General features: G+C 40.6%; 1 protein-coding gene across 1 annotated transcript; it reads right to left on the bottom strand.

Annotated features, from left to right (window-relative positions):
- Window positions 1-19,532: 19,532 nt before the first annotated feature.
- GNB1 (G protein subunit beta 1) lies at window positions 19,533-71,966 on the bottom strand. The gene is made up of 11 exons (XM_020975977.2): window positions 71,918-71,966; window positions 50,262-50,367; window positions 45,025-45,063; window positions 41,527-41,633; window positions 33,928-33,991; window positions 32,638-32,800; window positions 30,854-30,920; window positions 24,776-24,977; window positions 23,479-23,695; window positions 21,611-21,726; window positions 19,533-21,321 (listed from the first exon to the last, which is right to left on the bottom strand). Exons 2-10 carry the CDS (start codon window positions 50,316-50,318, stop codon window positions 21,620-21,622), a joined length of 1,023 nt encoding a protein of 340 aa, XP_020831636.1. The 5' UTR covers window positions 50,319-50,367; window positions 71,918-71,966; the 3' UTR covers window positions 19,533-21,321; window positions 21,611-21,619.
- Window positions 71,967-121,896: the final 49,930 nt, after the last annotated feature.

Here is a 121,896-nt window from a genome sequence, read left to right as displayed (position 1 = left end):
CTCTATAAATGTCAATTATTATTACTGAGTCTCAGAGATTTAGGATAAATTAGTTGGCTTGGTTGTGGACTGAAACCAAACCTTGCTCTGATCTATAAAAGGCAGTGGTTGGAACCTTGGTGGAGAGAGCCAGAAGCTGGAGACTTCAGAGTGAACCTTGGACCTGGACAGGGTGCGTGTGTTTGGGGGCGGGGATGGGAGAGACAATAATGGCAATTCTGAGGCACAATGCATGCTCTCAACCATATGGCCCCAAGAGAGGATGGAGCTACGTGGCCCAGCCTCCTGGATGGAGGAGGGGGAGAATTCCTGGAGTCCTCCCTGAGTTCCTAGACCTATCTGTAGAAAGGAGTTGTAATAAACTGTTATCATGAAAGATTTCAGCTGAGGGGTGATAATTCCTGAACCCTTAAGATCCAGTTCTGAAGCCCTCCAATACAGTCCCAGGGCCAAGGGTGCAGCAAGGCTCAGAACCCCAGGACAGAGGAGCCAAACCTAGGTTTGAGCCTCCATTAGTTATTCTGAAGGCTCAAGTCTTCAGGGAAATGTCTTCCTTTTCTATCAACCTCAAGTAGGTTTCCTTATGGGAACTGGCCCATGACTGCCCTCTCCAGGTCAGGTCCTAGAGGTCAAGGACTCTGTCTCCAGTGTTCATCACAGTGCCTTGAAGGCACAGATGCCTGTTGATTGATTGATTTCTCTTACTCATTGATTTTGAGCATATGTTCCTGGGTTCACTTATTGTTTGCTATTCTTCTTTTGATAACTACTCATATTTTTAATCTTCTGTGGAGCGCTTCTTGTGCTATACATTTTCTCAACCAAGTTGGCTGTAAATTGTTCCTGTCTTTCTGTGACTCCTCCACAGAATCTACCCAAAGTACCGGAGACATTCCCTCTATGTCTCTCAATGTTCCATGGGAATATTTGTCTATTTGTTAGCCTTCTCTCTCCTCCCACCCCACCTCTTTTCTGGTCCTACATTCCCTGTACAATAGCTTCAACAACAATCTCTGTAAGTGTCAATTTTGGCAATATGCCTGAGACCCTGTAGGCCCATCACACATGTCTCCACTGCCCTTTGGGTCACCTGAAATCTTTCCGAGACTGTGGCAGTCCATTCATGGCCCGTATACAGTCGCACCACACCAAGCAAAAAATCCTGGGGTTAAATCAATCAACCAGTCAACATTTATTAAGTTATTTAATGCCTTGGTTGATAGCGATCAAAGTCTATAAACAAAGGAATTGATATAGTTGCATCTTTCTTTTTTTTTAAATTAATTTATTTTGAATTATCAGCAATCACTTCCATAAGCTTCTGAGCTTCAGATTTTTCTCCTTCCCTCCCTTTCCCCCTCCCCAAGATGGCGTGCAATCTGATATAGGCTATACATATACATTCCTATAAAACATATTTTCACATTAGTGATGTTGTAAGTAAGAATTAGAGCCAATAGGAGAAACCACCAGATATGGCTGCATCTTTCAAAGAACATCGTATGATTTTAACATACTTGAGGGAGATACTTTGTTCAAGTAAAGGTTTAAGGTCAGTTTTATGTTACCAAATTAAATGTTTTAAAAAACAAACAATTCAGAGAATAGAATTTTGTGTTCATATCAGCACCTTTCAATCAGCTGTGAGTCTGGGAAGATGTGGGCTGCAGGAGAGAATTCTTCTGGAGTCATGTCGGGGAGCGTTATTCATCCCATTTTATAGATAAAGAAACTTAAACTGGGAGATGTGAGTTGACTCACTCAGGATCACAAAGCAGGGAAATACCAGAGGTGCCAAGAAAGGCCTGGTGGGGGTCACCAAGAGGCATCACTGAACAGTAACAAAGTCTAGATGTTATCACGTGATGGGATTGGTCCATGGAGTTAATCCACTGCTTCCTATAGATTGGAGAGATACTACCAACAGATGATGAGCTACCTGACCAGAATGGAACAGGAGGAGGGGAATGGGAGCAAGGCCCCAGGCCCTCTCTCACCCAAAGCTGCCCCGAGGACAAGAGTGTGACTGTGGGAGGCAGTGGAGGGAGGGTTATAGCATGCTTCTGCCAGCTACTTATCTCCCTTACTGGTCTGCCACACATGAACCTGCCTCTGTCTTGCTTCTTTGAATTTTTTCTTTCCTGTTCTTGGATGAAGAAATATTTGGTAAGGCTGCAACCTTAAGTGCTTAGAAAGGACAGGAGAGTGGGCCCCATAAACATGGGAGCCGGAGGCCATGCCAGATAGGAAGTGTGGCCAGCCAAGGAAGTGCCAGGAAGGCAGTCTGCGCCAGGGGTGGGGAACTTTTGGCCTTGGGGCCCTCTAGGTCCTCAAGTGTGGCCCTTTGACTGAATCCAAACTTCACAGAACAAATCCCCTTAATAAAAGGATTTGTTCTGTAAAACTTGGACTCGGTCAAAAAGCCAAACCCAAGGACCTAGAAGGCCACATATGGCTGCAGGTTCCCCACCCCTAGTCTGCCCAATCTAATAAAGAACAGAATTAAAGACAACCAAGAGGGAGTGACAGAATCTCACTCAACAGCTTTGCCTCAGTTGGAAGTCAGTCAGTCAATCAACATTTATTAAGTACCTATTATGTCCCAAGGGGCAAAGTGAGTAGAATGAGGGGCCTGGAGCCAGGAAGACCTGAGTTCAAATAGGGCTTCAGATGTTTACTAGCTGTGTGACCCTGGACAAGTCACTTCTCCCTGTTTGCCTCAGTTTCCTCTTCTGTAAAATGAGCTGGAGAAGAAAATAGCAAACCACTCCAGTATCTCTGCCAAGAGAACCTGAACAACATTATGTGCCAGGCTTTGCACTAAATGCTGGGAGGCAAAGAAAGGCAAGAAATAGTCCCTCCCTCTTTGTAACTCTTTAAGGCCTAGAATGCTCACCCTCCTCTCCTCTCACTACTGGTCTTGCTGGCTTTGAAATCCCACCTTCCCCCACTGATCTTCATTCCAGTCCCTTCCCTCTGTTACTTATTTCCTATTTATCTTTGCTTTATTTACATTTGTCCTATTAGAGCGGGAGCTCCCTGAGGGGAGCTTTTCATATCTTTAGTGCTTAGCACATAGTAGGTGCTCCGTAGATGTTTGATTGATGTTGGCCTGAAGGCACTGTGTCCTCAGGAGAGATGTGGCTCATGATTTCAGCCCTCTGGCTGTTTCCTTCGTGCTGGAGACATAAATGAGACAGTCGCTGATCACAGGAGCTTCCAAGTTCTACTTGGGTGAATGAGGAAGAACGTTGAGCTCTCTTCTTGGTGCTCTTTGCCCTGAGAGACCACCCCCGCTCTTGGGCTCCTGGTGTTCATGACATTGCCGGGATTCTTCACCAGGATAGGGCCTGGAGTAGGACCACAGCAGCCTGCATCTTCCCCCTTTCCCCTCCCTTCCTCCTCCAGCCCACAGCTTGCTCTGGGGGAAGCTGTTCTCAGGCCCTGTACTAACCCCTGGAGGTTGCTCAAGGCTTCATTGGGTAAGAAACTTCCCCCACTCCTGTGATCAAACCAGCCTCGGGCAACAGGAGAAATATGTTGACACTAACTTAAGGTTCTGGGTCCCAGTGTTCTTATCTAAAAGTAAGGGGATTGGATTAGACGACCCCTAGGGGCTCTTCCCCCTTTAAATCTATGATCCTATGATATGGTATCAATTAATAAATAAACATTTATTAAGCACCTACTATGTGCCAGGCACTGTGCGAAGCTCTGAGGATACAAAAAGAGGCAAAAGACAATCTCTGTGGGGGCAGCTAGGTGGCTGAATGGATAGAGCACCGGCCCTGGAGTTAGGAGGACCTAAGCTCAAATTGGAACTCGGACATTTGACACTTACTAGCTGTGTGACCCTCGGCAAGTCTCTTAACCCCGATTACCTCACCAAAAAAAAAAAAAAGCTGATCTCTGCCCTCAGGGTGCCTAAGATCTAAGTGGAACATAATGTTCAAGCAAATATATACAAAGCAAGCTATGTGCAGGATAAATAAAAGATAATTAACAGACCTAAGGCACTGGACTTGAGAGCTATAATTAGAATAAGGCAACTGAGGCTTTGCAGACACTCACTCCCTTCCCATAGTGACCACCCATTCCCATACTTGGCCTCATAGTTTCCTGCTGGTCTTTATCCTACACAGACCTCATCTCCCAGGGTCATTGTTCCCTGATCAGATTCATGGTCTCATTGTGCTGTTTTAAGCCAGAGGTGGGGAACCTGAGGCCTCATGGCCAGATCCTGCAGGCACTGAAAAGACTTGAGTTGAGGAGACACATGGGCTCCAGGACCAGCGGACCTAGCTGTGTTTCTCTGGGCAAGTTAGCCCCAGAAAGCAGAGCCCAGAGGAGATGGTAGAAGGTGTAAAGAGGCTCGAATTCAGGCATTGAGTCTGGCAAAACTTCCCAGCAAGGAGGGCATCCTCAAGTGGTGTTGTCTTCTGCCGTGGGTTCCCCCTCCTTGGGGGTCTTCCAGCAGAGGTTAGGTGTGTTATAATGGAATTCCTTTCAGACAACGGTTGACTTAGGTGACAGCTGAGGTCCCTAACCCACTCTTCACCTCTGTGAGCCTGTGATTCTGGGGAAGTAAAGAGATCTGGACTGGGTGGGAGTCAGGAGAGTTGGGCTGCTTTGATCTGGAGTTGAACTGTGGACAAGACCTTTTTTGGTTAGTTTTATGCTATGTGCTTGTCCCCCTTTGGGGTTGGAAGAGAGGAACGCTATGCTCCCTAAAAGGCAGTGTCCCATAATGGATAGAATGCTTCATCTGGAATCAGAAAGGCCTGGATTCAAATTCCGCCTTCGATATGCCTGAGCTGTGAGACCATGACAAATAATTTAACCTTCCTGAGCTTTGGTTTCCTCATCTGCCAAATGGAAATAATGATACCTGTACTACCTACCTCACAGGAGTATTAGGGGCCTAAATTAATATATATGAGGTGCTAGAGTCAGGAAGATCTGAGTTCAAATCCAGCCTCAGACACTTAATAGCCATGTGACTCTGGGAAAGTCGCTTAACTCTGTTTGCCTCAGTTTCCCCATCTGTAAAATCAGCTGGAGAAGGAAATGGCAAACCGCTCCAGTATCTCTACCAAGAAAACCCCAAATGGGGTCATGAAGAAGAGCTGGACACGACCAAAATGACTGAATTGAAGGGAGTCTGGGATGCTTGTGAGAAGAGTTAAATATTTCTCCCATGTGGGTAGTGATTTTCTCTCAGCCTTGACTCTAATCACTTCCCTATGTGACTTGGTTTTCCTTTCAAGCTGGTAGTTGGAAGGAAACAATAGGAAAAGGAAGAGCCTAAGATAGCATATCAGATTCTAGCCTTGGCTTCTCCCAGCCTCCCAACAACCAAAGTGCTGAACTCACTTATCTAGAGGAATCCAGATCTCTGCATGGAAGTAATCAACAATTCTCTTCTATTTAGCTCCGAGCCCCCAGTCTGGGAAAGGTCTTAACAGTAGTAAAATCTCTGTGTGTGCTTTGCCACCTATAGTTTTCCTCATTTGCACTTTAGAAATGGAGCACGCACTGGTCGTTAATGTGGTGAACCACTTTGTCTTAGAAAAAATAGCAGCAAAACAAACTCAAAGGAAACAGAGAGATGAGGGAACAGAGAGAGGGAGAGAGCAGGGGTGAAGCTGAGGATAGGAAGGAGAGGCATCACCAGGTCTGTTCTCAGCAATGGTGAATTGTCCAAATCAGCCTCCTCCTATGGACCTCAGTCATGGCTCTTGTCCTCGGTTGTCTCAGCTTTTGTTTTCTTGCCAGGAACCCTGCCTATTTGCCCCTAAGACCCCAGAACACTTACCTCCTCTTCCCTCGATACTGGGGTCTGAGGTACCCTCATGCCCAGGTGGTATGCTCACCTCCAGCTCCACATTCTCCTGTCCTGCTTCTCCTTCTCTTCCTCCTCCTCCTCCTCCTCCTCCTCCTCCTCCTCCTCCTCCTCCTCCTCCCCTCCCTTAGGAACTGGAAGGTCTGGGTCATCAGTCATGAGGTCCCAATGGCTCAGGGCTTGAAGAGAGGAACATTGAGGAATTTCCTACCTGCTAACAGCATTGGTTTCCAACTTATATGAAGTACTATAGAAATGTTTGTTTCTGGTCTCTGATAATTTCGTTGAAACTTCAGAGAAAGAAGGAAGAGAAAAGGGAAGAGAATAAGCATTTATATAATGCCTACTGTGTGCTAGGCACTGTGCTAAGTGCTTTACAATTATTATTTTCATTTGATCCTCACAACAATCCTGGAAGGTAGGTGCTCTTATTATCTCCATTTTACAATTGAGGAAACTGAGGCAAACAGAGGTTTAAGTGACTTGCCCAGGGTTGCAACAGCTATAAGTATCTGAAGCTATATTTGGACAGAGGTCTTCCTGGCTCCAGGTCTAGCCTTCTACTTACTGAGCCATCCTGCTGCCCCTAGCTGTCATGTTGAATAAAGAACTCAATCTTACTTTACAGAGAAAATGGTGGCCGTGAGCTCACTCTCTTCCTTTCAGAACCCTTTGCTCTCACTCCCCATTTTTTCCTCCTTCCATTAGTCTCCGACAATGAAATGAGGCACTTCTCCAAGTCAAAGTCAAGCCCTCTATAAACAGTCTTGATCCCACCTCCTCTTGTCTTCTCCAGAAGATTACCCCTTCAGCCTTCCCTTTCCTCCTCTCAAACCTTCGACTTCTCCTTATTTACTGGATCCAGAGGCAGCGAGGTGGCACAGTGGATAGAACCCTGGACCTGGAGTCCAGACGACCTGAGTTCAAATGCTGTTTCTGACATGTATTATCTGTGTGACCTGGGGAAATCACTTTACCTCCATCCACCTATTTCCTCAACAGTAAAATGGGGGACAATAATAACAACTTTGCTGTTGTTGAGTCTTGTCTGACTTTTTGTGATCCCATTTAGGGATTTCTTGGCAAAGATTTGCTATTTTCTTCTCCAGATCATTTTCCAGATGAGGAAACTGAGGCAAACAAGGCTAATTGACTTGCCTAGGATCACACAGCTAGTAAGTGTATGAGGGCAGATTTCAGCTCAGGTCTTCCTGACTCCAGGCCTGGTACCCTAACCACTTTACCATCTAGCTGCCCATGTACATAGCAGGCTTTCTTCCTTAAGACTTTTTTCTTCTATTTTTGTTACATATTAAGTTCTAAGAGAAGGCTACCATTTGATACTGACTTATGAATATATGTAAAACCATACTATGTGTACTTCTGCTTATCAGTTCTTTCTCTAGAGGTGGACAGCATCTTCCTTTATAATTGATTTGAGTATTTATAGTACTCAGAATAATTTAGTTGGTCACAATTATTCTGCAAACACTATGGCTGTTACTGTATACAGCATTCTCTTGGTTCTGCTCATTTCACTCTTCATTATTTCATGCAAGTCTTCCCATGTTTTCCCAAAATCAACCTGCTTATCATTTCTTACAGCACAGTAGTATTCCATTACATTCATATACCACAACTTGTTCAGCCATTCCCCAATGGATGGGCATCCCCTCAATTTCCAGTTCTTTGCCACCACAAAGAGAACTACCATAAATATTTTAGAACATGTAGGTTCTTTTCCTTTTTCCCTAATCAGCTTGGGAAGCAGACCCAAGAGTGGTATTGCTGGGCCAAAGGGCATACACAGTTTTTATAACTCTTTGGGCATAGTTTCAGACTGTTTTCCAAAATGGTTGCATCAGTTCACAGTTCCACCGATAGTGTACTAATGTCCCATTTTTTCTGCATCCCCTCCAACATTTGTCATTTCCATCATTTTAACCAATCTGACAGGTATGAGATGATATCTCAAAGTTATTTTATTTTGCATTTCTCTAATCGAGAATGATTTAGGGCATTTTAGATGACTATATATAGTTTTGATTTCTTTGTCAAAAAACTGCCTGTTTATATCCTTTGGCCATTTGGCAATTGGGGAATGACTCATGTACTTATAAATTTGACACAGTTCTCTATATATTTGAGTTATGAGACATTTATCCAAAAAACTATAAAAAAATTTCCCCCCAATTTTCTACTTTCCTTCTAATCTTAGCTACATTGGTTTTATATGTATAAAACCTTTTTAATTTGATGTAGTCAAAATTATCATTTTACATCTTACAATGCTCTCATTTATTCAAAATTCTTCTCCTATCCCTAAGTCTGATATGTCATATTTTCTTCTAACTTTCTTATATTTCCCTTTATAGCTAGGGCATGTATCCATTTTTACTTTCTCTTGGTAAATGGTGTAAGATACTGGTCTATACACAATTTCTGCCAGACTGCTTTCCATTTTTCTCAACAATTTTTTTTTTACCAAAATAGTGAATTCTTCTCCCAAAAGCTTAAATCTTTACTTTTATCAAACACAAGATTACTTTCATAATTCACTATTGTGTATTGTATATTGTATATCTACTCTTTTCTACTGATCCATTTTTCTATTTCTTAGCCCGTCACAGACAGTTTTGATAATTACCACCTTATAATACAGTTTAAGATCTGGTACAGCTAAATCTCTTTCCTTTACATTTAAAAAAAAATTAATTCCTTTGATATGATGATGATGGCAGGTTCTTCTAAATGAATTATAGTAGGCTCTTAACAAATGCATATTGACTGATTGAATCTTTTAATGGGCCGATGGGATGGTCTTTTCTCTAGACCTCTCAATCCAGAATTCTCTGCAGCTTTTGACAATGTTGATTGCTCTGGATCAACTTCTGGTTACTGTGTTCTCTAGATTTTCGTGATGCTACGAATCCCACCTGTCTGGCCACCCATCATTTATTTTTGCTGGATTCTTTTCCATAACACTCCCCCTAACTGTGACTGTATTTGGAGGCTCTTTCTCTCTCTCTCCAAGCTCTCTCTTGGTGACTTCATCAGCTCCCATGGGTTTCATTATTCTCTCTCCAGAAGACTCTTAGATGTATATAACTAGCCTAGATGTATATAACTAGCCCCAGGCTCTCTCCTAAGCTCCAGTCCCACACCACAAATTGCCGATTGGATATTTTGAACTGAATGTCCGATGAGCTTTTCAAACTCATCATGTCTAAAATGGAACCAATTGTTTTTCACTCCTCCAAAGCCACTTGTCTACCGAACTTCCCCATTTCTGTTGAGGGCACCATCAAGGTCTGCCTGGCCCCTGAGCCAGTATCTGCCCCAGTCTTCCTCACCTCTCCTGTGCCTTCTAGATTCCCTTTATGATTTGTCTCCCCCTTATTAGAATGTAATCTCTTTGAGGGCAGGGACTATCTGCTCTTTATATCTTTATCCCTTATCTGTATTCCCATTTTTAGCACAGGGCATGGAACATAGCAAGTGCATGCTAAATGCTCTGTTTCTATCTAAGAAATCTTGTTGACTGACTAATTGATTGAGGTCTGGAGAATTACAATACCTGGCTCTACTCAGCCAGTCCCCGAATTGGCCTGTGGCTTGTTCAGGAAGCCAACATGTCATCTTTCCACTTAGCCCATCATCACTAGGGGATGAAGGACACAGCTTGGGGAGAATGGGTCTGGGGATACTCAGCAGCACAGGGGGGTGATGGGTGAGCAGGGAATAGGAAGTAGTGGAGAGAGCCCTGAATTGAGATTTAGGAAATTTGAATTCATGGGTTCACGGACTGTTAACCACTAGAAGGGCCCATCTAGGCCAAGCGCTTCATCTTCCAGGTGGGGAGTCTGAAGTACCCCCTCCCCTAGATGGTGACTGGCTCAATGTAGGCAGGGAATACGTCTCTAGGCCGGGTCCTGCCGCCCACCCCTGGCTGGGGCTCAGCGACAGTCTCCAGGGCTAGAATTGTGTCCTCCTGATCTGTTGCATGACTTCAGTCTTGGGCAAACCTCTTCCTCCTTCTGGATCTGTTTGCTTATCATGGCTCTTGAGGCTGTTGGGTAACTGACCCAGGGAGGAACATTCACAGTCTGAACAGAAAGGAAGAAGAGGAGGTCGGGAAGGGAAGAATTGGCCCAGAGTAACCTTTGCTTCTCACAGATCCTGCCCCGCTGGGGGATGGCTTAAGTCCAAGAGTCTGAGCTGCAGAAGGGGTAGACAAGATCAGGTATGCATTCTATGGCGAGGGGACGTGGGGAGCACCAGGCTGTCTAAGCTGTTGGTGAGGTCAGAAAAACAGAACCGGTCAAAACTTCTGTGCTGGTCAGCAGTGAGATCAGCCTGTGGGAGGCCATGCCTCCCTTCCAATTTGGGTGAGGAAATAGGGAGACCCAAGTCTTACCCTCCCCCCCAAAAAGGAGTTTGCTTCAGATAACTGCTAGCTATGTGACCCTGCACAGTTCCCTCAACCTATTTAAACCTCAGTTTCCTCATCTGTAAAATGGGGAAAATAAAAGCATTTACTTCAGAAGGGTGTTGTGAGGATGAAATGAGATAATGTCCATAATGCACTTTACAAACCTTGTGAGCAATGTGAATGCGGGCAATTATTATCCTCCCCCTGCCCTCTGTATACTCCTCTATGGGCAGGGAGCAGCACGGTGTAATTGAGAGAACCCTGGACTTGGAATTGAGACCTAGATTTTTTTTTAACTTTGCTAGCTGTGTATCCATTGGCAAATGCTTTCTCCTCTCTGGGCCTCAGTTTCCCCCTCTGTAAGATGAAGAATCACAAGATGATGGCAGGTTTAAAGCCAGAAGAGACCTTAGGGTCCTTCCTCTTACAGATGAGGAAAAATAGACCCAGAGGGCTTAATTGAGATGGAACAGCTGGAAAATTTGAACTCAGCTTCTCAGAGTTCCAATCCCAGCATTAATCTCTGAGGCCATTTCCAGTCCTAGCAGTCTATAAAAACGTAACACTTATTTTGCACAGCATCACTTTCTGCTGTTATATCATCTCTGCTAAACTGGGGCTCCAGGTCCTGAAGCTGTGGCTGGTACTAACCTGTTCCAAGCCTGTGCTGCCCTCTGGTGGCCAGGACAGGAAGAGCATCTAGTGGCTAACGGGCATCTGGCTGTTTCTGGGACTGCGATGGGAGTGGGGCTTGGGGATCTATTATTTCCCCTTGCCACCCTCCCCCCAGTTTTGCAATGGAACAAAATGAAGCCAACAGAAAGCAATATTGCATCGTGAGATCATCACCTTAGGTTAATTGAAAAAGGGGAGAGAGGATTCCGTGGAACCAGAGTCAACTGTTCCTGGGGGGGGGGGGTCAGGAATGCAAAGAAATTGTAGCTCCAGGGTTCCTTTGTTCTCCCTCAGTTTGGGGGTTCTTTCTTGACTAGGCAGCTTTTGCAACATCTCTCTTATTTCTTTTTTTGGCAAGGCAATCAGGGATAAGTGACTTGCCCAAGGTCAAACAGCTAGTAAGTGTTATGTGTTTGTTCTGAGGTTGGATTTGAAATCAGTTCCTCCTGACTCCAGGGCTGGTGCTCTATCCACTGTACCACTTAGCTGCCCCCCCCCCAACATCTCTCTAATACACTCCCTTTTCTCCTCTGACACTGTGTGCCACCCCCTGATGCAGACCCTTATCACTTCATGTCTGGATTATTGTACTAGCCTGCTGAGGGGTCTGTCTGCTTGAAGTCCAAACTCCAGCCAGGCCCTAAAGCACAGGTCTGACCATGTCACCCCCTACTCAATCACCTTCACTGACTCCCTATCACCTCCAGGATCCGCCTCCTTACTGCTCCGCCTCCCAGCTTGAGGCATTTTCACTGAGTGTTCTCCAAGGCTTGAACACTCCCCTTCATCTTTGCTTCTTTCAAATCCAAGCCAAAGCCTCACCTTTCCCAGTCCTCCTTAATCCTTCTTCTCCAAAACCATCTCCAGTTTGTCCTATCCTACATCCTATAAGTACTATCCTATATACTTAGTCTAGACTTTGTATGTACTCATTTGTATGATGTTGTCCCACTAGTGTCAGACTCTCGAGGGCAGGGACTGTATTTTCACCTTTCCCTGTATCCCCATTGCTTAACACAGTGTTGGAGCATAGTAGGAGCTTAATAAATACTTCTTGACTTGATAATAGAGACAGAGGGTCCTGGGAGTCTGGCCTGGGGGAGGCCAGGACCTTGAAGAGCTCTGACATTGTGGGATATTCCCCTCACCTGTGCTCAGTTTCCTGAGGGGTGGCTCAGGCCTTCACGTACTTTTCTTTTGGAAGATGGGGCTGGGGCTCCCTCTCTGTACTTCTCTGTCCGGCAGGAAAACAAGACAAGAGAGCGATGGGCCTAGAGTCAGGCCTGTTGTTCAGCTGCGTCTGACCCTTTGTGACCCATTTGGTCTTCTTGGCTAAGATACTGGACTGGTTATGTCATTTCCTTCTCCAGATCATTTAACAGATGAGGAAACTAAGGCAAACAGGGCGAAGTGACTTGCCCAGGGTCACACATAAACTGCCATGCACTGTGGGAGAAAATAATCAATACTAATAAAATAATCGATAATTAGTTAATAATAACAATAATACTAATAAAATAATTAACACTAATACTCTGCTCTGCTTTAGGCTCAAATCTCCCAGAAATGATTTTATTTAAGTTAGTATGAATCTATTTCCAAACCACTCCTAGTCTGGAAAGAGATGTCCAAACTGGTCAATACCCCATACCCTCCAATAGGACCCAGCTCCAGTGGAGATTTTAGATAACATTTCTAGGAATCTTGAACAGGGAAAAGACAAAATACCACCTGGATTATTCCTAAACTGAGTAACCAAGTCACTGTCCTATCCCTCCTGGATCACTCCCTTTGCTCTTGTAATTAAATGAAGGGACCTCATCCCTCCTTCTGATAAATTCTTTCTCAAAAGAAAGAGTTCTTTTCTCTGTGGGTCCTAGATCAATCAGTTCAGGTGGGTGGGGGGTTAATTTTATCACCTTTGATCCATTCACCTAATGAAGGGTTTTTCTGTCCTGGACCCACCACTCACCTTTCCAGGGGGCTTTTCCCAGGAGTATGGAGATTTAGAAGAAAAAAATTACTTCTTAATATTTTCAGTTTTACTAAAAATGAGGTTTTAAATATGCTTCCCCAGTTGGCTGAGGGAGTGCCTTATACCAATGAAATCACAGGGCCCGTCGTAGTAAAAAAATAAACGCTTGGCTCTGGGTAGAGAGGCGTCCCAGGTTGTGCTGAACTGAAGGGGCCGGGGCAGGCATAACAAAGAACTGATACTTCTATGATGCCAAGAAGAGTCAGAACCAGGGACCAGGCAGAACCGAGCCTCCATCTACCGTCCGTGCTCAACAGTCACATTCCTGATTTCCTCAACAAGGCCCCCTTTTACTTGTTTCCCTGCCTCAGATGTAGCAAGACCATGGCTTCACCTGTACCATCCTGGGGTTGGCCTTCTTCGAATATGGACCACAGGACCTTAACTTAAGAACAGAGAACAGCTCCCTCATTTTACAGAAGTCAGAACTGGGGTCAGAGACATCAATGGACTTGCCTGAAATGTCTAAAATGTGATCTGAACCCTGGTCTTTCTGACCTCAGCTTAGGGGACTTTAGCATTCCATGGTCCAGGCCTGGTTCAGTCTCCTCAGGCTACTGTTTATAATAATAGCAATTTATGATAATAGTAGTAATTAATAGCATTTATATAGTTTTAAAGGTTGCTATTAATGGTAATAGCATTTATGTAGCTTTAAGTTTTGCTATTAATGGTAATAATTAATAGCATTTATGTAGTCTTAAGTTTTGCTACAAATGGTAATAATGCTATTTATATAGTTTTAAGTTTTGCTAATGGTAATTTTTATATAGAGCTTTAAAAATTTATTATTTATTTATAACATTCACTTAAAATTTTTAAATTTTAACTATTTTCTCAATTACTTGCAAAATTTAAAAAACTTTATTTAAATTTTGAGTTCCAAATTCTCCTTCCCTTCCTCACCTCCTCCTCCTCCTTGAGAAGGTAAGCACTCTGACATAGGTCATACATGTGCAGTCATGCAAAACATTTCCATTACATAGAGCTTTAAGGTTTACTAAGTGCCTCATACATTTAATCTTATTTATGCTCACAACAACCCTGAGAAACAGGTGCTATTATTACCCATTTTTGTTTTTTGTTTTACAGACAACAGGCAAGACAGAGGTTAAGTGACTTGCCCAGGGTCACACAGCTCATGAGGAAGGCTAGATTTGAATTCAGGTCTTTCTGACTTCGGGTCCAGCCCTCGATCACATTCCCCCCAACCCAACCCTTTCTGGTGATGAACCCTCCGCCTTAGTTAGGCTGGCCCTCACATACACAATGTCTGTTGCCAGACCAGTGCTCAGAGCCCTCTTAGGTCTTGGGTTCCATTGAGAATCTTGCTGCTACAAGGGACCAGAAGCTAGAGGTTCTGAAGCATGGTATAGCGGATAGAGTGCTTCTCTTTTGTGTGGCAAATAGGATTTCTGCGATTTTCTCATAAGGTCGTTGAGAGGATCAAATGAAAAAATGTGTCTGCAGAGAAGGCAAAGATTGTGGCCAATCAAGTCACTAAGTATTCATGAAGTGCCTCCTATGCTGGGCACTGTGTCCAATACTAGAGATACAAAGTAAAGCAACAACATGGTCTGTGGCTCTAGGCCAGGCCTACTCCACGGGGTGGGTGGGAGAGTGCAGGTCCAGGCTTGGAAGGCCTGGGACCAGGTCCCCTGGCATCTACCCCAGGGCTGGCACATGTCTGGACTAGATGCAGCCAGGGGCAATGGGGTCAGGCGCAGAAAGAGAGGGAGAGGGTAAATTCAGGGAAATAGTTGGGCAGCACAGGGGGCCCCCCTCCCCGGGCTGGGGCTGGAGCCTCCAGCTGAGCTCAGGGGATGGCCGGCAGCCTGCTCCCCGGTGATCCTGCTGGCAATGCTGGGCTGCCCGAGGGGCAGTCTCAAGCAGCCCACCACCTTCATCTGCTCTGGCAAGAAGCCAACATGTCCTTTGTGCATTTTGTGTTATTTAAAACCCGTCACTTCAAATGCGCCTCCTGCTTTCCCCTGGGTGCTGGGCCCAGCGGTTACAAAAGCAGCCCGGCCAATAACCAAAAGATTCATAAATAATTAAAGATGGAAAAAAAATCTCCTTTGTTCTAAATTAAGGCCTCAAAAAAAAAAAGGGAGAAAGTTGGCATGAGGGCATCTAGGGTCAGGGAGCCACTGGCAGGGGGAGATGCTACAGTAGCCTTTCCAGCCAGCTTCTCCACCCACCATAGGGGTAAGCACCTACAGCGAAGACGGAAAGTGATGAGAACGCTGTACTCTCACTATGGGACCTCATCCAAGGTCCTTTCTTGGGGCCCGAGTCTATGGAATTGTACACTCGACACTAGCTGCGTGACTCTGGGCAAGTCACTTAATTGCCTAAAATAAATATAAGAAAAAATAAAAGCGAGTCTATGGAATTGTAAAAGGAATGATGGGTCTCTTGTGACTAACCCCCTATTTCTAGGAGTCAAGTTTCTACATTGGCAAAGTGAGTGGGACTGGGCTAAATTTACCTCTCTGGGTTTGTTTCCTCATTGATAAGAGGACTGAATTAGATACCTCCGAGTCCCTTTCAGCTCTGCATCTCCCATGAGTGTCATGATTAGGTGGGAGAGTATTCCCTTTTTTCTGGGTTCAGGTCAAACAGTGCTGGAAGAATATGGGAATTGGATTGGCCATGTTAGGGACAGTCTAAAGATCTTGCATAGATCCCAGTAGGATGGCCACTTCTGTACCCAGTGGGCAGTTGACTGGAATCCTGACTCAGCAACTTCCTATTTATAGGACCTCAGGCTTAGTCACTACCACTCTCTGAATTAGAAAATAAAAGGGAGCTGGGCTAGATCAAGGGGTCTTAACCTGGGATCTGTGAACATTTATAAAAATGTATTTTGAATACAATCGGTTTTCTACTCCTACATTTTTTATTTTATACATCTAAAAACATGATTCTGAGAAGGGGTCCATGATACAAAATAAAGAACCCCTGCATTACATGATCTCCGGGGGTGTCTGATCATAGAGAATGTTAGTCACTGGCACTGAGTCTTTAACTGGGTCCTTGGTCCTCCTCTTCTGTCTGCCCCCTCAATCATCCCAAATGCTTTATCTGTGCTCTTCAAATGTTAGAACAGTCCATGACAGAGGGAATGGAAGAAAGCAATTCACAGAATTATCCTTAGAGGCCATGCAATCCGAGCAAAGACTCTCCAGTATGACATCTGGCACTGCTCTGAGACCAGAGACCTCCAGGGAAGCGGAATTTACAATCTTTGGAAGCAATACTTGGCTAGGTCTCATTGTTAGCAGGTTTTTCCCAACATCAAGGCCAAATCTGCCCCTCTGCCACTTTCACTCCTGGTTTTGCTCTCTGGGGGACAAGAACAGTCATCATGTCCCTGATAATTGAGTGGGGAAAATGAGACAAAGGAGACTGAAACTAGCAATCCTACTTGGACTGGCTTATCTTATTCCAAATTCCTTTTTTCTCCAAGTCATGGTTTTCTAATCTTTTCTTAAAGTACTGGGTAAATGCAAAGAAATCAACTTGGGGGCTGGCCTTGTGCTACTGGCCATAATCTAGCAACCCACAGAATTTGGACAGAAGTTGGTCTGGACCAGACATAGCCAGCAGGTGAATCTCTGATCCAGCTCAGGCACTGGCCCTTGGGTCCCTCTTCCCCTCTATACACATTTGGAAGGAATGACAGGCAAGACCGGCCATTCATTACTGGAGCCAAATCATCTGTATTCTTCTTGGTGCTCAGACTTGTAGCTGAACTTGTAGACTCATGGATGTAGGTAGAGCTGGAAGGGGACTCAGAGTCATGGGGTCCAATCCCATCAGATGGAGGAAAATGAGGCGAGAGATTAGGTCATTTACCCCAAATCACATCAGTAATAAAACATCAGAAATGGGATTGATCTGTTAACAGATGACAGCAGAACCCTATCCAGATGATGAGGTAATTCTTACCCTCCACTTACAGATTAAGAAATTCCATTTGAACATTTATGTGCAAGGCAGTATGGTAGTCAGACCAGGCATTCCAATCGGAGTCTCTTCTGCCAGCAAGCATAGGGTCTTTCTTCATTTTGCAACATTTGCACTAACATCATCCTTTTCTCCTAAAACTGCCCATTTTCCCAACTGCCCTGTGACTGTCAAGGGCCCCACCTATTGCTCCTGGTCACCCAGGCCCACGACTCCTCTTGGGCACTCAGCCCACACCAGATCTGTTGCCTCCTCTTGTCATCTGTACCTTCTCAGCATCTCTGGCCATCTGCTCACATGACCACAGGCCCAGCTCAGGCCACTGTTAACCTCTCCCCCAGACTACTGCAAAAACCTTGGCTGGCTGCTTTCCCTCCTCCCTCTCTCCACTCTGCTGCCAAAGTGACTTTCCCGAAGCACTGGGTCTGACCAGGTCACTCTCCTCCCTTAGTTCCAGCGGCTCTGAATTACCTCTATAATTTAAAGTCCTTCAAAATCTGACCCTTTCCTCTCTCTGTTCAGTCTTACCCTCCACAGGCCCCAGAACACAAAACTCCACTCCCATGTCCCACCAGCTATCTTTGGGGGTACTGCTCTACCTCCTCACCTCCATTTCTTTCCTAAGACCCCACTCCAATCCCATCTAGTCCTGGCAGCTGCCAATGCTTGTCCCCTCTTTTTTTCGGTTAGGCACTTGGGGTTAAACGACTTACCCAGGGTCACACAGCTAGTGAGCATTACCTGAGTGAGGCCGCATTTGAACTCAGGTCCTCATGCCTCCAGGGCCTGTGCTCCATCCACTGCACCACCTAGCTGCCCCTGCTCGTCCCCTCTCGAGGAACCTTCTCTCAATCTTGCACTACCTTATTGGTTATCCGATCTATTAGAAAGGAAGCTCCTCGAGGGCAGGGAGGGGCTGCTTTTGTCCTTCCTTTCCTTAGGGTTTAGCACAGTGGCATGGGGTAAGCACCAGTTGACTTGAAACCTCATTCCCTTTCATCCATCACCCAAGGTGGTCCTCCCCCAAGGATTGGGCAAGAAAAGCCCATTTTCCAAACTTCTTCAACAGCAGAGAACCAGAGGATCACAGATAGAAAGGCAGAAGGGGCCTCACAGGTAATGGGGAAATGAAGGCTCAGCTGCCTAAGGCCATAAGGAGTGGCAGGGCCAGCATTTGAACTCGGATCCTTAGACTCCATCCCTTTCCCTCGGTCCTCAAGTCCTGCGGGCCTGCCTTGCGTCTTCCAGATAATGCCAGCTTCCATGAGCAGTACAGGCTCCGCGTCCGGAAGCAGCGCCATTTTATAAGCTGCTTTCCTCTCCAGGTGAGCCAAACCTCAAGCACAAGAGGCTCCCCGTTATGGCTCCATCTCCTACCGCAGCCCACTGGGGAAGCGGGTTCAGGGAGGAAGGGTTGGCGCCTGGTTCTGCAGATGTGACCCGACATTACCCTTCTTCTGAACTTCCATAACCTAGAAAGTTCCTCTCCCATCAACCTCCTCCCTCCCCCGACCCGCCTATCATAGCTGGACTTCCTCCTACAGACAAAACTAAGTGTACGAGCTGACTCTGGTATAGGATGGAGCTCGACATAGACAACGAGCAAACTTTTGTGAGGCGGCAGCGCGAGCGCCCGAACCCTAATGCTGAAGAACGCAACTCGAGCCCTTGGGCTGTCCATCCTCCTTCCCACCCACCTCCCCGGCAAGGGGCACTGGTGGCGGTCTGCCCACAGGGCGCTGTATTCTCCTGGCCCCATCAAAACCCAAACTTCGAAGTCTCCGGAGGATGGGTTGCCCGGCCTGACGGGAAGAAGGCTCTTTCCTGGGGTGGGGCCTCCGCCCACGAAAACAAAACCATCAGGTTCAGGTTTTTCTGTTGCATATTTCTAATTCCATCAGGCAGACAGATTTTCCCTTGGATGACCTGCAGTTCCCGGAGAACCCCCCTGCTGACACACCCGTCTGTGGTATTTAGAAAATGAATGGGCACCTGGCAGGCACACCCAGCCCCCAGCCAGCTCCCTGGACAGCGGTAATCCAGCCGCCGTCCTGCGGACCTCGTCCCTCACTTCCTCATCAATTATTTAAGGCCCAACGTGAGCCACAAAATGACTCGGCCAAGATCTGTTCAGCGTGTTGGGGGGCTTATCGCCCTTTCCCCGTTTGATTTTTTTGCAGGAACTATTTTCGTTTCCCACATTTCCTAGCTGCCGTTGGCACAGACGCTTGTTTCTTCAGGCGGGGTCCCAGCTAAATCAGTAGAAACCTGCTCTGAGCGATGGGGAAAGCCCGAGTTCTCCCTAGATACTCCATGGGGCAAGAGTAAGAAAGGGAATGAGAAAAAGCAAAGAGCAACAGAATCCCAGCGGGGCACAAGGGGGGAGCGCTCTGCCGGGCTGTCTCTCTGGGCCGGGGCTCCTCACCTCAGTAACGGCAGACCAAGACCACCGTGCCCCGCAGCTCAGGCCGTGGCTAGGCGCGTTACCAAGGCCCCCCAGTGACAGCGGCTCTGCCGGGGCGGGCGAGGAGTGGGAGGGCACCACTCACAAATAACCAGGCACATCCCAAGCCCCCTCATGTCAAACTGCTTTATTACATCTTAAATAACAGTACATTTTAATATAGTATCTATCTTGCATCCAGCTTCCTTGCAGTACACTGACTTTAAAATTAAATACAAAAGGTGAAAAGGGACACGGGGTGTGGAGAGCTCTACCAGGGATTTCATGGAGAGAGAACGGGATGGGGCAGGGGCGGGGGAGAGAGGTTTCTTTTTTTTTCTTTTTGCCAAGTCCAGGCCTAACGCACGATTACAGCACATTTTTGTACAGAATGTTGCAGAAAAAACAGAATGGAGAGAAGCCACTACAGCTGCTAAGGAGGAGCACTTCTGGATACATGAGAGGGGAGGGACTTAACAGAACAATCTACTGTCCAGACGCTGCTGCGTAATATTTTATTTGAAAAGAAAACCAGGAAAACCTGGCCATTACAAAAAGGACCATTCGATACCAAGGACTCGTTCTACTGAGGGTGGGGCAGGGCGGGGCGGGGCTGTGAAGGACTAACTGATAGGGGGACGTCCCCAGTGCGGATGGTGGGAGTTCTGGCTACTCCAGGGCGTGCATAGAGTCGGATCAGGATCCCCCAGGGGCTTATGCACAGAGTAGCAACAAGAAGGAAGTAGAGCGCAATGGTGACAACTTGAAACAGGTTATTTCTGAAAAGAAAAAAACATCTAAGGACTTAGTCCTATGTGCATTTTTTTGTTTTGTTTTTTGTTTTTAGCATTTCTACAGCATGCGATTCTAAGAGTAAACCCACCCAACATGGCAAACAATCAAAAATTTGTTTTTAACTTAGAAAGTTCAAGATCATTATTTCCAAAACACTGATTTGTACATCATTTCCTACACAAAGAGTTGACTGGCTATCCAAGCACAGGACAGGCATCTCTCTGGAAAATCGAGGCTCCTGATAGTTGGGGGGTGCTGGGTAGTGTTAGGGTGTACAGGAACTGCCCTCCAACTGCACAAAGAAACCCAAAGTAGGTAAAAACTGAATTGATGGGGAGCGAGGAGCAGAAAGGGAAAGAAACGGCAACGGATTGGGAGTTAGCTACTCACGAAAGGGGACAGGTTCTTGAAACGAGCATTCAATACCATTAACAGCATGTGTGTGCTTGGTTACCTTACTTCTTAACATTATTCTCTATATGCCATATTTTTGTGCAGCAACAATTATCTGAGACACCAGACAAAAAATAATAAAAAAATTAGGGACTAAATTTACATCATTAACAATCCCAGAGAGGCTGGGCAGGACCCTCTTGTTTTGCTTCATTATTGACCATAAAGTAATCTATTTAAAAAAGGAAATAAGAATGTTTTCAAAACCCTGCTACAAACATGACTTTAAATTTTGAAACCGTTATGAGATAAAACAAAGTCCTCAACTTGTGTTCACAAAGCAGGATCACTGGTCTAAAATTTAAATAAAAGACAGGGAAAATCAGCTGTGTGCCTGTTTCACAATTACTCAGGCTTACCTTCCGGTGAACATTTTTATTATAGTATTTCCTTTTTATATTCGTTCAAGAAAAAAAAAAGAAAAAGGAAAACAATGACAATGGTCCCAAAGGAATGCACAATTTGTTTGTTTACAACCACAGAGATTCTTCTTGTAGAGGGAATTGTGCTCTTTGTTTCAGCAATAGGTGAAGGGAAAAAGATCTTGCCCTTTTGAAGTTCTGAGAGGGAGATGGAGGGGTGTCCGAGTTAGTATGGTTGGGCTGGATATGCTATCATGGTAACTCTTCCAAGGTTGGAATGGTCTTCCAGTCATGGCGGAGTCCATCTGGTATCTTAAGAGAGAGAGAGTGGAGAAGCATTAAAAACCTGAGACTTCTACCCTCAGCAATTTTACCCAATGGTGGAAGGGCAAGAGCTGCCTGGGGGTAAAAACAAAACAAACCCCATGCTCCTACATGTATGTGTCTGTCTATCCCTCTGTGTATTTCTGGCCCACTGCTAAGGCATTTTCAAGCAACCTTGCTGTCATACAGTCAAATCACTGGCTATAATTTAAAAACAAACCAACAAATAGGATCAGCTTGTGTCCTGTGCTGACTGAAGGCAGCAAAGCTGTCATACCTATAGGTGTTAGTTCCATATCTTGAGGAAACTATCCCAGGATCCTGTGGCCACCGCCATGCCATCATCGGTCACCCCCAGGCAGCTGACGCGATTATCATGCCCAGCCAAAACACCTAGAAAGCAAAAAGAGCTTTGGTAACAGACCTGCCAGCTTATACTCATCTGACATTCTGTATTCATCTCAGTAAACCACTGTCCTTAGAAAACAGGCAAAAACAAAGCTCCAAGGCAGACAGTACAAGCAAGGATGACTTCACTGGTTAGGGTTCAGCTGAGAGACCCAGATGAAGTTAAAAGGTCATTTCTACCTAGTGAATTATAACTGATCTCACAGATCACAGAATTCTGTATTTCACATATATCAATCTTCAAACTGTCTAAACTATTTCCCATATCCACTACCACAGGCTCCTCTTCGGGACAGAAAAAGAAAAGGGGGCTCTGGAAAGCAAAAAAACTTTCACCAAGAAGGGAAGGATCTTAAATAACTATCTAATTCAAGAGGATTCAGAAGTAATCGTCTCCTCCATTTACAAAAACTCACTACACCTGCAGTGAGTGGGAGGAAGAATTTTGGAATAACAAAAAGTTGCCCTCAAGGTCACTGACATCATGATGATGGCCGGACTCAGTAAATTGCTACAAATAAGTTGCTAGGGAGGAAATCATCATTCAAAGTAAAAAAGGTATTTGAAAAATTTGTCAGGCCTCATAGGAAGTTATATAAACAAATTCAGGTGCAAACATCCTTTACTTGAGAGTATCTAAGTATCTATGTAAAAAGTATAGCCAAGAATCCACTTATTTGTATTTGAACATTATCTATGGGAATCAATAAATGCCAGTTCATTTCAGTCTGGAGACCAACAGGATGTTGCAGAGGGGAAGAGAAAGCTCACCCAAAGCAGAGCCCTCGCTCTCCAAGACGAGGCATTGGCAGAACTGCTCTCGGCAGCCTCAGAGAGAACTCTGAGCTCCAGACTGGGATTCTCTCTCAATCCTCCTGCAGGCCCAGAAATGCTGCTGCAGCTGAGCCAGTGGAGACTGGGGTCAGTCCACTTTTGCAACACTTCTTATGTCCCCGGGAGTCTGCCACCAGTGCTGGGAAAATAGGCCTGGGGAGTGGCAGGATGGAATTTTTACTTAGATGTGGGGAACCTCATGGTGGCTGGGCCTTAGGATTCACCTTCCAACCTGGTAACAAGCTCATGTTTTGGACAGAAAATGTTCTGGTAAGGCAAGGAAACATGAAATAGGACACGTTACAGTGGGAGCTCAGCTTCACATCATCACTGTTTAGAAGAGTTAGTAGATTCAATCAGGTATTATTATCAATGAGAAGATGGGATTTTAAAAGAGGTTGACACAGTTGAGAAAGGCGGTCTGTCCTCCCACTCTGAGAAGAGTGGGTTGGGGAGGGTGGGGACATGCACTGGGTCACTCAGTCTGTGTCCACTCTTAGCCATGAGGGAATGCAATGGAGGATTACACTGTTCCCTCACCATGAAAACATACCAAAGAAACTTGTTGTAAGACATCTCCACAGAACGTGGGTAGCCCTGCAGACGGTATCACCTCTGAACCACGAGCCACAAAAACAGAAAGCCCTTCTTAAATGAAGCAGCTCTCTGGACACATCTTTCTTTCGCTAAGAATGGCCACAGGCTCAGATAACTCTGCGTGCTGCTGTTAAGCCAGCAATACTTTTAGTTTTGTCTAACATTTCAGAGCCTTACGGTATAGAAGGCACACCCACATTCACGTGTGGCTTACATGGTCACACTGCAGCAATCACCAAGCTGGCTTAACAAGAACCAGAACCTAGGGGCTGAGCTGCCTGTCTCCAGGGCACCTGCCAAGCCTACCTGCTCTGTCTGCTTTGAGCGCATCCCAGACATTGCAATTGAAGTCATCATATCCAGCCAGCAGGAGGCGGCCGCTCTTGGAGAAGGACACCGAGGTGATTCCACAGATGATGTTGTCATGGGAATATACCATCAGCTCCTGGTCAGCTCGGAGGTCAAAGAGCCTACAGGTGGCATCATCTGAACCTGTGGCAAATGCATTGCCATTTGGAAAGAACTAGAGAGACCAACGAGAGCTTGATTAGATGGTGTGTCTGTCCAGAGATGACATGAATCAATGCTCAAAGAGGACACTAATTGTGCGTCATGCCAGGACTGCACCAAGATGTCCAAGGGTTGTAGGACCGAAATACTCTCCTGCAGCCCTAAGACTTCTATGAATCAGCCTGATACCTCCCAACATAACTGCTCCTACAATGAACAAGCCAGTGGAAAGGGGCTCAGTGAAGCTGCCTGGCATCCTGCTGAAAAGTACAGTCCCACAACTGGAGAGGTTTCCTATTTAAATGGGATACTCCCCCCTCATAAAGTGGAACACACAGAGTCCTCTCACTGTAAAGACTCTTATGAATAGACTGCTAAAATAAATTGCTGAATCCGGTTCCTTGGAGACAAAAAAAATACAAATGGCTATTTCCACATTAAAACATTAAGTTTGTCCATACAGTTATGGCAAGAGATACAATAAAATTCCTTTAACAGAGTCATCACTAAATTACATGGCTTTGGAAATGCCAGATAAAATATTATTTTGACAATTTTTGGTTAAGGTGTCTAAAACAGGAATTGTTTCCCACAACTAAAAAAAAGTAAAAAGTAATTTCTGAATCTCTAGTTTATTCCCTCTGCAGCTCTCTAGGTAGCAACAGCTGATGAGTTTCAAATTAAGCTGCACATTTTACTAAGAGCAAATGTGGTTAAAAGCTTTAGTGAAACTGGAACACATTAATAGCAAATATAGAAAATGTGGCCAATGACAGAGGGTAAAACTAAAAAGATGGAAATGTGCCATGTTCTTACAGCTGATGAATGAGGTTTCAAAAACTGGATTTCTTATTCTGAACCCTTAAACAAAAACCATTACATTCTCCAGAGGCATCCAACCTGTTTGTACTTCATGTCAGCAATCTGGGCTCTTACAGTAAAAAACAGATGACCTTATACAGAAAACATTTCAAAGATGAATCAATGACATTCCCTAAGACTTCCAAGCACTAATCCTAATTGCTAACAGAGCTGGGTATGGATGACCTCACGAACACAAACTGCACTTCCCCAAACCTAAGTGCATACGTACACAGATGGCATTGATGTCAGATTCGTGGCCGGTGAAAGTTTGCCGACACATTCCTTCTCGAACGTCCCACAGTTTGGCTGAAGCATCACAAGCCCCAGAAACAAATAATCTGGTGTCAGGGGCAAGAGAAAGACTCATGACATCCCCGGTGTGCCCAGTGAAGGTGGTTGTCTGTTGGCCAGTTTCTATGTCCCACAAAGCACTGTCAGAGGAGAGGACAGGGCAGATGTTAGTCTCCACCACAAGGAGAATGCACTGTGCTGAATCACTTAGTACAGTTTTATTAGATTTTACTTAAAGCAGACATGTTTTCTATTATCCCCCTCTTTTTTTAAGTGAAAAAAAGGGAAAATATACTGTTGGGCAGTAACAGAATGTCAGGTTCACCTAACTTGATTCATGCTTGAATGAGAACCCATGTGGTCCTCTGGCTTTGAGAAGCTGCCCACTCTCCTTTTGGCAGGCTCACATTTCTTTTCACTTCTACTCCCAGCTCCTACTGCTGCCTGCCGGCGGGGGGGGGCTAAGCTCTTTTCCACATGTTGTTATTCAGTTGTTTTTCAGTTGTGTTTAACTCTTTGTGCCCCTATTTGTGATTTTCTTGGCAAAGAAACTGGAGTGGCTTGCCATTTCCTTCTCCCATTTTATAGATGAGTAAACTGAGGCCGAGAGGGTGAAACGACCTGTCCAGAGTCACAAAGCTAGCCAGTGTCTGAGGTCACATCTGAACTCAGGAAGATGAGTTCCTGACTCCAGGCCCAGCACTCTATGCACCATGGTGCCACCTAGCTGCTCCATTCCATTCCATACGAAGCCCCTTCAAATACTGAATGAAGCTCTCACATGCCCCTTTCCTCTCCAGGCCAAGCAGGCCCAGTTCTTTTGATCGACTGTCACATGACTCGGATCCAAGACCAGACTCTTCTGGCTTATGTCTTTAGGATGTTCTGAGTCACCAACGTCCTTCCTAGACGATGATGCCCCGAACAGCCTGCACCTGCGTTTGACCAAGCGCCGGCTTTCTGAACGTAGCCCAAGAGAGGGTGAGAGCTCTGGGGGCTGCCACAGTTCACATCTGGCCCACAGCCAACATGCAGAGGTCAATCAAACAAACGGCTGTTAGCCATCTCTCCCACCTCGCACTTGTGCAGTTGATTTTTTTAGACCCAAGTGTAAGACTCATGATGAAATTCAATAGGAATCAATATAATCAGATTCGGCCCAAAGCTATGCTCCATCAAGATTGTTAGATCCCACGTCATATACAAACTTGGTAAGGATGTCATGGACAACTTCCTCCACATTGCTGATAAATCTACCTAGCAGCACAGGTCCAAGGCGCTCTAGTATCACCGTCTCTTCTGAGCTCTCAATGAACCACAGGAGAACTCTGGCCACCCAGCTACTTCTGACACCTTCTAACAGTACAACTGCCCAGTCCGCATCTCTATCTTTTCTACAAGAACAGTATGAGGTACTTCATTAAAATCTAGGTAAGCAAGATCACAGCAATCCCCGAATCTAACAGTGTAGTAATCCCATTTAAACAAAAACCTGGGATTTCTGTCCTCCAATTCTGGTACCTTTCCTACTTTCTGAAATCTCTGAATAAGGACGAGACCGTTTGGCCTCAAGAGTTTGTAGAACCAAGAGTGATATTAGGCTTGAGATCAGGAAAAACATGTGAACAATTAGAACTCTCAAGAACTAGAATGGATGGCCTTGGGAAATAGTGGAGGGATAACGGGAGGTCTTCGAGAAGTAGCTGGATGGCCATTTGTAACCTGTGTTACAAGAGAGGATTCATCTGAGGGTACGGGCTGGACCAGAAGGCCATCGAGGTCCTTTCCAACCCTAACCAACATTTCATGGCTCTATGAAGCATCATTAACGGTGGGTGAGCAATGCTCCAGCTCGTGCAGCCCCAAAAGCCACAGGTCATCTGAGCCAACTACCTTCTTTCCAAAGGCAGACAGCTGTTCTTACTAGGACCCTACTTCCACTGGGACATTCTTCTTGAGACAGAAAAGGGAAGTACAACACTGGAGCAGTTCTGCCATTTTTCTAAGCAGAGGTGCTATCCTTTTCTTTGAGATTTCTCTTCTCCAACATACCTTAAAAGCAAGCCAACCCACCACCAAAGATCCCTTAAGCCCTACTTGCCAGGTTTGGCTCTTTCAGAGCGCTAGCACCCCTGATACGCTCTTACAGTAATGTATCACCCTTTTACAGCTGTATATTTTCTGTAGATGACAAGTCTGACGTTGCAGTGAAGAGAAAGGGATCAGAAAGAATCAGGAAGACCCGAGTTCAGACACTTCGCAGCTGTGTGTTCCTAGGTCGTTCATTTAACTTCATTTTCCTCATCTGTAAAATGGGGATAGCAATAGCACCTACCTCATGGAGTTGTTGGGAGAATCAAATGAGTTAAGCTAACTCTAATTACTATGATGATGAGGATTATTACACGCCTTTAAAAAACCTAAATAGTTAGTGGCTCTCTGTGTATACACGACAGCCTCTTCAGAAAATGGTCTTTCGGGGCAGCTAGGTGGTGCAGTAGATAGAGCACTGGCCCTGAAGTCAGGAGGACCTGAGTTCAAATCCTGCCTCAGACCAAACACTTGACACTTACTAGCTGTGTGACCCTGGGCAAGTCACTTAACCCTAATTGAAAAAAAGAGTCTTTTTTCCTCCTCAAAATTGTTTCCCTTTGAGTCTTCAGTTGTCTCCTGTCTCTCCTGGAGAATCTGAGTTCATGGGCCCTTCTCTCCCTTTCCTTTGACCATTTGCAATCTATTCTTCCCAAATGTAGGGTGCATGCCAGACTATGTCCGCAGGTCACTCCCTCCCCACTCCCAAGGTTTCCACCCCAGTAACCAGTTTCTTCCTGACGAGAATCAGAATAGAATTTGCCTAAGTAGATTTCCTACCTTTTGAAGGTTGAAATTATCATTAAGGTTAAATCAAAACGTTATCAGCTACTCTGCTTTCAGCAAAAAGAAGAGAATTTTGGCAGATGTCTGGGAACTGAAGACCTGGTGAAGTTGACCCTTTGCCTCTGTGCTGGACTGGCAAACTGTTTTCCAAATTTCTCATCTATTTCCCCTTTGTCCAAGTGATTTCTAGTTTACTCTGATGGCCCTTCACTGATCTCCACACCCACATTCTCTTGTTTTGAGTCTTAAAAAATTTTCTTCCATGAATACACCTTCTTAATACGTGATCAGCCACCTACTACCCACCCCTAGCTTCTCTCATCATGTTTCTTTCTTTCTTTCTTTCTTTTTTTTTTGCGAGGCAACTGGGATTAAATGACTTGCCCAGGGTCACACAAGCTAGTCAGTATCATATGTCTGAGGCCAGACTTGAACTCTGGTCCTCCTGACTCCAGGGCTGGTGCTCTATCCACTGTGTCACTTAGCTGCCCCTTATCCTATTTCTTTTGAAAAAGGCATCTCCATCCAGTCTCCCCCAAACTCTCAGTAATGTCTGTGATAAGAAGAGGAGGCTAAATTTATCTTCTTGCTTTGGGACCTATAGCTAACTTTGCTTGTCACCTAAAATTGATGAGAATATGTAAAAACACTAGAGGTCATGCATTTTGCTAGGGGATCCTTTTTTCTTCCCCCACATGGAAGATCTACATGGGCAGTTTCCTCCCTTTCTGGTAATTTTCAGGTTACAGCCTTTTTGATCAGATTTGCAAGGTACCAGGCAGAGACCATCTCACCAGCCTTGCACAGGAGCCTGTCATCCCCATCTTTTATGATGTAATCCAGAAATCCAAATCCGATTCTCAGAAGCCTGAGAACATCTTTTCAGCCAGATGTTCACTTTCCAAATCAGCTTTTCTCCATGACATTCCTTGCTTCCAATAGGTGGCAGAGATGAAAAGACTACCCAAGGCTTTATAGCCTCCAGCTTCTCGCCCTGGTAACCTTTGGCGAAACTTTCTAGGCTGCTCCTAGCACCGTAACTTTCTGCTCATGTCAAATGCCAGAAATGGAGTCATCTGGTTTTGACTAAATACCACTCCCACCCCCTGGAAGAAGCCAACCTATGTCTCTGTGCTGGCTGGGTTAACAAATGGCTGCTTTGGCATTCTTCAGGCACCCCCAACCACCCTCTGCTCTTCATCTCCGACCCTTAGTGGGCGACCTCTAGCCTGATGGGTCCAGTGGTCCCTCTCTGCTCTGTAGGACAGCCTTCCACCCTTGCCTCCCAGCAGGGGCCAACTTTTTCCTTTGCCTCTTCAGGTCCTTTTTATACTTATCTCCCTGCTCCTTTTCCAGTTTCAGGGTCAAACTGTTCCCACTGTCTCTGATAACTTGGAGCATGAGGCAGTCCCCCAAGGCCCTTTACCATCTCTCCTAGGGACACCTCCCTTCTTCCCCGCACTTTGAAAATAGGAGGAAACAGTCACTTGGCTGTGGCAGAAAGACAAACATTACCTGTCTGACCCAAGCCACAGACACTTCTACCCGCTGCTCACAGTGAGACGAGATCACCCTGGAAATCTCTCAAACAGCTCAAGTGCTTTCCCAACAACTTGATGTAACATCTTCACACCACTTCATCACTGGTTAACAATTTGGTCACTGCCTCACGTTCTTTAGCAACCATTAACAATTGTATCTGTGCTATGAAGAGTTGTTTGGGCAGCTAGGGGGTGCCTCAATGTACACAGCACTGGGCCATGAATCACGAAGACCTGAGTTCAAATCCAGCTTCAGACGCTTATTAGCTGTGTGACCCTGGGCCAGTCACAAATGGAGATCATAACAGTACCTATCTTTCAGGGTTGCTGTGAAGAACAAATGAGGTATTTGCGGACTTCTTTCTTTTTTTCCCAAGGAGGAAGGAAAATGTCTAATTCAGAATCCTTTCAGTAACAAATTATAGGAGCTTGGGAATTATGGACATGTGCATTAACCCAAGGACTGCCGAGTTGTCAATGTGGGGCTTTAGGTCCCCAAAGAAGTGTTTGTCATCTCATGGGTCTGACAGACACGTATATCTCCCTTCCTCCCCATCTACCTCCTGGTTGTCTTATTCTACATAGCTCATAAAATCCTTACCAACTTCTGACAGACTCTAAGAAAGATGTACACTACCGAACAAATGACTAAGACATCGCTACTACCTGGAAGGAAATGGCTAAGACTGACGCCTTCCCCGAACAACAAGTGACTGACCTGGACTCTCACCCTTGTAACAACAAAACTCAATAATATGAAACTGGCCACGAGCCTGACATTGTGCTCCTGTGACTACAACCCTGCTCTCCGCCTCGCCTTTCCCCCTCACTAAGAGAGAAGGCACGTATGATAATCTGTTCTATGTGGCCAAGACTGCTCATTGCTCTCCTGCTTTTTAAGAGAAACCAGAGGTAATATACAGCTTTTAAAAAATACTATAGAAAAAATCAGTTTTCACAAAACCTCATCTTAAAGAATTTTAGTGTAGTTATTTCCCAAGTTGTACTTTGGTAAAGAAAACTAAGAAAATTGAAAAGGTCACTTCATTTTAATGGCAAAGAAATTTCTGTTAACATTAATTCTGCTAGTCTAATTGTGTTATTGGATACAACAAGTAAATGACAAAAATGTGTCCCCTTCCCCTGCAGGCTTCAGTACCTCCATGAGGCTGAATGATTATGCCAATTTAGAAATTTGGTGAAATTGGATACAGCCTCATCTCAAGTTGGGGCCCAGTGACACTCAGTTTTTGAGCTCTCAGTGCATACTGAGAAGAGAGACAAGATTAAGCAAAGCAGTTTCTTGAATTTATTTTATTCCTCAGCCCACTGGTTACCACAAACGGCTGAGATCAGACCCTACAGGAGGTGGTCTCTCCTGCCACTCCTCCAGAGGACTCCACCTATTTATTGCAGTGACTTATATGTGAAAATAAAGGAGATTTTGCATTGACTAACAGCGTACACATGTCCCAAGTTTCATTACTATTTATATATGTCAAACTGTAGATTTCATGGCCCTGTCTACAAAGCCTGGAGCCCCAGGTCGCACGCCAAAGAGACAGATGAGAAGTGTCTTGTCAGGGCCTGCCACTCACCAAGTGGTGTCTCCAGAGCTGGTGACAATTTGATTATCATCCAGGAAGCGGCAGCATGACAAGTAACCTGGAAAACAGCACAAAGACTGAAAGTCAGAGCAGAACCCACACCTCTGGGAAAAATGTTTATGAAGATTTAGAGCAAATCCAAGGCTTTGGATGCAAAAGTTTTCTATGCAACTGCTCCGTTCTATAGCTCAAAGTCTTAAGTTCATTATTATACTACTACAGGCAGGATTTCTATTTCTTTTTGTGTGCCCTGGGCACAGCTAAAAAAATACCCCCCCCCCCAAACCCCAACCTACCAAACACACAACACATTATTTATTCCTGGGCAGAAGCTAGTTCTGATCTAGGCAAATGGTGATCTGCAGAGTTAAGGTTAAGAGAGGTAACATTACCCAAGGTCTGCTGAATACCAGGATAAAATAGAATTCAAATTAAATTTATCCAAGAAAAAAATACCACATTATGTATAGACATATTTTTGGACGTGATATACACACAACGTCCTTTGATTTTCACTACACAAAAACGATTAAATACATTCACAAACACACACCGATTCTGAAGCCACTCTAAACTCTGTGTCCCATTGCCCCAGTCTTGTGGGCCGCCCCCTTTGCACTGCAGACACACTCTCAGCAATGGACCACGGCCGTAGCCAGTCCCCACACTGTCTCTCTGTGTCCCGCCTATCTACACATCCTCCACGCTGCTTCCTCTGTGATGTTCCTGAAGCTCAGCCTGTACCAGGCGGCCCCTTGGCTTCACGAACTCCAGAGGCCCAGACTTGAGGATCAGATGCTGGCTTTTAGATGCCGTTCCAAGCCAGTTTTGACACCCATCAGTCCCCTTCCTGCCCGGTTCTGCTGTTCCCAGCCTTATACTTCCTGTCTTCCCTCTATGCTTTGGCCTGGAATATACACTCTCCTGATCCCGGCGTCTGACATTTCTTTACTTCCTTCAAAACTCAGCCGAAGCCCCATCTTCTGAGCAGACGATATAAGGTCTACTCTGATCCCCCCCCCTCTAAATAGCATTACCTTGTATCATTCTGCATCTTCTATGTGTGTCTGTGTGTGCGTATGTTTGAGGGCAAAGACAACTGTATCCCCAGAGCCTTGCACTTCGTAGGCGCTTAATAAATGTGTGTCAACTGACTGTAAGAACCATTGAGCTATACTGCTGTCACACTACTCAGGGAAAATGATTGTGAAGGGGAAAAATGCTAAATTCTCATATGAATGAACTAGTTTCCAATGAGTAAGAATTTCTATATTAGAGCTGTGTAATTTTTGAAGTATGTGTGATCAAAATCCCTCTGAAAATGGTTTCTTCAAGATCACTTCCACATCCTGTAACCAGAAACCTCCTCTTCAGGAAGACACGCATTCAAACCTCTCTTCAGGACAGTACTCCCTTCAAAATCCTATCCAGATTCTTCAGCTCTTCACCCAGTTACCACTCTTTTCAGGTTTATTACGAAACAAGGCAGAGTGAAAATTTCAAATTACTGAATTTAAATGGAACATCCTAGTTGTAGGTCATGGTACACAGTGCATACGACTCAAGCTCAACCCAAGGGTCCCTTCTTAATTTTGGTGACTTATTCTGGAGAGCCTTGATTTATCTTCATCTAACTCCCACTTTTCCTTGTACCTGAACACACTATCAGGAAACCAAAGGCAAAAGCAATGTTTGAAGAGTGAAACGCACCAAAGACGAACAGGAATGAGATGACTAGCCAGCCCTAGTCTGGGATAAAAATAAAGACCCCTCACCTGTGTGTCCAGCCAGCTCACGACTCACGCGCACGTTCCCCTCACGAGTTTTCAGATTGTAGATTGAGCAGATGTTGTCGAGCCCGCCACAGGCCACATAGTTGCCAGAAGGGGCATACGCACAGGTCATGACCCAAGATGAGCGCAGAGGAATGGCGTGGACCTGAGAATGACAGGGACAGATTTTACGTCTCCTTTTTGGCTTTTACTTTATAGCAGGAGGCAGCAGAAAAGAAATGGGTAAGTATACCTACCACAAGGATCAAAATGACCTCGAGGATCACCCGCACATACAGCTAAATTAAGCAATGATTTGCTTCACATTTAAGTGTGGTCTGCACATTAGTGGAGAAGCCAACACAGATCAACAAGTCTACCAAAAAACCAAGCTAAAGCTCAACAGAGTGCCCCTGACTACCACTCTACGGACCCAACAGCACTGTTTCTTTGGCGCGTCAACATGAACAATGAATGTTACCAAAATGAGCAATTACAACATAGCACTGCATTTTGTTTGCAGATTTAATATCTTGTTACAAAACATGGTACTTGTACTTAGCTCTTACAAAAGTTTTAAAAAACTTTCTGGTGGTATTACATGTCAATTTTAGGACATCTTAAAAGAACCTTAAATTTCAACTTGGTATTAAATTTTGGAAGTAGATATGGTCCTTGTCCCTCTCCATCCAGCATTTTTCAAGAATAAAAACCGTCTTTTTTTTTTAAATTTTCTTTTTGGCTAGGCAATGGGTTAAGTGACTTGCCCAGGGTCACACAGCTAGTGAGTATCATGTGTCTGAGGCTGGATTCGAACTCAGGTCCTCCTGACTCCAGGGCTACTGCTCTATCCACTGTGCCACTTAGCTGCCCGTGTCTTTTTCTGAATACTAAACTGTAGACTTTATTTTTTGGTCCGTGTGTTCTTCTGCCTGTTGTTGTAAGCTGAGCCCAAAAGCAATCCCCATTTCCTTTGGTCAGAACAGCCCTGGGAAGGTGTGCTGGGCAGTCTCATCTCTGTGAGATGCTCCCGCAGGGGACGCCCATGTGGCTAAAAGCAACTGTAAAAACCTCACCACCTTCAAGGCTCCAGTGACTCTACCACTGCAGATTTAGGTGGGGAGGGAGGGGGAGAAAAATTTTAAACTCAAAAGCTTATGGAAGTGATTGTTGATAATTCAAAATAAATTAATTTTTGAAAAAAGACAAAGATTTGATTTGCACAGGAATATGCCACTGAGTCTATTTTGCACTGCAGAGAGCTGAGCCACCATGTTGTCTGGTCTCCCTCACCTTGTTTGTGGTGTAGCTATCCCAAATGATGAGCTTGCCGTCTTGGGAGGCACTGACTAGAAGCCTGGAGGAAAAACACAAGGCAAACATACGTGAGTACCACAGTAACCTAAGGTGGAAACAAAATACAAGTAGAACATTCTATGCATCTACTAGAACATCTGAATCCCAGGAACCTTTATGATTTAGACAAGCTATCCTACCAAAGGGCAGAAAGATCTTCACGAGTCATATTGTACTCCATGTAATCTGGACCCACTATGCAATGTAATCTGTTTTTTTTTTTAAACTCTTGACATCTTTTGGTTGTCAGTTGCTGACATTTCTCCATATTGTACATTGTTCCTTCCCCCTTCCAGAATTATTTTTCTATGTCAGAATTTTTTCTTTGGAGGGGAGAGATGTTGGAAGTCGTCATAATTCAGTCAGAACGGGCAAAGCTTTGAACATTTCTAATATGTTTTTGCGCAGTTGGGAAATAGCATTGCTGTTCTGAAAGACATTCCATACATGTAAAACTTTTGAAATATGTTTAAGACAGAAATAGTTTTCCTGAAGAACTTTGTGCTAGTCTCCAGGAAAACGAAGATAAATGACTATATACTGTTGGTGACACTATGAAATGTGGAAAGCAGGTTAGACTTATACTAGAAATATATACCTCAAAATATTCATAGCAGAAATAGAATAAACGTCTAACCCCCTGGGCAACAGCCGAACAAACTGTGGTACATGATGAAAATGTGGAATTCCGAGAAGCCTGGGAAGGCTTCTGCAAGCTGGGGCAGAGTCCAGGGGGCAGAACTGTAGGATCACAGAATGACACATCTGGGGTGGAGAGGGCCTCAAGGTCGATTTCAGAGCAGGAAATCTGAGGTCCAGGAATGGTCAGTGATTTGCCCAAGCAGTAGCTTACAGGTAGAGAGCAGGAGAGGAAGGCAGGATTTGAACCCCAGTCCTTTGACCACAGGCCCAGGGCTCCTCCTACTGTTACTACAGCTGCTTCTTCTGCGACTACAATGCAGATGGAAAGAACAGGAAGCTGAATCACAACCTGTAGTTCTAAAGACCAACCCTGGCCATGCAGAAGCCCCAAGAAAACATCAAAGTGAAGAACTACGGGTAAGAGGAATACTGAATAACCTCTCAGACATGGCTAATGTATGGATCACTTTTGCTGACCTGCCTTTTCCTTCCTTCTAAAACTTTGTCATAAGCAATGGCTTGCTGGGGAGAAGAGGAAGCCAGGCTACACTCAGAAAGGAAGATGAGCTGAAGTCAAAAGATGTGCCAAGATGCGGCAATGTTGGCTGAATAGGTTAGAACCCTAAATTCTGAATACCCAAGTAGAATCGATTCTGACTAGGGCATGTGTCTCCCCAGAACTGGGAGGGAAAGTGCTCTGTAAACAACCAGGTCCATATAGATGAACTGCCACGACTCAAAATTGCTGGGGTAGATATCTTCTGAGAACCAGTAAAGTAGGTATCAACTAAAATTCATTAAAGTTTTGAGACCTATATATACACTTCCAAGGCCACAGGCAGTAGAAAATCCCTAGTGCCTAATTCTCTGTCCCATTCTGACACAGTTAAAGCCCAGACACAGAAGGAGTAAGCTTTCAGGCTTCCAAATGTCTCCTAACAATAAGCTTTTTCTGAGAACAATTTTAATCATGCTTTGTTCCTCCCTCTGGGTAATTGTGCTAATTACCAATGTGACTTTCTTGATGAACAGCTCAGTTATACAGGTTTGGGATTTATATGCTGAAAGATTTGTAGCATCCTTGCTGGGCAATGAATTTTGAACTGAAATTGTAATTTAGCTTTAAAAATCTTTTATGGAAGTATTAGACAAGACCCTTTAACACAAACGCACTTCTAGTTCAGAAGAGATCACTGCTACCTCATCATTCTTTCAATAAATATGTGGGTCTTTTAAGGAATACTGAAAAGGATTTGATGTCAGGTTTATTCAGATTGCTTACATGAGGAAGACCACAAGATTTTATCATTCAAGTCACAAGACCCATTTGTCTACCTGCATGACTACTTTAGTAGATGTTGTGATTAGGAGCAGGAGAAAAATCTGTTAAGATTAACCTTAAAACAGACCTAAAAATTATTTGAGCCTTTTTGTGCAAGCTGAAATTTACTCATTTATTATAGCATAAAAATTTTACATTATCTCCCAAAGTTGTTTGGCAGGGGTCATATTTCAATGCTACAACATTTGGAAAATCAGCTCTTAAGATAAAACTCTTGAACAAGAGACAGTCTCCCATGCATTGTTCATGAAACAAGATAAAACCAAGCTTCTAGTCTTCAAACTTACATGACAGACTTTAAGCTGCTATCAGTTCATAGAATTACAAAGCTTCAGAGCTGGAAAGCACTTCTGTGTGATCGGCACGACCAGTAACCAAAAGAGAAGTCCACCCTACAATACAAGGTTGATCTAGCCATGGCTCGTGGAACTTGTGGGAGAGAGGAGAATCTATTACTTTGGAGACCCCTAATTATTAGCAAGCAGTCTCATGTTGGGCTTTTTGCAATTTCTACTTACTGCTCTTGGTCATGCGTGCTCAGGCCTGTCACCTCTCCTCAAAGTCACCGCGACGGTGGCACACTTGGTGTCCCGCCTCCAGCCCAGCCCCCACCGTCACCCACTCAGCTGCCAAAGAGATTTTCCTGGAAGTCTGACTGTGGCATCTCCTACTCAATAATTTACTCTGGGATAAAATACAAACTCTGCTTAGCATTTAAAGCCCTTCACAACCTGGCCCTAACTATCCTCATTGGACATTCCCCTTCCCCCTTCACTCTTCCATCTAGATAGCCAAATTGGCCTTCTTGCTGTTCCCATCTCTGCCTCAGAGAATCATCATCACAACAGCTAACATTTCTGTAGTGCTCACAAATATTTCATCTTTGCAACAATCCTGCAAGCTAGATGCTGTTATTATCCCCATTTTACAGCTGAGGAAACTGAGGCTAATAAAGGCAAAATGACTTGCCCAGGGTCACCCATCTAGTGAGTATCTGAGGCCAGATTTAAACTCAGGTCTTCCAGACTCCAAGCATAGCCCTCTTTGTACCGCGGCCACCCCCCCACCCCAAAATGCCTGCAAACACCTATTATTCTTCCTTCACGCTGTAGCTCAAACACCTCCTTCAGCATTTGACTTTTCCTGATCCCCCTTTTCACTGCCTGGCTCTTTAACCGTGTTCTCTGCATTTGTCCTCCTGTATCCTGTACCTGTCTTCTCCACCTGAATGGAAGCTCCCTGAGGAGAGACTGTTCTCTTGTTCAGTGCACACTCAGCACAGTACACAGCAAGCTTCTTTCTGTCTGTCAGTTCCCACATCTCTAATTCTTCAACTTATCTTCACGGAGTGTGAGGCCCTTCCCTATTAGTTATCATATCAATAGGACAAAGAACATGTCTCCACCAAATAAATTTTTAGCTCAGGCACAAAAATACCAAACACATTTCTATGTACATGTGTAATAGTGTCGCTCTGCTCTTTTTAAATTAATCTTCTTTTGTGGCATGATAAAATTCTATACTACCTTACTTATAAGCACAGTGCTGAGAATTAAGATGACCTAAAGAGAGAAAAATCAGCCCACTTTCATTAGATCAGGAAGGTTACCTTTGGTGCTGTCTACTAATTAGAAATACCCTTAATACCTACTGACTAACTGAAGAGGGGTAGAAGATGCTAATCTCTTTATCCTTCTTGAAGGTGAGGAAAGACAATCCTGCTAATCTCCAATCAGGAAACTATGTTTGAGACGTATTTAAGAATGCAGTCTTTCAGGGGCTTTAGTTTCCTCATCTGTAAAATAACAAGTCTGGATGAACTCCATATCTAAATTCATGATCCTAGATGCTATAACCAATTTTAATGGGCATTACCAAAAACAGTTATACCTCAATGATCCAGAATTCAGTTTATCTGGAAGCCCTATCAGGAACACTATAGAGTAAGCAAATGAAAAACAGCTTATCAGATAAAACTGAGGTCTAAATTCTTGTACTTACTAATTGGAGAGCTTCCTCACAGCCTACTTATTCTTAAATTATATGTAATTCTAAAAAAGCCTGGTTGCTAGGCAATAAATAATAACTAGTACTTTCCTTCCCCTGTGGGGTAAGTCAAGTATGATTATACCCATTCTTTAGATGAGAAAACAGAAGCTCTGAAGAGTATGTGATTCGCCTATGATCATGGTGGCTAAGGCAGAATTTGAACCCAGTTCTCCTCGATTGAAGTCTAGTGCTCCCATCCACTATCCTTCACAATTACTCCTGGAAAAGCACCAAACTTTGCGTCTCACTGCCTCTGTTTCAGTCAGGTCTGCGTCCCTCCTTTGTTCATGGCCTGCCCTTCTCCTCCCTACAAAGCTGAGGAGCTTCAAGGTCCAGCTCCAATACCGTCTAGTCCATGAACCGTCCCTTCCCTGACTGCTCCAAACCACAATGATCTCTCCCTTCTTCGAAGAGTACTTACTAACTATAACACTCTGTTTGGCATTTTAATACTGTACACGTTTTCTACCTGGGATCAGAAAGTTCCTGAAGAAAGAGGCTGTGTTTATTTTATTCTCTTCCACCCTCTTTAACCTACCATGAATCCAGGGAAATAAAAATGAGAAACTAAGAGAGTGATCATTACGCTGCCATATGAGCAAATAAGAGTTAACACACCAATATATCAAAGGGAGAGAAAAAAATCCAAAAGGTTGACACAAGTACCTGGGGGAAAAAACCAGTCGTCTGGGTCTGTTTAGCCCTGACTACATCACTGTGTAGGTGAGATTACTGGCTCCTATGCTCACCATTCTAGCTCATGGCCTCTTCACCTGGGGACCATGGATAGATTTCAGGCGGCCCGTGAACTTGGATGGAGAAAACTTTTTTACGTGTTTATTTCAAAATCATTGGTTTCCTTTGTAATCCCCTCTATTTTATGCCTTCTCATTATTGCTGAGATGGGGTTCAGAGGTTTCATCACACCGCCAAAAGGTTCTATGACACAAAAAAGTTGAGAACCTCTGGTTTAACTCCTAACTTCTAATTTGCTATTTCTAACCTGCCCTGGGGTTGGCTGAATTGTTAACCCATGAACCAGCCTGACAATTTTTGGTGGATGACTCTATTTTGATTCCATTCATTGAAGATTTTGAAAATGTCAAGGGTAATTTATGCTCAAGTCATGCTGCCAGATGTAAAGGTTATACTTAAAGTGAATGTAGCAAGTTCTGGTCTAAAATCTAAGCTTTCTTCTGTTGATTTCAGAGCACTATTATAAAATAGCAGATGTAACCATGTGTAGGCCCGATATATTCTAAATGACTTTTCTAAAAACATTTAGTATCACTCTCAAATATTACCTGTGTATTGAAATCCCACAGACAAAAATGAGTATCAATAGATTAAAACTTAGTTCTGGGAAGAGAAGATTATACAGTTTGGATAGAAATTTTTCTCAAATCTGTGATTCCTGTCCTCATTTTAATGACTCTATTGAATAGATTCTAACTTTTCCTCAGTGACTACCATGATGAATCTCAATTCTTAAACTATCAGAGTAATATTTGAGGACTCTCAGCGATCTGGTAGAGTTCACTCTCCCACATAATAACAAAATAACAGATTTTATTTTAGATGAGAAGTTTAGACAAACTCATGAGTGGCAGATCTATAAGGAGTTATGGGAAATCAGGATGTTTCAGGGAAACTTCCCAATCCTCTGAGCTTAACATTAAGAATGCAGATCCTGAGAATACAAACCTGGATGGACCATAAGGATTAGAAACCACAAGAACAATTCTTAGGATTTTGAAATAACTGCAGAATTAAGACCAATTATAATGATGTAAATGTACACTCCCACTGAGAGTTCCCTTTTCACTTTGACTTTTGAACCCTTTGTCATCATTAAGGGATCAATTAGCATGCGGGATGATAAAATATGCTGTATAAACGAAGCAAACACCACATATTGAAATCATCAAAGAAAAGATTCTACGAAGCTAAACAATGAGACAGATCAGTGTAGAACACATACACTGATACATGCAGGGCAAGGACCACCAAGCACAGTGCAGTGTTTAGAGAACACTGTAAACCTCAGGATCACTTCATTGGGAAAGGCAGGAGAGATGGAACTTTAAGCCTCAAAGATGGAAGGAAGGAGAGAAGAGAGGAAGAATTTATTAAGCTCCTATTATGTGTCTGGTATTTTGCCAAGAGCTTTATAAATATTACCTTGAATGATCCCCACAAAAACCCTGGGAGGTAGGTGCTGTTATGACCTTCATTTTACAATAGAGAAAACTGAGGCAGACAAGTTAAGTGACTTGCTCAGGGTCACACAGCTAACCATCTGAGACTCAATTTGAATTCAGACCTTTCTGACTCCAAGCCCAACACTCTATCCACTGCACCAACAAACTACAAAGACCTGACAGTTTTGGATTGTACAGACAAGAACCTGAAAAAGGATCTGAGGACAAAAGGGTTAAAGAACAGGCCAGTGTGAGATAAATAAAAGCTTAAAAAAAAAAAAGACAAATGCTGGCCTTAAAAGGAGAGAGGGTAATAGAAATTAATGTATATAAATGTAATGTATTAATGAAATTTCCTTCTTATGGGAAGAAAGAGAAAATGAACATGGAACATTAATTAGAAGGATTCTTAGTGGCCATCCACTCCAACCTTTCCCCAAGCATTATTTCTACAGCATCTGACAAGAATCTTAACACCATCTTTGATTCTTAGGCTGAGGAAGACTACATATTGATATCACCTCAAATAACAGGGAATTTGGCAGGAGGGGATCATTCATTCTGTCCCTAACCTTTCCATAACACCCAAATCTTAAAGATCATAACTTGCTCAAAAACTAGCTCAGCTTAATTTTGAAGTGAGAATTCACTGCAACGAGCATTTATTAAGTGTCTACAAAGGCCTGTGCTAAGCACTAACACAAAGAAAGGCAAAAAAGAGCTCCTACTTCAAGGTAAAGCCTAATGGGGAGACAATGTGCCAGTAACTATGAAAAAACAAGATATATACATATGGGGTAAAGTAGCATTAAGGGGAAATGAGGAAAGGCTTCTTAAAGAAGATGGGTTTTTACCAGGGACTTCAGGGAAGTTAGAAAAACTAGGAGATGGAAATGGAGGGAGAAAATTCCAGGTCTGGGCAGCTAGTGAATAGTCCTGGAAGGAGGCTGGTGTCCCTGGATGTTAAGAATATGTGGAAGTGAGTAAGGTTTAAGAAGACAGGAAAGGCAGGAAGCGGACATAAAAGAGCTTAAGCCAAAGAGGTTTTATTTTTTGGTCCTGGGGTTAAGAGAGAGCCACCAGAGCTGAGGCCTAGGGAGTTAGACTACACAGCCGAGAGGAGGAAGGACTGGAGAGGGAAGAGACGGGAGGCACCAGAGTGGTGGTAGTGCCAGAGGAGGGAAGGGGCTATATAAGAGATGCTGGGGCAGGTAGAACCAATGAGACATGGAAATCCACTGGATGTGGGGGAGGCAGTTAGAGACAGAGTGAAGAGTTGAGGATGATAACAGCCATACATACCTGGAATCAGTGCCCCAATGCATTGCATAAATTTTAGCCAAGTGCCCCCTCAGCGTTCTTCTGGTGCGCATTTGGATCCGACCCACTGGATCAATGTTGGCTGTGATCTACAAAAGAAAATGGTTCTGAATCACAACTGGGAGAAAAAAGAGGTCTATGAACTAAATCGCAACTTCAGTCTGGCTCGGGCCGTGCTTATTAACTGCTTAGACTGAATGGCTGCTACCCCGATTCTGGCAGAGTCACCAACTGTGCTCCAATCTGGCCTGCAATCCTCTCTCTCAATCATCACCTCTACGCTGGCTCAGCACCTGGCACACCTTCCAGGTCCCAGGTAGTCTGCCCGGGAGCTTCATCTCCTCCGACTCTCCTCCGTCTGGCCTTCAAAGCCCTTTATAGCATGCTACTTACTCAAAACTAGAATAAATATTCTAGGCTCTCTCCTCTATCTGTGCTCTTTGCTCACCTTTTGGCCATTGGCAATAAAATATCCAACTGGGTGCCAAGTCTTGTCAATTCTACCTTCCTAATTTTTCTTGCTTCCATCCCACTGTCCCTACTTAATAACGTACTAGTTTGGTCCTGACATTCTGCAATAGCCTCCAAATTGTTCTCCCTTGCTTCGAATCTTTCCCTTCTCCAATTAATTGTTCACATTGCTCACTAAATCATCTTATTAAGGCACAGGTCTGACCTTGCCAATCCTCTACGGAAAAAATAAAACAAAACAATAAAAACAAAAAACCACCCAGTAGTTCCCTTCTACCCCTAGGGTAAAATACACATTTCTCAGCTTGGAGGACATTCTCCACAATCCAGCACTAACCTATCTTTCCATTTTTATTTCAAATTATTCTTCCATGCATACTACATTCCAGCCAGACTGGACTACTAGCTATTTCCAGAACCAATATTCAATCTTCTGCCTATGTGTATTGTACAAACTGTGCTCCTCCATCCTGGGACTATACTCTTTCCTCATCTGTTTCTCAGAATGGAAAGTGTGGCCACCCACCTCTTCAAAGCCTACTGACATCTGGTCCAATTGCTAATGCTCTTTCCCCCTACGATTACCTACCATTCACTCATCTACCTTAATGCTGTCCCATTGGTATATAAATGCTTCTCCACTAGACGGTAAACTCCTCCAGGGCAGGCACTGTTTTATGTTAGTCTCTACACCCAGTGCGCATAGCAGAGCAGGTACCCCATAAATGCTTGTGGGCTCAGGGTAGGGAGTTTGTAGTTCATGTCTCTGTATTTCCAGAACTTCGCACAAGGTCCTGGCACACAGTAGGTCCATCAGTTGGAATGATTTGGCCTGTGTTTGCCCTCTCTAATCCTCCTGCTTTGTCAAAACAAAGCTCAATCCCTGACTTTTCCATTAGACTTCGGAATTCCAGTCGTAGCATCTTATCACCTATAGTCCAGGCCTGGGGCACCTGTGGCCTTGAGGCCTTGTTTGGCCCTCTGACTGAATCCAAATTTCACAGAACATATCCCCTTCACAAAAGGATTTGTTCTGTACATTTGTACTCAGTCAAAATGCTGTGCCCGATACAGTCTGTCAATGGGTCCACAGGGTTAGTCTTTCCTCTCCACCAGAATGCAAGCTTCTAGAACGCAAGCACCCCCCACCACTTGTACTTGTTCTCATACAAGGGGTACACGCTGGGTCTCTATCAGTCCTAGCTTAGCAATCTTTTTACAAGTTTACTACCAACTAGAAAAAAAAAGAGTGTACAGTTGATAATTTTCATTAGTCTCTATAATGTGGGTCTGTTATCTTTTCCTACTGTTCAACTTCATTTAAAGGAATTCCCCAAAAGCAGTAAGACAATTTAAGATCCATCAGCCACACTCTAGGGAATAATGAATATATTTTCCCCTTCATATTTTGGATGATTTCTTTGGGCCTTAGACAGAAAACTCAGTTTTGAAAAGATCTACTAAGACTGCCATAACTTTTCATAACTATTTCTATGACAGGGGATTATTTTTTATAAATTATTTTTATATAAATGAAAATCTGTTAAACTGTTTTAACTTATACTCTACAGTAAAACTTTGTAAATTTGCATTAACTGGCAGGAAGGTTAGGCTGAGATAGAAAATATTTAATTTTGAAGTTTTATTATAGATAGATATGTCTACACCTCCACAACAGACCCCTCTTTGTAATAAAAACATTTCAACAAAGCCAAACACCACAGCAACAACATCAGAAAACAATACAGAATTTTGTCAGGAAAGTCTGATCTTACTGCTTTCAAGTATACAAAAGTAACTTTAACTGAGCTTCTCAGCAGAATCTTTAATAGGCTTGCATTTAACAACTAGCTAGGAATAATTTACAATTAGTTTGTTAATTATGCACACATATAAATGGCATTTCTAAAACATGTAGAATTTTGTTCTTGAAGCAGTTTAAACATAGTCTCAAAAGTTGCACTGCTTGACACATAAGACACTGAATGCTTCAATCAACAGGCTTTTGCACAGAAGCTGTGCTAGAGACTAGGGATACAAATACAAAATGCTTGTTCAATATTCTGCTTAAAATTCTGCTCACATGTTACGTTTGTATCCAAATATCTTTTCCAGGATTAATATAATGGTAAATTTCAGTTCTGAAATGAATTAGCATAAGCACAAAGTTTATAAGATTTTAATTTTGTAGTTAGAAGACCACCTTTATAAATTCCAAGTTTTAAATGAGAAAATGATGAACATTTCAACCACTATTTAACTCTGACTAGTCCACAGATTATCAGATAGCCAAAGCACAAGCATTATTACGTTTCCAGTAATGTATGAAATAATTCAGTCTGTCAGTCTAAAGTGCACTGATTTCAGTACAATTTATAATTCTGCTTTTACAGATAACATTTAATAGCTTGCTGTCTCCATGTAACACAATTATTCAACAAAAATGTTTGAGTAACAAATTCTGCTTTTTCTCTGCACTGTCAAAAGAGCACAGCTTAGTGATGAAGGAACATATAAAGTAATATTCCAGATTTAAAAAAAAATAAAGAATATCACATGTTGAGGTAAATATGGAGCCTATTTACTGAGGAAGATGTATAAATCTTAGAATTATAAGGGGTACATTTCTAAATTGCCAATGATTTTTAAAGTAGATGCCATCTTTCACTTAACATGAACAAGGCAGGCCTCTTTGAAATACCACCTCAAGGACATGGGGAATGGCCTGAACATCATGTTAAAACAAAAACGTTGTGTTTTCTCTCATAATCCCCTCTTTGAAAACTAACCTCTCACTCAATTAGCAGATTCTCATACAAAAAAGGAATCAGATGACATCCTGGAAAATATATTTTTGGATAAACCTAATAATAATAGGTTCAAAACATCACCAGTGCTATCTGAAAGACACATATCCACCTCTAAGCACAAAAGCAGTTGGCTCCAAAAGTTCTCTGTGTTACAGCACAACCTATAAGCCATGGGAATTAATCTTAAACAAATTCTTACCTGAGACAAAGTTGCATCTGCACATGCTTTTCTAGCATCCTGCAAGGGGGAAAAGGTGAGAAAAGTGAATGAACAAGTTTAATGGAAATCCCAGGTCCTCAAGCAAACTTCAGAAAGGGCCCCTTAGTCTTCATTCCAACAAAAGCTGGTCTCTGGCAGAGGCCCCAACTCTAAGCTCCTGTGATGCCCAGACTGCTTATGCTACCAACCACGCCTGGCAGATGACATGTTCTACAGGGCACTTGTACCTTTTTAAAGGCACTTTCACATCTACCAACCAGACTCCCAAGACCATACCGTGAGGTTTGTAGGGTCAGCCTATCTCACAGGTGAGCAAACTGAGCAACAGGGAGACCCACACACCTAGGCAACGGCAGAGCATCTCAGCTTGAAGATTTTTTACTGAACTATAGTCTCTAAAAGGAGAATAGATTTAATTCACTACTGCTGTTAACTACATTGCTACCTATAACCCTGGCTCTGCGGCAGCGAGGTCTTCTTCCCTGTGGGTGGGTGGGCGGCTCCCCCTGCAGACCTTGGCCCCGCCAAGCTGGGGCAGCAGGCGCCTCTTGGAGCGGGGTTGGATTGGTTCTCAGGTGACAAGCAGCGTGTTCATCCCTGAGCTCTGTAGGAGAAGCCTTTCTGGCTTGGGAGGAGCAGCCAGCACCTGTGCTCTCCACCCAGCTACACACTCTAGTGCTCATGCCCTAGGAACCCTCGACCCCAGGGTTTGGGTCCCAGTCCGTGAGCCAGTCAGCTCCTCATTTCCTGCCTGGCTTGCACACCGTTGGGCTTACCTACACTGTCCTTCATCTCCCACCCCTCTCAGCTTTCTTCCCCCATTAAACTGTAAGCCCCCAGAGGGAAGGTACTGCCTTTCTTTTTCACATCTGTCAGTGCTTGGCACATAGCAGGCACTTAATGACTGCTCACTGACCAGAACTCAAAGTCACCTCCATAACAAAATAAGGCACCAAAGTAGGAATTAAGACACAAGTTTTCTGCAATAATTTTATTGGCAGTGAGGCGGTCCCTTTAAATAATTCTGTTTGATAATTGCTCCAAATATGCTCTAGCTGACATTTTGTACCTTTTAAAACTGAGCTGAGCTCTGAAAGGAACCCAGTATTTTGATAAAATAAGAAATGGAGAATAGGAGAGTTTATTTAATATGTGAAGTATCTACAAACTAAAAGGACTATAAGGGAGATACTGGAGACAAACTGTGATGATTCTACGCAGGGCAATTCCATTATTAAAAAAATTAAAAACAACCAATTTATATATACAAAATGAGACTGCTTCAAATACTTTCATTTCAAACAATAAATCTAAGCTAATATTTTACTGACTTTTTGAAGGCTCTACAGTACACAATTCTCAGAACAGATACCACAAACCTAAAAATGCAGGAAGTAGTAATTTTACTGGAGCCAGGCTTTGATAATTGTTTAAAAGAATTTAAAATTAATGAAGCCTGGAAGAAATAATATCCATTTTTTAAGCTATTTACACAAGCTACTACTGTACTTCCATAACTGGATAACACGCAGATATATAGAAAGGAGTATTCCTGCATACGGAATATACTTGCAAAGAAAGATCTAGTCACTAGGCATTTTATTCACAGACCTGGATTCTAAGTTATGTTTGAAGCACTACTGATTATACTGGTTTAGAATTTAAATTACAGCAGAATGAAAACATTTAGACCATTAAGCTGCAGGTTCACCACTTCTTTATTCTTCTTGGCTGCTCCCCGTCAAAACTGCCAGGCTGACCCTTTTGAGCCATCATTTAAATATGGCCGCTGGGTGCTACTCACCTCTGCTGAGGACAGAAATGAACCTGAAGAGTTCACAGCAGGTCATCTCTTATTTCTGCAGGCACTCAGATCACACTGTCTCAATACACAACTATACTTTTTCAAGTTTCCATAATCTACCAGCTTCCCTTTATTCACAGGAACTGAAGCTACAACATTTTAAATTTATTTTACACTGAGATTAGTATGTTATGGTGGAAAGAAACAAGATGAGAGTAAATGAGTCAAAACATCTGATAGTCCTGGCTTTGCTACTAACTCATAAAACTGGGCAAATAACCTCTAAAGGTCTCAGCTGGATCTTCTGGATAATAAAGGCGCTGAATGATGGGGATTTCTAGGGCCCTTTTTGCTTTTAGAGAGGGAGATACCATTTAAAGTTCTAAAGATATCATTTAAAGTTCTAAACGGTTCTCATGAACTCTTCTGACTTAATTCACGAAAAAGTCTGATGTCTATTTGAAGTCTAACTTTGTCTTCTGGGGAATCTAAGGACTATTTTTATGGTCTGGAAGAAAGAATTAATCTCATGTGTACTTGTCATATTGGCAATTTTTATCTGATTTAGATGTCACACGCACACGAACTGCAACTTCTCCCATTATCTCCCGCTAGTCCCCTAGTTAAAAATGGGAAGAAATGCAAAATTTCCAGCTGCAACGGACATGTGTCTTTTAAGAAATTTCATTTTAAAATCTAATTTTGTATTCTCGTTGGTTGATGTAAACATAATATGAAAAGGACACAGGCAAAGCCAAACCATATTCTATCACTACCAGGTAAGGCTCGACTTTACGATTTAACACAACACTTATTGGCAAACTTGACATTACAGCCAATCATTACAGGTAAATGTTTAAGACGGCCTTAAACACCCTCCAAATTCTGATTTCTATGTTTTCAGTCCTAAGTTTTGAGATAACTCCCTGTCAATTTTACCATAAAGAGGTGGGTGGCTAGCAGCTGAATACTTATGACAAGAAGGGGGAAAAAAAACCCTCGCACAAAGCTAATTAAATTAGTATGAAGTAGTACCATTACAGGTCTGGATAAGTTCTAGCATGCCAAAATATACTGGATGGTACTTTACACAGAACTGAAATGTAGCTTAATTTGTCAGGTCAAGGAAAATTTTAGAAAGACAGGGTTTTAAAAACCACATTTTTGTCAATGGCTGAATGGATTTGTGTACCTAGAAATAAATGAATTCTTTGACCATTTGAAAAACAGACTTTAAACCAAAGACATAACGGTATACACTCTGGATATTAATCAGCATGTATAATAACAAAATTATGACTTTGAAAAACAAATATTGAACCAGGAGCGTACATGAGCAGAGGCCTCTAACCTACAGGTCAGAGCATATAAATGCATCCATTTTGTTTTCCTTACTTTACTGAGCTCTATTCTGATGTAGTTTTATTTTGAGGTTTTAATACTCTCATTATCAGAAGCAAAGGAATTTTTAAAAGTCTCATTTTATACAATGATCAAGGTGGTCAAATGACTAGCTTTCCTCCCTAGTCCTCTAGTCTACCCTTCACAGCCTGCACGTGCCCCCTTGTAGTTTCTTTGTGTTGGGCCGTAACGGTATAAGCACATCAGATCAATAAAAAGGTCACGGAAGAGAACCAACTTAGAGCGTGAAGGAAGCCTATCAAAGTCATCTGGTCTGAGCACAGAGCGAACTGACTTGCCCCCATAAGAGAAAGTCTGGTTTGGTGACTCATAACGCAGAAAGGAGCAGAGTGGGACTGGAAGCCAGTTCTTTTAACCCCAAATCTCGCATGCTTTCCATCATACCATGAATCATTCCTCCTGACTCTGAGACTCATTTTGATAATGTAGGGTATATTACAAACATATCAGTGTGAAGTGATGCTCAGTTGATCTACATGAGCCAAACATGGTTCAGATAACTTTGCTATTTCTTCCTTTTCCTATTGCCTACCATACCATTAAGATAATAGCATCTACTTGTAAGTATCCCTACAAACACAGGGATGGGAGTGAAAAGTGAAGGAAGCCCAAAGTTACATTTCAGGCCTACTGAATTCTTTTAACGCAACATTTTTTACGTCAGAGGCGCATGCCATGTGAATACAACTACTCTAAAATGGGGGCAATTTGCATTAGGGTACTAAAGAAAAACTACTGCTTGGGCTAAATTTGAGTTTATTTTAAAAGATAATATAGTGTCTGTGTATCTCTCACTTTATACAACAGACAGATACTTGAAAAGAGATGTGAAAATCAATTTATCTGATCTTCAATTGGAAATAACTCTTAATTCTAGAGCTTTAATATTCTTAATCTCTGGAAACCTCTTTAAGCAGGAAATTCCTATATGTGGAAATTTTTTAATAGAGCCCCTCTGATTTATCTGTTGTTTAGATTTGAAAATCTGCACATCAGGTGTTTTTGAAGCAGCACTGTTTGTAAAACCAGATTTTAAAATGCTGTATTCAACTTTGCAAAGCATTTCCATCTATATTTTATTCCTTCTATCATCACGTAATCCTTCAGACAGGTAGATCCAGTTGGTAGTGCGTTGTTGTTCAGCTGTGTCTAACTCTTCGTGACCTCATTTGGGGCTTTCTTGGCAAAGATACGGGAGCGGTTTTATCATTTCCTTCTCCAGTTCACTTTACAGATAACGAAACTGAGGCAAACAGGGTAAAGGGGCTCACTCGTGGTCACAGCCAGCTAGTAAGTCTATGGGCCCTGCATTATCCACTGGAATCAGAAAGATCAGAGTTCAAATCTGAGCTCAGACACTTACTAATAACTGTGTGAGCCTTGGCAAATCACTTAACTCCGGCCTAAAAATGGAGAAGGAAATGGCAAACCACTCCAATACCTTTGCAAAGAAAACTCAATGGACAGTTGGTCCACGTGGTCACAAAGAGTCAGACATGACTAATCAATAACTGGGGGAGAATAGGTGGCACAGTGGATAGAATGAACTAATTTTCCTAAGTTTCAAATCCTGCTTCAGACACTTCCTAGCTGTGTGGCCCTAGGCAAGTCACCTGACCTGTTTGCCTCAGTTCCTCATCTGTAAAATTAGCTGTGGAAGGAAATGGCAAATCACTCCAGTATCTTTGCCAAGAAAATCCAAAATGGGGTCCACAAAGAAATGGCTGGTAGTAATATAGAATAAAAAAGCTGAGGTTAAAACTGAACAACACAAGGAAGTACTTTTAAATATTAAAGAAATAAGATCTATGTTTACTTAGGACATTCAAGAGAAGAGAGACTCTCTAACCTCTTAGGCAATTATCAGAGGCCAGTACCCAACCTGCCTTTCTTTTTCTATGCAAACAATCACAAAAGTTTCCCAGAAAGGATAAAAACAGCACCAATATCTGAATGATGAACAAGTCTGAAGAGACACTCAGTTACGTACTCTAATTTGGTTTTTCAGTTGTTCGGCCTCCTGCCGTAACTGGTCAAGCTCACTCATTTTCTGATCTTAAAGATTTGCTTTGCCGACACCTCCAAAACTCACAGATCTGAAAAAGAAACATGGACACAAAGGATTAATGAATATGAACACTGAATGGCTTGACAAAGGACAAGCAAATGTTCTGACAAGGCTAAGCACAATTCAACACTGTCGTTGTTTTGTCTTCATAACCAGCCCATGTACGTATGTGTAAATACATGCTATGCCATTGCTCAGGAACATGTTATAAAACAGTAACTCAGTTAATATTCCTACAGATTCAAAAATGACAATAGGCTTTCTTTTCGAACTTATTTTTATTTTATTTAAGAACATTTTCTGGATTTGTATTGCTGAATGGCTTCAAAATATTCTTGATTACATTGGTATGAATACTTGTTTTTAATCTCACACCCTTTATCAGACTATTCATAGGTTGCTGTGGCCAAAAATAAAATAAAATAAAACTTTAAAAAACTGCCTTGTGGTCAACCTTATGGTAATGAGTTTCTCTGCAAGCAGCTAAACCAGTGTTCAGATGACATCTTGTTGCTAAGCTCAGACATGAAGCCTCCCTAGCTTGGAAGAATTTGTCAGAGCTTATAATCCCTGAGAACAATTACTGAAAACTGGGAGATGGCGAGACATCAGAGGAGCACTTTAGAAGAGGGCAATGGATTAAACAGATAAACAAAACCAATGAACTCAAGAAAAGAATTTACATGGAATGATGTGGAAGTAACTGAATTCTGTTATATGTGCATTTAAATAAAACCAAAAGTAGCAGATGAAATATTTAGGACAATGTTCATTAGATAACATACAAACACATATATAGGTATTTATTATAGAGTCACATACTTATACATCTATTACTTGTCTCCCCACTGGAACACCAGCTCCATGTGAATAGCATAACTTTCTCATATTGCTGACTTATATCCTAATACTATACCTGGCACACAGTAGGCTCTGACTGATAACGCCTTTTGATGTGTTGAAATCTTATACAGTGGGTGGGAATAAAAACTGAGAGTCATCATGGGAAATTTGGTGGAGTATCATTACTTATTTGGAAAACTCAACTTTTAGACAGCACTCAGTTTTGGAATCAAGAAGGATGCCCCCCCCCCAAAAAAAAAAGAGAAAGAGAGAGAGAGAGAGAGACCTCCCAGCAGCCAAAACAGATGTGGGATTGGTCTTGAAGACCTTTCAGCTCCAATCACACAATCCTATGTCAAGTCCAAGAACTGAAGCTTTTGCCCTTTTCATGCAGGTGAACCTCTACTTAAATTCTTATTAATTCAACCTTCATTGCCTGGCATACAATAGGTTCTTAAGTAAAACCAAACCAACCCTCCTTATTCTAATTCTAGCACCTGAAGTCCTCTACAATCTGGCTCCTCTTATGTTTCCAGCCCTGTTCCCATTCATATGGTATGTTGCAGCCTCAATCTCACTGACATTTCCAGGGTAGAACCCAGAATGCTGGACCCAGCTTTGAATCCTGGTACTGCAGCTTACTGTCTGACTTTGATAACCTCTACAAATCTTGGTTCTCTTATCTGTAAAATGAAAGGGCTGGATGCAATGACTTCTAATCTGAGGTCCTTTTCAATTCAAAGCCTATGATTGCATGAGATGTAACTGTTGAAACCCCTTCTGTTCTTCAGTCCAGACATCGCTAACTTCATGAAGCCTTCCTCTTCTCCCCATCCCCACTCATGTCTCTTTTTGACTTCTATGTACTATCATGTTCCGCCTTATCATATAGATGTTCTTTTTCTCCTTCTAGTTTATAAGCTCCTCGAGAGCAAGACCTGTTTTATCATATTCTCAGGGTCTAGGATTTTTAGATATGAAAATTTTAAAGTTCTTTTTTGAGGGCAGGACTGTGGCAAAGGGATGAGGACAATTACAGTGTCCAGGGCTTTTAAAGCCAGGTAAAGAAGTCTGACTGGATGCATTCCTTTTTCTCTATCCAAATTTCCCCTTACCATGTCCAGTTCTTCAAGAAGATTCAAATGACTTTTAATATTTCTTCCATGGAGAAGAATTCTTAAAAAAAGGGAGGATGCAACATTATCTTCTCAGTTTAGTCAAAGATACAAGTGAAACGATGCAGTAAGTTACCAGGGAACAATGAGGTCTTAAGTCACACAACCTCAACATTTTGCTGCTAGCAATCAGAGCGCTTTATACCGTACAAAATGACCTGTTTCTGAGGCTTCATTCATCTTGAACTCAGGAGCCTGTAACGCCTTCCACTACCCCCTCCTCCATGGAGCTATCCCCGTCCTTGGTTTTAAGGGCACCATGCTCTCTCAGTTCTTTCCTAACTTTTCTAACAACTCTGGTGGTTCCTCTTCCTGACTTCTTAATAGCTCCTTCCAAGAAAAGAGTCAGCAATGCAACTCATAACTGAAGAGATATATACCACAATATATGGTGAACTAGCAAATCTAACACAAGTTGGCAAATTTGGCCTCATCAGTATCAAGGAGACTAAGCAGATTAAAACTCACATTTCGAATATGGCCCTCCTACAGTTAATCTATATACAAAAGAAAACCTCAGAGGTAAAAGAGGATACGAGGATGGTGGAGTAGCATTGTTGTGAGAAGAAATTTAGAACAAGAAGAGAAAACATATATGTAAAGATCACAAGGCAGAGGCAGAAGAAATATTGTCATTAGAGTTCACTATAGCCCACCTGGACAGAAAAAGGAAACAGATGAAAAATCTGGGAAATTAGTCAGAAATCTAGCACAGAGTCATGATATGAGTGATGGGGGACTTCAATTATCTAGACTTCTGTTGAGTCTAGGTAGAGCAGCTAATAACCTGAAGCTACAGAAACTGAAGGAAGCAATGAGGAGACAGAACAAGTAAGAAATAAGTTGATGGGGCGAAAGTGAAGGGAGATGTTGTGAGGGTAGTTCTTACAACATGTGATAAGGAAAAAGAGGAAAGATGAGCATGTGTACGACATACGACAAATACTCTAGATTTTGGAAGACTGCAGGAGAGGGAGTGGACCACCTTTCAAAAACCACATAGTTCTTTGAATGAATCTTTTCTTTAAATAAAAGATATTTTAAAATGATAACAGTCTTCTGGTGACATTATGATTGCAAATTAAGGAATATTAGTCCAAAAAAGTGAATCTGAGGCTGACCCGTCAGAAAAGCATGTGGGTGGACAAGGAACAATCAGCTGCAACACAACAAAAGATGAATTATAGAAGAGAAACCCTGTAAAGGACAGCATCAATGAAACACAACTGGAAAAGGTGAGCCACCTCACAGTGAGGATAAACTGGTGCCTACCTTATATTAACAGACCTAGAGGAAAGTCCCCTTGAATGGGGGGGAGGGGTGGAGGTGAGGGGAGAATCTCACCTGACCTCATTTCCCTCATATAGACAATGCGAATAATACCTGTAGCATGTTTTTTGGTGGGATGGGAGACTGGTGAAAATGTTTTGGAAATTGATATGACAATAAGCAATCATTAAAAGGACTTATCTGCTCAAAATATTCACAATAAGATATACTTATAAAGGCTAAAAAAAAAGGGGCAAACTTAGTTGCCCAGTAAGAGAATGGCTGAATAAATTATAATTTATCAATAAGACATAACAACACAGAAAAACAGTAAATACAAAGCTTACAAGAAAGCGTTGAAGGATCTACCGGGAATGTGGCTAAATGACTTTGAAAAAGCTGAACTACATGTGCACTGGCTATAACAATCTCTCCAAAAATAAAATCAAAGGCGGCGGAAATTCAGACAGACCTGGAAAGCTACTCGAGGGAGGGAGGGAAAAGAAAAAGAAAGCAGAACTATTTTACTGTATTGTTTGTTCAATAACATGCAAAGGGTTTTATGTAAGATTTTCTTATTTGTTTTTTTTTGTTAATGGTTACTAAGTTTATAATAAAATTCTACAGTACTTATGCAGAATCTTATATAGCAATGCAAAAAACATTGATACAAAAATTATGTTTAAGGAAAAGATAATGAGTTTAGTTGTGGACAAGTTGAGTTTGAGGCATCAGTGGGAACTCTAGAAATGAGAGAACAGCACTTTATAAGCCTTCAACAGTACAAAGTACAACAGAGATGTCAGCAATAACGTCTATTCTTCTAGCCTCACATGTTCAAAACCTCAGTGTTTTTCTTTTCCTTTACCTTTCCTGTCCTGTCAATTCTGCCTCATCCAACTGTGCCCCATATCTCCTGACCACATCCTACTACAGGCTCTCCTTACTGCTCATTTGGATTATTCTAGAAACTGCTCTCCTCTCACTGCCCCCTCCAATCTATCCACACACCATTGTGAACACAGCTGGCTGCGTCTATCTTCAGTATGACAAGATTCTGCTCAAAACTTTCAGTAGCTCTACTACCCAACAGATAAGATGAGTCATTATTATTAATACCTCACATTTCTACAGAGTGCTAAAGGGATGCAAAGCACTTTTTAAAAACAACCACAGAGGGCAGGTAGTACAAGCATTATCATGCACATTCTATAGATGAGAAACCAATTCTGAAAGGTTACCTCTATCCAGTCAACAAGTGTAAAATCTGCTTTTACTAAAGCCAAGTACAATGCTATCAGCACTGGGATACAAAGAAAAGCAAAACTAGTTTCTGCCTTCAGGAAGCTCCTAGTCTAATGGGGGAAACAACAAGATACACACAGGACAAACTGGAGGTAATCCTAGAAGAAGGCACTAATAACCAGCAACAGAGACAGTGGAGATGACAGAAAATTCCATGCACTGGGGCAGACAGGGAAAGAAAGTACCTGGAGTCATTAGACACAGCATCTTGTGCAAGACAAGAGAATAATGTAAGAAGACCGGAAAGAAAGGCAAGAGCTTTAAAGGCCACCCAAAGGATTTCTATCTGGGGGCTACAAAAGGAGACCACCTGGGTTCAATGAATAAGGGTGGGTGAAGATGATGTGATTTGTCTATGGTCACACAGCCAGTAAAGTCTATGTAATAACAATACTGCCTTTGTTGCTCTAAATCACTACTGATTAGAGAAATGCAAATCAAAACAACTCATCATACCTATCAGATTGGCTACCATGACAAAAACAGGACAACGACAGCTGTTGGAGAAGATGTGGGGAAATTGGAACACAAATGCATTGTTGGTTGAGTTGTGAACTGATCCAACCATTCTGGAGAGCAATTTGGAACTATGCCCAAAGGGCTATAAAAATGTACATACCCTTTGATTCAGCAGTACCACTTCTAGGTCTGTATCCCAAAGAGATCATAAAAATGGGAAAAGGACCACATGTACAAAAATATTTATAGCAGCTCTTTTTGTGGTGGCAAAGAATTGGAAATTGAGGGAATGCCCATCAACTGCGGAATGGCTGAACAAGTTGTGGTACATGAATATAATGGAATACTATTGTGCTATAAGAAATGAGGAGCAGGCAGACTTCAGAAAAACCTGGAAAGACTTGTATGGACTGATGCTGAGTGAAATGAGCAGAACCAGGAGAGGTGCAGCATTTAAAACGCAAAAGCTTATGGAAATGAATGTTGGAAACTAAAAAACAGATAAATTAAAAAAAAATACTTTCTTTCTCGCTGCCTCAGACTAATATTCAAGATGCTGCATGATCCATTCCCATCTAAATTTCCAATCTTATTTCACACTATTTACCCAACAAATGGACGACTTGTTAGTCCCCTTATTTATGCCATTCCCTCAATTCTGTCCTTGCTCACGTTGTCTCCTAGAAGCCCTCTCTCTACCCTTCCCAAACCTGTGCCCACTGAAACGACTTTGTAAAAACTCGGCTCAGATGCCCTTCTTCATGAAGCATTCCTTGATCCTTCCCTCCTTGTTCAAACAAAGTGCAAGGAAGTACTCCTTATGCACTTTTTAAAAATTCTTGCAATGGAGTTGGGTATGTGTCACAACCTCCTACCAGACTGTAAGTTTCATAAGAGCTGGGATGTAGGTTTTATTTATTTATTTGCTTTTTGGTGAGGCGACTGGGGTTAAGTGACTTGCTTAGGGTCATACAGCTAGTAAGTGTCAAGTGTCTGAGGCTGGATTTGAACTCAGGTCCTCCTGACTCCAAGGCCAATGTTCTACCCACTGCGCCACCTAGCAGCTCATGGGACTTAGGTTTTATTCAATCTTTGTATCTTCCTCAGCACCTGGCACAGTACTGGATGATCAAAAGGTCCAAAGTGCTTACGCACCAAACCTTGCATCTGTGGGTGTGCAATAAATATGAACGCAACAAGTAAGTGTGTGGTTGTTAATGGAAAAAGCATGGAGGGGCAGCTAGATGGCACAGTAGAGCTCTGGCCTTGGAGTCAGGAGGACCTGAGTTCAAATCTAGCCTCAGACACTTGACACTTACTTGCTGTGTGGCTGGGCAGGTCACTTAACCCAGAATGCTTCATCAAAAAACCCAAAAGTATGGAAAGGTGGGTACTGCTGGTAGCCTCTACTTAAAGCCACCATGACTCTAAATATGACCTCTTGTTAAGAGTTTTTACCCCTAGCATAATGAAACTAACCATCGTCCATCTTACTGCACGAGACTAAATGTGTATGAATTATGAAATACCATCTGTTCTTTACATCTATTTGAATTTTATAAACTTAAGCAACATGTATTTAATAGGATTTTTCATAGGGTAGGGAAGCTCCATTTCAGAAACTATTTATCTATTTCTGTCCAAAGCCTAGAGACCAAAAACAAGATTTTGCTAGCACGACAGAGCATTAATAAGAGCTATTTACACGCGGGCATCTAATAAATGCAATGTGACATCATAGCTCATCAGTGGAGCCTAAAAACTTCCTCTTAAAAACATCAACTTCCTCACCATTTACAAAGCATGACATTGAGTTGAGACTAGGTCCTTTTTCTTCTATCAGCTAATTGGGATGTTGAGGAAGATTCCATTGCCAGTGTTTTTTTTGCTTTTTTAAATTCAGAAGTATGTATAAGCTCATTCTGCTTTGTGCTAAAGGTATACCTTCAAATCAAAAAAAAAAATCTTGACTATGCTTTCTTTTGCCACAGTGCTTACCACAGAGGTTAAAGCATAAAATGTAATGGTTTTATCTTCAGGAATGATGGTGTTGGGAATAATTCTAATCAGGATTATTTTAAGGGATAATCTTTTAAAAAGACATATGTGTGCCTGGATGGTTAGCTGAGTTGATTAGAGTATGACTCTAATGAGGCCAAGGTCACAGGTCTGACCACTCTCCTAGGCAGATAATTTTTGGGGCTACTGGCTGCAACTCTGGCCAACCTTGTTGCTGGGCTGAGGCAAGGGTACTCACAGAGAACCACGAACGATGGGGTAGTCTGCTGCTACCCCCAAAATTAATGTAACATCAGTATTATATTGAAAGGTTTTCACATTCATACAATGGGCAGTACACAACCTACAAAATGGAATTCAATAAGAAAATGGCCACGAACATTTACAGTTCCCATAAGCTATCACTCACTCTCCATATTCAATCAGGTGCCAAGATCCACCAGGTCTTTGGCATTCAGGCTCTTCCTTCCACTCACACAGTCACCACCTTTCCTCACTCTTGCCTAGACTATGCAGGTGCTCCCCTTTCCAATCTATCCTCCACCCAGCTACCAAATGAATGTACCTAAAGCACAGTGTTAATTTGGGAATACTAAGACCTGACCTAGAAGCCTGGCTTTACTACTTACTTATCATTCTGGGCCTCAATTTTCTCATCTCTATATAAAATAAGGGAGTTTGGACTAGATGATCTCTTAAGGTCCCATCCAGATCCAGAACAATTATTCTATAAACCATGCCATCCCCCAACTCAAAACCCTTCAGTAGTTGCCTACTGTCTCTAGGATAAAATAGAAAATCCCTAATTTGGCATTTAAAGCCTTCCTACAATCTGGTTCCCATCTACCCTTCCAGTCTATTTGATAAGACCTTCTCCCTTTACTACACTTTCTGTTTCAATTGACAGTTTGATCACAGTTGACTCTAAAACATTCTCTCTTGATCCTTGGCTCTTCCATGTCTGGAAAGCCCTGGGTGCTCTCTCCTCAGCTGCCCTGTAGAATCTCTAGGGTCCTTCAAGGCACACCTGGGCTGCCACCCTCCTAATACAAGGACACTCCTAATCTGCCCCTTTTAAGTTACTTTGTATTTAATGTCCTCTCTCTCTGTGTGTGTGTGTGTGTGTGTGTGTGTGTGTGTGTGTGTGTGTGTGTGTATGTATGCGTACTGTATCTCTCCATTAGAATATAAACTTGAAGACAGAGAATACTCATTTTTTGCATCCTCATTGCCTCACATGTAGCAGGTACTTAAAGCTTAACAAATGTTTGTTGCATTAAATTCCAAGGGCTTGCTTCTTACTATATGACCGTATCTTGAAGGAACTTACATTCTAATGAGGGGAAGTCTATCATCCACCAAGATTTCCTTTTACTGTGATGTTCAAAAATGAAAAAAAGAATCTGCATCAATCTACACTTCCAACCAGGCTTGCTACAGAAAACTGGTGAGATTAACATATTCTATTCTTATAACAAAATGATTTAGCTTAGATGAATAGTTCCATACAGGAAAACAACTGTTTTGAAATTTAGAAATACAGCTAGACTATTTAAGCACAGGTACTCAATAAATAGCGATTTATAATACTTTCACAATGTTCTCAAACAAGTCAACCAACCTCCAGACCTCTCACAAGCCCTCAGGTGGAGATAACATTGTACCACAAACTATAAATATGAATTAGTTCACCTTGCCCCTAGGAGTAAAGTGGGCAATGTATACAGATTTAGATTTTACTCACTTTCAGTCTGTTCAGTTTCTCATCACCATCCCTTGTCCTCCAAAGCCTTAGGAAAGCTGTACTATCACGTTTATGTAGATGTAGATTTCCTCTCTCTTCCGGTTCCAATGTCATTGCTAAGCTCTAAGAGTGATGAGTAAGCGCACTTAGACGTCCAAATCCACTAAGACAAATTCTGCTGAGAGTCTTAAATAGTCTGCTCTCCTTTCTGACCCATATTTATCATCATGTTTTATTTACCCTTGCTTTTAAGATATTTTCCATTAGAAACTTCATTCAGCAGGCCATCAGCAAGCCATGGAAATGAAGTGCTTTGTCTTTTCTTGGGATGCGGTGATCCTCATCTTTACAGTCCAAAATAAGAAAGTGGCCTGACAACTGCATCTGTGAGCCATGTCATATCAGTTTTTGATGTAGTGAAGCTCTAGACTGGACGAAGGGAAACACTTAACAGAGCTGCAGTCAGAGTGAGCACCTGAGCTTGCACCCTGCTCTGGCTCTGTGGGGCCTCTTTGCTGTCAGAATCTATAAACTAGAGTTAGTGGGACCAGATGATTTCCCAGTACTATGATCCTATTTCTTCCTTGGCCAGTTTATAGGAAATTCAGACTCTTCTGTAGGAGCTTATTTGTTGTCCTAGCAAGCAATATTATCTCTCAGAACCAGTCCTCTCTCTCCACCAGCAGTCACGATCAGCATAATTCAGGCCTTTAGTATCATCTCTTGCTTCACCTCCAGAAATAACTTCCTAATTGGTCTTCCAATTCACCCCATTCCAATCCATTCTCCACCTTGCTGCCAAAGTGATTTCTTAAAATGCCTGTCTAACCATGTCACACCCTCTACTCAATATTCTCCAATGGCTCCCTAATTACCCTGGGGTTGAATACAATTCCTGGGCTTGGCACAGGGTGCCCTTCAACCTATCAACCTAGCCTTATCCTACCCTTCTGACCCTACTGCTCCTCTTCACACACAGCAAAATCTAAGCCCTCTGGCCTTCATCCTCCTCCTCACACATAGTCCCCTATCTCCCATCTCTGTGCCTTTGTGCCGGTTATCTCCCATGCCTGGAATGCACTGTAACCTCCCCTCGGCCTCAAAATACCCAGTTTCCTTCAAAACTCAACTCAAGCACCTCCTTCTACAGAGTGTGTCCTTATCTTACCAGCTGCCAGGTGCTCTCCCTTCAGACCATCCTGTACCTATCTTGTACCTTTCTATACATCTACCACCTGCTGTCCTTCGTTGCTAGATGGTAGCTCCTAGAGGGGAGGGACTGTTCTACTTTGTCCACATCCTTAGCACTGAGCAAAGTGCCTGGCACATAAGTAGGCACTGAATAAATGCCCGCTGAGTGATATTCCCAGGAGGTATTCTAGCACTATTCACAAAATGTGGTGTGTCCCCATTTTACATTGCAAATTACTAGAATGATTTAAAAATTAAGCAAAAAGCACATACCTGCCAAAACAGACACAGGAACTATATGAACACAAACATAAAGCACTTTTTATACACATAAACTCAGATCTAAATAAATGAAGCAATATTTATTGTTCATGTGTAGGTAAAGCCAATATAATTTTTAAAATGACAATTTTACCTAACTAATCTATTTATTCAGTATTATCCCTTATTAAATTACTAAAATGTTATTTTACTAACTTATAAAAAAATAACAAAGTTCATTTGGAAGAACAAAAGGTCAGGAACTTCAAAGAAACCAGGGAAAAAAGATGTAAAGGAGATTCAGCAGTATCAGACCTTAAACTATATTATGAGGTAAGAGCATTGTTGAAGTGTAAAAAGAATAATTCTGAGTATTTTAAATTAAAATTTTCTTGTATAAATAAAACCTATATAGCCAAGAACAGAAGGAATGCAGAAAATTTGGGGAAAAAACTTTCATAGACAAATCTCTCAGATAGAATATAACTGGGCTGGAATATTGCTGTGGAGAAGGAAATGATGATCTGGTTGATTTAGAAAAAACATGGAAAGACTTGGACTTATGAATGAAAATGCTATCTACCTCCAGAGAAACAAATGAATGACAGGAAGAAATAAGTACAGTATGGTCTTACATATGTGTATATATGTTTATAGATATCTATGTATACGCATAAATATCCACACTTAATTGTAGCCTTCTTTGGGTGGTGGTGGAAGGAAGAGAAAAAAAAATAAAGTAAAAAGTGCACAGCAAAGAACAAAAGAAAATAAAGAAGCAAAGAAAAGCTGGGCAGCTTTGAAAATAATATGTAGCATTTATTAGAGAGGTTTTCTTGAAATGGAAATTTATTGTTTTATATTGAATCCTCTCATGGTCTGCTGTGCACATGGCAATGTTTTTTTCTTTTCTCATTTTGCATTTAAGTTTCAAATAAAAAAATTTACAAAAAACAAAATAAATTAATTTTAAAAAATATGAGGAAGCTAACCAAAATGAGGGCAACCAAAATAAAGGCCAAAAGAACAGAAACGGAATACAAAGAAAACAATAACTAAGTTAATATTTACAGTGACCTAAAATAACAATATAACTGATTAATTTCCTTAGTTTGTTTTCCTACTACAAATAAAAATTATAAATTCTATAAATAATGTTTATTAGCAAAATCTTAACCTTGCTAGAAAAGTGATTTTCTCAAAGCAGCAACATTTACAAATGGTACGTCATTTAGATACATTTGTCTTCCAGTTAATTTTGGCAGGAATTTTCTATAGCTACAAGACAGAGTATATTCTAACATACAAACTTGATATTACTGACCCGATATATTGATAGGAATGGATTGTTCTCTTCTACCGATTCTCATTTGTCTATTCCTCACTGTAAAAGATGGCATGCAGCTCTGAAGGTACAGTCAGAATAATCAACAAGCCTTTTTCTTAGTGCTCAGTTAACTGGCTAATTTAAGGATGGAATAGAGTGTTTTAGCCATTCTGCTGCTATGTTCTAATGTAGGAGTTCCTAACCTTTTCATGTCATGGACCCCTTCAGCAGACTGGCAAGTCTTAGGGACCTCTTCTCAGAATGTTTTTAAATGCATAAAATATACATATCAAAATACAATTATAAAGTTGGTCTTCTTTAAACCCATAACAAAAACAAGTGCACAGGCCTTAAGTTAAGAACTTTTGATCTAATCAATAAATCAGCCCGGCCAGAAATAAATGAGGATGCAGACATACACACAAAATTCTCAGGATACACGTTTTTCCTAGTAACTAATGAACACATCTGTTCAATGGAAAGCTCTTATTCTTAAAAAATAACAATAAGATTTTTTTTACATGTTTAAGATAAGTCCCAAGAACTACCAAGTACCAGACAGCATATTACTTAATTCATTAAACGGGGAGTTAACTCCCAAATAGCTAAACTTTTAATCATATTTATAAGATCACATATTTTAATGATACTAAGGATCACAGTCTACCCACAACAGCTGTTATGTCACCATTTCTGAATAGTCTATAGTCTAATGTACACTGTAAAAAGTTTCTGTGTTAATATACATCACCCATACTATAATTATTTGACCTTGATGTGAGCCTGCAGCTTACTTTAGTTCAATACATATATTTTAAAGGTTTGTGTGTGCTTTTAAAATCAATCAGAAAACACAAACACACACACAAAAATAAAATCTAATAAGTTACCTGGTGGACACCAAGAACTGCAGTTTTCTTTACACTTAAGTTCTCCAAGTGTAAGTCACTTATAACAACATTGGTTAGACAATTAACATTTAACCCACTCAATTTTATAAACACAAAGGCTTTTTTAAAAAAATTAACATTATTGTATTGGTTGTCCTAAAGTTTTTGTAGCTTATCAATGTCTCTGAACTTAAATTCCTGGGCCAGATAGGAAGGGATTTTTTACAATATGTAAAAGAATTAAGATTTGTTACTCAGGGGTTTTTTTTTGTTTAAATCTGGTAATATTAGAGAAAAGAAAAGCAGAAAAGTTATCCTGTAAATTTTGCTGGCCTAGATATGGGCCTATAAAACGGCACACATACAATCTTCATAAATAAAGAGCAATCTGTGTGAAAGTTTAGGTAGTAAGTGTTGGCAGTCTGAATACAAACAGAGAAACAATTTCGTTTTTGGGCAAGCCAAACTCGAATCAGCATACTAGCTACAAGTCTATAAGCCCACCATGAATTTTAATATTGGAAACAAAGATTCCTCATAGGCCTTTTAAAAAGTTATGCATCGATGTCACACTTACCTCAGTTTCCCTTGAACCTGGTACTAGGTCTTTTCAAAAGAGATTTCTTATGAATAAATAACTCAACAGCTTCTTCACCAGGCTCAAACGAAATGGTTGCCAACAGACTGAATATACTAATTGGGTCTCTGCCTCAAGACTAAATCCTCTTAATCTTGTTGACCAAGAAAAAAACTCTCGTCATTAATTCTTACTTTGAAAGACATCCAAACATAAGCCTGGTGGGGGTAGATTATATTTCAATGACCTGAACTTCTAATTTTGTTTTCTTAAAAAGCAAAAGTTCAGTGGAAGTCAGAAATATAGTATTATGTTACTCATTGCTTTAAATGGGCAACACTTAAAGAAAAAGAAAATTATATTTAAACAATGGCTCTTCTATTAGAAAAAGGAAGCAATACAGTATACAGCTAAAAGAACAGAGGAGTCCAAAGATCGAAGTTCTGAATGCTAGCTAGCTCTGACAATTACTAGTCATGTGATATAGGGCAAGTCATTTTCTCTGTCTCCCCAGCATGCTCTAAAATACTAGATTGGCTTAGCCAGTGTCTGAAGTGTCGTTGAGTTTTAACCCTCCATGATTCTATCAAACGCTGAGAAATCTTTACACTGTTTCTAGGCAACCCGCTGGACTCAGTCAAAAGGCCACAGACAGCCTCAAGGCCACAGGTTTCCCACCCATGTATCTAAACTATTTCTTCCTGATTCCTTAAAATCTGCTGGTTAACCTTTCTGAATCTCTCATACTAGCTACAAGGCAGGCAGGGAGGAAGGAGGGCAGTCCATCTTGGCTTCCTGCTCTAAGGCTGCACGCTGAGTGCGCGCTGGCGTACTTTTGGTCAGGGGCTGCATTAGGTCCTCTCCTGCAAGGTTTTGCTATTACTTATGCACAGTTTGAAGTAGTTCTGGTAGAGGAAGGGAAAAGAAAAGGGACACGGGCGTGTCTTTGTGTGGAGTTGTCTACTGACTGCCTGACTGCTGAGGTTGCCATTTCACCTGTAAAGGAGAAAGTTGCCTAAGAAAAGCTCCTACAAGCTATGCCTTCCTCAGTGCCACAGGCACTGTGCCCCCTTGCCTGCCCTGCCTTGTCGATGTTAACATGTGTACAAATAGCCGTGGAAGCAAGTTTCCCAATACCTCATACAAACACTGGCCTGTCTAAAACATCTGTTGTGGCTCTCCTCAGCTCCTTTCCTCCTGTTTCCTCTTGGCTCCCAAACTCATCTTCTCTACCCCATGTCCTCACCTTGGTGGGTCATCTTCTATCCTTCTCCACTTTACCATATTACCTATGACCCAGCTCCTCCCTCTTATTATCTATCTAACCTTGTAGTCTCCCCATCTCCCCACTAATTCTCACCTCATTTATCTTCAATCTCCTACCTTTTTATTATACCTCTTCATTTCCTCCAGGCCTCTGCCCAACTTCCCTTCATCTTGAAAGACACCTATCCCTGACTTTACTCATTCAACCAGAGTAGGTGCTCACTCTTTACTGACTGATTCATTCTATTACCACACTATACAGGAATAGTTTCATTGTGAATATGTCTCCCATGAAGGACTCAATTCAGACTTCCTTGGAGCAAAACAGCTCATGTATCGTAGCATGAATCTAAATTCACCTCCTCTAGGAAGTCTTCCTTGGTTGATAAATGTGAATTTCATCAAGTATGGGCTCACACTCTGCCCACTCACACTCAGGAGGTAAATGCCAGCAGGTTGCTTGAGGTGCTGTCCAGGGTTACGGAGGTGCCCAAGGTGGAAACTGACCTGCAGTTAAGACCTTTTTCCTACTGCCCACACTAGCACTCTTTCCATTCTGCCGTACTACATTCCTGTGTTTATCTTTTTCTCCACTGGCGAAATCTATAAGCAGGGGACACTGCACGTGACAGTGCACCTCCGGTAATGGGAGAGTTTTCAGTTACTGTTCTGACAAGGTCATCTTAGTGACTATCTTTGTTCTCTGCTAATGTTGTCTTCCGTCACCCCAGTAGCAGGGCCCTGGGAGCTACAGTTTTAAGTGTGAGGACTCAGAGTACAGACATAGGAGTCATTGTCCCCCTGAGGTATTCAACCTGAGAGCAAGGGATGATACTCCAAAGAGATGCTGTACTGTGGTACGTTAATCATTCTCAGAGTAACATGATTTTAATAACTTATTGAGTCCTTCTTTATCCTTTCCAAGCACTTATACATCCAGTTCTTTTAGAAAATTTTTATTAACATCTTTCGTCTTTGTATATCCTTCGTTTCCAAACACAACTCTACTCAATGAACCATCTCTTATAAAAAGAAATAAAAGATGTACAGAAATAAAAGCAGTTCAGCAAAACTAACCAACATATTAATTGAGTCTGATGGTATATGTGATGTTCTACATGCACTGACCCCACCCTGGGAAAGGATTTTTTCTTATCTTGCCACTGGGAACAAGTTTGGTTACTACAACTACATTACATTGTTCAGTTTTGTTTTTCTACTGCCTCCACTTACACTTCCGCAGTCCACTGGGGCAGCTAGGCAGTACAGTGGACATAGCACTGGCCCTGTTGTAGGAAAACCCGAGTTCAAATCCAGCTTCGTATTCTTAGTCGCCATGTAACCCTGGGCAAGTCACTTAACCTCTGTTTGCCTCTGTTTTCTCATCTGTAAAATGAGGGTAATAACAATGCCTACCTGCCAGGGTTGTTGTGAGAATTAAATGAGAGAATAATTGTCAAACACTTTGTACGGTGCCTGGCACATAGAAAGAGCTAGATAAATGCTAGCTACTATTATTCTTATATTGCTTACCTGGTTCTGTTTACTCCACTTAGTTCCTAAGTAATCTCAATTATCGGGGAATTTTTCATTCATAATTTCTTATGATGAATAATTATGAGGTGACACTCAATTATATCCATGTACCACCATTTGTCTATCCTTTCCCCAACCAACAGGTTATGCTGTATTCCATTTTGTACTCTATCATTTTTTTATATCTGACATCGCTTTGCAATGATCCAAGCCATTTTGGCATATTTTTCTCTATTATAGTATAAGCAGTGGCATGTAAGGACTTTTTCATGCAGCTAGTCTCAAGATTTGTTTTGGCTGCTAAGCTGTCATTTTTAAGATTTCAAAATATGAGCAGCCAACACTTTAAGACTGAAGGGAATCTATTCCTTAAAAATTGCCATGACAGAGATAGGAGAAACTAGTTTAAAAAACTGTGAGTTCTAATGGCTTTCCTAGTGGAGGTGAAACCAACTATTCCTTTCAATATGCTTCTAAGAACTTGGAGATCCCTGTTTTAAAGACCTTTCTATCCAAGGAATTTCACATGTAAGCACTGAAAAATGAATTCGATTTCATATCTATCTTTATTATAGATGCCACTGGAAAGGAATTTTAAAGATTTTTTTTTTTTTGGCAATTCACAAAAGACAAAAGCTCCTGACTTTGGGCAAAGTCAAATTAGAAAAGCAGGCTCAACCACCTCAATAAGACACTGGGAAAACTCATGTCTGGAGAATTTAATTATACCTCAGCTAACTACTGGGAAAGTCAAAGCAAATTTAAGCTATATTTTCTGCTCATTGTCTAGAACATTCTCAGAACTGATTTAAGATGCTAATTCCATTCTGTTTTCCCTTATTACCACTCACTTTGCTTTAAGTCATACAGCTGTGGTCATATATATGGGAAGATGCTGTAAGTAACTTATCGCACAAAGAGGAGAGGAGCTTCTTTAGCTCCTACACCCCCACCTCCAGAAACTGGTACAGGTTTGTAGAAAAGCACAAACTTTTAATACCTTCATTCCTACTTCTTGGGGGCAACCAAGCAACACATATTTACTTAGAGGACTGTACTACGCTTAGACTGAGAGGGAAACACAAAAAGGGAGTAAGATTGAATTCCTTTCTTCAAAAGGTTGGCACTTAATATAACGATCTAAGCCAATTCCAAAAGATTCATGATGGAAAATGCTATCCGTATGCAGAGAAAGAACTATGGAATCTGAATGCAGATTGAAGGATACTGGTTTCATTTTTTTTGTTTTTTCTTTCTTGTGGTTTCCCCCTTTTGTTCCAATTCTTCTTTCACAGCATGACTAATGTGGAGATATGTTTAATATGACTGTATATGTATAACGCGTATCAAGACTGCTCGCCATCTTGGGGAGGAGGGGAAGAAAACGGAGAAAAAATTTAGAACTCAAAATCATATAAAAGTGAATGCTGAAAACTATCTTTACATATAACTGGAAAAAATAAAATTCTATTAAGTGGGGGAAAAAAATGTTGGCACTTTAGTTGGTAAAACTAGCACAAATAAAGAGGACACCACAGGACAATCAAAGCAATCTCCACTTTGGTCATATATCCACATTTCACTTCTTGCTATTTTTACTTATTCACTGGATAGGTATACTTGACTCTATTAAAAACAAAGCTTATCAGGATCTTATGTTTTTACATCTCCTACATTTTCCTACTGGGCAGCTAGGCTGGCACAGTGGATAGAGCATTGGCCCTGGAGACGGAAGGGTCCGAGTTCAAATCTGATCTCAGACACTTCCTAGCTATGTGATTGTGAGCAAGTTACTTCACCTGATTGGCCTCAGTTTCCTCCTCTGTCAAATGAGCTGGAGAAGGAAATGGCAAACCATTCCAACATCCTTGCCAAGAAAACCCCAAATGGTGCCATGGACAGTCAGACAGGACTCAAATAACAACAATATATTTTCCCAACAACCTACACTCCCCCACAGAGAGGCATTCCTATTTAAATATTTCTTCAAGAAGCAGTCTAGTTCCTCTGTGCAGGCAGGGGTGGCAATGGTTGGCCTCACTTCTGACACCCACCACGGGCGAGCTCTCAGTACTCTCAAGCAGTGAAATCGACTCAACCAGAAATAGCGGCCATGACAACATTAAGATCCCTGAGGACTGCATGGTGATTTGTTTTCAAAATGCAACGTGATCTATGTTTTATTGTATTTTTACTTACTTTGTTAACTACTTGCCAAGGACATTTTCCTCTGTTTCAGGAGCACTCAGGTGTGCAGGCAGGGCAGTGTGTTTGACAGAAGGAGCTAATGTGCACTAAGAGGGAGCTCAGGCCCTCTTTCTATCTCTTGCTCTCTATAATGTACCTTGGTAAACTGACTCCACAAGAGTGTGCGTTTTGTGCTTATTTTAAACGGACCTCTGTTCCTATTTCCTCCTGGATTTTGTTATTGCTGTACAGAAATACTGCTGATTTTGGTGGACTTAGTTTATAAACTGTTACTTTAATGAAGTTATGAATCGTCTCAGTTTTTTTTACTTTTTTGAAAATAGATTAGTTACGATTTCTTAACTAATGGTGTTTTGTTAATTTAGACACTGTAAAAGAGTCTGCTGATGACATGAATATTATAGGGATCTCTTAAAGTTTTGTAGACAATCCATTAATTCTTTTGAATTCTTGAGATTCAAATTGTTGGTGGAAAAATTTTCAAAGAATCAGTTTTTGATATTATTAGTTCCAAAACAACATTTGCTTTCAATTTGTCTGTTTCATTTCCAATTGTCAACATTTCCTCTTTTGTGGTTATTTTGGGTTTGTTAGTTTTCTCATTTTAAAAACTGGGTATCCATTCATTATTCATTTCTTTTTTTTTTATTTTGTTAGTGTCTGTTTTTAGGTATATGAGCTTATTTTTAAAATATTTTGTTAACTATTTCAACAGAATCGATTCCTTTTGTAATTCTATGTATTTCACTTCATGTATCTAAAAACATTATTCTGAGAAAGACTGCCCGACTGCCAAAGGGGTCTCTGATAGAAAAAAGCTTTAATAACTCCTGCTGTAAGGACTGCTTTAGTTGAATCCCAGAAATTCTAGTATGTTTTCTCATCACTGTTTATGTTATTTGACTTATTGAGGAGTGTGTTGTCATCTCTCCATTTTCGTTTTTGCTCCCTGTATTAATTACTGTTTTATTGTGTTATGGTCTATAAAGGAAGTACTTAATATTTCTGCTTTTTAAAAAAATGCTTTTTGGAAATTCTTTATGCCCTAGGATATGGTATATGACAAAAACAATAGGCCTTAAAAAGCACCAAAATATTAAAATATTTATAGCAAAACTGCCCTGTTGTAGCATAGAAACGGAAACAAAGTGAACTGCCACTGACTGGGGGAATGGCTAAACTGTGGTACCTAAATAACAGAATGTTACTGTGTTATATGAATCAAAGAAGATGATGAATACAGAGATTGGCCCCAAAGAAGAGCTTGCAAAAGCGAAGGACTGTGCTTGTGGAACACTGCATATGATGCTAGACTTTTTTTTTTTTGCTGTATGTTAGTTTTGCTAAAGCCCCCCCCCCCCCCTTAATTCCTCATTATAGAAATGGCTCTCTGGGAGATGTAAGGGAGAATAATACCCCCCCGGAAATGTAGGTGACACAAAAATTTCATTAATATCTTACATATGAATCTTTTTTCTAGTGTTTATCAAGTATTGCTCCATTCACCATAAAAAAGGAAATTAAAGACAAAAAACCCCAAAGAATCAAAGGGGGGAAAATCTCAGAACACTAAGCAGCACATATACCCAGCAGGACACTATGTATAGCGTCCTACACTCATCGCCCTCCACCAGTGCACAGAAGAGAAAGATGCATTCACTGACCCTGCGTCCAGCCTGGTCCGTACAGCCATCATTTGGAAAAGCAACTCTGTGGAGAAGGGGGCCGGCCATGCCACCAACTGCAGCAAAGTCTAGCTTGCTGAAGAAACAAGGTACCACAAGCGAAAGAAAGAGGCATCTGGTAGGCAAGGCAAACTACTACCACTCTCTTTACCATCACCTCCCCTCTGAGCCAGCCTCACTTTCACCTCCTGATCTGTATCTGGCCACTGGACCCAGATGGTTCCAGGGGCAAAGGTGAGCCTGGTGACTTTGCATAGCCCTCTCTCACTCAAATCCAATTCCCTTACACGACATGGCATCACCTCCCTGCTGTCACGGTCCTCTTCAAAAACAAAAGACAAACAGTAGGAAGCAACCCCTCCAAGCCCGAAGGAGACAGCCCAGGACCCTGAGACCAGCACCCTTACTTCTAAAGTCTGAGTCGCTGTAGCCACCACTGAAATGAGTTAACTACTGAAGAAAGGGCTCACCACCAACTGCTGACCAACTGTGGCCAAAGGGCAGACAGGTCCTGGGAAGCAACGCCTTTGGAGAGGAAACCTGATAATGGTCTTTGCAGGCACTGAAGCCCTGCCTCCTCAGGGCTACTGAAGACTACTGCTATCTCTTCAGATTGATCTGACCTGTGGCTGAAACCTTCCATATGTCTGGGATTCAGGAAGGTAGCACTAACAGAGTAGGAGCTAGCTTAGTATTACCAGTTCATGATAAAGAAACCCTCAGATTGATATCCACACCATAAGGCCATATCCAATCCCTATTATCTGTGGCAAAGGAGGCCAGCTTGCCTTTATACATATCCTCAGGCTGCCTTTTATGTAATTTGCCAGCAGGAGAAGTAGCAGAGATAGCAATGATAACACAAGGACCATATTCAAGAGGTGCCTTCAATATTTAAATTGCTTCTATGTCTATTTTAAAAAAGAACAATCCTAAACTTCGAGATCATGTTTTGAATGCCTCAGCTATAAGAAAACATGTTGAGAAAAAAAAGGCCTCAGTTTAAAAAGCTATATATAGAAAAGTTTAAAAAGACCAGAACCTAAAAATGATCTAAAAAAATTCCTAAATCCTAAGAAAGGAAGCAAAATCATTAATCTAATACTGGATGCTTATTATAGTTAGCATCTTTTCTATATGTCAGATTAAAGATATGGTTGAGTTGCATTCTTCATTTGCTCTATGTGCATGTTAAAGAATCCTGAAGGCTGCCATCTCACCAGTGTGCAAAGGATATGTGTCCTTTCTATAGGACTCAGAGGCATTTTCTAGTTTAAATAACTACAGGTTTAAGGACATGGCTTTGCCTTTATGACACATGCAACCTTCAGTTAAAACAATGATTTTAACATAAAATAAAAACTGTCTTCTATTTTCCAAAAATATTTTGGCATGAAAAATTAGGGACAGCCTCTCTCTGATCAAATGGTGTGATACAAACAATGTTACAGGAGTTCAGAGAAGAGAGGCATCACTGTGGGTCAGCGTATCAGAAAGCGGAAGTCAAAATGATGATTCATGTAAGCAGCCAACCTGCAATAGAGACCTTGCTGATCATTATACTTTAAATCAAGGTGCTAAGTAGACGGAGACTCTAAACCATAATGAGCTCTAAGACCATTTTATGATTTTCTAGTTGAACAGTAACTTGATGCCTCCTTTACAGAGTCAATGGAGCATATTCTGAGAGTGAATTACTATTCAATAAGAAACTATCTCTGAGATACAAAGTGATATGAACCTCATGCTCATATGGAATCATGAAGCAGTATTATAACAAGAAAAATATTTTACTTAAAAAAAAATTAACATATTAAAGTTACCTGAAATCAGAAGTGCTCCTGGTCTGGTCTGCAATACATGTAAACTTATCTGTAATAAAGAAAAAAAGAAAGATTTATATCTCACTTAGGGGGATACATTACTTTTCATCTTAATATCATTTAAATCCCAAGAACAGAACAGACTTAAGCCATGTAACTGCTTGCCCATCTCCCCCTACAATTGTTTTGTACTTCACAATTTAAATATCATGGGAAATATACAACTCTGGCCTGATACTTTCTTTGGAAAAACCGTTGTGATGCCCTCAGATTCTATTTTCATATAGAAGTCGGAAAGTTACTGCTTTACAGAAAAGAAATGCTGTAGAAAAAATGCTTAATGGGGTATCTTGTTAATTGAAAATAAAGATATATACATTTAGACAAGTTTCTATATAGAAAGGGATTTGAAATCTTTCAATCTCTAAATTTAACAGGTTCTTCTTATGATCTAAATCTAAACCTTTCCTCCCAATTCCAAGTTCATGACAACAATTTGTGAACTAAAACATAAAAAATGGGACTTAATGTGCTTCACTTTATCAAATTATAGGGGAAAATTCACTTAGCAAAATAACTCATCATAGAATTTCTTTTGTCTAGGAAATCTTCTTCAACCTCTTTAACATGCCAATTAACATGGTTAACTTTTCTGGAACCTGTTATATAAAGTGATCTATATTTACCAACATATAGCCCTTTCAAGTTAAAAGCATAGCTACAGACAGAAACCAAAAGATTTTCTTGCAGGAGAGATCTTATTATATGTCATCACTGAAAGTAATTCTTCAAGTGAAGCGTATTACATATTACATATTAAACTACTATATTAAAAAGCTAAATCAGAATAGTAGATTTTCCTGTCTGCCCTACTAACCTTCATTCTCACCTCCACCAAAAATCCCTTTAGAGTACAAACCCCACAGATAACAAAAATGAAAACCATTTCACACAGCTGAATTTTCAGTGCTTTACCCTGGCCACCCACAGAAAAAAGAAGCATAACATACACATCCAAACACCATCACATTATTGAGCAAGTGTTAAGAAATTATTTAAAAAAAACTACTGATATGAAAAGGAAAGAAAAGCTCCAGATATAGTAGAAAATTCAAAATTAGGTATGCTTTATATTTAGATTATCAGGTGTATCCATGAGAAATAATCTATCTGCTAATCAGTTACGAAAATGTGGGTCAATATGAAAAAAGATATTTTGGGCCATTTCCTAAGTAAAATATTAATCCTGTGTATATGCATAAAAGATAGTAATAAATGACTGCTGAACTAAGACTCCCACAACCACAACGGTGAATTCTCTACAATTTACTGAAGATTTAATTTAGAATTATTGTGCTCATGTGTAAGCAAGCACAGGCTTTGGTTCTAGTGGGAATTGGTGAAGGTCCGGGAAACTGCAGAATATACAAACTGAATGAAAAATACTACTAGGTCTTTTAAAAATTCCATGGAAAAGTTGGTGGAGTTGTGAAATGATCCAACCATTTTGGAGAGCAATCTGGAAATATGCCCAAAGGGCTCTAAAAGTGTGCATACCCTTTGACCCAGCAATAACACTTCTAGGGCTATATCCCAAAGAGATCATACAAATGGGGAAAGGACCCATGTGTACAAAAATATTTATAGCAGTTCTTTTTGTGGTGGCAAAGAATCGGAAATTGAGAGAATGCCCATCAGTTGGGGAATGGCTAAACAAATTGTGGTATATGAATGTAATGGAATACTATTCTGCTATAAGAAATGATGAACAGGCTAACTTCAGAAAAACTTGTATGGTCTGATGCTGAGTGAAATAAGCAGAACCGAGAGAACGTTGTACACAATAACAGCCACACTGTGCGATGACTAATATTGATAAACTTAACCCTTCCCAGCAATACAGGGCTCTAAGACATCTCCAAAGGCCTCGTGAAAGAAAATGCTATCCACATCTAAAGAAAGAACTACGGAGTTTGAATGCAGATCAAAGCATACTATTTGCTATTTTTTTTTCTTCTGTTGAGCTTTGTTTCCTCTTTCTGGTGGTTCCTCCTATTGGTTCTAATTCTTACTTACAACATCACCAATGTGAAAATATGTTTAATAGGAATGTATATGTAGAGCCTATATCAGATTGAGCGCCATCTTGGGGACGGTGGTGGAGAGGAAGGGGGAGAAAAATTTTAAACTCAAAAGCATATGGAAGTGATTGTTGATAAATCAAAATAAATTAATAATAAAGAGAAAAGCAACCATGGGATAGTTCTGAAAATTTCAACTATTTCACTTTGAGTGACAGTCAAAACCCAACTGTAAATATGCTCCAACTCTTAGTCTGAAGGAAAAACTGGATTTTAAAAGGAATGAAACTGCATAATAAGTTGGAGAGTGACATGGTCAGATTAATGTTTTAGGTACATAAATAAATGGGAAACCGAGTAAGAACATACTGCCATTGTCCAGGCAAGTGGTGAGGATAACCTGAACAAACGTGGTGGCTGAGAGAACAGACACACAATTATGAAGGAAGAATCCACAAGATGTCGCATCTTATCAGCTGTGGGGGACGAGTCAGGGACGGTGCTGAGTTTATGAAACTGGGTGACCAGAAGGACAGTGGCTTTATAGAAGGAGTAATGCCAAGAAAAAAAAAATCCTGTGGTATGGAAGATGAAAGCCCCAGGGTAACACTGGTTCCTTTGGGAAAGAATTCTGGGATACTGCAAGTAGAAACAACTTGCTGAAGGAGTGCAAATGCTGTCTGCATCCTTGACATTTCTGGATCCTGGTATAAGCTCATATTGCCTCACTCCAGTTATGCCTCTGATTATATGGGTAGTGAGGAGCTGGGGACTACAACAAAAGGATGAGAGGACTTAAATTGAAGTGTTTATTTTGGTAGAAATAAAACAAGGGGAAGAATATTAAAAATATTAGAGAAGTAGATTTGGCAAAAAGATTAGATATTGGAAGTGAGGGAGGGTGAAGAATTAAGAACTCCAAGGTTTCCATGCTGGATGTCTGGGAAAATGGTGATATGATCACTGAAATGGTAGATTGGGGGGGAGAAGGGGAGAAGAGAAGACATTAGAGATCTTTTGGGGATAAAATAAGCTCAGTACACTTGAGCAGTCAAGTGGAGAGATCCAGCAGGCAGCTGGAAATGGGGATTGTGCCATAATTTAAACCTGAAGCTGCCCCCATCATGTCCTAAGAAGGGATGTGCTTGCAGGATCCCAGAATGCATTCCTGGATCAAATACCCAAAGAAGTTTTCCACGACATCAGACATTATCTTTGCAATATTAAGCCTTGATCACGTTGTTGTTTCGCAATCTAGTAAAATTCAATAGCAACGTCATCATTATTAAGTAATCTGAGATTTATATCAGCACATGCTGAAAACAAAATTCTTGTTTCCTTTTTCACTTTGCTTCTTTTTCCTACTTAAAGTTGAAGGGTATTTTGATTCCCAGTTCCAGTTATTTTATCAGGACAATTTGGTAAGGAATAGTAATACCTTAAAAAAAAATTTTTTTTTATCAGATTGACAGGTGGGCGTACAAACTCTCAAAATATTGGTAGTTTTTGTTATTAAAGTTTGTATTTTTAAAATATGACTAACAATTTTAAAGAAAAATAAAAGTTTTAGTTTCATTTCATGGGTAAAAATGTCAATTATGATTAAATATTCAGTAAGTGTTAACCTTGGGGAAAAAATAATTAAATTCTCTGGATACATACTCTAATGAAATGAGCTGCATAGACCTATGAACTGATTCAGCTATAGTCACTAGAAAAGAAAAAAAACAAAAACAACCAGGCTTTACACCACTATCTACTACTCTATTAAAAAAAAAGAAAGACTACTCCATAGTCTGTAGAAAAATTTTTATGAAGGGCAGGTAGCATTCTTTAAAACACACATACACACACACCTGCCACATGCACACATATAAAATCATTGCTACTATTTTTTTATACAATAATCCTGAACGGCCAGCATTGAGAACCATACGTTTGCAACCTTTTTTCTTGTAATTAAACACTCCCCTCACCCCAAGACTTGACTTAGAACAATTTTATTTTCAAAATAAATGTAACATCACAAAACACAGGTGGACCCTTGAAGAAGCTACAAGGGTCCTAAGACTTTTATAAAAGACTCATATTGAACTTACAGTCCATTAAGTGCCCTTCCCCCATCTGTTATCTAGAGAGGAAGAACACTGGACTTGGGATTCAGTAGTGAATGAGGTTTGAAGAAAGGCTCCTCTGAGATTCAGTTTCCTATCTATAAAAGGGAGATGATAATTCTTGTAGTACTTAACCTCATCAGTTCACTGAGAGGATCAAATGAAATCATGTTTGTGCCCCAGGCAATTTCGATCCATCTGCCAATCTTCACTGGTGGAGATTTTCTGTACCAGGAGTTCCACTAACAAAGTCAAAGGGTCCCACAAAAGGAAAACAAAACCCAAACTCACACCTTTAGATACAGATTCTACCCTACTGGGATCCTTCTGGATCCAGACTCAACCAATTTACTAACTGCCTCTTCCTGCTTTTTATTGTCTCCAAATATGATAAATGTGTAATTTGTTTTTAAATATGACAAAAAAGAGAGGATCTACTTTTACTTAAATTTTTCTAAAAAAAAAATTTCATTGAAGTTCCATAGTATTATAGTATAACTTTGTTCTCAAAAGCTGTATTATAATGAAATGTTACTCACATTGATACTGTCTACGCACAGATGTCCTAAACTGTAACCACAGTAGTTAAAAGCAGATATTCATGTATTAACATCAAACTCTAAATATTTGGCCAAGTTCCTAATAATTAAAATGGGGAAAGTATGTTCTATAATGTGTACATATTTGGGTAGTTTCAATATAATTTACTTGAAGTTGTGAAGAATTTGCTTTTATAGCGAATGTACCAAGTAAAATGTGAAAAGCAACCAGGGCAAGAGAATTAGAGTATCTGATGGTTTCAATTTTAGATAAAATATAATCTTGTGAAAGCAATGTTAAAATTATAGGCAAAATTCCTTAAAACCACACCACAGCTCTGCCATGGTATGCTAGAGGATACCTCCTTGAGATTTTGCTGCCAGGGCATTCTCTCCGACAATACTTGTAACTCCAGTTCAAATCTTAGGGTCTCAAAACTACAACATGAGTTTTAAAGGTTAAGTAATGGAAACAAATTCACAAAAAGCAGGCATTTAAAAAGATTCTGGCTTTCAGTCACCTTGGTAGGTGCTAGGAATGTCGTTCCCCCTTGAACTCAATAATTTCCCCTCCTAGGAATAAACAAATAGGTTGTAGACACCTCTTTACAGTGGATTACAAAAACATGTTGAGTATTTAGTTATAAAAAAAGCTTTTCTATCATGAGAAAGTGACAAAAAATGCACAAAGCACACCTAGGAAAGCAATAAAACAAAATTATAGTAGGTGATAATCTGATGGTCTTTCATTCAAAATACAAAATGATAGCTCTATGAGGCAACATGTCAGATAACCTCTACTATTAAAATAGGAAATGAAAGCTGAAAAGCATCTATTTTTATGTCCTAATCTTAGCTAATTAAGGCAAGACTCTATTTTCTCCATTCAGTTTTGTCTTGTTTTAAACAGCACCTTATTCTGGAGCTAAGTTGTCCTTCACTTATATTTGGAACTCTATTTTCTTTAAATCCTCAAGAAGGTCTTCAGTGTGTCTCCACGACTTTAAATACTGTAAACTCCCACATCAGACCTACCTACTTTTCAATTTCAATGCAAAAAAACACAACTGTAAAGCCAAATCATATACTGGGTTTTTTACCCCATTAACACAGCTAATTGGGGGCAGCTAGGTGGTGCAGTGGATACAGCACTGGCCCTGGATTCAGGAGGACCTGAGTTCAAATCCTGCCTCAGACACATAACACTTACTAGCTGTGTGACCCTGGGCAAGTCACTCAACCCCCATTGCCCAACAAAAACAAATAAAACAAATGCACAGATAATCTAAACAGTGGCAACTTTCACCAACAATTCCAACTGTTCCTTATTATGTGTCTGCAATGTAGCTCTCACATTCCCCTTTTCAGCAGTAAAGCTGTAAGCCCTTTACAGAAGGCCAACTGTATCACCTTGATTACTTAACATCTATGTTCTTGAGAAAACAGGTACTTTAAAAATTGCTTATGTTTCTATATAACATAGGGTGAATGACAATTCTAAAAACTAAAATCTACAATAGATATGTGGGGGGAAAAATGTTCTAAAAAGATTAGATCACAAGGTAATCTTTACTAGGTAAGCCAAAATTTTAATCAAAGGCCAAATCTTTTTTTTTAAATTAACCTTCTTGTAAGCATAAATTTAAAACATTGCATACAACTGATTTCTCTCAAACTTTATGCTTACAACTGTCACAAATATGATGTAACAGATGCATAAACTGATGAGGGCCAACAATTCTCAGCATCACATGAATTAAAATCCCACACCCCTTTCCTGGGATTGTTTTATGTTTACTCTGGCTAGACTCCAAGAACTAGTCTGAGTTTTATCAAGATCAAGTGCACCCTGATCCCAGGGATGTGTCAAAGTTTCAATTACCCCACAACTCACAACATAGGCAAATCCAATTTCAACTTAAATGGGGCTACAATTGAGTCCATTTGCTCAACTTTTTTTTTCTTAATTTTTAGGCTGCTTAGGTGAACAGTGAGTGGATAAAACGCTGGACCTGGGAGTCAAGAATATCCAAGTTCAAATCCTAGTGCATACAGTAGTTGTAGGTACCCCCAGGGTTATGAGGATCAATTGACAACATCTTTTAAAATGTAAAAGCATTTTGTAAAACTTAAAGTATTATATCAATTCTAACTTTTTTTTTTAAATAAAAATTTCCAGAGGACACACCCTCAGTACTTGTAAAAAACCACCTCACCTTGTTGGGAGAAAGGGGAAAAATCTGTAAAAAATTATTTTTAATTGATATTTGTTTTTTATCTCACCTACATTTCTTAAGGTATTGTACACTCCTTTCCCAGAGTGGTCACTTTTAATAGTAAAGAACAAATTAAAATACTTTTAACTGAACATATCAAAAAGGTCTAGAGATATACAGTCTCCCACTTGTGCAAAGGAAATGAGGAGAGGGGTCTTCTCACCTCTTCTCTATGGCTGACCTCAGTCATTATGATTTGACAGCATTCAGTTCTGGCCATTTCATTGTTGTCATCTTTCTTTCTACTAATGTTGTTGTAATCACCATGTATAATTTTCCTGGTTTTATTCATTCTACCATATATCAGTTCATATAAATATCTCCATGCTTCTCTGAAGTCATATTCATGATTTCTTACATGTAATTCTTACATGTATTCTTATAGTAATACTGTTTCATTTATATACTAAAATTTATTTATCCTGTCCCCATTTTTTGGATGTCTACTTTGTTTCCAATTCTTTGCTACTAAAAAACCAACACTGCTTTAAATATTTTGTTGTATATGGGACCTTTCTTTTTGTCACTGTCCTGCTTGGAGGAAAATATCTAACAATCTCTGAGTCAAAGGGTAATCACTATTTTAGTCTCTTTCTTTACATAACTTCAGACTGCTTCCCAGAATAGCTGGACCAATTAAATTCACAGATACACCAATAATGCAGAGTACACATTTTCACAACCCCTCCACCACTGACTAACCTGTCTTTTGCCACCATTGCTAATTTGCTGGGTATGAAGTAGAACCTCAGGGTTGCTTTGATTTTCATTTATTATTAGTGATTTGGATCGTTCTTTCAGTTATTAATAATTAGCAAGCAATTCTTCAGAGAACTATTTCTCCCCCCAACCCCAAACGTGTGTGTATCAGATCTTTATTGGAGTTTTTTTGATATAAAGATTTTTTTCTCATTTGCCTTCCTCCTTCTTATCCAAGTTTTGTTCATTTTCTTTATATAAAAGTCTTTTAGTTTCATATGATCAAAATATCTTTTATCAATTAAACTTTTAATAATGTTTATTATTATGCGCCAGGCACTGTGCTAAGTGCTAGTGATACAAAACAAAACAAAAACAGCAACAACAAAATCACAGTCCTTGCCCTCAAAGAGCTTACAATCTAATAGAGACAACATGCAAACAGCTATATACAGAACAAGTAGGAAATAACAGCCAGAGGGCAGGTACTGGAATTAAGAGATGTTGGGAAAGGCTTCCCGTAGGATGTGAGATTTTAGCTGGGATTTAAAGGAAGACAGGGAGGTTAGTAGTTGGAGCACAAAAGGGAGAGTGCTACGGACATGGAGGACATCCAGAGAGAATGCCCATAGCGGAGAGGTGGAGAGTTGCAGTTGTAGAATAATTAGGAGGCCAGTGTCACTGGACTGAAGAGTACTTGCTGGGGTGTAAGGCGTAAGAAGGTGGCCAAGTTATGAGGGGCTCTGAATGCCAAACAGATAATTTTGTATTTGTTCTGGAGGCAATAGAAAGTCACTGAAATTTACTGAGTAGGGGGTGACATGGTCAGATCTGCCCTTTAGGAAAATCACTTTGGTGGCCGAATGGAAGATGGATTGGAATGGGGAGAGACTTGAGGCAGACAAGGTCTCCTAGCAGCTATTCCAACAGTCCAGGAATGAGGTGATGTGGGTCTGCACCACGATGGAGGCAGCATCAGAGGAGAGGAGGTGGCGGATTTGAGAAATGCTGCAGAGATGTAAAGGACAGGCCTTGCCAACAGCTTCGATTTGTGGGGTGAGAGATGGTGAGGAGTCCAGAATGACTCCTGGGTTGTGAGCCTGAGGCACCCTAAATGTCCTCCACAGTAACAGGGAAGGTAAAAAAGGTGGAGGGTTTAGGAGAAAAGAGAATGATCTCTGTACCCTGTCTGGCTAAATATTCACCCTCCCCCACTCCACCCCACCCCACCAGCCATAGCTGTGACAGGCACACGATCTGCTTCTCTAATTGTTTTTATGACATGACATGACGTTTAACATTCAGGTCATACATCCATTTGGTTTACTGTGCATTAGTCTAAGCCTAATGTCTAGGACCGTTTTTCAGTCTCCCCTGCAGGTTTTTTATCAAGTGAGTTCTTCCTAAGTAATTTGTGATTTCAGATTTATAAAACACTGGTTTACTGGATTCAATTATTTCTGATTCTTCCCTGTCTAGCTTGTTCCACTGATCATCTTTTCTATTTTTAAAACAACACCAAATGATTTTGATGACTGCTGCTTTACAATGTAGTTTTGACATCTGGAAGTGCTATCTTCCATTAATTTCTACCTTTTAAAAAATAGTTCCCTTAAAATCCTAGATGCTTTGTTGCTCCAAATGAATCGTTTTTATTTTACCTACCTCTGTAAGGTATCTTTTTTGGGGATCTGTTTGGCATAGCACTAAAATCTGAAAAAATAACTTAGGTAATTTATTTTATTGGCATGGCCCAGGCATGAGCATGGCTAATTAAGCTATTCTTTTGGGAATAATTATCTGATATAGGCATTGAGTGTGCTTTGATATTTTATGCATAGTATGGTTCTTTTAAATGTAATTATTTTCACTGCCACTGAGATTTTATTCTTACAGAAGAAATGCTGTTGTTTTTTGTGAGTTTATTTTTTAATCTGCTACTTTACCTGAACCTACTGCCTCAATTAGTTTCTTCATTGATTTCCTAGGATTTCCTAAGGAAACCACCACACCATCCTCAAATAGACAGTTCTGTCTCCTTTTTGCCTATCATTATGTCTTTAATTCTTTTCTCTTGCTTTACCTGCTAGACCTATGTCAAATAATACAGTACAAAGTGTCTTTTATGCCTATATTTATTGGGAAAGTTTCTAGTATTTCTCCTATATATAATGCTAACTTTAGGTTTTAGAAATTTTAAAATTAAAAAAGATCCCTCTATATCTGTATTTTGTAGACTTCCCCTTCTTCCCCCAAAGCACAAATGTGTATTGTGCTTTGTTAAAGGCTTTTTCTGAATTTACTGAAATCATCATATGGTTTGGGATATTTTTGTTTCTACAATAATTATGTTGTTTCTCCTAACGTTGAACCATTCTTACAAATCCAAATCCAACTTGGTTTAAAAAAAATGTTTTTGATAATTTGTTAGTCTTTTGCCAAGATTTTATTTAAAATTTTAAAATTAATTATATTGGTCTATAGTTTCTTTCTTTACTTTATCTTTCCCTGGTTTATATATAAGAGCTATATTTATCTCCTAAGAGGGGTTTGCTAAAGGGTGCTTATTTAATTTCTGAGAATAATTCTTGTAGTACTGGTATCAACTGTTCTTTACAAGTATGAAAGAATTCTTCTGCAAATCCATCTGGGCCAGGAGCTCCATTTCTTTTCAGTTCTTAGGTTAGTCATTTTTTGGGGCTGGCTATCTGTCTGTCTGTCTGTCTATCTATCTGTCTATCAGTCCCATTTCTTCAGGGTTTGTTGTGATAGAACATCCCATTTAGGATAGAATGGCAGAATTCATGACCCAAACCCTAGAATGGAACTAAAGTGCAGAAATCAACGGCTCACTATCAGGTTGCCACTGAATTCCCTTTCCAAGGCCTATGTCTAAATTTGCACCTACATTTGCCTGAGTATAACTGAACTACTTTAGATAAAACAGGGAAAAAAGAATTTCCTAATAACAATTCCTAATAGGACATTCATTTAATCACAGACCAAGAGCTAGAAGCAGAAGGGACCTTACAGGTCATCCAACACCCATGATATGACAGATATGTAAACTGAGGTCCAGATAAATTAATGACTTGCCTAGGAACACAGGTAGCAAAATATTTTCTACTTCACCACAGTTCATTCACCTGGAATTTAATTAAAAAACTTGGAATTTATTAATATTTTGTATTGGTAAAATACTATTAATTCAATGAAGAAATTATCCAAAAAGAGTTTTTAAATTAAATACTGACAGATGCAAAAGGAGTTGTTTTTTTTTTAAATAAAAGACTGACAGGAACAACTTCTAAGTTGTTTAAGCCATTATAAAATGGCTGCTTATTTTTTCAAGAAGTTCCCAAGCTTAAAAAAAAAATTTAATTCAGTTAGGCAAATGCCTAAACTAAGCACAATGCCTGGCATGTAGTAGGTACTTAATAAATATTTACTCTAAATAAAGCTTGGGTGTGGTTTTAAGGATTATTACCATACTTGTAACAAAAAAATTAATGTCAATACTTCCATTAAAAAAAAAAACAAAACACCGTCAAAATGATCGATAACTGAAAGCCTCCACTACAAGTCTATCTTCAAGTAGGAAAGCAGAGATGTTCAACAGTTTTCATATGTGTACTGACAGAACATTTATGATCCAGTCTATTCAACGAAATCTCATTTGAAAAACTAATGACAAAACTTCACAGTTCAATTCAGTGTATTTATGTACCTGCTAAATACTAAGTGAAAGATACTATGCAATACAAAGGTGAAGATGAAAAACAGTCTGTGTCCTCAAAAAGCTTGGACTCTCCTGAGGGAGAGCGGATCTAAACAACTAAGTCATTGAGAACCTTCTCTCCTGGCCTCGAGGATATTCTCTCCTGGCTTTCTTGTCATCCAAGCACTCCTCCTGTCTCGTTTCTTGGATCCTCCTCCAGATCACACTGTCTAATCACAGGTGTCCCACAGGGTCCTTCGGGCCCTCTCTTCTTCCTCTGTACTACTTCACTCATTGATGATTCTCAAATCTCCCTGTCCTGCCCCAATCTCCCTGCTGATCTCCAATCTTGTGTCTCCAACTGCCTTTCACACACTTTGAACTGGATGTCCAAGAGATGTGTTCTAAACTCAATATAGCCAGAGCAGATCTCACAACATCTCCCCGTTAACGCTGCCCTGATTCCTACCTACCCTATTACTCTAGAGTGCAACACTATCTTCCTGGTCCCTCAGGCTTGCAACCCGGGAGTCATCCCGAATTACACTCTCTCTCTCTCACCCCCGCATCCAAACTGTTGCCAGTTCACCTCTGCAGCTTCTCTTCTCTGACACTGCCCTCATTCTGGTGCAGGCTCTTATCACCTCACACCTGGATTACTGCAACAGCTGCTAGGGGGTGTCTGTCTGTCTTAAGCCACTCCCCAGTCCAGTTCATCTCCCACTATGCCTATCAAACGATCTTCCTGAAGTGCAGATGTGATTAACACCTCCCCCACCCCCACCTCAATAATCTCCAGTGGCTCCCTATTCCCTTCAGAAGCAAATATAAAATCCTCTGTTTGGCATTCAAAGCCCTTCAAAACCTAGTCCCCTCTCCAGTCTTCTTATACCTTACTTCCCCGCCCCTACACATACTCTTTAATCCACTAACATTGACTTCCTGGCTGTGCCACAAGATACTCCGTATCTCTCAGCTTCAGGCGTTCTATTGGCTCCAACTACTGATCTGTCTTCCTTTAAGTCCCCAACTAAAATCCCACCTTCTACAGGAAGCCTTCCCCAACCCCTTTCATTTCAGTGACTTACCCTGTTAATGGTTTCCTTATCTATCCTGTATACAGCTTTTCACATGTTGTCTCCCCCCACCAGATAGTAAGCTCCTTGAGGGCAGGGGACTGTCTCTTGCCTCTTTTGGTAGAAGTACTTAAATGTTTACTGACTGACTGATAGGAAAGCTTTCCTGGAGCAGGTAGAATTTAAACTGGAAGCTGAAGACAGGAAAGCTATGTGGGTTTTGAATGCCAGAGAACTTTTGTGTTTGCTCTTGGAGGGCAACAGGAAGCCACTGGAGTTTTCTGAGTAGGAGAATGATATGGTCAGCTCCATCATTTAGGAAGATCACTTTGGTGCCTGAATGAGGATGGACTGGAGTGGGGAGAGACTTGAAGCAGGTAGACCCACCAGCAGGCTAGCGCAATAATCCATGTGGGGGTGGGAGTTGGCAAGGCAGCACCAGAGGCAGGGCAATGTCAGAGGACAGATGCTGCAAAGGTGAAATGGACAGGCCTTGGCAACAGCTTGGATATTGGGGCAGGGGAGGTGGGGGTAGGTGGATGAAAGACAGTGAGGATATCTAGGTTGTGAGCCTGGGGGGAATGAGAAGATGGTGGTACTCAAGAGTAACAGAGAAATCTGGAAGGGAGAGAAGAGTTCAGTTTTGGACATGCTGAATTTAAGATTACCGGACATCCAGATTGAGATGTCTGAAAGGCAGTTGGAGATGTGAAATGGGAGGTCAGCTGAGAGACTGGGGCAGGATAAGGATTTGAGAATCATCAGCACAGAGATGATGATTAAATCCATGGAACTAATGAGATCACCAAGCAAAGCAGGAGAAGAGAAAAAAGGCCAGGACAGAGTCCTGAGGAACAACCATTGTTAGTAGGTGTGATCTGGACAAAGATTCAACAAAGGAGACTGAGGAGTAGTCAGACAGGTAGGAGAAGAACCAGGAGAGGGGTGTCTAGAAAGCCTAGGGAGAAGAGAAACACCAACAGTGTCAAAGCTAAAGAGAGGTCAAGAAGAATGAGGATTGAGAAAAGGTCATCAGATATGGCAATCAAGAAATCATTTGTAACTTTGAAGAGAGTACTTTTGGTGAAACTGTGAGGCCAGAAGTCAGACTGTAGAGTCAAAAGAGAATGAGAGGAAAGAAGTGGAGGCACCTATTATAGATGGCCTCCTCAAAGGCCAGAAGAGGTATAGGACAGAAGGATCGAGTGAAGGTGTTTTTGAGGATGGGGGAGGCCTGGGCATGTTTGTAAATAGCAGAGAATGTAGATAGGGAGAGATTGAATGTAAGTGAGAGAATGAAGATGATAGATGGGCAGTCTGCTGGAGGAAATGAGATGGAATGGGATCACTTGTGCAGGTAGAAGAGGGGCCACCTCTTAATGTGAGGCAGGGGTGAAGGAGGAAAGTCATCTAAGTGATGTGGGAGGAGAGAAGAGGAAGCTCTTGGTGAAATGCCTTCAATTTTTTCAGTATACCACGAACCGAACCAAGTTTCTCAGCAGAGAATGAGGTAAGTCATGAAAGATGAGGAAGGGGAAGAATGGAAACAAAGAGAGCAATCAGGAATTCCCTGATCCCTGCTAGAAGGCTCCAGCTGAGCTGAGTGTTGGAGGAAGCAAAGTTTTCTTTCTGCCAGGCCACTGAGGAAGTACGTTCCATATCCTAGCTGAGGCAGAGGCACAGAGGAGAGAATGCTGTGTCTGAGGAGCATCAAGCAGGCCTTTTGGGCCAGAACTGCTGTTGTTCATCATTCTGGAAGAGGACCATGACTTCAGAGAGGTGATGCCATGACATGCAAGTGAACTGGATGCAGTGAGGGAGGTGGAGCCAGCTGGGTCCAGTGGCCAGATACAGATCAGGACAACTGGAGGTGGGCCAGGATGCAGTCTTGGCTTTTTCAAGGTAAGGTCTTTAACAAGTCTCAGTCTGACTGAGACAACGCCTATTCAGTGATTAAGGCTTAATAAGAATGGAGGCAGGAATGTCCTCTTTACCTAGTCAAAAATTAAAAATAAGTAAATTTAAAAAAAAATCGATCTGAGAGGGGAAGGACCTCAGGGTTTCTGGCCAAAACAGAAACAATTGCTATTTACATTCATTCTGAGCCAATCCGAGCCCAAACGATGACCAAGTAGGGCTTGGCCTGTGACCTATTGCTGGCCAATCAGTTAGAGCCAGAGTGATTTGGGTTTAAAGAAAGAAAAAAAGACAGATGAGAAAAGGCAATTAAACACAAATCCTAGGCAGGCCATCCATTACACCACTTACCAAGAAATAAATGCTAAACAGAGGGATCTGCACTTTATGCTGTAGGCAAAAGGGAGCCAAAGCGGCCTATTGAGAAGGGAGTGATACAGTCAGACCAATGCCTCAGCAAGATGATTTTTTTGTATTTTTGTGGAGGATAGATTTGAAAGGGAAAAAGTTGGAAAGAGTAAGTTAAGTCAATTAAAGAGGCTATTAAACTAGTCTAAGAAGACGTGAAGGAGGGCCTAAATGAAGTCAAAGCCATGTAAGTGGAGAAAAGCAGATAGCTTTGAGAGTTCTGGTCAAAGTGCAAATAACAAGACCTGGGAATTTACTGAATACTTGCGGGAGGGGGGAAAGAATCTGAGGTGACTGAGCCTTGGGTTAGTAAAGGACAACAGAAAACCAACTATGGAAGGAGGAGATGGTTCTTTTTTTGGGGGGGGGGAGCAGGCGGGCGCCCAATTGGGGTTAAGTGACTTGCCCAGGGTCACAGCTACTAAGTGTCACGTGTTTGGTCTCGGGCCAGATTTGAACTCAAGTCTTCCTGACTTCAAGGCCAGTGCACTATCCACAGGAGACTGTTCTTAAGAGTAGCAACAGGATAAATAGGGAAAAAATGAAAAAAAGGCCACTGGATTTAGTAATTAAAAGATGACTGGTACATTAGAGAAAGAAGTTTCAGTCAAGTGGAGGTCAGGAATCAGTTCAAGGGACTTAGAAGTGCAAAAGTAATGAAGAAATGGATCAACAAGTGTAAATATCTTTTTTTCTGAGTGTTAGGGGAGGAAAGATATAGGATGATAACTTGAGGAAACAGCAAGATGAAGTGAAGGCTTTTTAAGGATGGGGAAACTTGATCATGAGAATATCAATCTAGCAACTCTGTGTGGATGTGTGGATTGGAGAGATGGGGAGCTTGAGTCAAGTCAACTCGGAGACTATGGCATCAGTTTATCTGAAAAGTAATGAAGGCCTCAGCTGGGCAGGAGGATGGGATGGTGGCCACATGAATGGAGAAAAGAGGAGATAACTTAGCAATGCTGTGGAGGCAGAAATCAGTAAGATTTGGAAACTGATTAGATACGTGAGGTGAATGAGAATAACTAGTCAGTGTTACCCAGGGACCTTAGGCAGAAATATGAAGTTTTGGAAGAGGACAGATTTTGGTTAGGAGAGAGTGATGATGAATGAGTTCTACTTCAGACAAGGTGAGTCTGACATGTTAGCTTACAGGATTATCCAGTTCAAAGTGTCTAACAGTAAGCTGACGATATGGAACTGAAACCCAGGAGAAAAATAGGACTGGACATGTCTAGGAGTCATTTGCATGGAGATAGCAAAGCCCAAGACGGAGCTTTGGGCTATACTCACAATCAGGGATTGGGATACAGATGATGATACAGTCTCACGAAAATCCAAAGAGAAGAGACCATCCAGAAAGAAAGGGTGGTCACTGTGTCAAATGCTACAAGGCTCAGGAGGATGAGAACTGAGGAGGCCACCTGATCTTGCAACTGAGACTAGTGATAAACTCAGGGGAGTCATTTCAGTTGAGTGATGAAGTTGAAAGCCAGACTGCACTAGGTTGAAAACTGAGTGAGAGGAAGTAGAGGCAAGTGTAGATATCTTTTTTTCTAGGAGTTTGGCTGTGAAAGGAATGACAGATATCAAAATATAAACTTACTGTTATATCAAGGAGGTTCCTTAATCTTTTTTAAAAGGAGGAACAAAGAAGCTTTCACAGAACATAGTCTATAAAAGTACACCTTCAGGCATAAAACTGGATATAAGGCAAAGAATATAGGATACTCATTATCTATTATTTGATTATAAAAACGCATTTGACTTGATAACACAACATGCAACCTCTTAAAGGCTTTACTCTGTCAAGGAGCCTCTCACAAACATTAAGATATCAAAGATCTCATGACAGAAGTAACTACTTAATTAACTGTGTTTAATGATTCACTGAGTAGCAAAATCACGAGAAGCATAAAACAAGGCTGTGTGTGTGTCTGCGCTTGCGTGTGTACGCACACACCAGTGACGTCCAGCATCATTCATCTACTATAAAAGCATTATATTTCGCACTGATAGGCAACAAAGACCCCCGCAAAGAGATCCAGGAGCGCTTAAGAGATTGGCTTAGCCATTGTTTTTAAAACAACAAATTGGAGTACATGAATAATAAACACTGCTCAGATGAAGACATGTGACTGGACAAGAAGTCTACTGAACTCGTCCACAAACATATCTTACATTCTGCAAACGAACAAACTAGCCCCAGAACTGCAGAAGATGTGATCAGGCTGGACTGCATTTGGGCCAATATACAGCACTTTCAAGAATCTCAAGCCATTCTGCCACAAAACTTCATTTAAAAAAACATCAATATTCTCGATGATGCCATGTGGCTCCAAATCATGGAATCACACCCCTCCTGATGACTAACAATTGCAGGTGACCCAAAGGACAATGGAAATGGTGAGTCTAAGCAGGCTACATCTATATCATCACCATCACCGTAAGTAACAAAAACTAACATTTATATAGTGCTATAAGGCGTGCAAAGCACTTGACAAATATTATCTCATTTGATCCTCACAACGACCCTGGGAGGTAGGTGCTGTTATTCTCTGCACTTTATAGATGAGGAAAAGGAGACAGACAGAAGTGAAGTGACTTACCCAGGGTCACAGAGCTAATAAGTGTCTGAGGCCAGATATTGAGGCCAGGCTTTCCTGACTCCAGCTCTAGCGCTCTATCATATTCATATCGCTGGATGAAAGTTGGAGGTATGTGGTAAGTGGCGCAAAAGACACGGAAGACATGCGTGATTAGGGGGCAGCTAGGTGGCCCAGTGGATGGAGCACCGGCCCTGAAGTCAGGAGGACCCGAGTTCAAAGCCGGCCTCAGATCAAACATTTGACACTTACTAGCTGTGTGACCCTGGGCAAGTCACTTAACCCCAACTGCCTAAAAGAACAAAAAAAAGAACAAAAAAAAGACATGCATTATTAAAAAATGACAAGTCATGGAGAAAGAGTAAAGGATAAAAGATGGACAGCCTGTACTGATATGTGGGAATATTAAAACCACCAGTAAAGAGACACTCTATGAAGAATTTAAGATACAGACACGAACGGCAGCAAACAGAGGGATATGGAGATGCTGTAATATGCACCAGTGCAGGGACTAACCATACTAATGAGATCACAGACTCAATCTTAAGTATTTAAATATCACTTTATGAAAGGTCAGAAAGATTTCTCTAAGGACTAGCATTCTAAGCAATTTTCCCCTCTTTCCCCTAGGACAGTACTAACTATGCAACAGCAACTGGAAAGACCAACCTCCCCTCCTCCTTCCCGAGGCACGCTAATCATGGCACTGAAGAGTATCTCCAACTCAGCAGGTCCAAAGAGTTTCCAAAGTCGGTGTCAGTGGCTGCCCTCACAATCTAACACTCACCTGTTGGGGAATTAACATTTGTTTGGCATGGGGATATGGAGAAGCACTGATAAACGTAGGGCACCTACAGTCCAGAGTGTTCAGAAACCACTGTCATGATACATGTGCATATGTATATATGAGGACTGTAAAGGCACCCAACAGAAACAAATTACAATGACATCCTATCAGAAAGTGCAGGCGATAACTGTAGGATATCTCACTGTAAGTGAAGTTTTAAGTAGCTGCCAACTCTGTTCTAGCTCTACTGTTGAGCACATTCTACTGCACATTTGATGTATGTGGCCCCAGAATTCATATTTTTACTATATCCTTAAAAAAATATGAATAATCAGTGTATATGTTCAGCAATGTTTCCTTTTATTTATCTTGCTGTTTTTTTAAGCCCCCCGTGACACCCCCTCCCTTGTTCCCTTCCATTTAATTGTAATTATTATTATTATTATTATTATTTTTTAAACAGAAGGAAATAGCTTTAAGGCATAAAATCTCTTTAAAAACTCCTTTTTCATTCAATTATACTGTGGAGCTAAAATATAGAGATTTGGCTAAGAACGAGATTATGGTCTTCTCCCCAGTCTGGTTCCAAATGAAGCCTATGCATACATTCAGTGACAGAAGAAAAAATATTGGTATTTAACCCACGAATTTGATTTACCAGGTATGCCATTAAGAATAAAAACAGGGGGCAGCCAGGTGGCACAGCAGATAGAGCACTGGCCCTGAAGTCAGGAGGACCCGAGTTCAAATCCTGTCTCAGATCAAACATCTGACACTAGCTGCATGACCCTGGGCAAGTCACTTAACCTCAATTGCCTAAAAAAGAAAGAAAAAAAACAAATAAAAGTGAATGGTGAAGCATAGCTAACATCTTTGTTTACCTGATAAAAATCCTTTTGACTTTGTTTCCACTGACATTTTTTAAGAACAAAAAGAACACAACAGCTATAAAATTTATCAAGGTTGACAGATGGTGCATCTCAATTATTCTTATATTCTTGTAATATTTAACTAAAAATAGATGAACCATTATTTAAGTTAAAATTCATTAATTTTAAAACTTTAATTAGCTTAGTCAAGTATATCCAAAATGCAGCAGAATCAATTTTCAGGTAACTTCTCTCCCACAGAACATCTCAATCCTGATCCCCATCCCTAACCCCTCCTTTATGCCAGCCTGACCGCAGTTTCATCTTCTCTCCTCCAGAAGCTTATCCCAATGATTATCATTTCATCTCTGTCATCTTTAGTCTCTCACTACCTACCAGTTATTTGGTCATGTCTACTACGATCTCAGGTTGGCCTCACCCTTAAAAAAGCTTCTCTTGACCCAGACCATCCTCTAAGTTACCATTTATCCATAGCCCTCCTCCCTTTCACTGCTGCCTCCTAGAAAGAATAGTCTAACCACACTCACTGCCTCCAGTATCTTACCACCCACTTGCAATCTGGCATTTGAGCCCACTCCAGAACAAATTACTCTCTCTCCAGGTTACCAATCTCTCTGTGTTTTTAAGCTCCATGGCCTTTTCTCTCAGTCCTTTCAGCTACATCTCTCGATACTACAGATAGACCACTGCTTTCCTTCTAGATTTTCTCCCCCCTCAAATTTCCTAACACACTGTCTTGGTTCTCTTACATATCTGACTATTCTTTCTCAGTCTCCTTTGTCAAATTATTATCCACTTCCTGCCCCCTTAGCATAGGCATCCCCAGAGCTCCTTTGGAATTAAGGGCTCATCAGGAGGTATTTTAATGTATCACATAATACCTACAGTACAGATCACATTCATCTAATATACACATTATACGTTAGTATAATGAATTATATTGAGAGAGGCTGTTACTGTAAGCTCTCACTTGTCCTGGTACTCATGACTCCCAGAGAAATGGTGAGGATCTTCCCAGGAGACAGTCTTTCTTTGGAAATAACGGGAAATTGCCTATGTTCACTTTACGGGTTGCCCTCCTTCCCAAAACACTTTTCATATTTTCTTCATATAGATTTATATATGTTTTTTCTCTCCACTTTTAGAACATAAGCCCCTTGGGAGTAGGGATTATTTTATTCTTTGTACTTGTGTCCTCAGTGCCTAATACAGTGCCTGGCCAATAGCAGAACTTACCACAACGCTTTGCAGCCATCTCTATGATATGTGGTAGTCACTTGGGCCATTACTTTCACCTTCTTGCCACTAGGAAGTTCAACTCTGGAACTACCCTGGGCTTTGCTAGGCTGGTCTGAGCCTTTTCTTGCCTGGATCCAGGCAGCACTTCTGGGATCTCCCTTTTCAGCTCCCTGATTGCTTGTATTCCTATTCCCAGACAAGCAAATTACTCTAATATCTATCTATGTATCCAAGCCTAATTTTTTTTTTTAATCTTTGATCACTGTCAGCTGCCTCCTGGTTATCTTTTCTTCGAAGTCCAAAAGACATCTCACCTTCAAACGTCCAAAACAAAACTTTACTGTCTTCCCCCAAACCTGTCCCCCCTCTAACCTTCCCTATTTCTTTGGAGGACATTCCCTGCCCCCCCCCCCAGTCACCCAGGATCATATAATTGCCTAGTTGCTATCTCACCATCTTTTCCACAAGAATATCATAAGACGTTTCAGCAAAAGTTGTGCTAAAATCTAGGTAAACTATAACCACAGTATTTACTGCATCTACTAGTTTAGAAACCCTGTTTAAAAAGGGAGATGAGGTAAGTCTGGACGCTCTGTTCTTGATGAAGCCAGGGCAGCTCACTGTGATCACAGGTTCCCTTTCTAGATGCTCACTGGTCAGTACTCTTCATGATATATGGTAGAATTTTCCCAGCAATCCACCAAGTCAAGTCTATAGTTTGCTGCCTATGTTTTTCCTTTTTTTGGAAATCAGGACATTTGTCCTTCTCTGATCTCATAGCACACTTCCCACCTTTCATGATCTCTCAGATAACACTGACAGTGGCTCAGCAAGGCTCGCTACCTATTCCTTCAGGATGCAGATGATACAGTTTATCTGGGCCCTATGGCCTGAATTTAAAGGCAACGAGTGCTCCCTTACTTTGTCCTTACTTGTCTTGGATATCAACTTACTATTAGTCATTTTGCTGTCATTTTCGGTGCAAAGATCATTCTGTGTGACAGAGCAAAAAAGAAGAAGAACTGAGAAACTGTTTTTAGGTATCATCATGCCATCCTGCCCAAGTAAAGGTCCTGGCCTTTTTTTACCCTCCTTCTTCCCCCACTGTAGCTAAAAACAATAACAAAATCAACAAACAAACAAAAGAACCCCAAACCATTTTTGCAGTTCTTAGCTTCTCTTGATAACCTCCGCTCATTCTGAGCTTTGACGTTCCTGACACTTTTACAAGACCATGCCATATTCTCATATTCATTCTCTGTTACCTGGCCTTGTTTCCATCTTCCGCACTTTTAAAAAAAGGACTATCAACACTCACCCACAAATCTTATGCATGTGAGTACTACATGCATATTCTTCTCATGTCTCAGGAAGATGAATAAATAGTTTGAGGCTCTGCTCATGTCTTTCTGTTCAAGAATATGAAAAGTATTTCAAATATGTTATAAAGACTTTGCCTTAGAAAGAACATAAGCTTAGGAAATGGTGGTAAGATAAGCAATTGGAAAAAAAAAAGATTACTGATACAAAAGTCTTTCACAGAAGTCCTCTTCAGATGCCTTCAGGTACCTATGAATCTACATCAGAACATTCCCATTTCTTCCCTTCACCGAAATTGTTTCCCTTTGTATTGAGAATTTCATTCTTGAGCATCTTCCATACCTCTTGAGCTGGGGGGCATGTCAGACTTTGCCTGAATATCCTCTCCTTTGCCACCAACTTTAGGGGAGAGTAAGCAATCCTCCCCCACCCCCCATGTTCTCATCATTCCCACCCTAGCAACCAGTTCCTCTTGGTTAGTGAGAATTGGAACTAAAATAGAACCTTCCCATTGCACAGCATTTCTCCCCCACCTTTTTCAAAGATGAAACAATCTCTAAAACAAGTCAAGAAGTCATTAGCTACTCTGCTTTTGGGTGAGAATTCCAAAAGATTTTGGGCTAACTGAAATCTCTCACAACAACCCTTTCATGCCTTTGGGCCAAAATTGTGCTCTGTTTCCCAAACTCATCTACTTTCTTCTCTTTGTCCAGGTGGGGAAAAACAAAACAAAACAAAAAACACTTCTGTTTTGCTCTTACCATCGTGCTTTCTTCTTCTGGTTGCCAAATTTCCTCATGTATGTAGACCTTCTGAACACACATTGCCTCCCTCAGCCCTTTTTTACTCATCACGCTTCTTCTGAGTGTGTTATGCTCATTCAGAGTCATCTTATCGTCACAGGTTCATCCCACCAAGTCTCACTGATAGGTCTAATTTTCCTCCTTGCTCCAGGATCCTGAATTCCTCATTTGTTATGTAGGGCATTTGAGGTATTAGTGTATAAACACTTGAAACCAAGGCCTCCAAGGGTACTGGCTCCTTTCTTCTGTTTTGTTTCCCATACACTTCTGGGCATCTCAACTGCTAGCCTGCCTTCATAGTAATTACTCTCTATGGCAGAGATTCTTAACTACCCCTCACCCCCAAGTAGACTGATGAGGCCTATGGCCTTCTCCGAATAATCTTTTTTTTAAATGCATAAAATACATAGGATTATAAAGTAAACCAATTATACTTAAGTAGGATTATCAAAATGTTAAAAATAAAAAGCAAAAAACTCCTCAAGCTCACAGACTCCAGTTAGGTAGCCCTTCTCTATGACACCTAAATTGGGGGAGATAAATAAACATTCTTCTCCCCCTCCTCCTGGTTAGATTTGCAAGATACTTGGCCACATTATCAGCTTTTGTTAGATATTTTCTATCCCTGGCCAGGAATATTTAATTTCTATATTTTAAGCTTGGTCCATAAATTCAAATCCCATTCTTGGATACGACCCTCTTTTTAGCCAAGTGTTCATTTCCCAAATCAGATTTTCTCTCTTTTTTTCCTCTTCCCTCACCTTCAATGGGCAACAGCAAAAAACCAAAACAATAAAATCAACTTGTGCCCTTAAGGTCTCCAGTTTCTTACCCAATACTTGTTAATTTTAACCAATAACTTGTTAGGTTCCTTTTGCCAGTAACATTTGTGTCCATGTGAATCACAGAACAGGTGATTATCCATTTTGATGAGTTTTGGAAGGTTTTCTGTTATGTCTTGGACAAATGCCCCAGGAAGACAACAGACCTCTCTATTGTTTACAGGTCAACAGATAGCTGCTTCAATATCACTAAGCAGAGAATGACCACCACCTCCTCCTCTTTTCTTCTCCAGACACTAATTGGATGATTTCTCACCTATTAATTACTGTGGATCTACTATATCATCCTTTGGAGGACAAGCAGTTGCTTCCTTCCATCCAGCTCCTTCTTCAGGAGGAACTTCTAATCTGTTGTGGGGCTCTAAATGCATAACTCTCCTTTGCCTTCCCTTTCTTCTCTGTGTAACATTCTTCCACTGTCCCAATTCATGACGTCAAGTCTTTCTCTTTCCTCCACCTCAGATCCTGCCCCATGTGGAGATGAGCCTACAGCAACTCCTTGACTCCAGTAGAAACACAAACATGATTTCATACTCAATACAAGTTATTGTACAATTCCCTGTATTCTCTACTCTGGTTGAAACTTTCAGCAGCCTTGTATTTAACTGTCTGTGGGTGTTGATATCCCAACCATAAGCATTTGGTTAAAATTTTACAAAACTTTACAAAAGTCCCTCTAGCTTAAATTAGACTACCTAGTTAAAGACTGAAACAAGACAAACTACTCTACCACAGATCCTTACACATGAAATGAAGAGCAACAGACTAGGAGGAAGAGAGTCTGGGCTCATAACCTTGTTCTGTCACTTACTACTGACAGGACATTTATTCATCTATTAAATGAGGAGGTTGGCTGGGATGACCTACATCCATTCTCTGACGTATATACATCACTCATGGAAGCCTACTGTACACTTAGAAACTCAGGATTAATTTGACAGCTGAAAAGCTATTCTCTGAGTCTTTCTGATTTAGGGACTCTGAAGGTCACCTGTGCATGACAGGAGCAACTTCCAGTTCGCCAGCATGGACTACTACAGTACCACAGATCTGAGGCTACATTTACTATTTTATTATTGAAAAGAACAAGTAACCAGTCCAGTACTGGTCTTAGGAATTCCAGTTTCTCTTTGTATGAAGTTTATGTTACTGGCTAAGTAAAAAGAGAGGTCTTAAGAGCCAATGCACAACCTCAGCAACACCAAGCATGATAAAATCAGAAGGTGCAGGCCCCGAACAGAATGAAACACTTGCATTAAACAAGCATGGTTTCCAAAGAAATTGGGCTCATGACCCACTCAGTGGTGTTAGCATTTGTGGTCAAGAAAAACCCAGCGCCATCAAACCATCAGCTCAGGAACAGTCTACTGCAACTGAATGTAACTGTGGGCAGGGCTTACGATAAGACACGGAGAGGGACTATGAACACTTACCCACATATCCTAAGCACGTGAGTCCCACATGTGTTAACTCCTCGCATGTCTCAGGAAGATGAATAGTCTGTCTGAGGCTCTGTTCATATTTCAAATATGTTATAAAGACTTTGCCTTAGATGCAGCTAGGCGGCACAGTGGATAGAGCACTGGCTCTAGAGTCAGGAGGACCTGAGTTCAAATCTAACCTCAGACACATGATACTCACTAGCTGTGTGACCTTGGGCAAGTCACTTAACCCCATTGCCTTGCCCAAAAAAACCCAAACAACAAAGACTTTGCCTTACAAAGAATACAGGCTTGGAAAATGGCAGAAAGATATGCCATTGAAAAAAAGAATACTGGTAAGTCTTTCACAGAAGTCCTCTTCAGATGATTCGCAGAAAGATTAGGAGTGACTCTGAAGTCTCAACGGCTTTAATAGCTGAAAACAAACTCTGGCCAAGTCCCATCAAATTGTAAGAATTTATTCTATTAGAGACTTCATAACCCACTCTGCTGCCTGATGACTATTCTAGCTAAATACAATTAGGCTTATCATAAGGTGAACCATTAGGAAATGAATTCTTTGTACATGGCAAATCTTTAAACAGGTAAATGATCCTCAATCTGATGAGACACAATTCTACTTCTAAACGTGATGGCTGATAGCTGAAAAGGGAGACTTACGACACTAAGAATGACTCTTTGATTACTCTACAACCTTTAATGTAACTGTTTGGTACCTTATCTTAACTACCAAGCATTCAAGCCTTATGCAGAGAGCATAATGCTGGTCACGTTCCTTGAAAGTGAAATGTGAGGAGATGGAAATGGCACTTAAGAAAACATAATTGGGAAAAGTGGCTAGGAGATCTCATATGATAGATATTACTAGCAAAAAAAGAACGAAAGAGAAGACATCCAGAACCACTGACCTAAATGCCTCTTATCTCTATAAAAGAGACTAGGTTCTTAAGAGAATGGGTTTGTGCATGGTACCAAAAGTATATTTGATGAAAACATTATAAAGGGACCAGGAAAGCTTTCATAAATGATTTTTTTTTAACAGAAAACTGTATTTTCACAGTAAGACAACTGAGCATCTGATTGCAAAAAAGCATCTGATTGTCTGTATAAGTTTTGCTTATTTCTGTTTTGTGCTTTCAGTTTGTCCAGTGCTTTCTGGACAAGACAGATTTACAGGCTTAATTCTTGGTTAGGCAGGACTCCAGATGAGAAATTTTGCATCTCCAGTACACTTTTCTTAAGGACAATCAGATAATGGATATGTTTTATGTAATTAAGAGTTCACCATAGTGGCTTTCATTTAATATGGCTGTCTAGGAGAACATGGTTTCTTGACCCTGTACAATGTAACTCAAACTTATGGCATTTTTAGTGTGTATAATATAGTGTCTTCTGTGCTAGTTTTGTACTTTATAATAGAGGCAGATTGCCTCAGATCACTGTGGTTCTTATTATCAAAATTAAGTTTACTTGTATATGAAACAACTACAAGAAATCTGATTCTGTAAAGAATCCTCTTTAGCTGTGGCCTGGCTGTACATATATGGTGCTTTATTTAGAAGAATACCAGTGGAGAAAATAAAGCATACTTGATGTAAAAAGAATTCTTTTGTTTTTATCAACATGACTGATGCTATTTGGTGTACTTCATTAAACTGTGAAGACTTAAAAAAAAAAGACTGATTTGGTAGAAAAAATGCAGTCTTAAAGCTTTTCTTCAAAGTATCTTCCATATATGTTAAAACAGATACAACCATGGAGTAAATTTTGGTCAGAGACACTTGAGTATAAACATAAGAGTAAGGCACAAAAAACAGTGAGACGCTGTATCTGACAAAGGGTGCTGCTGGTGTCGTGGAGGAAGTTATACAATTCCAAAAAGGACTGCCATATTATTAAAAAAATGAGGTTCTGCAGATGTTAACCGTGCTAGCTCCTCATACCCCAGAATGTTCCAAGGTCTCCTTATGTAAGACCCCCGGACACTAAAAAGCGATCAGTCCAGTGATACACACAGGGGTGGGGGTTGGGGAGGTGGGATGTAGTCGATAAAGTATGCATGCTGTCCAGGTAAAGACATACGACTGGTCTGAATGCAGACCAAAGCACACTATTTGCTCTTTTTTTCTTCTGTTGTGTTTTGTTTCCTCTTTCTGGTGGTTCCTCCTATTGGTTCTAATTCCTCCTCACAACATGACCAATGTGAAAATATGGTTAAAAGAAACGTATATGTGAAGCCTCTATCAGAGTGAGTGCCATCTTGGGCAGGGAGGGGGAGAAAAAGTTAAAACTCAGAAGCTTATGGAAGTGATTGTTGATAAAACAACACAAACCAAACAAACAAAAAAGACGTAAAACGGGATGGGTTGAATCAGTGCATTAGGACATGACCTTAGACTTACAGTACAAGGAATTAGACCCAAAGCTGAATTGATAGAGAAGAGCAGGCTACATATTTGGGAAATTTTTTCAATTAATCCCAAGGTGCTCCTTGAAGCAAAATTCTGTCTTTTAATACCAATATGATCCTACTGATTGTATATGCTTGTAAATCATGAAAGACCACAGCCTCAGAAGAATCAAAATTTCAGATGAGTAAAAGTCTACTGTAAATATGGGATAACCAAAAACCACACAGTAGCACTTCACCAACAATGATTTGTGTACAGGACCATAAAAGGAGGTAGGTTGTTACATAGTGAGGGCAGTCAATAACAGATAAAAAGCATGTCACATGTGTGTGCAGGAACGCACACACGCAAGCAAGGGGCAGAGGTCTTCCACTGAGTATGAATGTGGACAAGGTTGGAGAAGATGGGCTGTGAGCTACAAGAGTGGAGGAAGTGCTCATGAGCCCAGGGATGCACGAAAACATGAAAGGATAAGGTTAACTGCAGCTGTGTACCAGGGCCCTGCCTGGCCTCTTTTGTTATCAAATCTAATGAGCCTTTCTCACGTAGCCCTTAGAGAACATTAACATGCTACAGAAATGTGCTGGTGTTAGCCTTCTTGTAGTTCCTCACACTCAGTGATCCCATCTCCCCACTCCATGTCTTTGCACTGGCACCATGTCCGCTTGCCTGGTGTGTTCCCTCTCATCTCCGCCTTCCTTGTCCCTTCCATTTATGCTGTATATATTTAGGGTTACCAGGCTGTTTGCACGTAGCATGCCCCATTAGAATGGAAGCTCCTTAAAGGCAGAGAACATGTTTCTTCTGCCTTTTAAAAAATTTGCAATTAGCACAGAGCCTAGAACCTAGCGAGCACTTTAGGGGGAAAAAAGAAACATGATAGTGACCAAATTTACTATACAAATTTCGGAGACGGAGGGCAAAAAACCAGGCAGAACACAGATTTAAGAATTCTGGAAAGAGAAGTAAAATTTTAAGACAGTCTTATAACAAAGCAGCCCCATCCCCTGCTTTTTTTTTTAACCTACTTTTTATTTTAAGATAATGGACATTCAGTTTCTAGCAATCTAAAGTATATGTTATTAAAAGCTCAAATGAAAGTCATAATTATATGCCACTCATTATGTACAAAACCCTTAAGATCCTCCCCAAGTCTCTAGATACCCTTTTCTAAACACATATGCCAATCCACTGGGCAAAAGCTATTAACTAACTAGTAGATGAACACCTGCTAACCACTGGCTACAAAAGATAAACAAGAAATTTCAAAAACAAGGGCTATGAACCTCAATAAGAAAATTCTAATTCAATCCAGATCTAGACTATTTTCATCCCTACAGCACAATTCTAATAAACTAGATAAAATGATCAAAAGGAAAGGGCTTGCCTATCTGCAGCAGTATATCACTACTGAGTTCAGCCAATGTCCAATGCTGCATACCTTAAAAGAAGCATCATGAGAAACCTTCAGTTATCTGGTGTCATTTAATATGAAGACTTATACTTAGTTTATCTGTATATTATAAAGGCAAACCATTAAAACTGTTAAAACAAAAAGCCCTCACACTTATAACTTGCCTATAACTGGGGTTTATGTCATGATTTACAGCTATTCCTGATAAAGGTCCATCTCATTACCTCAGGGCATTGCAAAAAACGCCCTAATTTCTAACTGGCTACTATACAGCTATGCAATTGTTTTGTAATCCAAAATGATCAGAGGCAGCTTTAAAGGCAAGTTTTACATCCAAGAAAATAAAACATACTCATTCTAAGCCCACTGCTTTAAACACAGTTCTTATTAAAAGCAACCCAAAAACCCAACATTATGAACTGATTGATTCTTCATCACCCTTTGTTTTTCATAAAAGATGTTAGCATTCAAGAATTAAAGAATATTTAGGATTACTAATGGAAACTGAAAAGGAATCAGAATAATACTAGCAATTATACACTGTTGCTTTTTATATAAAAACCCCTTACTTATATATTGATAGAAGGTTGCAAAGTCCTTTCCTCCCAAACTTTGATTTTTTTAGGCGAGGAAAAGTGAAGCCCAAAAAGACCAAGCACTGTGTCCATGGTCACAAACTCAGGACTCCTCTGACTCCAATTTCAGCACCTTCTCCAAGGTACCAACGCTCTCTCTAAAAACTGAAGCTGTCAACTCCTATGTATTAACTATTTTCTGTATTTCTAAAGAAGTATACCATAATTCCACATTATCACTACAGATTATTTTTTTCTTTAATTGTATCATTTTTGCTTAAGAGTTAAATAGAGCTATAGTATAAAATAGTGTCAAAACAGGTTTAAGAAGGAAAGTTGTGAAAAACTGACTTAAGATAATTTCAAAGTATATACAAATCAAGTGTCTTTGTTCCATCTCAGGTACCGGAAGGGCAAGTACAAAATTACTTGGAAGAAAGCAAACATGCCACAAAGGGCAGAAACACAAGAATATAATTTATTGCTTCTAAGTACAGAATTAACATATATATGGAACAAATGAGTGATTTTATTATGCAAAGATTTTATCACCTGCACTCAAAAAATAGGGTAAAGAAACCTAGGTCTGTTTTTGCTTCATGCAGTTATCGAAATAAAAATATGCAGAGGGTGATTTTTCTAAGTCTTACACCAAGCAGACATTCTTTATGAAAACTGACTCTGAAAATCCAAACATGTCCAGGCCCAAACCCAACGAGGAATTAGGGGGTGGGCCCAAATCCCCACACTTCTTTGCCTACAAAATCTCTCTGAGAACCCCTGTATCAAGATCAAACAGAAGAGTCAATAAATATTTGTTGAATAAATGACTGGGAAAAAAAAGAAACAACTAAGTGCAATATTGCTAAGATTTGTATACTAGTCACATAATCATGTCCAAAAAAAGATGCAAGGTGGTAAGATCAGCTAACAATTTATACAGTGCTTTATGATTTGCAAAGGGCATTATGCCCTTTATCTCATTTGAGACCCACAACTAGCCTGGGAAGTAGGTGCTATAGGTCTTGGCAGGGTTATTTCTACTTTATAGCCAAATATATGGTTTCAGAGAGGAAAAGAGATTTGCCCAAGATCAATCACATGGCTGTCAGTAGCAGAAGTAACACTGAAACCTGGGTTTCCTAGCTTTCTGCTAAATGCTCCACTCGCTACAACAAACATCATACCGCATCTCCTGTGTTTCATTTCATAGATCGTGATTAGGAACTAATTAAACTGGAATAGCTGTGTCACCCTGGACAAGTCACTGAAGCCAGGAGCCTCAGGCAACTCTCAAAAAGCACTGATACAATTCTTCTACACCAGAACAAAATCACAGGACCCTATCTTGACGTTAAATTGTGGTAGAGATCAAAATCTATTTTCCAAACCATATTCTGAAAATCTAGAAGGACTTTTTTACCTTGTCACTGATATGTCCAGAAAATTTCCATCCCTGATCTGTGCTAAGCGGATAGTAAATTAGATTCTCCCCTTTACTTGAATAATAAATATTAGGTCCACTCTGCACCTCAAAATCAGATGAAAGTCCCACAGCACAAATCATTTGTTGACACAACAAAAAGTATAACAAAAGACTCTAAACATAATTAAGGAAGTGGTAACCCAATAAAGTCACTTTAACAATATGAAATCTGTTTTAAAAGTAAATAACTAGAAAATCTTTTTAAAGATTCATTTACCTCACATAGGGTTTTACATCAATGATGCACTCAGTTCTAAACTATCTGAAGTCCTTGAGGTGAGCAGAGGTGTAACTTCCAAATCATTCATATCTGGTATTGAAATTTACCATTAACCTTTCTCTGGGAAAGGGATAAAAGGGTCTGATTCGTGATTGTTTTCACAAAGTCAAATGTGAAAATAAACATGCACTAACTTGACACATACCAACTGCCGACATAAGTGAACCACAACGACAGTCAAACGGGCCGGGCCGTGTTAGTCTGGAATTTCCTTCAGGTACCGAATATACTATTAATCAAGGATCAAATATCATGTTTTCTACCAGAAAAGCCTGGGAACTAATACATGAGTATAGATAGGTATGTATACATATATATGGGTATCTAGCCATATGTATACATCTGCATATAGACATACATATAAAACAAAATTAACGACCTAAATTCTAGAAAGAGTTAATAATTAAAAGAAAGGTAGTTTATTTGGATGTACCTCACCCTTGAAAAGAGAAGCACATGACTTTCTAACATAAATCTCTTATACAATCATGAGAAAACTTCAAACAAAAAAGCTGTGAGAATGGTTAAGCTTTAATTACATTAGGTAGAATGATACAATACCTCATTTCTTCCAGAAAATTAAAAAAAAATACATTTAATTCAATAGGAGGTAAACAAGCTTTGTTGTTATGCCATGCAATTCAGACCATGGTAACAAAATATTTGAGATAAAACTCTCCCATGATGAGCCTGAAAACAAGCTAATTTTGCCTGATCTTATTAAAATTCAGTAGTTTCTTTCAAATCACCTAAGGCAAACCACAAACTGAGCTCTACATGAGAGTACACAAAAAGATCACCAACCACTTTTCTTCTACTTCAGCATCACCATTCCCAAGTCTACAAAATACTCAATGTTATTTAGATCATATTAACGTTGATAAACAGAAGAAAAAAACAACAACACAAATGTGCCGTGAATCTGTGGAAGTAACATACTGTAATGGAAAGAATGGTGAACTTGGGATCTGAAAGCTCTGTGGTTCAAGTCTAAAAATAATCCTACAGTTGTGACAGTGACCCAATCATTTAAGCTACCTAGCTCTAAGTCCTGTGCCATCTAGGAAAGGGGCATAACTGTAGGACTTGCTTGTAAATTTGCACATGTCTAATAAGCTTCATCTTTTAAAGTTAAATGTTAGCTAAATTGTGCTTCAAGCTATACTGACGCATTTACTTAAAGACCAGAAAACAAAAATCCTTTGTATCTCACATTTCTGTGAGTCAATACATGCATTATTCTTCTGGCTCTGCCTACTACAAGAATCAGTGCACCCAAGTCTTCCTATGCTGCTCCAAATTTTTCATATGCACTATTTCTTAGGGTTCAATATCTCCTTTAGTTCACAAACTCCAATTTATTCAGCCATTCCCCAACTGATGGGTACTCAGTCATTTTGGCTCCAGTTTTTTGCTAGCAAAAGAAGCACTAATACTAATGCTGGTATATTTATCAAAGTGGTTATAAAGTTTTACTTAGTGATTCTCACAAAGTTCAACTCAACCATCACTTAAGTGCCTATTATGGGCATAGGAATGGTGACACCAATATCTAACAAGTCTGCAAGGAATAAACATTCCACTTGGGTGATATGAATGACACATTCCTCTCCCATAGCATTAACCAAAAACAAAATAAAACAACAATCCTGAAACAAAACACACCCACATACCATAACAGAACCTACATTTTAAGAAATTGGTGTCCTCTTACACACATGAATACCTCATATGACATGACTTTTTGGACCACCTCCATTTTCTCTGACTAGCTTTTATTCACCAAGTGAGCGCTATCTAATATATACACTTGCATGGTAAATCAATCACAGATCTATAGCAAACTCCTTATGGATGATCTGCATTTTATGGAAGAAGATATTAAAGCAAGTATGCCTTTGAGGAATCACATAATAAGCGAATATCACTATCTGTCAATTACAATAGAAAGGTAAGACAGTCCTAGTACAATTAAAAAAAATTAACATCTATTTAATGATTATAATTCAATATCATAGAGGATTCAAGAGGCTTAAAAATATAGATACTAGTTTAGTATAATACTAATGCTACATTACTATGCTAATCCCAGTATAACAATAATAATACCAGCATATTTATGAGTGAGACAAAGTTGGGAAGAGAGGTAATATTTTGACAGGGTGTATATAAAAGTATAGGCAAAATCTTGTTAAATCCTTCCAGACCTGACTAAAATCCCACCTTCTACAAGGAACCTCCTAGTCCTCAACGCTAGTGCCTTCTGCTTGAGGCAGTCTCACAGTTGTCTGTATATTCGCTCTCCCATTATACTGCAACTCCTCGAGGGCAGGATCTGTCTTTGGAAGGAAGGGAGAAAAGGAGGGAAGAAAGAAAGAAGGAAACAAAGCAGTGAAAAACACCTACTATGTGCCAGTTGCTGTGCTAAGTGCTTTACAAATATTACCTCATTTGATCTTCAACCTGAGCGGTAGACAGTATTATCTCCATCTTACATTTGAGGAAACCAAGGCAAACAGCAATTAAGTGACTTGTACAGGATCACACAGTCAGTGACGGAGGCTGCATCTGGAAGTTAGGTCTTCTTGACTCCAAGCCCAGTGCTCTAGCCACTGTACCAACCCAACGGCCTTTCTTGGCATCCCCAGACCTGAGCACAGTGCCTGGCACACAGTAACCACTTAGTGAGTGCTTGTTGAATTATTGATTAAAATTCAAATCTTGTATTTGAGTTTCAAAAACAGACTCACGCAAGTACAAGATGGGGAGAAACAGCTAGAAAACCACTCAAGCAGAAAAGCTCTGAACATTTTAATGGCCTGCAAAGTTCAACAAGTCACTGCTATGACCATCACGAAGCACAAGCTGCATTAAAGGGAAGTGCAGTGTACAGAACAAGGTAGGCGATGATCTCACTGTACTCCACCTTAGTGACTCCAAATACGGTATGTTCCGTTCCGTTCTAGGCAGCAATGAAGAACATTAACAAGCAGCAGCGGCACATGTAAAAGAAGATGAAGACGGTGAATGGATGTGGAGTACTGTTGCATGAAGATAAGGAGAAGGAATAGAGAATGTTGAGCTCAAGATCCAAAGTAAGTGTTGTCCTTAAATAAGTGGAGGGTTGCCATGTGGAAAATGGATGAGACTTGCTCAGCCTGGCTCCAGAGGGAGCCAACGTGAAAGCAAAAATTAGGGGAAAACTTCCTAAAAATTAGAGCTATCCATAAAACAGAAGCCTCATCCCTGATGGGTGTTTCACTTGTCTGTCAGCAGTGTTTCAGAAAGGATGGGTAAGACATGTAAACAAATGCAGGGTGAAGTGAAAAAGAACAAGGGGGAAAATGGATACAATTAACAACAACCCTGTAAAGATGAACAACTTTGGAAAGATTCAGGCTGCAGAATGAGACATCCATTTTTTGGACATGACCAAGGCAGGAATTTGTTTTGCTTGAGTAAGCACATTTGTTGTGGGAGATTTGTTTTTCTTTCTTTCTTTCTTTTTTCAAATGGGGATTAAGGAGCTGGGAAGGAAAGAAAAGATTTTTGTTATGTGTAAAAAATAAGGTTAAATTTAGAAAAGGGAAGGACTGGTGTTTTCAGATGGGAGCTAGACTAATGACTTCTGAGGTTCCTTCTAGTTCTAAAAATTCTGCAGTTCTATGAAATAGCCTAGCATCTCTTAAGAATTCAAGAATTTTCCTCCATAAGAACAAAAGTTTGTAAGTAAACAAACAGAACGGTTCAGAAGGTGACAGAGCAAATAAAGTGTCATATCATTGTGTTAAAATATGTATTTTAAAAATTAAAACATACACTATTAAAGTTTCATGACTTTAAATGGGTTTCAATTAAGAATATCTAGTAATAAAAGCTAGCATTTATACAGTGCTTTGCCAAGCACTGCACACTTTATCTCTGCTAATCCTCCCAACAACTCTTAGTGAGGTAAGTGCTATTATCATCTTCATAATTGCCCAAGGTCATACCAGTAGTGTTTGAGGTAGGCTTCGACTTCATATCTTCCTCACACCATTCTTAGACACTGCATCACCTACCTGCCTTAATTACATTTTGAATATTAACTGAAATTCGTTGAGTGTAAAATTTATAATGAAAAATTATTTTTGAAAAAGTTAAAGTTAAAAAGGTAGTTAACCCTACTAAGTATTCAAAAAATGCCAGCCAACATTTATCTTAGATGTTCAAGTTGTGAAGCATGCTTTCCTCAACAATCTTGTACAGAAGGTAGTACAGATACCAGAAACCACAGCTTACAGATCAGCAAACTGATGCTCCCAAGATAAACGATGTGCCCAGTGTTAGGGTCAAGGCTGAACACTTCAATGTTCTGACTTCAAAGTCCAGTACCCTTTTCTCTACATCAGAATATCTCACTAACGTAGACAGGTAAAGAGCTAACAAACACAAAACAGAGGGAAAAAAAACTCATCCTGGATTTGCCTGTACTAACCCCCTTTTGCTAAATTCTAATCAACTAACCACAAAATGGGGGGGGCTGTTTAAAGACAGGAAGAGGAGAAAGATGGCTCAAGAGCAGTTCAACTAGAGATGGGAGGGCTACAAGTAGGCTGAATTGGGCGTGAAATTTTAATCTCACCATTCAGGTTTGGTCCAAGTGCTTGTGGACAAAACTTCAGTCACTAAAACGAAGAGAAATCAGAGGAACAGACTAAAAGGGATTGCTGAGCACGTTAAACTCATGTAGAGAAAAGTTGTGAAATAAAGAACTCACAAACTACTGGATGGCAGTGGGGGTAAGGAACAAAAAGAAACAGGGAAGTTAGAAGGAGGAGCAGGTTGGTTTTTTTTGTTTGTTTGGGGTGTGTGTGTGTGTGTGTGTGTGTGTGTGACATTTTAGAATGAATTTAAAGCAGAACATTTACATGGAAATACACAGCAGGCATTTGGAGATTCAGGTGTGAAACACAAAAAAAGGTCAGGTATGCCTATGAGGTAATAGTGTATACAACTGCCCAGGCTGTTTAAAGATAACTCTCCTGAGGGTTCTGAAAAAAAAAAATCAATACACAGCCAAGACTACTATCTTGCAACTTCAGGAGCCTGCTCTGAGAATTCTGAACAGTTCAAAAACTGAATTTTAAGACCAATCAAAAATGTTGAAGATGTGGGAAAATTGGAACACTGATGCACTGTCGGTGGAGTTGTGAACTAATCCAACCATTCTGGAGAGCAATTTGGAATTATGCCCGCAGGGCAATCAAACTGTGTATACCCTCTGACCCAGCAATACCACAATACCACTATCCCAAAGAGATAGATCACAAAAAAGGGGAAAGGATCCACATGGACAAAAATATTTATAGCAGCTCTTTTTGTGGTGGTAAAGAATTGGAACTCATCAACTGTGGAGTGGCTGAACAAATAAATAGTACATGAAGGTAATGGAATACTATTGCGCTATAAGAAATGATGAGCAGGCATATTTCAGAAAAACCTGGAAAGACTTACAAGAACTGAGGCTGAGTAAAGTGAGCAGAATCAGGAGAACACTGCACAGAGTAACAGCAACACTGTGCTATGATCAGCTATGACAGACTGAACTCTTCTCAGCAATACAAGGATCTAAGACTATTCCAAAAGACTCATGATGGAAAATGCTATCCATATCCAGAGAAAGAACTATGGAGTCTGAATGCAGAGCGAAGCATACTATTTTAACTTTTTTTTAATTTTCTGTGGCTTTTCCCTTTTGTTCTATATTTTCTTTCACAACATGACTAATATAGAAATATGTTTATGTGACTGCACGTGTATAACCATTAACAGATTGTTTACCATCTCGGTGAGAGGGGGATGGGAAGGGAGAGAGGCAGAAAAAATCTTATTTAAAAAAATGATTGTTGAAAACTATCTCTACATGTAATTGGAAAAAATAAAATATTATTTACCAAAAAAAAATCAATTAGCACTTACTAAATACCTACTATATGACATTCCCTGTTAGATATTTGAGAGATAAAGAAAAAAAACAACAGTTCTTAACCTCAAGGAGTTCCAATTTTAAACAAAGAGACAATATGTACAAATGAGTAAATGCAAAATACAGTAAATATGTGGTCATTATTTTTGGAGGGGAAGGTTTTGGGGAGAATCAGGTAAGGCTTCAGTTGGAGGTAGTGTTTGAGGTAGTATTTCTATTCCTAATTGGCTAAAAAATGAAATGTGCTCTGCCTTGTTAAAGGTTGAAGATTTGGAGTAAGATTTGTATACTGTTTTATATCTGATGGCTTTTGCTCACTTCTGCTAAGCTTATAATAAAAGTTCTTTTTAAACTATGTTACAGATGGAAAATGGCAAACTAAAAGAACATTAGCTTATTAATCATAAATCAAGACCTGAGTCAAGTCAGATTTTTACAGAATTTTAGGGTTGGAATTCTCTTAGAGATCTTATTTAGTCTGAAGCCTTCACTGGTCTAAGAGACAGAAGACCTGGATTCTAATCCTAGTTTTTGACACTTAACTAGTTGGCTGCCTCATCCTTTTTGGCCCTCTACTGTCTCACCAATAAAACAGGGATTGTACTTAGACCCTGGGCCATATATTCATGAGAATCAAATAAAAAATACGAAAGAGGCTTGAAAATTATAAAGTGAGGTACCGACCTAAAGAATTATTTTACAGATGAGAAAACTGAGGAGACGTTAACTAAATTTATCCAAGGTCATATGTGGTAAGTGGCAGAGCCTAAGTGGGTCTTTTAACTTGTAGGGTACGCCTGCTTTTTCTATCACACTGTGTAACTAGGAAGCAAAACCTACAGTACTGGGCCTCAACTGGTCAGGGAGAACTAACTTGCACAAAGGACTGCCATGCTTCAAATCTATCTACTCCAGAAATCTGTGCCATCCCCACCCCACAGTAATGACATCAAAACTAACATTATTTCTCAAGAGGTTATGACAATGCATTGGACTTCCCAGATCACAACTCTTCCTTTTCTGGCCATCCACTCTCTATTAGAATGAAAACTCAATGTGGCTTTGCTGTAGTAGTTCAGTCATTTCAGTTGTGTCTGACTCTGTGACCCCATTTAGAGTTTTGTTTACAGAGACAATGGAGTAGTTTGCCATTTCCTTCTCCAGCTCATTTAACAGATGAGGAAACTGACACAAACAGGGGCACATTAACTACTAAGTGTCTGAGGCCAGATTTGAAGTCAGGCTGTTTCACTTGGTCTCTGTATTCTCAGGGTGGTACAATGCCTGGCACATAGTAGGTTCTACACAAATGCTTTTTAACTTACTCGTTCAACTTCTTCATGTATAAAATAAGAAGTTTTGGAGTAGTCTGTTTTCACTCAGATTCAATGATTCTGTGAAATTAAATTCATGATATTTTCTAAAACATTACTAAGTTAGAAACAGGGTTAATATTTTATTTTGGCAATGCCATCCATCATACTAACCCTATACCAATGACAAGACAAGTATTAAGGCAAATAAACAAAAACTAGCCAATACGTAAAATTCCCACCTAATGTAATCAAATGTAAGACCAACCCATGTGGAGAAAAGTTTGACTCAAGGCTTTAAAAACCTGCCTATTTAAGAAACCTTGACTGAATTTGATTCAACAAGAACTTAGCACATTGTAAGTGCTTAACAAATGTTATTTTCATTCATTAATTCATAACAATTCAAACGCTTAAAAAATAGTCAAGCAATAAGAACAAGTGAATCTTGTCTTAACTATAACTTTTAGTTGACTCTGTGATGTGGAGATGTGATCTAAAGTGTCAGAACAGCAGAATGGATATAGTCAGCCACAAAGCTGGGGTTCAATTCCTACTGGACCTATAATAGGCTGTGACCCCAGGAAGGCAAGTCACTTAATCTCTCAATGTCTCAGGGAATGTCTAAGATTGTAAACTGAAGAACAGGTAGAAATCTGCACTAGGCAGGTAGAAATCTGCACGAGAAGAAACTTCGTAGGGAGTCTTCATTGGGACACTCCCATACCAATAAAATCACAGGTTCAGTCCCACCAACCCTCCAAGAAGATGTGGTCTAATGTGGGACACTGCCACTTGCCCTCCCTGGTTCCTCAGCTAGTCTACCCTCATCAAGGATGCCCTCTGTGTGTGTGTGTGTGTGTGTGTGTGTGTGTGTGTGTGTGTAGATTTTCCTCATAAAAAATTATGTTCTTTAGCCATCCTTTTTTAGTATTAAAGTCCGAAATTCACCCCCCTTCCCACGTATGTTAATCCTTCCCTTCATATACTGTGAGAACCGATCCTTTAACGCTTTCACAATTGTCTCCTCTACGTACACTTAATCCAATGCGGCAGCTCCCATCTCTCATCTTCGGTGCAATTTCAATTTTCTCTTTAAGCACATCTGGGGCTACGATAAAAAGTGGACTCCACTGTCCATAATGGTAAAGAGTTTATTATAAAAACCTACAGATTTTCCCCATCTTTCTTCTGTCTGTCGTTCTCTTTCCAATTGCATAAAGAGATGTTTTCCGGATTGACTTTTCCTAGCTGATTTTTCCATCCACTGCTTTTCACTGTTTTATGAGGCAATATGGTTCACGATCTCCCACTATCCTTTCCTCTAAGATTTATGAATGACTTCCTACTCTATATCAGTGCTGCTGTCCACAACCGCAGCCTTCCCTTTCAGCATCCTCTGCTTCAGCACGGAGTGTGAGGCCTTTCCTGATGCCCCCAGCTACAAATGTCTTCAAACTGCTTTTTACCTACCATGTACACGTTATATTTACTGATGTGGTATGTGCTGTTTCTCATTACAGAATCTAAGCTCCCAGAGGCAGAGGCCCTTTCATTTGTCTGTGTCCCTAGCACCCAGCACAGCACCTATCTGACACAGCAGTAGGTGCCGACTATATAGTCTTGATAAGTTTTTAGAATCCTTCGGTCCTTTTGTCATGATATGATTAATATCAATTAGACTTCTATATAAAATCATAATAGGTGTCAGCGTATACGACAGTAAGAGAGGAAGTGCAAAAGGCTTTAAATATCCCCAGTAAAAGGGGAACCACTAAAGTTTCTTGAGCAAGAAAGTGACACGGTCAGATGCATGTTTTAGGAGTATTAATTTGGCTAGCATACTGGAAAGCAGTTTGGCAGAAATCAGATTTACCAACACCTTATACCACACAGCACAGTAAATTCCAAATGGATATACACACTGAACCAGAATACCTTTCACAGCTACACGTAGGAGGGGAGCTCCTAACTAAACAGGAGACGAAGGCAATCACAAAGGATAAAAGATAATTTCAATTACATGAGATTGAAAAGCTTTTCCAGTAACAAAAATCAGTGGCACCAGGATGGAAAAAAACTTTGCATCCAATGTTTCTGATAAATGGCTGATATCCAAGATAAATCAGGAACACAAATAGGTAAGACCAAAAGCTATTCCCCAATGGATAAGTAGTCAAAAGATAAGAACATGCAGTTCTCAAAAGAACTGCAAGCTATTACAACTGCAACAATGTAAACAGAAAAAACCACCACAAAACTGATTTTGAGAAAGTATGTAAGACAATCTTGGTTCCCCAAACAGATCCAAGAAGACTAGTCTCTTATTCCCCACTCCCTCCTTTACAGAGATTGTGGGAAAGGTGTTCACAGGTGTGGGACAATATGCATAACAGATTTTCTTCAATGGGTAAATCTTTTTTCCTGAATATTTTCTCTCCCCCCTCAACCCCAAAAATTCTTTTTAAAAGGGGGGTGGGGTGGGGTAGGAAATATAGGGGGAAATCTGAGCAATATTTTCTAAAAATCTTTTGTTAAGAAATTATATGAAGGTTAGGTCCCTATCACTAATAAACAGATGAATGCTTCAGGATTATTAATATCACAGAATAATACCATTTTACTCAGCAAATGGCAAAAGATTAATGAATGAAAAAGCACTTGTTAAATGCTTACTATGTGCCAATAATTTTGTCAAACACTGGAGATAACAAACAGAAAAGTGAGATCCCCTGCTCAAAGAGCTCACACTCTAATTAGGGGGGACACAGAATATTCTAAATGGGTCCACTGCAGGGTAGATGGAAAGGCCCACAAGTCCTAAGGGTATAGCAGTAAAGCAGATGGCAAGGCAAGGGTCTTTAGGAACTATTAGCAGATCAGATGGCAATGCCCAGAGGTTTGGAGGATACAGCGGCAGGTAGACAGCAAGGCCTAAAAGGCCTCTGAGCAGCAGTGGCAGGACAGATGACATGAGCTAGAGGTCCTCCAACTTACTGGAGGAATTAGACTCCTTGCTCATCCAAGCAGTCTGTAAAGAGTTGGGGGTGGGGGGTGGGGGGTGGGGATAAGGGCCTTCCCTACTTTAAGGCCTCTATCTCAAGGTAGGTAGGTCTCAGATCTGAATATAACAAGGATTCTGGATTTCTTCCAAAAGTAGTAAGTAAGGGATATTGGGAGGAAAGCTGGGGGAGGACAGTACCCTGTGGCACTCGATTCACCAGGTTCACTGGCACTCCAATGGGGCAGAAAGGTGTGCCCCCTACCATGGCTACATGATAGGAATAACCAATGTTAAGAGTGACTATGGTCCAACCATTCTCTAAATGTAACTATGATAAGAAAGTGACCAAAATAACCTAGAAATCCCACCGTTAGGTCAAAGACAAAAGAAAAGAAGCAGTTTCTGTGGTAGCAAAGAACTGGAAACAAGCCCACTGACTGGGGGAATGGTATATAAATATAATGGATATGTTACTGGGCCTTATAAAAAAGAAATAGAATTCAGAAGGCTGGTTAAGACTTACATGAATGGAAAGAGACTGAAAAGTTACACAATGACTATAGCAATGTAAACGAGCACAATTCCAAACTGAACCCTGTATGGGTCTAACCAAACGTTTCCTTAAAGAAAAAAAACAGAAAACGGAGTTCCCTTTTTTCTTCGCAGAGGTGAGAGACTACTGGTATGGTACATCACTTACATAGTCAGATAAAGGTGATGTGTTCAGTTTTCATAAGTTTCAGTAGCTCCCTTCTATCCTCAGTTAGCACATAAACTCATCACTATAATCTGGTTCTAACCCACCTCTGCAGGCTGACTGCACCGAGCTCTCCACTCAGGCATTCTACGTTCCAGCCAAGCTGCCACACTGAATGTGGCCCTTCCATTTCCTATCTCACTGCCTGGAATGCTCTCTCTCCTCACTCTTGCCTCTTGGAACTCCTACAAAGCCAAAATCAAGTGCTACCAATTACACAAGGACTTTCCCAATTGACCCATTTTTTAAAAAAAAGGAATCTCCTCCCCAAATTTACCTTGAATCTGTGTTACAAATATTTTGCTTGTGGGCAAATGGTATTATTCCCCTGGCCTTCTAGAAGGGGAAGATTTCTACCTCCAGCACAGTGCCTGGGCACATAGGACGTTGAGTTTACTCTCCCTGTTACCACTAAGAGTTCAAGTGGATTACATTCATCTTTCTACAACATGGTGGTGGTGGTTGTTCAGTCATTTTCAGTCTTGTCCAACTCTTCGTGACCCCATGGAGTGGTCTGCCATTTCCTTCTCCAGTTCATTTTACAGATGAGGAAGCTGAAGCCAAAAAGGTGAAATGACTTGCCCAGGGTCACACAGTTAGGAAGTGTCTGAGGACAGATCTGAACCCAGGAAGACAAGTCTTCCTAACTGCAGGCCCGGCACTCTATCTACTTACTGAACCACCTAGCTGTCCTAACATGTTTATCTAGAACTTTGGTTTACAAGGCATCTTCCTTCCAACAACCCTGCAAGACAAGTAGTTAATTATTATTCTCTCTTTACATACTGAGGAAAGTAAAGGTTGGCGATGTTAAGTGACCTGACAATCTCCATTCCTAAGTCTTGGAGAGGGGATGTAAACACAAGTCTCAACCCTAAATTCAGTGTTCTTTCCACAACATCCTGCCACCGGACTTCTGAGGTGCAATCTAATAAGATCATTGGTTTAGGGAACTCTTAGAGTGTAAATTCCTTCCATCAACAAAGAGTAGAAGCTCACTCACACGAAGTGTCAGCGTTCCATGGGCACCAGCAAGTGGCACTTGCCCAAGGTCATAAACATTCTGTGTAAGAAGCGGACGTTGAGCCCAGGTCTTTCTGGTACAAAGGCAGGAACTCTAATCGCTATACTTCATGATTTCTCTGCTCTGTGTCAGGAATAACTATGCCGTAGTTTTTGTTAATATCACAACTTACATACACACACAGCTTATCTTTTTCGTTCTCTGGGTCACGAGCTGTTGGCATTTTCTTACATCCTACTAGATAAAGCATTTACTAAGCAGTTACTAGTGATACAAATTCTAGAAAGAAGCTCCTGCTGAGTCTCAAGGAGCTTACATTTCAACGCGGAAAGAGAACTGGAAGGGGCTGAGTAAGCCTGGAGGCATGGTTTGGAACAGGTGGCTGGGAAGTGAAGGCTTGGTTCCTAGTTATGTTCAAATTTCCATTGGGAAGAATGCAAGGATGAGGGTGGAAGTGACACAGTTTAGAGGCAGTGGCTTACTACTCAAGAAGACTTTCTAACAAACCTCTGATGAGTCTAATCCCCTCACTTGACATTTATTTTTATCTCTGCTTGAACTGATGTCCACCTTTCCCAATCATATTAACAATCATTTACTTAACATTTTCCAATTTTGCTCTTATATTCACTCTATAAATTCTATTAGACTTCACTCAGTGCCCTAAATACCATTATCTTTGATGCTACTTCTACAATCAGCACTCTTATTATTTTTGCTTAACTGACTTTTTAACTTTGGGGACAACACTAGTGTTATGTTTTTAGCAAATAACAACTCATCCTGCATGAGTCTTGTCCATACTTGACCATATGACTGCGTGAATCCAAACTTCACAGAACAAATCCCCTTAATAAAAGTATTTGTTCTATAAAACTTGGACTCAGTCAAGAGGCCACACCCAAGGACCTCGAAGGCCATATGTGGCCTAGAGGCTGTAGGTTCCCCACCCCTGCTCTATACTGTTCGTCCTAGATATACATAAACTGATGGACGAGCTCTATGGGCTGTCCCATCTAAGTGAATGTTGAAATCAGGGAAATTAACATTTTTCATCCATTTGATCTTTTCCATGTAGATGATCAGGTCAAACTCCTTTGAACAATTATCAATCTTTTCCAGAAGCCTCTGCAATGTTTTGAGGCTTCGTGTAACCCACAGGAGTATCTGGAAGATCTCACATTCCACAATGGCAAACACCCACTTCAACAACCTAAAATTTGTGGAACGTTATCAGACATACTAGTAACTACATGCTTTTATGCACCTTCATCTTTTATCAAAACACTGGAAAGTAATCAATAAAGCAGTTGTGTGACCTGAATATTAAAGCTCATACCATAAAAAAATTAGAAAAGATCATATACCTTTCACAGCTATGGCTAGGCAATAAACTCTTAACCAGACAAGGGATAAAAAATAATTACAAAAGATAAAATATGTAATTTCAATGAAATGCTTTTACATGAACAAAATTAATGCAACTAGGATATGAAAGGAATTGGTTGAATAGGAAAAACTTTTCTACCAAAATTTATGATTTGTTGTTGTTCAGCCGTGCTGAACCATAGCACACCAATGCTGTCTGTGGAGTTTTCTTGGTAAAGATAGTGGAACGGTTTACCTTTTCCTTCTCCAGTGGATTACAGCAAACAAGGGTGAAGTGACTTGCCCAGGACCACACAGGTAGTGTCAGTGAGTGTCTGAGGCTAAATCTGAACTCAGCTCTTCCTGAACTCCAGCCACTTGGCAGACTCAAAATCTCTGATAAGGGTCTGAGATATATATTCATTCATTCATTCATTCATTCACTTTCTATTAGAATATATATATATATATATATGTGTGTGTGTGTGTGTGTGTGTATATATATATATATATATATATATATATTCTAATAGAGGAACAAAAGCTTTTCCCCAATACAAGTCAAAAGATAAGAACAGTTAGTTTGCAATTCTTCTGAGTACCTTTAACAAAAGTATGAAAGAAAGCTTCTAATCATTCACAATAAGTAAAATGCATATCAAAATACCCTTAAAGTTTTACCACATACCTAGCAAATTAGCTAACATGATAAAAGATGAGAATAGCCAGTGTCAGAGGGGTTATGTCAAGATGGGCACACTAATGCTGACTGGAGCCATGAATTGGTCCAATCATTTTGGAGTTATATGAAGAAAGTGACTAAAGATCTCTGTCTTCCAACCCTGAGATTTCACTGCTAGGCATATACTACGAGGAAGTTAATAACAAATAAGAAAAGCCTCATATACATCTTACAGATGCACTTTTAATAGTAGCAAGAACTAGAAACAATGACAATAGTCATCAAGTGGAGAATGGCTAAACAAATTGTGGTACGTGACTATAACAGAATATTACATAAGAAACACTGTGATGATGAGAGAGAAGCATGAAGACATGAGCTGACAAGAAATAAAGTAAGCAGAACCAGGAAAACAATACTGTGATTACAACCTAAACGGAAAGAAAAATAAGAAAATAATCAAAACTAAATGCTGCGGAATTATGGTGACCAAGTTTGGCCTCAAAGCAGAGATACGAGATCTATTCCACTTGCTTGCAGAGGTGGAATTCTTATGAATGAATGAAGGTGGCATACAAGGTCAGATTTTTTGATTAGTTTAAAAGAGATAAAGCAGACATACAAAAAGGAAGGAGCTCATTAGATCAGAAGCTGAAATAAAGTTTTTCAGACATAACTGATTTATGTTAACAAATATTTGCTTTAAAAAAACACAAAAATTCAACTCAAATCACTGTTACTGTTTTGACATAGTTAAAAAAAAAAAGCTCAAGAGGCTTTGAGTCTAGAAGACCTTAGTTAAAATTCTGCCTAAGACACTTACTAGCTGTGTTATGGTGGGCAAGTTACTTAACCTTTCTGCCTCAGTTATTCCCTCTGCAAAATGGGAATAACAGCATCCACCTCATATGGTTGCTGTCAATGAGATAATATCAAGTGCTTTATTCTTTTTTAAGTGTTCTATAAATGTTAGCTATTATTACTAGATGATTCAACATTCTAATGCCAGCTCTCATCATAAAGTTACCTAACATAGAATTTCATAATCAAAGAACTAGTAAATCTATTTTAGCCAAAAAAATCAAACTCAACACTTATACAGGAAACGCCATAGAGGTAGAAACAACATGATTTAGCCACTGAATGGATATGCAGGGTAAAGAGTGAAGAACTGAAGATAATGCCAAGGCTGTGAACCTGGGTAGGAAGTTTGTAAGAGGGATGAGTTTGTGGGAAAAGGTAAGGTAATAAGGATGTGGCACACAATTCATCCATGACTTTGGATGCTGTACTTACTCACTCTTTCCCAGGGAAACAGGAAGGGTTAGGAGAAGAACAGGGGGAGGGGCAGGCCGCTTGTCCCAGACAAGGTAGGGATTTGCCTGAGCTAAAGTTAGTTTATAAACTTGAAGAGATCAATATCCCTCCCCAACTTTCTACCCCTCCGCCAGGTAGTGAGGGTGGTGTGAATAGAGTGCTGAACTATAACAGGTGATAGGGGAGGCACAGTCATACTCAAGAAAAACCTATAATTGGCCATCTCAGGAAAGGTGGGGTAGGACCATAGTTGATCACATACTCCTTGGGGTAAGGCAATGGAACCCTGAAGAACACGTTCCCTACTTTGGAGACCACCAAGTTAAAGTATGGTGCTGTTATGTACAAGTATAGATGTAACTCCAAAATGATTAGAGACGGTGCCCAAACCTGGCCAGCCATCTTACATTCGTGCCAGTGGTCTCAAGGGAACTAGGTTCAAGTGTAGATGGCTTGGTTAAGTGTAAAACTACCATCACTAAAAAAGTACTTCAAAGTACCTAACCTTTGGGGCAGCTAGGTGATGCAGTGAATAGAGCACCTCCTGGAGTCAGGAGGACCAGACTTCAAATCCAGTCTCAGACCAGACACTTGACACTTACTAGCTGTGTGATCCTAGGCAAGTCACTTAGCCCCAACTGCCTCGCCCCCAAAAAAAAAAAAAAGAAAAAAGTACCTAACTTTTTGATAGTAAGTAGCATTACCTTCAAACATAGATCCCCATCACATTTTCCCCTGACCACAACTGCTGATACTGTGAACAGTACACATCCTTTTCAAAACTGATGAAACATCACATAGCATTTTTTCTCAAGTGATAGATGGACTAGCACCTACATATTTGTGCTTGGTATAAAACAAACAGAATATGGATATTACAACTGAGGAAAGTTTGAAGGTTCTTTTGCCATCCCAATTCACTGTCCTATTAAAATGCATATTAGGCAAAAATAATTTGCATATTCTCTTAACATAAAATGAAATTAATATTTAAATCATACAGTAAAGTCAAGTTAATTTGCTTCCCTCATATCAAACTTCCTTTGGACATTGTCATTTTAAGAATCTGAATCTAATACAAAAAAAGTTCACTAAAACATTCAGGATGCTTCCAGTTGAGTCAAAAGAGTACTCTACAATAGTCAACACACAATAAGAGTTATACAATGTCATACTATAGCACATCATGTTATACCAAGGTGTCCATACCATATCAGAGGACAATGATGTTGGTGGCCCGCCTAGAGCCCTAGACAATCACACTAAAATAGCCTAATCCATCTTTCATAGATAACTGTTCCTGGTGGGCAGATCACATCACTGCTCTGCTCCAAGCCTGTTAAAGCTCAAACTTCTCAGAGTGATCACTCAGGGCCCTCCAGGATGCAGCAGACCCTTCCCTCCCAGCTTATTCTCACATTGTTTCCCTCCCATGCACTCTATATTTCAGCCAAACTGTACACATCCCCTGCACACAACCTATTCTCTCCCCTTCATGCCTGTCCTTGTGCAGCTCCTCATGAATGCAAAGACCCCCTTCCTTCCTCCCTCCCTCCCCATTGGCCACCTGATGACATCCTATCTCACAGTGCAAAGGCTATTCTCCTCCATAAAAACTTTCCCCTAATCTTCTCATTCCCGCTCCCCTCCCTACATTAGAAGTGCCTTTTCCCTCCTATCATACTCTTAAGTTCTAATCTATTTTGTAGTTGTATGTCATATCCCCCCATAAGACAGTAATTTCCATAAGGGCAGGGCATTAAGGCAATTCCTTAATTTTTTTCTTCCCCAGGACACCCTACATGATAGAGATTTAGTGTTTGTTGAATTTGAAATCCATAGTTTTCTTTTAAAATAAAGCCTTTAAACTTTGTGTTCATACAGCACTGGGAATTTCTAAAATTGGTTTCTCAAGAAATCTACATCTCGATATAGTATATAAGCACAGGGGACCAAAGTGGAGATTGAAATGGAAAAAATGAAAATAACTATAAAAAAGAACAGCAAAACTCAAGGTTGAACTGTGATCATACCCATTTAATCCATTATTACCACCAATTTTTCTTAGCTTGAACAAATAAAAACTTGAAATAATGAAATTTATCACTATAGTAACCAACTGGGGGTAGGGAGAGTAGAGACAGGACTGGGAAAGGGCCTCCTACAGAGGGTGGCATTTGGGCTGAGCCTTGAAGGAAGCCAGGGATTCCATCTATGAACCTGTCACAGAGGGTATATAAACAGGTCGCATTCTAGAAAACCTTGCTGCAGAAGAGAAAATAAGAGATGGCTATAACACTCGATAAGCAAGTTCTTGTTCTCTATTAAATCTATCAACTGGGCCTCCAACTCTTAATATGAAATTGGTCTGCACTAATTTTCTACATATCGTATCTGAAGTGTTGTAATAAGAATTAATGACAAATGTGAAGGCCCAAGGAGTAAATGTAATTGGGGGGCAGAGGGGTAGCTTTTTGGGGATGACTGTTTTTTCTAAAACACTGCAGAATTTGAGAATTATAATTTTAAAAGAATAATAAATTTAAAACTGTTATGTGTCAATAAATTGCTATTAGGTTTTATCTCAATGCTGATATGCTTTGCCGACAGTACAGAAGTCAGTAACTGATCCATGCCCTTTCATTCCATGTTGACTATTGTTTGTACCCTTCCACAACTCTTCCTGGGGATTCCACCTAGTGTTTGGGATCCTTTCTTTAGCAACTCTTTGTGCGTAAGAAAGGGCAAAAAGAATGTCATCACAGAGATGGAGGACCAGAGAAGATGGGTTGTTCACATGGCTAGAAGAAGTGATCACTGATGGGCAGAGGCTGGATGCTCTGACAGAATCCACCTAATGTCAGTCAGTCTTATGTAAAAGTTGTGACTCAAGTCATCAGAATTTCTCTACAATGAAAACTGACACCCCACACTTCTCAAAGGAGAAAGTGAAAGTAATGTTTTGCTTCTGTCATTTTCACTGTTCTTTACTGAGCATTTCCACCTAAGACTTTTCATCATGTTGAAGAACACAGTTCCAAGTCTTCCTGAGTAGGCCTGAAAGGACCAGGTAAGCAATGACCACTGGCCCTATTATCCTTTTATTCCTGGAGAGCAGGGGTGTCCAACTCAAAGAGAAACAGGGACCAATCAAGAGTACATAAGGACCTCTCTGGGCTGCATATTGACTTCAGTTTTAAAATGTAACATTATCTATATTTTATTTTAGTTTAGTTTGTTACGTACTTCCCAATTAAATTTTAACCTGATTTGGTCAGCACTTGGGAGTATAGTGGGCCTCTGGCCTGGTGTTTGACACCTCTGCCATGAAGTTTAAAAATGAGGAACTTACTGATCTGATTTCTCACTAGACCAAGAACAGAGGAATCTGAATTGAACATGGGAAATGGAAGTTAAGGCCTGGTTTACATTGTCAAAACTCAAAACATGCTCTATTCCTTAAAATTCAATAGCTTATAGTTATATTTATAACAAAACAGTAAATTAAATTAGCAAACTTATAGTTGCTATATAAATAAATTTTGTTTTTAAATAAATTGCAGCAATTATTATAACTTTATTGGATAGCCTGGGTGATGGGAGAGAATTGTGACCTAGTA

Source organism: Phascolarctos cinereus, unplaced genomic scaffold (assembly GCF_003287225.1).
Source record: "Phascolarctos cinereus isolate Bilbo 61053 unplaced genomic scaffold, phaCin_HiC Scaffold_726;HRSCAF=1367, whole genome shotgun sequence".
NCBI classification, from domain to species: domain Eukaryota; kingdom Metazoa; phylum Chordata; class Mammalia; order Diprotodontia; family Phascolarctidae; genus Phascolarctos; species Phascolarctos cinereus.
Note: the sequence above shows the minus strand (reverse complement) of the source record. Positions and strands in the feature narration are given on the sequence as shown.

Excerpts from the sequence above, each read along its gene's own strand:
- GNB1 (XM_020975977.2), bottom strand. The coding sequence starts at position 50,318 with ATGAGTGAGCTTGACCAGTTACGGCAGGAGGCCGAACAACTGAAAAAC. Across the intron at positions 30,921-32,637 it reads TGAGCTGGCTGGACACACAG|GTTACTTGTCATGCTGCCGC; the intron begins GTGAGGGGTCTT and ends GCTGTTTTCCAG. Across the intron at positions 21,727-23,478 it reads GCTCAAAGCAGACAGAGCAG|GTGTTTTGGCTGGGCATGAT; the intron begins GTAGGCTTGGCA and ends TTTGCTTTCTAG.